At 34.8% G+C, this 144,179-nt stretch overlaps 1 protein-coding gene across 1 annotated transcript; it reads left to right on the top strand.

Annotated features, from left to right (window-relative positions):
- The first annotated feature begins 60,508 nt into the window (after positions 1-60,508).
- On the top strand, positions 60,509-120,845 carry LOC149560530 (pectin acetylesterase 12-like). The gene is made up of 12 exons (XM_089824715.1): positions 60,509-60,832; positions 63,974-64,056; positions 64,194-64,323; positions 67,206-67,285; positions 97,075-97,161; positions 97,541-97,665; positions 98,453-98,513; positions 104,581-104,637; positions 104,742-104,819; positions 105,313-105,418; positions 105,708-105,850; positions 120,384-120,845. The coding sequence occupies exons 1-12, from the start codon at positions 60,631-60,633 to the stop codon at positions 120,501-120,503; spliced, it is 1,272 nt and encodes a 423-aa protein (XP_089680841.1). The 5' UTR covers positions 60,509-60,630; the 3' UTR covers positions 120,504-120,845.
- The last annotated feature ends 23,334 nt before the right edge of the window (positions 120,846-144,179 follow it).

Below are 144,179 nucleotides of genomic sequence, written 5' to 3'. Positions count from 1 at the left end.
GAGTACTAAATGAGATTAAAGGAGTCACCAAGGAGCCGCCTTAATCACACTACTAACTACAAAGAAATGGACCTTTTATTAATGAAGAAAATATTTAAGTCACATCATGATTGCTAATGACACTATGAATATCACAAATATAATCAACTAACAATTTTAAAAATCTAATGAAAGTATATTATGGATAAATTAATTATCCTTAGGAACATGGTATTACAAGTCCTTTGTGAAGTGGGGCCTTGTACATCCCCCTCCCCTAGTCTTTGACTCCCTCCTGGAAGTCATCAATGTTTGGGAATATTTTCTTATCCTCAATTCCTACTCATGTAGGTGATCATTTCAACATCTATCGATTTGAACTTGCATGAACATGCCTTGAACCATTGTTACATATGCTTGTTTTAAATTGTATAGAACACAAACCAATTCACCTAAAATGATCCTTTCCTTAAGTCAAGTACTTCAAAAGTTGAGGAAGGAACCCCTTGGGAAGACAAAATAAGTATTTCTAGTCTTCACAATATATAGTATGTTTAAATAATTTACGTAGTTCCTTAGTTTTAATTTTAATGGTGTTGATTCATATTAAGAGAAAAGAGAGGAAAAGAAAACTATGATATCCTATTGCATTATAAGAACTTTAATTATAGCATAACTCTTAACATATTATAGGAACACTCATCTTAATTCACAACCTTACCACAATTTGCATACTAGGTCCACAATAACATTTAGAAGTCAAAAGATAGAATCCTAATTTAGTGATAACCATTGAAAATCGCATTCTCCACTCATTCAATTGAAAGCCTCAATCATGTACTCTTTTTTTAATATCAATATTTACAAATATTCATTTATCTAGAATCAATCTTTATATTAAAATAGTGTAATAATAAACAGACTAGATGTGTATCCTATACACACACACAAAACCACATCATAGGTACATCATAGCATAAGGCCTAAGAGTGGTTGTCTCTCTACAAAAGCTCTCACTCTAGGGCATAATGTCAGTCTCATCTATATCTAAAGTCCATAGTACAAATCAATATCTAAAAATCCAATACATAGCCATAATATATGATCCAATCTATACTTAGCACAACTTGATGATATATAGGCCTCACATGAGGTCATCCATACAAGACCATGTGCCTTATTCCTTGTTTGAGTAAGGTGGTTAACCTCCAAGGAATAGACACCGCACATAGGTGACTACTGAAAATCAGCTCTACCACAGCTCAACATACCCCCATCCTCAAAGGTTCCCTATGTCTACTTCCTCATATACATTCATCAAGTTCATCTCCACCATCCTTGGTGAGGAATCACATTACAACACAAGACCACTATTCAAAAGACCAAAGGGAAACTAGTTTAGCCACCAAATTTTATTACAAAAGGATCTAATCATGGATTTTTCATAATTAAGGTAACTTAATTTTTGGATTTTAATATTGTGGATATTTAAGTTTTGAATCTGATCTTTTGATTAGATTAGTGAACATAGAATGATCTTCACAATCTTTGGTACTGAACCCATTTATTTCTCAAAAATAAGAACACAAATTACATGTCTAATGCTAAATGAAAGAAAACGTAGTGAGAATGGCTACTTGGATATACTATCCAAACCTGGCCTCATAAGGAAATAAGAAACTTGCAATTTTTTAAAGGCACTAACCCATTAGAAAAACCAATTCTCTTACAATGAAAATGTATAGGCACCAACCTACAAGATACACCATTTTCTTGATCAAGGACCAAATACCAACTTAGATTATAAGGTTGCGCCAGTATCCAAACAATTGTGGGCCTTCTAAACTCAAAATAAACCATTAGCTCTAGATCTTATCTACTCATAATGTATCTTTTAGTGTGTATAGCATCTACTTCACATACCTTATTTCATGTCTACTATTTAAATATTCAACTTGCATAGATTTTTCTACTATATTCACTTAATGGTATGTGTAAGAAAAAACCTAGATCAACAAAATATATGCATTGCAATGGTAACTACATTCAAAAGTTTGCTTGGTACATAATTACAAATTTCCAAACTTGGCCACAAACTAATTTATTAGCCAAATGTGTAATAGGTCAAGCCTTTTCCTTCAACTTTAGTTTTATTCCAAGAGAGGGGATATACTATGCATTATGCAACATAAACAAAACTATCCCCCATGAATCCATATGCTACTTGAGTTGTGCATGTTACAATCCTTTGGTGCATCAAAATTAAATATTAACTAGATAACACTATGAACAATCTATTACATCTAAATTTCTATCTATTGAAGCTTGACCTCTAAAGTTATGGAGTTTGATGCATCATATTTAAATTTAATTTTACTTATTGCAAACTACATGACATAACTCTTAACAATGTCATAATGTAGAACTAAGCACCATTAAAGTGCATCTAAGTGTACATACTATTTCTTAGAAACATACCATCATAGATCCTTCCAAACAACATTGAGCATGTGATAGACAATTACAAAATACAAAATCCAAAACCTAATACTAACATAAATATACAAATTTGATTTCATTTTCCTAGAATTCACATTCTCTTATATGACATGATAATAATTATAATCATCTGCCAACTAACTAACTAGTAAATTTGACATTAAATACTATTTTTTCTCAACAATTAATCATAAATCATAAAAGAGATGTATTATCTTTAACACCCTATTAACTGGCATTAGTTATTGTTAACTTTATGAACTATTAATCATGTGGGTTAAATTTCCATCAAAGGGTTCAATTTTACACTTGATTAGAGATGCAAAACAAAGTGGGCTTAAAAAACCCTTCAAATTTCTCTAAATCCAAAAAGTCCTTCATAAGACCAAAGTTTCATATTGGCATGCATGGTTCTATATTTATGTTAATTGGTTATCGTCAATCACAATCATTTAAGGTCACCCACCAATGTCCCCTATGTCGTTAAAAATGACAGACCCCTTTCCTGTTCACCAACTCTCTCAAATGCTTACCATCGTTTTGATGAGTTACATCCAAGTCAATATCTTTTGACTGCTAAATAGCAAAGGAAGGGTCAAATAGTGGGCACGAGTTCATAAAGATAAGGAATTCTCACTATTTTGTGAAAGCCATCATGAAGTTTGGTCTTCTATTCTATGAAACAGTGCAATGCAAACATGTGTCTCCATGATCCACAACAGTTAAAGACAAAGGTTGTCGCTATTACACAAATGTGTAAATGAATCAACATATATGAATGTAAAATTTCTATTTTATTTTAAAAAATAAATATATATTTATATTTAAAATCTACACATTTCTTTTTCATATATCTAATACATTTTTCTTAACTATATATCTACCTTTCCTTCTCTTCTCTACAAAGAATTTTATACAAATTTATATTAAAACACCAATTTATTCAAATAAAAAATCTTGTCACCCTCATTTTCTTACACAAATTTAAATTAAATAAAAGCTTATTTAAAAAAGAATTCCGATGCTCTATCTTATTTTTCTCATAAATGAAAACTAGCTACCCTCCAATTATCTTTCCTTATAAAAGATCTTAAATAAAATTGTCATTAAAATAATAAAATATAAAATAAATAAAACAATATTTTAAAAAAACACTATTAAAATATAATATGATTCCATTAAATTATGGTTTAGAATAAGATGCATTCCCTCTTCACTAAGTCAATCCCTAGTTGGAAACCACCATGCAAGACCCCTAAACTTTAATATTAAAAGAACAAGTCATCCAAGCCCTCCAATGTTGAAATTTCTTCCTTGACCATTAAAGTGACATCATAAAGCTTCGAGTGGCAAAATCTTGGTAGATGTCTCATTATTCCTTATGGTCCACATGACCTTAGAAATCCGTTCTTGTGACCATTATTATTAGATACTTCTTGCCAAACTATCACAAAGATACCAAAATTGATGAAAAAAATCAAAACTTAGTCATCGCCACCACCTTGATATGCTCAAACTAAAAAGTACCCAAATCATCCCTTGCTTCCCCACATGTTTTCCACCTTTGTGATATTTTGATAATGTGAGTGGACTACACCTAATATTATGGCACTAAAAAGATTTTGTCCTTACCGTGCAAATTAAAGTCATGAGAGACTTCCTTCACCAAAAGTTTAATTGCTTTTTATTTAACATGCCCTACCATTCTCACCCAACCCAAAAAGTTAGTGCTATAGGAACATTTTGAAAGAAAAACCATGTTTGATCCCTAAAACTTTAATATTAAAATAGTGATAGACTTACACTTTAGGGTGTGATGTTATTAAATTATCATCCCTTCGCGTGCCCACATTATCACAAATTAATTTGAGAGTATAAGACATATGAATGGGTTTATACATGATTTGGAAAATAGAAAAGTAAATATTATTTAACTTAGGTAGTACCAATTTTCAAGACTTTTTATCGAATATAAAATTTCGTGTGAAAAAACAATATATATTTTTTTTAATGATTTTTATTCATAATCTTAAAAAATGTATGGTAAAATTTATATATTTATGTCGTTTTTAACATAAAATTATGTTTGTTTTATTAAAATATCTTAAATATAATAATATGTAGACAAATAAAAAAAAAAATTAATTATATTTTGTATATTTTGTGATCTTTAACTAAATATATCGCCTTTTATTTTTTGTTTATATTGAAAGAATATAAAAAATAATATTAATAACACTTTGATACAACATCAAAATATATGAAGGACAAAACAAGACTATTAAGATAACCAATAGAAGAGTATAGTCCACTACCACTAAAGTTACCATAACATCAACTACTACAAATCTACATCCATCATAATAAGGCTTTAAGCATTGTTGCAACAACAAAAGCAAAGGCAATTTGAGCACAATGTCATCATTCTTCTCCACACACACACGCACGCACACACGCACACACACATGCACCCGCACCCGCACACACACGCACACACACGCGCGCACGCGCGCGCGCACACACACACACACACACACACACACACACACACACACACACACAATTTTATTTATAACTATTACATTTACATTAGCATGTGCACTCTCATAAGTTTTTAATTTCATTAAGATTATAATTTTCACTTTCAGGCTTATTTCTACCCCTTCAAGATTGATTATGCAGTGCATGAGATTGAAACTCATGAGCTATAAAATTTTAATTTCCACTAGTCCAAACAAATTAAAACATGTTTCCCATGACATGTTATTGTGTCAAGATATTAAAACACGTCCTATATGTCATTAACTTGTATGTCTCACTTCATAATTTAAATAATTGTTTTAAAATACTTTAATTTTCTAAGGGGATAACGAGTCTCATTTACATATAAGTCATTTGTATGTCAATTGATTTTATCTTCAAAAAGATTGTTCCAAATTATGAAGGTGTACCCTTTTAGTAATGTGGCCTAAGAGAATATGACCCTTGTTACCTAATGGCTTTCTTCAAAGTATATTTTGGTACAGCTATCATTATAAGTGTATTGCTTGGAGCATATTGAAAAAAATTCAAAAGTTTAGTTTTTATCAACTTAAATATATGCATAAATTTATAAATCCGCTAGTTGTCAAGATTTTACATAGGGAACGGGGAGTGAGATGCCCCCTGAAGTAAAAAATGAGGATATTATCTTAGAATGTTAGGGGCCTTGATGCACCTAACAAGACACTTTATAAAAGCATAGATTAGAAAACTTCAATTCGTATGTGATCTTACTTCAAGTAACAAAACATTTTCTTTCCCAAACAGATAATATTTTTTCTTCTCAGTCTAAATGATATTATTTTTCAGTTCATATGTTTGGGGCTTCAAGTGGCATTTCTATTTTATGGCAGTTTGGTCTGTGAAGGTTTATCTTTTTATTTCTTTGGATAACTGAATGTTGGTTTCTACCTATTTCCTCATTACTCATTATACCTTCTAGATCTTCAATGTTTATGCTTCATTATGTACTAATAGGAAAAAACTATTTTTTGATCAAATTGCTTTAGTTTTTAATCATGTAGAAGGTGATTTATTCATCTTACAAGGCATTTTCAATGTAATAAGGGACTCCAGTGAAAATTATGGGCTAATTATCTCACCAAGAAAAATGATAGAGGGATTTTTTATTTTATAGAATCTAATATTATCCTAGCCTACATTCCAAGAAATTAAAGACATACATGGTCAAATAAAAGGCATGGTTTTTTGTAACATAATTAAGAGATTGGGTAGATCTTTAGTTTCTTAATCTCGCCTATCTTCAAGTTTGGATTTCTCTTATGAGGTTCTTCCATTTTAAGGTTTAGACAACTTTGGACTTTAAGTTTTGAGAATCTTTTGAACACATCTCTTGTCAAAAGGCCTTTCAAGTTTCAATCTATGTGGTTTTGTGATTCATCATTTATGTCCATACTAGAGTATTATTGGAACAACCCTTCTTATCGTCATGGATACAGAATCTTCCAACTTAAGATGAAAGTAAAAGTCCTAAAATTCAAGATTAAAGATTGGAATATTCATCAATTTAAAACATCTTCTCTGAGAAAACTAGGACACAGGGTGAATTATCTTATCTTTATGAGAAAATTATTTTTGAATGTATGGATGAATGATTCTATTTGCTTGAAAATAATTTGACAAAGTTTGAAGAGATTCTTTGCAAATAAGGAGAATAGTGGAAACTAAGATCTGGAAAATTATGATTGGATAATGGAAATAGAAACAAAAGTTTCTTACATGCTACAAAAAAGGTCATAAGGTTGAATATTATACAATTTCTAGCATTTGACCAAGATATGGCATGAATTTAGAAAATGAAGAGGACATTAAGAGTAAAGGAATTCATTTCTATAAAATATCTTGGCTTCATCTCCAACTCAAAATACTCTTCCTTTTGACATCTTAGACAACTTTTCCAAGTTAGTTTATGTATATTATAATAATTTATTGATGGATGAATTCAATTTGGAAGTGGTTGTCTTCTCTATGGATGCAAACAAGGCATTTAGACTAGATGGATTTACCTATTCTTTTTCAAAAATGTTGGAACTTTATTCAAAGTCAATCATATTCTATGCATTTCACAGACATTCCTTTTATAGGTGAGTCCCTCATGAGTTATGTTTTTCCTTCATGTAAGAGTACCTTAGAAATTAAGGATTAATCACACCCTTGATGCTTCTTCTTGTTCCTTTCAAGATACACCTCAAATAAAATTAGATATAGTTATAAAGTGATTATCATGACATTATTTGCACAAATCCAACCTAGACCATAAGGAACTTAATGGAGCTTAATAACATTGACCCTATGGATAGGTTCTAGACTCTTCAAGATTAGAGAACCTTCTATATTTTACACCAACAATCTATATCAAAACACACATCCTTCACTTTAAAAATGAAATGCCTTAATGTAATGAATGTATGCATAATGATTGTTTCTCTTTACATTTCAATCTAAGTACACACAAAAAAATCTTCTTCTATGCTTCATCAAATTCATAGGACTAGTTAATATCAATATTATCAATATAAGAATCCATTTCTTATGTTATGTTTTCAATGAATTTTAATGATGAATGGTATATTTTTCACGGTCATGTTATTTAATACATATATGTTTCCCATAGAGGAAGCTCAAAATAATAGGTGCATTCTCAAAGATTTGACTCCACATATATTATTATTATTCCTAAAAATAATCCTCTGGTATTTTTTGCTGATTTTTTCCATATAGCTCTTTGCAATACATTGTACAAAAAAAATTTCTAAAGCTATTTCTATTAGATTGGCTTCTCTCTTTACTTGAATTATTTTGGATGAGTGGGGGGGTTTATGCTAAGAAGAAAAAATCTAAAGGGAGCGATAGTTTCACATGAATTCTTTCATTTGATTGATCGAGAGAAAATTTATTCTATGATCCTTAAAATTGATATGCAAAAATCTTTAGGCAAAGTTAACTAGGAATTAAATAAAGTAATAACTTAATTATTTAGTCATCTTGACTTGATCGTTAAGTTGTCTTTACTTCTCTCTTAAGATAACACTTTATGCATTAGTGACATATAATTATTAAATGATTTCTTTTTAGGGTTTCTTATTTTAGGTTACCAAATCTTCTATATTAGGATTGATCATTGCATATTATATTCATTCATTTGATCTAATAATACACTATTTCATATTTTCAAAAAAGCCTAAACCCTTGCTTTGTTTCCCATTCTTCCTGGTGACATTTTCTCTTTACATGTAGGTGATCTTAGCTTCATGAAGTTGAATTAACAACTCCTACATTGTACCAAAGCTTTAACCCACTCCAACTTGTTCTAGCTTTTGAAGACTTTTTAGAGTATTAGGGATTTGACCAGACAAATCACAATTCTATTTTATATTTTATTAATAGGGGATCACCAATTTTTTGATGCATTTTGAGCCCAAATGGACCTTAGTGTTGGATTTGTAGAGCGCAAAAACCCCTGTTTCCATATAAGACACTGTGGGAAATATAGGATAGGCTAGGTTACTAAGAGGGGAGGGCTAAATCAGGAACCAATAAAACTTATTCTTATTTCACCAATTAATCCTTCATATATATTCGGATATAATTGCATGCATGAAAAATTAAAAGCATTAAAACATTCATAACACTTTGACACAAGATATGGTGACTCAGAAACCTTCCAAATAGAAAGTGAAACTAGGGTGGGGATGATACCCACAAGCTTTAGTACTGCAGTATTAGTCAAAAATATGATCTTTGAGTAGTGAGCAGAACTGTAGCTCGGGTCAATGACATCTAGTGTGCACTTGCCTTCAAGTCTTCATCTATCTTAGATAGTTTATCTTTGATTTCTTGAGTGAAGATAGATGTATCACATAACTTTCTGAATAATGAAGTTACATTATTTGCAAAGGTTTCCAATGAGCTAAGAATAGCAGTCAATTCTACTTGATTTATTACAATTTTCTGTGCAACTTGCTCCAATAATTTGTTCTCAGATTTCCTCTCTGCTCTTTGTAACAACTTTTCTTGTGTATTCAAATCTTCACTGAATTTCTGGACAACTTCTTCTATCTGAACCAAAATGGGTTGAGTACTATCAACCTCAGTACTTAGTGCATCTACAAGTATGTTCTTCACATCTTCAAGCACTTGGTTTTCTCTACTTTTCTCTTCTCTAAGCTTATGTTGCTTAGCTTTATTTTGCAATAGTTCACCTATGATGTTCATTTGATCTAGATTCAGAGTAGAGATATCCCAATTCAAGATAGCTATATCCTTATCAAGATCAATATCTTCTTCTTTTCCTTTGTCTTTGCTTGAAACTTTAGTACTCGGTTGAGGCTTGCTCTCAACTATCTTTATACTTACTATTTACATACTTGGAATTGTAACAATAGTAGAAATAGAAGGGCTAGCAACAAGAGTAGATATTGCACTGACAGTAGAAATACCTTATTGTTGTGTAGCCAAATATGACGATGGAGGAAGAACTAGTTGCTTGGTAGATGAAGTGTTGATCACTTCAGTCAATATGGTACTCAGTTGAACAGGTATAGAGATTGGTTGGGTGCATGGTGTTGCAATGGTTGCCACAACCAACTCGGCAAAAGCTTTTTTTTAGCTTGATGGCATTAAAGCTTTGCTCAGAGAGTGAGAAAATAAGGCCATAAGTGCTACTGCAATCTTCTCTAGGTCGATTTCCTCAATACTCTGAATCTTAGGGAGATTCTCCTTGGTAGTTTCATGTTCTTGCTCCTCATCATCCAAATTTACATCATCTATTTCTATATATTCTTCGTCATTGTTTTCATTTTCTTCCTTTTTATCTTCATCATCTATGTCACTAACATGAACAACAAAATCACTTTGTTGATGAAGTTTGTAGATATTCTTCCATGTAGCTATAGTTGTAGCTGTCTTCACTACGAATTCTATGTCTTTGAGAAGAATCATGCATGTGTTATTTTGAGAGTAATCTTTTGTTCATTATTCTTCATGGAATCTTTCACCTCCTTTCAATCACCATAAATGCTTGGTATGATCACTCATTTGGTGACAGATTATCTTCCACTTGGTTCAACCTTAATGCTTAGCAGAGCTATTCATAACTCAGTGTCCATACAGTGTTTTAGTGTATCCTGATCTTTCTTGTCAAGGTCTTGCAACTCGACCTAGCTCAGCAAGGTCTAGATTTTCCTTAGTCACTCGATGATCAATTTGTGTCTTGAATGTTGATATGGGTCTTTCTTTCTAACTGGCTGAAACTAATGTAAGATGTCCCCTTCATAGTCTCAGTTCTAGTCATTCCTATGAGAGATCAAGTTAAAATTCTTGAGTGATATGTGCTTCATGTCTTGGACTTGCATTCTCAGAAGATTTCAGAATCTATTGCTGCCTCATCTGCTTTCTGATATTGTTAGCTTTGGATTTCTTTTCATCTTCAATCCTTCTAGTGTTCATACAGTTCTTGGCAAGATGTCCAAGTTCTATACAAATAAAACATCTTCTAGTGGTGTCTCTTGTCCTCGTGTGATGTTTCATACAATTTGCTCCAATATGCCCAAATTCTCCACAGTAGTGGCATCTACACCATGTGTTGTAGTTCCAACCAAATATAGCTTTTACAATCTATTCTGTTGGGTTCAATATCTTGGTTTTGCATTCAAAAGATTTGTCCCCTTGTTTATTGCACTTGTGACATTTACCTTCAAAATTAGGTTTCTCCTTGCATTCACTTGCTTTATGACCATGTTTATTGCAATTGTAACACTTTCCATTGAATTTTGATTTACCATTACTCCAACATTTGTTTGATGTATGATATAACTTACTATAGTGATTGCAAGTAGGCCTTTGATTCTTTTTAGCTCCTTGCTTGGATGATTCACCTTCTTCTATGTATCCTATTCCTTCTTTTCCTTTATGTATGTATTGACTTTTCTCATTCAACTAATTTATGGTTGCTTGAGATTTCATCATGTTCTCTCATTGGTTTGTTTTTCAGGGTTTAGATCATTTTGCAATCTTTCATTCTCTGATCTTAGATTCATTATTTCTTCATTTGTATTAGTAAGTTGATCAATGAAGTCTTCCTGTTGAAGGGATAGATGCTAAATTTCATTGTTCTTTCCTTCTATCTCTTCTTTGGCTTTGTCTTTTTCTTCCATGACTTCACATAATCTTACTAACTAAATTTCTTATTCTTTTTTCAGTTTTCTAACTTCTTCTTGAAGACTGCAATTCTTTTCCAATAGGTCTTTGATTGCCACATCAGCTTTATCTGAGTTTCTTTCTAGACATATATCTTCAATTCTTTCTTTAGTGTAGAGATTGTCATTCATTTGTACTGTGAAATCTTTTCTTCTTTGTAAGGATTGAAAGAGTTGCTCCTTTTCTTTCTTTAGTTGCCCAATAGCCAATTCCAAATATAGCTTCTCATTGTCAATAGCCTTGTCTAGCCTATATACATCCATTGTCTCTGATCTTTGCTCAAGTTGTTAAACTTATTCTCTAAGAACCACAATGCTCTGATACCAATTGTTGTAAAAGTAGGATAGGCTAGGTTACTGAAAGGGGAGGGGTGAATTAGGAACCAATAAAACTTATTCTTATTTCACCAATTAATCCTTCATATATATTCTGATCTAATTGCATGCATGAAAAATTGAAAGCATTAAAGCATTCATAACACTTTGACACAAGATATGGTGGCTCAGAAACCTTCCAAATAGAAAGTAAAACTGGGGTGGAGATGATACCCACAAGCTTTAGAACTGTAGTATAAAGTTGATCGATTAAGGCTTACAATTGATCACTTTTGATGATCTTCCCTATTAGGAGCAATAAGGATTGCTAGGTCCACCTTGTTTAAAGGATTTACAAAACATACAATGAAGTATGCACTCGGTAAAGAGGTTTTTAAAAGACTATTAAGTCTACCTTGTGAAAGGATTTAACTGATACACCTGTTAGGATGAACCAGTGGTTGATCTCTGATCTACAACTTTGATTTGTTGGTTGAGATTCCTTTGGAGTGTAACAATCACCTTGCTATCATAGATAAATCTTTGCTGCTCCTTATACTACTTGTAGCCTTATTAATTTTCACTTCTTCTCTTATTATATCTCACATATATTCTTTCTTTGGATGTGATAGAATACATTTCATATATACCAATCCAAATCACAATTCATCAAAGTTGGCTACAATACAAGTTTCACCAAAATACACAAAGTCAGTTCAATTGTTGGCACTCAAGTTTTGAAGACAAACTCAGTGAGGTTCTAATACTCAACAACCATTTTCAACACTCAGCATCATAATGCCCTCGATAGACGTAGAAGCTCAATTCATACTAATCACTTCCAAGTAGTTTGAACTCAGTCAGCACTGGTGACTCAGTAAATGCTGTGAAACTCAACATATAAACTAAATCACTTTGTTGATACTACAAGGCTCAGTCAACACTAACACTATGAGCTTGGTATAAAGTGAATCACTTGGTTGCCACTTCCTAGCTTGGTCAACACTAGATTCACATCACTGATACTGTGAACTCGGTAAATACTAGAGACCATAGTTGACATTTTGCAACTCAGTTAATACTATGAAGCTTGATTTGCACTATTACTTATCAATTTGGTAGATATTACTTGGTGTGAACTAAATACTAACTGTGGATCTTGGTAGCAACTGTAGAACTCAGTAGAACATGGATTACTCAATTAACATTGTAAACTGCAAGATAAGCTCGGTACTTGCTAACCATTTGACTAAGTGTGAGTCACTAATAAAAAAACTTGACCATAATTTCAATTGACACATTAAGTTTGGACAATGCTCATTGGTAAGGATATTTTTTCCCCTAGGCTTGTACAGCCTAAGCACGCTTCCCAAGGAAATTTTAAAAAAATCAAAAGAAAAATCATATAAAAGGCACTTCAAAAAGGTGCAAGCCTTTTTTGAAAAAAAGGCACATGGTTTGAAATAAAGTTTGATTTTTTTAAAAGCACTTTAAAAAGTGCATGCATTTTATGAATGTACTTCTCTTTGTACCTAGATCTTTATAGAGACATGCACCAGCCCTTTCACATGTGGGTCCCATAGTTGACCCATCATCATGAACCTTAATCATACATGTCAATAGTGTGCATCACTTATCTAGTCATGCCATGACATCCAACAGCAAAAAGGATGCCACATCAATTTTTAGAGGTCCACTCTGCCATGCTATTGCCCAACTAGATTTTTTTTCCTTGACATTCATATGAATATCAAATTTAGGCCAAGGAAATGATGATATCCATATTGCATATTGTTGGGTGATGCGACGCGCTCCCCTACCCTCAGGTGGTTAATTATGTGGTGTTCCATGTTCACTAACAGTCATGGCTTTTGGTGCAACGGCAAATGGGCCCTACAATTGGTATCAGAGCCTGGTTTTGGCTTGGTCATGGGTTCAAATCTCCCCGGTGCCTTCCCGACCTGCGTAAGCACCTAGTATGCGCGTCAAGGGGGAGATTGTTGGATGATGCGATGCGCTCCCCTGCCCACAGGTGGTTAATTACGTGGTGTTCCATGTTCACTAACAGTCATGGCTTTTGGTGCAATGGCAAATGGGCCCTACACATATTGCATTCAATCATGTCTATCCCTTTAGAGCAACCTTCAATATTTTGGTTGTATCTTGTTCATACAGACTCAGTGGTTTTCAAACAAGCTATCACCAAAAATCTAGGTCTGATCCCATTACAATGTTGCAGGTTTGATTTATTGATTTTACTTTTTTATGGCTTTTTTTGTTGTAAAAGTTAGGGTTATATTTTTCACTCTAGGAGACATATCTTGAGCATAAAATCTCCATTTTGGGAAAACTTTATATCGTTGGAAAGATTGTTGTGTGCTCTTTCCAGTGATGCTAGTTGTTTTTTCCAAATTCTTATCCAAATACATTTTATTTATTTTTTTGCATTTTTTTACTCTGATGAATATCTAAGTTGTTTTAGGTTTGGGGAACTTTTTTTATTTCTTGAGATGATTTATCTTGGGTTGTACTTTCTATTGTACTGGCCTTATGTCTTTTCTAGTCTTTGTTGTTGGATAATGTTGTCCTTAATGTCACACAAATGTCATATCAGTTATTAGTCTTAGTTAACTGAGCTCAGCTACAGTATCAATCGAGCTCACTCAGTCATCAAAGAAAATGAAGCAGTCAGTATCAACCGAGCTCACTCGGTCATCGAAGAAAATAAGGCAGATAGTGTCAACTGAGCTCACTCGGTCATCGAAGAAAATGAAGCAGTCAATATTAACTAAACTTACTCGGTCATCAAAGAAAATAAGGCAGACAAGTGTTAACCGAGCTTACTCGGTCATCAAAGAAAATAAGGCAGACAAGTGTTAACCGAGCTCACTTGGTTATCGAAGAAAATGAGGCAGATAGTGTTAACCGAGATCACTCGGTCAACAAAGGAATTTGGCAAAGACAGTTTCCACCGAGCTCACTCGGTCATCTATGGAAACTCAGTACTTACCGAGTTCTCCCAGCGATTGAAGGGTTGTCACAGAGTTCGCTGTATTAACCGAGCTCAATCGGTTAATATAGGAATTATTTTCTGAACAGTATTAACTAAGCAGGGTCGGCCAGTAAAGGGATTTGTTAGTTTGTAATTTTAATTATTTCTAGCCAACTATTGTATTTGTTTGATTATTGGTCAGTGATTTGAGTTGACTAAGATAATTTGAAAGGTATATATGGTCACTCAAGTTGTAAATCAAAAAAGAAGAAGTGTGATAAAGTTGTAAAGGTGCATTATAGTGTGAAATGAAAAGGCGAATGTTGAGAAAAGTCTGATGAAGGATCAGATGTGTTGAAGGAGTTGAAAAGTTGTATTTGATCAGTAAGAATTCAATCAAGAATAACAAAGATCTGTAATCAGCAAAGATAAGTTGCATATTGTATTAGATCACTTCATTGTTGCTTTTTAACCATTGTAACAGTGAACTCAAAATCTCTTAACTGAGTTGGTTTAACAGCCATTCTATAAATCCTCTAACAAGGTGACAATTCAGTTGAATTGTTCTAAAGACCTCTAGCAAGGCCACTCCTAACAGGGTGATTAAATCCTCTAACAGGGTCACACCTAACAGTGTGTTTTGTAACCTTTAACATGGTTGGCTCCTAACAGGGCTCACTTCAAAAGAGTGAAAAACAGTAACTAGTTACATTAGTGGTTTTTCCCATATTGGGTTTCCACGTTAAATCTGGTGTCTCTAGTGTTCATGATTGCTGAATTGTTTTTGGTTATCAGTTCTTAATAATTATTCTTATTTGCTGCATTATCAAGTTTCAGTAATCTGTAACTAAGATCAAGCTTTTAGACATCTAAGGGACTGTGAAATTTTTTTGTGGTAACTGATTCACCCCCTCCCCCTCTCAGTTACTCCATTATCATTTTCAACAATTAGTATCAGAGCTTTTGGTGCTTGCAGGAAGAGATTTCAAGGTTCTAAGCCAAAGATCAAGATGTCCTACAAAAGAGAAATTCCAAAACTTAACAGAGATAACTTCTCAGCATGGCAAGGATTGATGAAACTTCATCTGGCTACTGTTGGTGATACTGGACTGAAATACCTTGAAGAATAATATGAAGAACCTTCTGGCACATTGTTAGTTAATGATATTGCTGAAAAGAAGACTCACAACAATATGATGATAGACATAGCATCTGCTCTCAGCTATGAAGAATTTGATGACATTAAGGACTGCAAAACTGCCTTTGACATGTGGAACAAGCTAAAAGAGATCTATGGAGGGGATGATAATGTGAGAAGAGCAAAAGCAGAAAGTCTAAGAGGACAATTTGATCAAATGAGGATGAGAGAGGATGAAAACATTGCAAAGTATGTTGAAAGAGTTAAAGCATGTGTAAGTGCAATCAGGGCAGCTGGAGGTGACATCAAAGGAGAAACAGTTGTAAGCAAAGTTCTCAGAACCTTGCTTCCCGTTTATGCAATCAGAGTCTCTGCAATTTAGGAAAGAAGGTGTGAAGCAAATCATAAGATAAATCTTGAGGCCATAGTCGGAAGACTAACTGCATTTAAACTAGATAACTTTGACAACTATGTTCCAGCCTTCAAAAACATTGAATCAGCATTTCAAGCCAAGCTCTCACTCAAAGAGAAAAGCAAAAAGAAGATAGAATCACAGTTAGAAAGTGAAAATGAATCAAGCCAAAGTTCAGACAGTGATCTCGAAGTGATTGAAGCTCTACTAGCCAGGAAATATTCTAGAGGCAGAGGAAAATACAAAGGTAAAGTTCCTCTAATCTATTTTTCTTGTGATGAAATTGGTCATATTGCAACAAGGTGCCCAAACAAGCAAAACAATTATGAAAAGAAAGATCACAAATGGAATGGCAAGAAAGACTTTAAATCATCCAAGAACAAAGGTAAGAAATCATGTTTCATGGCTGAAAATTCTAAGGATTCTGATAATAGTGAGGATAAAATTGTTTATATTGTTGTTAAAGATGACTCTGACAGTGATGACGAAGATAAAATGGATCTTATCTCTCATGTAAGTAAAAATGACACATGGATTATAGATAGCGGTTGCTCACATCATATGACTGGTGATAAAACTAAGTTTGATTAGTTTGAAGACTATGATGGTGGTAGTGTAAGGTTTGGTAATAATGCACCTCATTTCATAAAAGGAAGAGGAAGAATCTGTCTATCCAAAGAACTTATATGTAATAATACCTACTGGGTTGAAGGTCTCAAACATAATTTGCTAAGTGTTGCACAGTTACTAAATACTGGATTCAAGGTGGAATTCATGCATGGAAAGGCGAGACTGTTGAATGAGCAAGGAAAACTGATAGGATCTGGCACCCAAACTAAAGGTAACTTGTTCTATCTAGAACTTGGTAAATGCTCATGTTTTATTGCTCAAATTGAAGAGAGTTGGTTATGGCATAAAAGGTTGTGTCATGTCAATTTTGATAATTTGGTAAAAATAAGCAAATTCAAGAAAGTAAGAGGCATTCCTAACATTAAGAAACCTGAGGTTGGTCTATGCAAGAATTGTCAGATTGGTAAAATGGGAAAAACTAGTTTTAAAGGTAAAAACTATCAATCTGAAGATATATTAGAAATTGTGCATACTGATTTATGTGGACCCATTGGAATAGAAAGCTATACTGGAGAAAATTTTTTCATTCTTTTTGTTAATGACTATTCAAGAATGATGACTGTCATGTATCTAAGGAATAAATCAGAAGCATTTGAGAAATTCAAATGGTATTTGGCAAGAGTGGAAAAAGAAATAGGGAAAAGGCTGAAATGTTTAAGGTCAGACAGAGGTGGTGAATTCATTTCACATAAATTCAATAACTTCTGCATTGAAAGAGGTATTAAAAGACAGGTTTCAGCACCAGGAACTCCAGAACAAAATGGAATAGCTGAAAGAAGAAACAGATCCATTATGGATTGTGCAAGAACCTTGATGATAGAAAAAAACATTGCTATCAAATACTAGAAGGAAGCCATCAGCACTGCAGTTCATACCTTAAATCGAGTACAGTTGAAGAAGGACTCATTCAAGACTCCCTATGAATTATGGTATGGCTACAAACCCAATGCAAGTTATCTGAGAGTATTTGGAAGCAAATGTTATATTTTGAAAGAATCTAGAAAAGGAAAATTTGATGTAAAAGGTGATGAAGGAATATTTTTGGGATATTCTTGCAAAAGCAAAGCATATAGATGTTTAAATCTATCCACTCACAAAGTCATAGAAAGTGCACATGTGAAAGTTGATGAGTTTGCAGACAAATCAGAAGAAGAAAGCAAAAAGATACCTGAAGACTACAAGAGATTTGTTTACATTGAACCTGACACTATACCAAGTATACCATTCACTCAAGAATCCTCAACTCTTGAGTCTTTAGTAACCAAGTTGCAAATAGTTCAAACTGAGCCACAGCAACATTTAGACACTACTGAGCAAGTGTCTACTGAGTCTGAAGCAACCAAGCCAGAATAGCCTGAATATGAAATTGAAGCACAAGCAGATATCAATGAAACTCATTCAAGAGGTAAAGAACCTATATTAGCTAAATATGTCAGAAGACATCATATACCAGATCAGATCATTGGAGACAAATATGAAGGAACCCTGACAAGAAGTAAGTTGAAAAATACTTGTTTACTTGCTGATTTTGAACCTAGAAGTATTAAAGACGCATTGGCAAATGATAGTTGGATTGAGGCAATGAATGAGGAAATAGAACAGATAGAGAAGAACAAGACATGGACTCTTGTACCCAGGCCTAAAGATAAGAATATAATTGGAACCAAGTGGGTATTTAGAAACAAGTTGACTGAAGATGGTAAGGTATCCAGAAACAAAGCTAGATTGGTATGCAAAGGATACTCTCAAGAAGAAGGCATAGATTATGGGGAAACTTTTGCTCCTGTTGCAAAATTGGAAGGAGTCAGAACCTTACTTGCATATGCTGCTCACAAAGGATTCAAAGTTTATCAGATGGATGTCAAGTCAGCATTCCTCAATAGAATACTGGATGAAGAGGTTTACATTGAACAACCTGAAGGTTTTGTTGATCTAGATAAAAGGAACATGGTTTGCAAATTACACAAGGCACTGTATGGTCTAAAACAAGCCCCTAGAGCATGGTATGAAAGATTGCATAACTATCTTATTCAGATTGGTTTTCAAAGAACTAATGATAATAGTAGCTTGTATATAAAGGAAGGACTAGATAATAAGATTGTCTTGGCAGAAATATTTGTAGATGATACTATTTTCACAGGGAATGATGATCTTTGCAAAGAATTTTTAGAACAAATGAACAAGGAATTTGAAATGTCTATGTTTGGTGAAATAAAATTATTTGTTGGTCTTCAAATTCAACAAAATAAGAATGGCATCTTCATTACTCAATCAAAATACATCAAGGAGATATTGAAAAAGTTTGGTATGGAGGACTGCAAACCTGTTGGAACTCCTATGTGTACTGGATTGAAACTTACCAAAGATGATGAATCCAAAGAAGTAGATCAAACATTGTATAGATCTATGATTGGAAAGTTGTAGTATGTAGTTCATACCAGGCCAGATATTGCTCTTGCAGTTGGTATTGTTGCAAGATTTTCAGCAAAACCAAGAGAAACTCACCTAATGGCAATCAAAAGAATAATGAGATATTTGAAAGGAACTGAAGATTATGGACTATGGTACAAATTTGGAGGTAATTTGGATTTGAAAGTTTTTACTGATGCTGATTGGGTAGGGAATCTTGATGACAGAAAAAGCACAAGTGGAGGAGCATTCTTTCTTGGAAAGAGATTGGTTTCTTGGACAAGCAAAAAGCAAAATTGTACATCCCAATCTACAGCAGAGGCAGAGTATGTTGCTGCAGCAGTAAACTATTCCAACATTGTTTGGTTTAAGCAGTTATTACAAAGAATGAAGATGGAAATCAAAGAACCAGTTGTTATGTTCTGTGACAATACTAGTGCAATCAACATATCCAAGAATCCAGTGATGCATTCCAAGACCAAGCATATTGCAATCAAATATCATTTTGTCAGAGAATTGGTGCAAGACAAGGAGATCAGATTGGAATATGTTCACACAAAGGAACAAATTGCCGATATATTCACAAAGCCCTTATCTAAGGATGCATTTTTGAATCTTAGAAGTAAGTTAGGGGTCATTCCCCTATCTGAAGTTCACTAAAATAATTTTTAGTGATGCATCAACGCATATAAGATTGAAGATCTATCTGTTGATGCAGTTTAATCAGAAATTATTGCATATGAATCAGTACTAAAGGTATATTGCAATTCACTTTACTTCTGTTATCTTTGGCATGTGTTGTCAAAGAGGGAGAGATCTACTGTCATATCCTTCTAAACTTTGTGAAATTTGAAAAATCTGCTATGAAGTTCCTTAAAAGAGGGAGAAGTCTATTATCTTATTGGACTTATTTCAAAATTTCATTCTGTTATGACATGTTGTGTTGGCATCAATGCCAAAGAGGGAGATTGTTGGATAATGTTGTCCTTAATGTCACACAAATGTCATATCAATTATTAGTCTCAATTAATCGAGCTCAGCTACAGTGTCAACCGAGCTCACTCGGTCATCAAAGAAAATAAGGCAGATAGTGTCAACCGAGCTCACTTGGTCATCAAAGAAAATGAAGCAGTCAGTATTAACCGAGCTTACTCGATCATCAAAGAAAATAAGGTAGACAAGTGTTAACTGAGCTTACTCGGTCATCAAAGAAAATAAGGCAAACAAGTGTTAATCGAGCTCACTCGGTTATCGAAGAAAATGAGGCAGACAGTGTTAACCGAGATCACTCGGTCAACAAAGGAATTTGGCAAAGATAGTTTCCACCGAGCTCACTCGGTCATCTATGGAAACTCAATACTTACCGAGTTCTCCCGACGATTGAAGGGTTGTCACGGAGTTCATTGTATTAACCGAGCTCAATCGGTTAACATAGGAATTATTTTCTAAATAGTATTAACCGAGCAGGGTCGGCCAGTAAAGGAATTTGTTAGTTTGTAATTTTAATTATTTCTAGCCGACTATTGTATTTGTTTGATTATTGGTCAGTGATTTGAGCCGACTAAGATAATCTGAAAGGTATATATGGTCACTCAAGTTGTAAATCAAAAAAGAAGAAGTGTGATAAAGTTGTGAAGGTGCATTATAGTGTGAAATGAAAAGGCGAATGTTGAGAAAAGTCTGATGAAGGATCAGATGCGTTGAAGGAGCTGAAAAGTTATATTTGATCAGTAAGGATTCGATCAAGAATAACAAAGATCTGTAATCAGCAAAGATAAGTTGCATATTGTATTAGATCACTTCATTGTTTCTTTCTAACCATTGTAACAGTGAACTCAAAATCTCTTAACTGAGTTGGTTTAACAGCCATTCTATAAATCCTCTAACAAGGTGACAATTCAGTTGAATTGTTCTAAAGACCTCTAGCAAGGCCACTCCTAACAGGGTGATTAAATCCTCTAACAATGTGTTTTGTAACCTTTAACATGGTTGGCTCCTAACAGGGCTCACTTCAGAAGAGTGAAAAACAGTAACTAGTTACATTGGTGGTTTTTCCCATATTGGGTTTCCACGTTAAATCTGGTGTCTCTAGTGTTCATGATTGCTGAATTGTTTTTGGTTATCAGTTCTTAATAATAATTATTATTTGTTGCATTATCAATTTTCAGTAATTTGTAACTAAGATCAAGCTTTTAGATAGCTAAGGGACTGTGAAATGTTTTTGTGGTAACTGATTCACCCCCTCCCCCTCTCAATTACTCCATTCTCATTTCCAACATTTGTAGACATCTATTTTATGCATTTTCGCATATGCATTGCATATTTATATCTTTATTTATGCTTCATTTGTTTACCTTAGTTTTCCTTATGATCTGAGTAGTGTTATTTGAGAGAACTCATATAGATTAATGTATTCCTGGGATCTACCATATCTTGTTCCTTATTATACATGTACTACTCTGATTATGTGTTATGGGGGTTGATGTTTGCCTTTTTTTGCCATCTACATTTGTTAGTGAGTATTTCTTCCAAGATATTTGCCTCATGATGTGTCTGAGGTTAATCACCTCATGATACTATTATGTATTTTTATGTGCATCTTGATCATGGTTCCTTGACATATAGTTCTTAGTGGCCTACATTTTCAGTTCTCTATCACCTGACCCTTGTATGCATTAGGGGGGTTTCTCCTATTGGTTCTTATGCTTCCTTGGTTCATTAGAGTGAGCTATGTATACAATATTTGTTCCAGTGTACTAGGCGGATGCAGTGCCTGGGAACCTATACATTTTAGTGAGATTGGTCATTTACCATATGGACACTTTTCTTTTCATTCCTACTTTGAAGACAACCTTCCATGTTCAATTGGTCAACTCTTTAGGCTCTAGTGTTTTATGTCATCTATATCTTTAAGTGTAGTTGTTTGCCTTTTTTTACCTCTTGATTCGATTAGTGCCATTTGAGGGAACGCATGCAGATTATAGTCTTCTTTACCTAATCAGGTTCTATTGTAGTGGAGGTTCTTCAGATTAGTAGTTACTTTTATAGATTCTTTATGCTTCAGTGGTGTTCTTCATGATCATCATTTTATTCCTATCTTCTAGGACATTCTCTAGCTTGGAGGCTTCTCTAGTCCTTCACTACTTTTTCAATATTCTTTCTATCTCCTCTTAGAGTAGAGTTTTCCCATGTGGTTTTCTATATTTCTCTACTTTGTAGAGATTTGGCTATGATTGGGTACCTTATTAGGCCTTGGTACTGGGACCCAAGTTTTCTTTCAGCATTGTAGTTTCCTTTTCTTTTCTTACATTTTTTGTAGTTTATTGTCACTCATTTTAAGAGGGGTGTTAGAATAAAGTAATAGCTTAATTGTAAGCCATATTGACTTGATTGTTAATTTACCTTTACTTCTCTCTTAAGATAACACATCATGCATTAATGATATTTAATAATATATTAATTATAAAATGATTTCTTATTAGGAATTCTTATTGTAGGTTACCAAGTCTCCTATATTAGGATTGAACAATTAATACTTTATTCATTAATTTGATACGATAATACAATCTTTCATATTTTTAGAGCCCAAACCTTTGCTTTGTTATTCCATTCTTCCCAGTGATAGGTTATCTTTGTATGCAGGTGATCTTGGCTTCATAAAGTTGGATTGAGAAATTTTATAGGAATATCTCTTGTAGATTCTTAAAATAATTGAATTTTCATATGGTTTGTTTAAATGGAACAAGAAAACTTGTATCACCATTTCTTCCTTCTCCATCTTATTCAATGGTACTCCTTGTGGTAAGTTTTCCTCTTCACAAGGGATTCACCAAGGGGATAACCTTTCATCATTCTTAGTCATTTTTATGGAAGAGGGATTGAGAAGAGAAATTAAATCTACTAACATTTCTGGTGGTTGAAAAGGTGTTAAGATTGCTAGATTTACTTTGTCCTTCACCCACACATGTTCACAAATGATACAATTCTTATGAATGAGGCTACTACAAAGGAGGCTAGAATAATGCAAAAGGTTCTTTCTTTCTATTTGGGTATGTGCAGGATCATGGTCAACCAAACTATGGCCTTAAGTGGTAGTAAAAAATTAGGAAATCAAGGTTATGTCAACTTGACACGTTATTTTAAAGTAGTTATGAACTTTATATATATAAATTTGTAAGAAAATAATCTGTAGGAAATTGAATGTAGTTTTTCAACTACTAGGCCTTACCTGAAAAAATAATAATTTGATTTGTCAAAAATTTGGATTTTAATGCAGTAGTACAAAAATTTTAGGGCAAAAATAAAAAGTAGGTGTATATCTAACCACCTTAATCAAAATAAAATGGTAATATTATTTAATATAATTCTAGATATAATAAGTAGACTCATGCCTAGATGCAACACATATTTTTTGCTATTTTTATTCCAAAAAAAAATTAATTATGAATTTTGAACTATAACATTTTTAGATTTTAAAAACTCCTGTGTCTATCACCTTAACTAATTGAAAACTTTGCAAAAAAAATCTTATAGTAGGCAAAGCATAGAATGTGACACAACTTTTGGATTTCAAGAATGTTATACCATTTGAAAGTTATAGTTATTTTTCAATCACTTTGTCAATCAACACTTTATAGGCATTGTCATTAGAAATTAATTAATAAATACTTATCAAACTCATAATTTGATAGCAATTATATCAATGGAATCTTGAGAGTGTTCTCAAGAAACCCTTTTCATTTCATTGAATTTGGATGAAAATAAGTTATCAGATGGTTAGTCAAAGTTTAGATGTCAAATAAACATGGTTCAAACACATTTTTTGAGTTGACGAAACATGCTTGGTAAATACCAAGTCTAATTAGGTACTCAAAATAGGATTAGGTACCTAATCTGGTCTTAGGTACCTGAAAACTAGCAGTAAAATGCAAGATATCAAATTTGAGATACTGGGGACCACATTGTACATTTTAAACCAAAAGAATTACAAACATATTTGAATATTTTTTACATTTAATATATAATAATATATGAATATTAATATTTATTATTTTAATATTTATACTATATAATAAATATTATTATTATAATATTATATAAAGAATTAAATATAATTACATATTATATTAGGATCATAGTACTACATATTATTATATAGTATTCTATATTATCTATAGTATTATGAATATTATCTTTATAATATTAAGTATATATAAATATAGAATTATAAATATATCTACTATAATATATATTTTTACATTGTATTAGGAATTATTTTATAGTATTATATATTTTATTAAATAAATCTAATTTTATTTAATAATTTATAAATTCTTATGTGTCAAAAGGGGTCATAGGTAATCCTATGACCCCTTTCGACTCATATGAACAATTATAATAGGTCTCTATGGGTCCTAGGACCCCTAAGGACATATTTTGTCATGAAATACATCAAAAGGGGTCATAGGTTAGCACATTGTGTAAGAGGTAAAAAAAAACTTGCACAATTGATTACAAATGATGATGGATTCACATATCCTACCGGTTTAGTTGTTGTTGTTGGAACATGGTTGCAACCATACATGCTTAGAAGGAATGGAGTTCATGCATTCAAAGACTGTGAGAAGCACAAAATAATTCTTATATTTTCACACCTTATTATAGTAGAAAATGTAAAGTTGTTGAAGCATCAAGGAAGACCAAAAGTAAGAGAATTTTTTACTATTAGTAATGTTTATCACAAAGCCCTATTGGAGACCCTAAAGTAGAAAGAAAATCCTACATGAACAATCAACTAGGTATATTTACTTCCTATGTTCTTTTGCTCTTAATGTTTGGTGAACCAATTAGTATCTTATTTAAATTAAATTAACTTATGATAGAATTTTGGTTATCAAGATCTACATTTTATTATGCCTACATAATACTGATATTTTGTATGATAATAATATTGACATTTTGTATGATATTGGAATGTAAGTACATCATGAAGAGTAGTAGTACATGAAGATAGAAACCCAATAATGAGCGAAATGAAGAAAAACCTATTATATTTTTTACACTAGGATTTTTGGTAGTTGTGTATTTATGTAATAATGATGAAACACTTGAAATATTGTAAATAAGAACTCATTGATTTAATATATTTTTTCATAAGGTTCTCTAACAGTCAAAATGGTCTAAGAAATCAAAGTCGACAAATAACAAAGGGAGCTAATGTTGGGCCCACTTGCCGTTGCACCAAAAGCCATGACTGTTAGTGAACATGGAACACCACGTAATTAACCACCTATGGGCAGGGGAGCGCATCGCATCACCCAACAATCTCCCCCTCGACGCGCATACCAGGTGCTTATGCGGGTCGGGAAGGCATCGGGGAGATTTGAACCCATGACCAGGCCAAAACCAGGCTCTGATACCAATTGTTGGGCCCACTTGCCGTTGCACCAAAAGCCATGACTGTTAGTGAACATGGAACACCACGTAATTAACCACCTGTGGGCAGGGGAGCGCATTGCATCACCCAACAACTAAAAGTGATGTTTCTACTTGATCTAATTAATATTGGTAATCTTTACAAAGTTGAAAGTGTGATTGATGTAATACTAACACAAATTATAATTATTGTAAAAACTTGTCAATTGAGGAGTATATAAGATGCACTAATTGCACTTGAAGATTGATCTTCTGAGGGTCATAACTTGAAGCTCATGAGGGCTACTAGTGAAATGTTGAATTATATAGGATGTTGATACCAAGGTCTACAATAATCTCTCTTAGTTTGGAGATATCTCATTCCATTTAGATTTGGCACATCAATCTCGCCCGATGCCAAAACTTTCACTGTACCTTTGTTCATTGGTGCATCACTGTGTAACTTTCAAATTGCTAACTATGGCATCAAATTTCTAGTGTTCTTAGCTCTAAATGGGTGGGTAAATCCTAGTGAGACTCTTATTTTGACAACAAAGAGCCTAGAATGTTCACGATCACCCCTCACCGAAGTGTCTCTAAGATGCACTAAGTGTGTTTGGAGATCAATCTTCTGAGGGTCATAACTTGGAGCTCATGAAGGCTGCTAGTGAAAAATTGAATGATACTAGACAGTAATGCCAAGTTCTACAATAACCTCTCTAAGTTCAGAGAGATTTGATTCTATTTGGATTTGGTACAACAATCTCCCCCGATACCAAAACTTGCAGTGTACCTCAGTTCATTGGTGCATCACTATGTAACTTTCAAACCACTAATCATGGCATCAAATCATCAATAATTTTAGATTTGGAAGGGCGGGTGAACCCAATTGACACCCCTTTTGTGATCATGGAGAGCCTAGAAGATTCACCACCACCCTGCATCGAAGTGTCTCTAAGATGCACTAAGTGTGTTTGGAGATTAACATTTTCAGGGTCGTAACTCAAAGCTCGTAAGCACTACTAATGAAAATTTTAATGCTATAGGATGGTGATGTTGAGGTCTACAATAAACTCTACCATTTTGGAGAGATATCATTCTTTTTGGATTTGGCATAGCGATCTTGCTTGATGCCAAAAATTGTAGTGTAACTCAGTTCATTGGTGCATCATTGTGTAACTTTCAAAATATTCATTATGGTATCGAATGGTCCACATCATTAGCTCTAGATGGATGTATGAACCCTAGTGACATCCCTATTCTAACCATGGAGAGCCTAGAATATTCACAACCTCCTTACACTAAAGTGTCTCTAAGATGCATTAAGTGTGTTTGGAGATCGATCTTTTGAGGGTTTTAACTCAGATCTCATGAGGGATATTATTGAAACATAAAATTCTATAGGACTTTGTTGTTAAGTTCTACAATAATTTCTTTTTGTTCAAAGAGATAACATTCCATTTGGATTTTGCACATTGATCTAGCCTAATGCCAAAAATTGCAGTGTACCTTAGCTCATTAGTGCATCAATATGTAACTTTCAAACTACTGATCATGGAATCAAATTGTTAGCATTGTTAGCTCTAATTGGGCAAGTGAACCCTAGTGACTCCCCTATTCTGACCACAAAGAGACTAGAATATTTGTGACCACCCTGCACTGAAGTATCTCTAAGATTCACTAAGTGTGTTTCAATCTCGATCTTTCAAGGGTCATAAATCAGATCTTGCAAGGGATATCACTGAGATGTCAAATGCTACATGATGGTTATTTCAAGGTCTACAATAACCTCTCTCAGTTTGGATAGATCACATTCCACTTGGATTTAGCATAGTGATCTTGTCTGATGCCAAAACTTGCAATGTACCTTAGTTCATTAGTGCATCACTAAGTAATTTCCAAATCGTTGATCATGGCATCAAATTGTCAATGCCATTTGCTCTAGATGGGCATATTATCCCTAGTGACGCCCTTTTTCCAACCAAGGATAGCCTAGAATATGCACAACCACCCTGCACTAAAGTGTCCCTCAGATGCATTAAGTGCATTTGGTGATCGATCATCTAAGGGTTGTAACTCAAATATCATGAGGGCTATTAGTTAAAGATTTAATGTTATATCATGGTGATGTAAAGGTCTACAATAACTTCTCTCAGTTCTGAGATATCACATTCCATTTTGATTTGGCACAACAATCTCGCCCAATGCCAAAACTTGCAGTGTACCTCGGTTCATTTGTGCATCACTATATAACTTTCAAATTGTTGATCATGGCATCAAAGTCATCGATGCCATTAGCTTTGGATAGTCAAGTAAACCCTAGTGACACACTTATTTTTACCACAAAGATCCTAGAACGTTCATGACCACCCCATATGAAAGTGTATCTCAGATGCATTAAGTGCATTTCAAGATAAACCTTTTGAGGTTTGTAACTCGAAGCTCGTGAGGGATACCAATGAAATGTTGAATTCTACAAGATAGTGATGTTGAAGTCTACAATAACCTCTCTTAGTTTGGAGAAATAGCATTATGTTTGGATTTGGCACAACGATCTTGGCCGGTACCAAACTTGTAGTGTACCTCAATTTATTGGTACATCACTTCATAATTTTTAAACCATTAATCGAGACATCAAATCGTCAATCTTGTTAGCTTTGGATGGGTGAGTGAACCCTAGTAAAACCCCTATTTCAATTTTAAAATTCCCTGTAACATTCATAACCACTACATATCAAAGCATCCCCTAAGATGCACTAAGCACAGTTTGAGGCTTTTAGAGTAGATGGACTCCTAAGACCAATTCGATTTTGGATTTGGATAATTAGAGATGTCTTAAGGGACTATTTTAAGGTTTCAAGATTAGCGAGTCAATATTTCATAAAATTAATTCAAAAAAGCACTCATACTTAATTAAACCTAGGGGTCCTAATGTGGACAACAAGTTAAAGATCATTTCAAATTAAACATTGGATTAATTTGTTATTCTAAAGGTTGATAAAATGTTCTTCACAAATTAGTTCATTTGAATTGAATGTAACAAACATGATCAAAATGAAAGATATTCCATAAACATGAACAGTACACATGATCCACAATAAATTGAATAATACTATAATAAATTAAAATGTATATCCATGTGCAGAAAAATGACAAAAATATATAAAAATACATGTATCAATAGATTAATTACACAAATATATATCAAAATACATAGATCCATGTACAAAATGTGGTTGATCATGCCATCGAAATGTGTATAATATAAAAGATTTTGTATACAATGTGACATATGCTATCTCAAAATGTATCAGACACATCTCTAAATAACTATCCTATGTTTCTAGTGGATCTTCAAAATGAAGCCTCTTCATTGTACTATGTGGATCAGATGCTTGCTACATAAACAAAAAAGTAAAACTCAAAGTTAGTCTACTGAGCTTATATGATTCTACATATCTAAATTTAATTTACTCAAATACATTTTTTTAATAAATATTTATAGTTTCAAACTTTCATCATTTACCACTCTCATCGCCCTCCTATGGTGGTTAGGATTCCTCTCATATGTCCTCAATAATGTACGAACCTTTTCCATTCTCTCATGTATATGTTTAAATATGGTTACGAGATGGATCTATGACTTAAACTCTAACATTATAATTGATAGCATACTAAATTTATAACATATAATGAAGAATTAAAACTAAAACTTACCTCTGGTGACCCCTTCCTTGAAAGGATCAGCTACGTCGAAAAAGATACATAACTCTAACATCTAGCCTCTTAAGCACTAGGTGTTTCCTACGAGATACAAAAGCATAGTTGTTACTATCATGGAAATCAATTTTTAAAATATTTATGAAAATAAAAAATAAATTATACACACACACACACACATACACACACACACATACGATGGGGCTCTCATTGAGAATGGAAATGCCTGAGGGTTTGTGATGTTGAATCTACCTAGAGTCATCACAGTAGCTACGCCCTATATAATAAATAGTGTAATTAAATTTTATTGGTGCACACAAGCTACAAGTATGCTTCTATATTTAATCACTTTAAAAACACCTACTTACCTTCCCCTTGTCAATGTGTTATGGCTCACCCTCCTCACTCTTCCCCCTATTGATGGGTGATACCTACAAGGGAAAAGAAATATGAGAAACCATGTATGTTCCAATATCAAATAGAAAAGTAATGAGAACACAACATAATGTATCATAGATGTCTCAAGGCCAAATGAAATATTCAAGAGTGTGACATCATCGACTTGTTTGAGCTCCTCCTTAGTCATCAGTTGAACATGAATGAAGATCACATACATGTTTAAGTCTGCACTGGTTGAAATTATTCTACTAAAAAGATTAACTTTAAATCAACTATATCATAACCAAAAAATGTATACACTTACCCATATAGAAGGATCTCATGGCTCTAGATGCCCCTCCTCCTCTCTCTTGTTAGGGTCTATAGTTTTTGTAGCTGCATTGTTGTATCCTCCTCCCCAAATATAGATTGATACTCATACATATCACCATTAAGACCCAAACAAATATTCTAGCACATTATGTAGGTATGGGGCACACAAACATGTGATATGCTCATCGATGATGAGCTCGCATCAACATCATCAACATGGGGAGGCAACATTGATCTAGTTTGAGAGATCAATAGGATACTCAATCTATGGACGACTTTAATAGTCTAAGAGCTAGTCTTTGCAATGATATGAGGATGCTACAATGGAGAAAGGGGGAGACATCAGTAAGGGGGACAAAAGTCACATCTTTCTTCCACTGGGAAAAGGGTCTATCCTAGGGATCTTCTCACCCTACGCCCATGTTGGGCCTCATGCTCCAGTAGCTCACTTTGAGGCCCAACACAAATTTAACCTAATTTTTTTAATGAAATATAATGGAACTTCTAAATTATTATTTGGTGGTTTGTCAAAAACCATCCACCAACAATCCCCAAAAGTTCGCATACATAGCCTCATTTGTGAACCATTTAATTGATAATTTGGGTTTTGTGCATTCCACTTTTTACCAGTTTTTGGGTTCACAAAAAATGTTAGCTATATCATGTTTGGTTATGTTAAGATTCGCAACCTCATCATAGTCCAACCTATCATCAAATAGGGCATGTATTTTCTCACATCAGTAAAGAGAAACATTTTGATGTTCAACAAGTGTCTTGAAAATATTATCCACTATGGTGTTTAACATGGATAACATGGGAGACAATGTAGGTGTATTGTTATATGTGGCATGAAAACCCCTCAGTTTGGTAAGATTATGTATCAAATCTTCAATTCAAGGAGGGCTTTGAGGGGGTAGTGGATCATTTGGTGGAGGTTGAGGATTTTGATGGGGTTGTGGAACATTTGGCAGAGGGTTTCAAGGAACATTTGGTGGAGGGTTTTGAGGAACATTGTTTCGTGGCTCAGTGTTATCAACATCATTCAGGTCAGCCATGCCTATTAAATTGTAAAGAATTCAAAACTTACTAATTATATTCATATTTTATAATTTAAAATTTTAAAAATAGTGATTTCTATTAAAAACACTAATTTTAAATAGATAACAATTAAAAAACAAAAAAATGAACTTATCAGTGATGGATTGAGGTGGACACTGATGCTATACACAATTTGCAATCGTATACACAAAATGGGGGCCCAAACAACCTAAAAAATGAAGAATGACGCTCAAGTTTTTTATTTTATTTTGTGGACACATGTTTTGAGTATCTGATATTATATCAGGTACTTGAAAATATCAAATACCCAATATGAGATTGGGTACCTAATAAGGTAAGGTCCTTTTTTCTTTGGTATCAATATGGGTGGGAAAAAAATCAAAACAAATTTTGAAACAATTTTAGATGTTTAAAACTACAACTTTTTCATAACGTAACTTTATGGCACACTATGTTCTTGTACATACCCATTTGGTTTCTTCTAGGAAAGTTTTTAACAAGGACAAATATAATATTTAATAACTTAATGTTCCCCTTTGGTACAATAGAGACTATAGAAATTTTGGGATTTTTAGTAATATGCCCTTCCTTGTAAATGCTTAGGTACTTTTTTTTGGGTGGCAAGTGTCATAAATCATTTTGGGAGGAGGTTTGTATAATTAATGATAGATAAATACCTTCATGGAGACTCAAGTGGTTGACTCTATCAAGAACAATTATAATGATCAAATTCACTTTACGTGGTATCCCTACTTACATGATGTATATCCTACAAATGCCTAGAGTGGTTTTGAATCAAACTAAGAGTTCTTGTCATAAATTCTCATGGAATGATATTGTGTCCAACACAAAGATATTTCCACTCCTTGTTCAGGATAAGGGTTGCACCACTAAAGAAAGTGGCATATTTTCTCTTAAATAATTAAATACTTCAAAATATTTCTTTGGGCACCAAGATGTTTACAAAAGTCTATACCAAGTTTAAAGCAAACTAGTGCAACAATATTTAACACAAGTATCTTGACTCTATGGATATAGTGTTCAATTTTCTCTTTGTAATTTACCAAAGGGTTCTTCCTTTTGGAACTTTATATTCTCTTCTAAACCTTTTATTCTTTCCTATTTTTCCTAAATGATTAGTATTGAAAGTAAAGCTATATTTTTGGATTGTTCTTGAAACAAGTTTTATCCATAAAATTAACTAGGTGATTGGAAGCTAATTGAAGTTTTTTTAAAAGATATTTTACACACTAGATTCAAAGATTATGTTTCATAGATAGATCCACCCTCTATTTTGAGGTTTTTTGAAAATCCTTTGACTTTCTTCCTCACCTGACGGCCATAAAGTACTTAATGAAAAAAATTCACAAAATACAACATTTCTTACACTAAGTGTGATGTTATATCATTTGGATTAAGTCTAATAGGGCCATCTATTCTACTAAACACGACTATAAGATTTTATAGGAAATAAATGAGTCTTTGATGTGACAACTAATCTTGCTCCTACCGTAGCTTCCTCTAGGGTATCCTTAGGTATTTCTCATAATCGAGTAGGGTTTCTTCCTACCCTATTCTCTTTAAGATCCTAACTATGAGGTCCTAGGCTCTTCAACTAGTGCACACCATTTAGTAAGAACTATCCCTCTCAAACACCATTCTCTAAGCTTGACTTAGCCTTCTTGTCTACTTTACACCACTTCCACAATCAACCCAACAACTCATATGACACCTCAAATGAAGGAAAGGTCAATTAGGAAGAAATTTGGATTATCTTCAAGATATATAACCATAATCAAGTTTTAAACCCTAATCAAGTTCCAAAAATCATGCAAAATTGCTCAAAATTACTTGTAATAGGGGTACAAGCAATTAGCCTTCCAAATGAAGAAAATTCCAAATAATTGGTAAAATTCCTTACCAATGGATCAAACAAACCATTGATCTTGATATTTTTTTCAAAGAACTCAATGATTTTGATGGTCTAGGGTTCTCAACTCATTCATACAGTATGACCACAAAATTAGCCTGCAAATGAGGCTTTCAAGGGCTTAGCAGACTATTTAATGAGAAACATGTTTTACCCACTATAGAACTTCCACCAGTGTCTCTCATTGAATTTTTTGATTCATCACACATTCTAAAAACACTTTCTAAGATTTGATTAAAATATCATGAACATTCAATCACTCAAATACTTAAACACCTATGCACTTGACTGTGATCCCTAGCCATGCATCTCTGGATCACCTAGGGAATTACCATACAATTACTTGCTTTACTTTCCAAGGGCCCTCCTTTTTTGTAAAATATGTACAAGGATTCATCTCCAAAATCCCAAGAGACTATATAGATCCTACAATGGGAAAGGGATTTATGACTCTAGATTGCTCAAGAACTTGGTTCAGAATAACAGGATAGAAAAAACCAAAAAAAAATTAATCAAGTAACCAAAACCTCACAAAAACTCAAATTGAATCTATACAAAATCACAAATCCAACTCCTCTAACTATCAAGCAATAACAGTTCTAATTCTAATCCATTAAGATGCCAAAAACCTTCAAAAACATAAAACTGGAACTAGAACTTGTTGTTCAGTCTGTACACCATAATTTTCTCAAACTTCCAACCCTGCAACAAGGTTGAGGATGGCCTTATAAAAACATCCCAAGTCTCTCCCTAACTATTTCAAATAGTTACAAGACTCTAACTAGAAAGTTTCTCAAATGCAACAAAAAGTTGTACTTTTGAGCAACTTTTACATCTTTTGGAGTTTGACTCTCAAACTTGATCCAAATATTGTCAAACCTTTCCAAAAACCTTAAATGGTTATAAAACATGTAATAAGGACCTTCAAAAACTTGTATCATTCTACCCTTTAAAACACAAAAATGCTCTATAAAGCCTAATTAAGCAACTAGGAGCAATTAAGACCTTTTGAGACTTCCTCAATTTAACTAACCTCAACCTAGGACTAGATGAGGCCTATCATTCACCTAGTAGTGTGGCTAGCACTATTACAAGCCAAAATAATCTAGGAACCCTAGGTCTCCCACAAGCCTACCTAGGTGCCCCTGCACCATACTCCCCCACAAAAGAAAACTATGTCACTCCTGTGGACAATAGGTCCTGTGGGATGCCTGACTTGTTGAAATCTACCTCAGCAACCCAAGTTGCTTTTTAATTAGGCTTTTCCTTCCACTTGATGAGGTGCTCCATGTACACTTGGTTTTTGGTGGCCTTCTTAACCCTTGAATCCAACACCTATTCAACTTCCAACTTGCTTGTGGTAGGTATGACTACAAGCTCCAAATCAGTACTGACCCCATGACTGCTCTAAGGTAGTGTACCCTTGAATTCAACCAAATCCTACACATTGAAGATAAGATAGATGCCCAAATCTGATGGAAAATCAATTTTATAAGCATTTGCTTGGATAGTCTTCTTGACTTGTTCTTGGATTTCTTTCATTGTTTGGGAAAAATCTTAAGGATGTACACTTCTATGGTCCATTCCCCCAAGATCCCTCAACTCACACACAACCCTTGGATGCATTCCATACACAATTTCAAAGGGACTTTTGCCTATGGTTCTATTCCTATTGTCATTGTAGGAATACTTTTCTTAGGGAATGATGACATTCAAAGTTTTCTCATACTCCTTAGTTAGGCACCTCAAGACATTACTTAGCACCCTATTAACCACCTCAGTTTGACCATCTATTTGGGGATGGAAGGATGATCCAAAAGAAAGGTTACCAAATCTACCCCACAGAGTCTTCCAAAAGTAACTCATGAATGTTACATCTCTATCTGAAACTATATTTAATGGAACTCCATGAATCCTCACAACCTCTTTGAAGAACAAATGTGCATTATGGCTTGCATCATTAGTAGTATTTCATGTAATGAAGTGCCCCATTTTGCTGAACCTATCAACAACTACATAGACACTATCATAATCTTGCTTTGTCTTAGGCAATCCTACTATGAAGTCTATGATCACACACTCCCATGGCCTATCTAGGACTGGTAGGGGCTGATAAAGACCTGCATTATTCATCCCTCCTTTAGCTTTCATACATACTGTGCATTGCTCTACATACCTAGCCACATCTCTGACTAGTTTAGGCCAATAGTAGAATCTTTGGACTAATTCTAGAGTCCTAATCACACAAAAGTGTCCACTTAGACTCCCATTATGCTTTTCCTAAATTAGATTCTCCCTTATTGAACCTCTTGGTACACATAATTGATTACCCTTAAAGAGCAATCCATTCTGCAATGTAAACTCAAAGAATTTACAATGGAAATGATTTTCAAAATTAGAACATACCTTGCATGCTCCTACAAAATATTTATCCTCCTTATAGAGACTATTGAAGCTCTCTATCCCAATGCTATGTAACTGAACCTCTTAAACCGTTAACAACCTCCTTCTTAATGCATCTGTCACCTTGTTCATCTATCCTTTATTATGCTTGATTGTGAAGGTGAAGGCTTTAGGTACTCCATTCACATCAAATGCCTACTACTCAACTTTTCTTGAGTGTTGATATAGCTGAGAGCTTGATTGTTAGTAAACACAACAAATTATCTAGGCAATAGGTAATGCCTCCACTTCCTAAGGGACTAAACTAGGGCATAGAGTTCCGAGTCATAGGAAGAATATTTCTTCTTGGACTCATTAAGTTTTTCACTAAAGAAGGCTATTGGCCTACCTTCTTGACTCAACACGCCCCCTACTACTAGGCCACTTGCATCACATTCTATGGTAAAAAGTTTCTCAAAACTAGGAAATTACAAAATAGGTTGGGTAGCTACTTGCTTCTTCAACATTTCAAAGGATTTCTCAGCTTCTAAGATCCACTTGAACTTAGACTTGACTCCACCTGATATGATATATAGAAAAGGTGTACATATGCCACTAAAATTCCTAATGTGTTTCCTATAGAATTGAGCTAGACCATGAAAAATTCTTATCTCAATAGATGTAGCAGGTAGTGTCCAGTTGAGAATAGCAGCAACCTTCTCTTGATCCATCTTCAAGGATCCCTTTTACACCACAAAACCAAAGTACACAAGCTCTTGCTTGAAGAAGTCACACTTCTCAAGTTTTATAACAAGATTCTCCTCATGAAGTCTCTAGAATATTGCTTCCACATGCTTGATGTGTTCCTCCCTTGTCTTGCTAAAGATGAGTATATCATCTAGATAGACAACTATAAACTTTCCAGTGAAATCTTAAGAACTTAATTCATGAGCCTCATAAATATGCTAGGAGCATTAGAAAGCCGAAAAGACATCACAAGCCATTCATAAAGCCCATGTGTTGTCTTGAATGTTGCACATTCCATTCATCTCCCTCCCTAATCCTAATTGGGTGATATCCACTCTTCAAGTCCAACTTTGTGAAGTACATTGCCCCTCCAAGACAATCCATTAGATCCTCAAACCTAGGCATGGGAAATCTATACCTGATTGTGGTCCTATTTATAGCTCTTTTTCTATACATAGTATTCATATTCCTCCCTTCTTGGATGCTAATACCATAGGGACTACACATGGGGTGATGCTCTTCTTGATTAGACCTTGTTCCATCAGTTCTTGTACTTGTTTGGCCACTTTCAATTTTTGGTATGGAGTCAGCTTGTATGTTGCTTTGTTTGGTAAGAATGCACGAGAAATAAATTCTATTTGATGTCTTATGATTCTTCTAGGAGGTAGGGTAGTAGGAGTGCCATCACTCACAATATATTTGTATTTTTCAAGCAATACTTGAACATCTACAAACTTGAACGTCTACAGGTAAAGGGTCCTTAACTGTCTTGCTTTCTCCATTGGATTTTAGCACCACTGCATAGCCTTTGCTTTCTTCATCTTTGAGATCCTTAACAAATTCCTTCCCACTACATAACAACATGCTAGGCACCTTAGACTATGGTTCTTCTCCTTCCAATAGAGATTAGATTTTAAATGTTCTGCCTCCTTTCTTGAATGATATGGAGTTTTCCTTGCCATCATATACTTCCTCTTTGTCATGTTGTGAGGGTCTACCTAACAGTAAATGGAAAGCATCCATGGGAAAAATGTCACACAATAATCTTTCCTTGTCTTGTGCTATGGAGATGTCAACCCAGGTATGCTCATTCACCAATATGCTTTGGCTTTTGTTGAACCAAGTCAGGTGTATGGATTTACATGTGGTAACTTAGCTAATTGAAACTTTCCAATTGCCTCCTTTGATATCATGATATCAGTAGAACCTGAACCCACCACTAACTTGTGGACCTTCCCAAGAATCTTACATCTGATTCAAAACAAAGCTCTCCTATGTTTAGGTTCATCAGGAGCTATTTGTTTGATAAGTAGCCTCCTTGATGCAAGAGAATCCTTGGTTGACATGTTATCCTACTCATTTGTGTCCATTCTAGCAGTTGTTGCCAAGTTGCAGTGATTGTCGAGTGTTAGTAATTTTGTAGTTTAAGCTAAGTTGAGGTTATCCCACATCATGGTAACACTCAAGTTAGTCCCATATCACTCTATAGTGTGTGTCGAGTGACTCTTCATGTGCTGAGTGGTCCTTCATGTGTCGAGTTTTCTTGTTGATGCCAAGTGTCAGCATTTTGGATGTATTTTTTGCATTTTTGGTGTGAGATGACTTGTGAGATTTATTTTGGCCACAATATTTATGATAAGATCTTGCCTTAGGATGAGTCCAAACCATTTTTGGGTTGACCTTCTTGTTTTGTAATTTTCTAGAAGGTTCTATAAGCCATTTTGGAAAGTATAAAAAGAGGGTCTTGTGAAGTCTTTTGGTTTTTTTTTTTTTTGAGGGAAGGATATTCCAACTTGGGAAGGGAATGAAGTATAGATGGAAATTTTGAAGATCTAGGGTTGCAGCTTAGAAACTAGAGGATTACTTGGTGGACTTGAGGGTACAAGTGTGGATTCTTCTTAGTGTTCTTATCCAATTGTGTATTTGGACTAGCTGAGATTGGGTTTGTAAGTTGGATCTCATTGGATCTTGCAGAATTGAGTTTGTAATTGTTGTTTGTATTTGGCCCTAACCCAGAAGGCCTTACAGTCGGGCATATTGCATGTAATTAGTTATATCTATGATTAAGAGTTGTGATTTGGTATCAGATCTTGCATTTTTGCTTCTTGCTGTTGTGTTTCTGATGTGTGGTAATTTGCTAGGGGCTAGGACATCTCCTTTGAGGATTCTCCTACCTTTCACTACATCACTTGCAAACATAAGGTTCTCACCTCTTTTTGACTCTATATGATCCACTTCACTCTCCTTGTAGTTAGAGTTATCCTCTTATGCATATGCCACTCTCTTGTCATGATTTGAAGAAGAGAGCTTCTCAAGGCATTTATATGTTGGATGCCCTAGTTGACCACAATTATAACATTTCATACTAGAAAAGTATGAGTTTCTTCAGCCTAATCCTCTACCCATATTAGAGCCTCCTTGGTTACCTCTCTCTCTACTATAACCCCCTCTAGGAGTGCTTTCAGTGTCTTGCTCAGTGATCTTGTTCTCAACTTGGTTCCTCTACTCATTACCTTTTCCTTAGTAACCTCCTCTTTGTCCTCTCATATTTTTTCCCTTGCCTCTTTCTTTAAAGCTAGAATCCTCTTTCTTCTTATTATTTTCCTCTACCTTTAGGGCTAGTTGATGGCACTTTTGAACAATAGTAGGTGTCCATAATATAATCTCCTCTTAGATATTCTATTTCAAGTGACCCAAGTACCTAGCCACCTTTATTGGCTCTTCCTCTTGCTTTATGGATCTAAGGCACAATCTTTGAAACTCCTTAGTATAAGAGGCCACATCCAAATATTTATGTTTCGGTCCTTGTCTCCTTCTATGAAGCTAAATCTCATAGTCCTCTAGTAGGAAATTCTCCCTTAATTTGGTGAACATGGCATTCCAATTAGCTATAGGCTTCTTGACCATACTAATCCTCTCATCTTGCACATATTCCCACCAAGTTAGGCCTGACCCTCTAAGTCTTAACTTAGCCACTTTGATCTTTTGTGCCGCTGACACCCCTTCACATTTAAAATAGTTCTCCATCCCATCTATCCAATCCATCACTACATCTATGTCCAACTTTTCATTGAATAGAGGCACACCTTCCAAGGCTTTCCTTCCTGGGGATTTTATGGCCTTCAAGAAAGGCTCTTCATTCAAGATAGGATCTGGCTTAGGGAAGACATCTTCCTCTACTACCTCTTTACCCTTGTCAATACCTTCCTCTTCCTTTCTCTTGGTTGCATCAACAACTACATCCAATTTTATCTTCACCTCTGCTAAGGCTTCTTCAAGAAGCCTATTCTTCTCCTTTTTCTCATAAAATTCCTTAGTTATCCGTGCATTAGTCACCATACTTGATTCACTCACTAACTCCCCAGTAGCTACAGACATACACTTCCCTCCCAAGTCTTTAACTTGCCTTGATACCACTCTGATGCGACAACTACTCTTTTTCCTACTCTAGCTTCCTCTAGGGTCTCCTTAGGTATTTCTCCTGACCTAATAGGGTTTCTTCTTGCCCTATTCTCTTTAGGACCCTGACTATGAGGTCCTAGGCTCTTCAACTAGTGCACACCATTTAGTAAGAACAATCCCTCTCAAACACCATTCTCTAAGCTTGACTTAGCCTTCTTATCTACTTCACACCACTTCCACAATCAACCCAACAACTCATTTGACACCTCAAATGAAGGAAAGATCACTTAGGAATATATTTGATTATCTTCAAGACCTATAACCACAATCAAGCTTGAAACCCTAATCGAGTTCCAAAAATCATGCAAAATTGCTCAAAAATGCTTGTAATAGGGCTACAAGAAATTAGCCCTCCAAATGAAGAAAATTCCAAATAACTCATAAAAATTCTTAATAAGGGGTCAAAAAAACCATTGATCCTGATACCCTTTTCAAAGAACTCAAGGATTTTGGTGGTCTAGGGTTCTCAACTTGTTTGTATAGTACAACCACAAAACTAGCCTATAGATAAGGGTTTCAAGGGTTTAGTAGGTTGCCTGATGAGAAAAATGTTTTACCCACCATAGAACTTCCACCAATGCCTTGAATTGAATTTGGGGCTTCATTACATATTCTACCAACACTTCCCAAGCTTTTATTGAAGTATCATGAACATTCAATCACTCAAACTCCTTTGTACTTAATTGTGATCCCTAGCCATGCATCTTTGGCTCGCATAGGGCATCACCATAAAATTACTTTCTTTAATTTCCAAGGGGCCTCCTTTTCCATAAAATATTTACAAGGAGTCATCTCCCAAATCCCAAGAGACCATACAGATCCTATGGTGGGAAAGGGAGTTATGACTCCATCTTGCTCAAGCACTTGGTTCATAATAGTAGGATAACAAAAACCAAAACAATTTATTCAAGTAACTAAAACCTCACAAAAACTCAAATTCAAACTATAAAAAATCACAAATCCAACTCCTCTAACTATTCAAGCAATAACAGTTCCAAATCTAATCCAATAAAATGCCAAAAACCTTCAAAAACATAAAACAATAGCTGTAACTTGTTGTTCAGTCCGTACACCAGAATTTTATCAAACTTCCAACCTTAAAAAAAGGTTGAGGATGACCTTATAAAAAAAATCCCAATCTCTCCCTAACCATTTTAGACAGTTTCAAAACTCTAACTACAAAGTTGCTTGAATGCAACAAAAAAGTTGTCAATGTTGTCAATGACAACATTGACAACTTTTACATCTTTTGGAGTTTGACTCTCAAAATTACTCCAAATATTGTCAGACCTTTCCAAAAGCCCTAAATGGTTATAAATATGTAATAAGGACCTTAAAAAAATTCTTTGACCATTCTAGCCTTTAAAACACAAAAATGCTCTATAAAGCCTAATTAAGCAACTAGGAGCAATTAAGACATTTTGAGACTTCCTCAACTTAACTAACCTCAACCTAGGACTAGGTTAGGCCTATTATTCACCTAGTGGTGTGGAAAGCACCACTACAAGCCAAAATACTCTAGGAGCCCTAGGTCTTCCACAAGCCTACCTAGGTGCCCCTGCACTAGTCTTCCCTCTAATGGCCTTTCAACCTTTGTCGGGATATTGAGTGCTTCCCTAAAGCTAGTATGTTTACTTGGTTGGCCTTAAAAAAGTGTCTTAACCAGTAAGAGACTAAAAAATTAGGCATTATTCTACTTTTATCATGTTTTATTTTTTTATGTCTTTTAAGGCCTCAGACCACTTATTCTTACAATTTGATTTTGCACAAAATATTTAGAAATGGGCTCAAAGAAAACTTCATTGACTTCCAACCCTTTAATATTCTCTTTTGGACCCTTTTCTCAATTGATTTTTTCTACTTGTGCACTCAACTTTTTTACACTTATGGAAAGTGATTCCTTCTATTTCCAAGTGGAATATTTGGCTTGAAAGGAAAAATAGAAATTTTAAGGACAAAAGAAATCTAAGATTAGTCAAGTTCTTATCAAAATTGAACTTTCAATCTTAAAAGTGGTGAGTTCCTTAATTAGATCTCCTAGTAGGACTAAGGTCTTCTCATGTTTATATGCTTGATTATTTTACTCTTGGTCTTAGCTCAAACTTACTCCTTCTAAAGGTTCATTCAGACGTATGATTAAAATAAATAGATCTAAAATTTCTTAGAAACCTCCTTTGGATGGATATATTAAATTAAATTTTGATGGTACCTCTAAAAGCAATCTATAGGGGTCGATGCTATTTTGAGAAATGATAAGGTGGAAGTTATCAAATATGCTTACTAGTTCATCAACCATGCTACAAATAAAAAAGTTAAGTTTTTTGCCCTTCTCCTTGGGCTTTCTTTAGCAATCAAGATAGTAGTGCAAAATCTATTGGTCAAAGGGGCTTCCATGTATGTCATTATAACTATTTTTAACTCATTTTCCCTTAAGTGTAAGCTAAATCATGTCCTCCAACAAACAAATGATTTATTGAAACACTTTGCTCAATTTAAAATCACTCATTTTTATTGAAAATCCAATGGTTCAATAGATAATTTAGCTAACAAAGTTATCATAGGAAAGGTTCCATATGTAAAATGGTAGAGGTTTTCTTCTTCTAAGAAGGGTCTATGATTTTTTTAATCTCGTTCAACACCATTGTTTAGACTATGGGTGGAATGTTTAACATAATCAATTACTAAGATCTTACTTGTTATGGACAAAAATATTTAAAAAGAAAATTTTGTGTATGAACATTGATTCACCTCCCATTCAGTATTCATTATACTGCAACACTTTTACCTTGACTTTGGTTCAATTTTCCCTTAAGTGTGTAAGGAAATTAAGGTAGTGGAACAACTTCCTACATTAAACTTAAGAGTCATGTAAAACTTGGGATATTGCTATCAAGATTTGACATTGTAGTTTTTCAAGTCAAGCTCACTGAACCACGTTTCATGAGTAGTGGCTCACAAGTATCCATCTCTTGTGAGAATGAATGGAACACTTAACAATCATTTTATTTAGGTGATGCTTGAAATAGTTATAAAATGATAATAAAAATAAATCTAAATAAGGTGAATGTTACAATAAACGTTTACATGGGGAAAACGCTTTTAGGAGAAAACACACACACTCCAAAAGAAACCTAATATATTATTCAAAATTTAATAATAGATTACAATATGATTACAAATAACACTTCTCTTAGGAGTATCACCAACCAGAGATCTATAGGTAATTGAATAACTACAAGAATCTTACACAAAATCTCCATCTCTCGCACCTAATGTATAGGAGATATGATGTAGTACATGGTATGTGTATTTCCAAAGAAGATGATCAAGCCCCCAACTAATACAACAGAATAGAACATAACAAGATGCAATTACAAATAAGACACTTTATTAACAAGAGATCTTTATATATGTTAGAATATTTATGTAACGCCCCACTTGAAAACTTAAAAGAAATAAACCTAATATGTTGCCAAGTTCTAAAAACCTTTTTTTTGAATTATTTTTAATTCTAAAAACCTTTTTTTTGAATTATTTTTAATTCTAAAAAATTGAAATTAAAATATATATTAAATAAAAATAATATATATTTAAAATAAATTTATTATTATTTATTAATTTCAAAAATTAAATTAATACTGCTCATTTAGTTATAAAGTGGATATTATTCATTAGATGTGCTTTCATATTATTAGTTGTACTTATGCATTTGTTTATGTGATAATGTATCTATTATTTCTTTATGATCAAGATACTTTGTACTTGAGACTTAAACAAATCATTATAAACTTCTTAAATGTGACTCAACATGAAGGAACCCTTGAGGAATGGAAACTATATTTGTAATTTGCTTATATGAACTTGATATGTATGTGTTACTTTGATGTTGTTTAAACTTATTATTAAAAAAAAATGGTGTGACTTTTCTGGTGTAACCTTTGAGTCTTCGATCAATTATCTTTGGATTCTTTCCAGTTTCTTGTATAGGACTGAGGTGATTATTGTGTTTTATCTTTTGGTGTTTTCTAGTTACTTGTATAGGACTAAGGTGATATTGAGATTTGATCTTTAGGTGCTTTCTAGTTGCTTGTAAAGGATTGAGGTGAATTCTATGTTTTATCTATAGGTGATTTCTACTTGCTTGTAAAGGGCTGAGGTGAAAATTGTGATTTTTATGAGTTATAATTTTATGAGCCTAGGGTAGTAATCTATGTGTACATTGGGAAGTGGCTTGCAATGGAGCCTGGAGCCCTAAGTGACTACTTGGGTAACCCATTATAAGTAGTTTTAACAAGTGATAACATTTCATTAAATGGGTTTTAAAATGAATTAATAAGAGCCATTGTTTTCCTCGCCCATGCTTCGAGTGCTAGTAAAAGCTAGGATGGGAGTGGAGAGGATGCTTGGTTGTGGTCTTGCTTCTTTAGTATGCCTTATCTATACAAAAGGATATTGGTGCCGCATAGAGATACCAGAGGGGCAGAGTTTGGAGTGGCTACCAAGGTAACCTTAGAGTTTGCTCATGTGATGACACTTGCCCACTTACATAGTAGATTTCCTATGTGTCTTTGTTGCCTCTGGGATTAGATGATACTTATGTCTTGGTACCCTTTGAGATTGTTCGCTTTAAGATGTTCCCTTGACCTAGATGTTGGTTATGACTTGTGGATTGATTTCCATATGGGACTTGAGTTTATCTCCTCAACATAGTGGGAGTGGGCCATTTAGGTTCCATGAGGTCTGGTGGTAGTGCATTTTTCTTATACCATTGAGATCTGACATCTAGATACCATTGTTGGATGTGTTTATGTAAATGTTCCATTCTATCTGATCTTGTATTTCTATTGGATGATAATACTATGTTGTATGTATTTGATTATCAAAGATCTTATAAGATGATGTATTATATTCATGATGTATATTCTTTGAGATTTTCATACCCTATAACTTGTACAGAGGATGATTAAGCATTCTGATTAATGCCAAATGACATCCTGTAATTGTATATTATTTAAATAGATTTGTACTTGTGATTATTATTTGATATGGATTTGTGATTTACCGAATTTAGTATTAGTTAAACTTAAATGTGATTCAACATCATTGGACCCTTAAGATATGTAATATGTTTTATAGATTGTGTTTATATATGTGATTATTGCTTCTGTTATATTTTATATTTTGTTGTTATTATCTTTCAAAAAAAAATGTTTGACAAACTTAGTGAAACTTTAGGTTAATTTCATTTTGGTTCCCTAGCGTACAATTTAGAATAACTAAGAGGGGGTGGGAGGTGAAGTAGTTATTCAAGATCCAAATGTACCAATTAAACAAACAAACACTTAAACTATTTTAGATTTTCAAATTTATTTTCTCAACTGCTATTGTAAACTTTCAGTAACATCAACTAGTAGTCCACTGTCCTAAATATAATAGACTTCCAAAATGTAAAAATTAATGATAAATCATAAAAATAACACCCACACAAGTTTGACACTAGGATTTAATATGGAAACCTAATTTAGGAAAAACCACCAGTAACATGTTACCAATCTTTTCACTCTTCTAAAGTGAGCTTTGTTAGGAGCTAACCCTATTAAAGGTTACAAAACACACTATTAAATGTGACCTTGTTAAAGGATTTAATCACCCTATTAGGAATGGCCTTGTTAGAGGACTTTAGAGCATTCCATTACCACCTTGATTAAAGGATTTACATATGATTGTTAGGTCAACCTTGATTAAAGGATTTCAAACTAATACAATGGTTAGAAAGTAACAACAGGTTATTGTTAGCATGAAAGTTGATGGTATTCCTTTGGGGGAGTATCCTAAGCATTGGAGAGTATTGACATGTTGCACTCATGACTATGCTTGTCATTGGTGTCAACATAGCAGTAAATTTGTGAGGATTAACAGAGTAGTAGACATAGATCTTAGTTGTACGTTGTTTGGTAATGTGCATTCATGTTCTACACTATGTTTTGATGACATGGTTCTATGCACAACAAGTAAGTCAAAGATGTACAAAATTTATACCTGATTTATCGACAGAAGTACAAAGACAAATGATCTAAGAAGAAAATTTTGATATTTTTATTGTATCTTCTAATAGAGATATAATCTAGTGATGAATGGTTAGCAAGTGACATAAGATAGTCTGATGGTGACATCAACAAATGTGCAAGCCCTAGTGTCATACATGGGAGAAGTTATATAGACTGTGAGCCAACAATGCTATTGTAATTGAGAATTAATTAATTATCTTATTATAATTAATTGGGAAAGCCTTCAAGTCGAAACAAGGAATTATTTTGATGATATGACATAAAGGAAATATATTTTCCTTATTTGTAATGTAAGTGTCAAGTGTCGATCAAGTGCAAAGTGCAAAAAGAGAAGATTATTTGGTAAATAGAGTAAGCAATCCAAGGGATTATTGGATGCGAGAGTTGTGATTTGGTTACAAGATCAAAAGGAGCAGAAGTTTGGTTGATAGGACACTGAAAGAGGAAGGAGTAGTACTACTTATTTCTATTATTCTGTAAGGAATAACACAAAGATCATTTGGACAATGGGTTCTTTGGTCTTGTCCCTGAAGCTGTTTGGATAGTGGGTCCAACTATCTTCTACAACTCCTAACAACATTGGAACAACTCCTAATAGGGTTGGAATATCCTAACAAGGATTCAAAGTCTCCTAATAGGGATTGATATGTACTAAATGTTGTTATAGAATCCTAACAAGGTCCATCCTTTAACAAGGAATATTTATATTAGTACATCATCTTGTGGGTACCATCCCCACTGAAGTTTTCCCTCTGATCAAGGGTTTCCCTAGTTAAAATATCTGGTGTTATTATGCATGAGTATCTTGTTATGATTTCAGATTATATTTTTCATATGGTTAAATTTTATTAAGTTTAATAATTGTGATATTAGTTTGATAACTCATTCACCCCCCACCCATCCCCCACCTCTTAGTTATATTGGTGGACTATATATTCTAACAATTAGTGTCAGAGTATTAGGTCCTTGAAGGATAAGCTTAACAGATTTGGGATATCAATGGTGAATCTTTTCAGAAAGGATAATCTTAGATTTGATGGGGCCAACTATGAAAGTTGGAAGGAGAAGATGAAGATTCATCTTCTATTTATGGATCTAGGTTATCGACTCTTGACAAAGAGAGAAAAGGAAATTGTAGAAGGGAAACTTGAAGAATGCAGTGAAGAAGAGAGAGATATATTCATGTATAACATGAGAGCCAGAGAATCTCTACTGTTAGCTCTTCCAAAGAATGAATATAGTCAGGTAAATTAATTTGAAACATCTCATAAGATTTGGACAACTTTAGAATCTATTTTTGAAGGTGATACACATATAAAAAGAGTAAGATTGCAAAATTGGATATGTGCATTTCAAGATGCTAAAATGATGGAAGATGAATATGTAAGAAGCTATATGTTGGAACCAAGGAAGAAAATGAAGCTGAGAGGAAGATTCTAAAAACTTTGACACCACAATTCAAATAGGTAGCTCAAATGATTGAACTACTAATCCCCTGTGCTAAGGAGTTTTCTAGGGAAATGTTGCTTGGAAGATTGGAAGCAATAGAAGTAGGTCTAAGACAATTTGGAGATCTGACAAGAGTGGAGACAACTTTCAATGCCTTAAATGTTTGGCCAAGCCTGTCTAGAAGTGCAAGCACACATGGTGATTTTGCTACTAGCAGTAGAACCAGATTTGATGAAGATAATAAGATTGAAGATGGTATAGCCCTTCTTGTGAGAAGAGAAAAAGATGGTAAGAATATCTTTAAATGTTGGAGTTGTGATGAGTTTGGTCATGATGAATCTAAATGTCCTAGAAGAGAGAAATAGTAGGAAAGTTTAATCCTAGGGGACCTAGGAATTGTTTGTATGCTAATGAAGAAGAGGAATTTGATGAAAAAGTTCAAAGTGAAAGTGATGATGAGCTGGGATTTGTAGCTATTAAGGAAGATGATCTTGAAAAAGAAATTAGAGAAGAAAGGCTTTATTTTCTCAAGTTGAAAAGAAATATGATTGGATAATAGACAACGGTTGTTCACATCACATGACTGGTGATATGAATGAGTTTAAATTTAGGAATTATGATGGAGGTATTGTTAGAGTTGGTAACAATGTAGTCTGTCACATTACAGGAATTGGATCCATTAATTTAGATGGAAAGATTAGTACTGATGATGTTTATTTTGTTGATGGATTAAAGCATAATTTGTTGAGTGTTGGATAATTGGTGGACAAAGGATATCAATTGCAACTCCCAGAAAAGACTTGCACTATCAAGGATAAAGATGGTAAGATGATTGGAACTAGAACTAGGTCTAGAGGTAATGTATTTTAGTCAAACCCCACTAAAATGACATGTTTGGTTGCTAAAGTGGACAACAATTGGTTATGGTATAGGAGATTTTGTCATATAAACTTTGATAATATTATGAAATTTAGTAGACATTTTCAGTTAAAGACTTACCTAAGATAATAAAGCCTACTAATGTTATTTGCAAAGAATGTATTTTGTCTAAGAAGAAGAAGGTATCATTTCCCAACAAGAATTTCACTACAAAAGAGAAGCTATAAATTGTTCACAGAGATTTGAGTGGTCCTACCCAAACAAGAGGATTCTATAGTGAAAGGTATTTCATGATTTTTGTTGATGATTTCACTAGAATGGTGTGGGTAGCATTTCTTAAAGAGAAATTTGAAGCTTTTGAGAAGTTTAAGATAATTAAGAATAGAGTTGAGAATGAATCTGGTATTAAGATAAAGTGTTTGAGATCATATAGAGGAGGAGAATTCATCTCTAGAGAGTTTAGCATGTTTTGTGGAGAGAATGGGATTAAAAGAGAACTATCTTCACCCAAGACTCCTAAGAAGAATGAGATTGCAAAGAGAAGAAACATATCAGTTTCAAAAGAAGCAAGAACAATGTTTCTTAAGAATGATGTATCCAAAACCTTTTGGAGAGAAGTAGTCAATACAATAGTGTACACTATGAATAGAGTACAAATTAGAAAAGGTATGAGCAAAAACCCTTTTGAATTGTGGTTTGGTCATACACCATCAGTTAAATATTTTAGAATATTTGGGAGCAAGTGTTACATTAAGAGAGATGATGATATTGGTAATTTTGATCCAAGAAGTGATGAAGGTATGTTTCTTGGCTCTTTGTTGAAAAGAAAGGCATATAAATGTTCTAATCATAGAACCAAGACAATAGTTGAGTGTGCAAATGTAAAGATTGATGAAAAGTTTGGAACTAAGGAAAATATGTTAGATAACTATTTCGATGAAGGAGAAGATATTATTAGAATTGTTAGAAAGAATGTTAAAGTTTTCTTTAAGACTAACAATGATTAGCAGAATGATATTCAAACTATTGAGCAAAGAGGAGAATAGAGGTCTGAACCAAGGGATGAGATAAGAGTTGAGATGGAAACTTCTACCTCTAACAGGATCATGACAAAGAATCACCCTCCATAGTAGATAATTGGTAGCAAAGACAAAGGTGTGATGACAAGAAACAAAGTCAATGAGGAATTATGTTTGATTTCTCTGGTTGAGCCTAAAAGTGCAAATGAAGCATGTAAAGATGATAATTGGATTCAAGAAGTGAAGGAAGAACTAGATCAGATTGTGAAGAATGAAACATGGGATTTAGTTCCTAGACCTATAGACAATAATGTGATAGGAATGAAATGGGTATTAAAAAACAAGATGAATGAACAAGGTGAAGTTGTGATAAAAAAGGCTATAATTGTTTGTAAAGGTTATTCATAACAAGAAGGAATAGACTATGAGGATACATATGCCCCTGTAGCTAAAATAGAAGCACTGAGAATGTTCTTGGCTTATGCAGTGAATAAGAAATTCAAAGTATATTAGATGGATGTTAAATCAACTTTCCTAAATGGAGAACTTGAAGAGGGGGTATATATTGAGAAGCCTAAAGGTTTTCCTTTGACATAAGACAAAGATATTGTATGTAGACTAAAGAAATCTGTATATGGTATGAAGTAAGCACCTAGAACCTAGTATGCAAGGTTGGATAAGTATTTGACAAAGCTTGGATTTGTTAAAGGTATGATAGATAGTAACTTGTATTTGAGAGAAATTGAAAATGGTTTGTTGATAATAGTAATATTTTTTGATGACATAATATTCAAAAGTAATGATAAAGCAAGTGATAAGTTTGCTAAAGAAATGAAGAATGAATTTGAGATGAGTCTGATAGGAGAAATGAAGTTTTTCCTAGGATTATAGACTATGAAGAATAGTAATGATATTTTCATTTCACAAGCTAAGTACTTGAAAGATTTGTTGAAGAGATTTGGATTGGAAAGTTGTAAGCCTATTGGTACACCAATGATAACTGGTCACAAGTTATCTAGTAAGGATGGGACACCTACAGTTGAGCAGAAGAAGTACATATCCATGATAGGAGGTTTGCAATATCTGACTCACACTAGACTAGATACAACAAATGTGGTTGGGATTGTAGCTAGATTGCAAGTTGATCCTACGGAGTATCATTATGCAACAGTAAAGAGGATATTCATATATTTGAAAGGAACATCTAATCATGGAGTATGGTATGATAGATTAATTGATTTCACTTTATGTGCTTATATTGATGTGGATGGGGTAAACAATATGGATCATAGAAAGAGTATCAGTGGTTGAGCATTTTTTCTTGGAGGAAGATTAGTTTATGGGTTGAGCAAGAAGCAAGATTGTATTTTGCAGAGTATGTAGTAGTAGCAAATAATTGTAATCAAGTTCTATGAATGAAGCAAATATTGAAGGATATTGGGATTGAGTTTGCAAAACCTGTTATGATATATAATATGATAACACAAGTACTATAAGTATGTCTAAGAATCTTGTATTGCATTCTAAGACTAAGCATATATTTATTAAGTATCACGTCTTGAGAGAGAAGGCAACATAATAAGAGATTAGATTAGAATATGTGAGTACTAAAGATCAGATTGCAGATATCTTTATGAAGCCCTTACCTAAAGATACATTTGAGTATTTGAGAGGTATGCTTGGGGTTATGCCCCTACCTACTTCTAAGTATATGATGCAGAGAGTGCATTAGTCCAATGGTATAGAGCACCATTGTTAGATTGGACTAAATGCCGATGCTTCCCATATGGGGGAGTATCTATGATGAGTTGAGTCATTGAGGACTCTTAGTATTTGGTATTGAATAGTGTCTTTGAACACTCGAGCTAGTTGTAAGTTGAATTAGTATATTGGCATAATGAGGCTTTTGTCATTGATGTGAATGGGGGAGAGAATGTATGAAAAAATTCTCTTAAGTATGAATGAGGGAGCTATGTAGCATGAAAAGTTCTGATATCTGGTAAGTTGTTTAATATGAACAACTATTGCCAATCCTAAAGAAGAAGAAGTTGTTTAGTGAACAACTCATGATTCCAATCTAATAAGGTAAAGAACAAAGAAGTGTTCTACAGGATTTTAGATTTGATTGATGAAAAGGATTTGGAAAGATGAGAACAACAACAATAGCAATAAAGTACTATTTGGTATTCTTGGAACTTATATTTTTTTCATCTATGTTGCCATCAATGCCAAAGGGGGATATTGTTAGCATGGACATTGATGGTATTCCTTTTGGGGAGCATACTAAGCATTGGAGAGTATTGACATGTTGCATTCATGACCATGTTTGTCATTAATGTCAACATAGTTGTAAATTTGTGAAGATTGACAGAGTAGCAGACATAGATCTTAGTTGTACAAATAATGTTTTGATTTTCTGGTGATGCACATTCATGGACATGTTTTACAGTAGGTCCTGATGACATGGTTCTATGTGCAACAAGTAAGTCAAAGATGTACATAAGTTATACTTGATTTACAGAGAGCAGTGTAGAGACAAAGTACCTAAGAGGCAGTTTTTGATGTTTTTATTATATCTTCTAACAAAGGTATAATTTGGTGATGTGCGGTCAACTAGTGACATAAGACAATCTGATGGTGATGTCAGTAGATGTGCAAGCCCTAGTGTCACATGTGTGAGAAGTTGTATAGACCGTGAGTCGACAATGCTAGTGCAATCAAGAATTAATTGATTATCGTATTATAATTAATTGGGAAATACTCAAGGCTGACTCAAGTAATTATTTTGATGATACAGTATAAAGGAAATATATTTTCCTTGTTTTTAATGTAAGTATCAAGTGCTGATCAAGTGCAAAGTGTGAAAAGGAGTTGAGTATTTTGTAAATGCGAGTAAGCATTCCAAAGGATTATTAGATGGGAGAGTTGTGATCTAGTTACAAGATCAAAAGGAGAAGAAGTCTAGTTGACATGGCAAAGAAAGAGGAAGGAGAAATACTACTTATTTCCATTATTTTGTAAGGAATAATATAGAGATCGTTTGGACAGTCGGTTCTTTGGTCTTCCCCTTGAAGCTATTTGAACAGTGGGTCCAACTATCTTCTACAAATCCTAATAGGGTTGGAATCCCCTAACAGGGATTCAAAGTCTCCTAATAGGGATTGATATGTACTGAATGTTGTTATAGACTCCTAACAGGGTCCATCCTCTAACAAGGAATATTCATATTAGTACAACATCTTGTGGGTACCATCCCCCCTGGGGTTTTCCCTACGATAAAGGGTTTCCCTAGTTAACATATCTAGTGTTATTTTGCATGAGTACTTTGTTGTGGTTTCATATTATATTTCTCATATGGATAAAGTTTAATAAGGTTAATAATTGTGATATTAGGTTGATAACTGATTCAACCCCCCTCCCTCTTAGTTATATTGGTGGATTATATATCCTAAAAATTTTGACCTGAAAAATATAACTCACTTTGCAAATACAAATCTCAGTTTAACTCAAATGATGATCCACTAACTAGCCTTCATTATCATCTTAGTCTCTATTTCACTTGACAACCCTTGAAGCAATCACTCTTCACCTCTTCTCAACTCTTCTTAGCCTTTTTCTTAAGTTCACCAATAAATAGAATCAATAATTGTTCCAACCTTGCTAGGTTAGCCCTTATACCTCCTTAAATAGTTAATTATGACATTTTTTTGCTTACACATCACCGTAGATCTTAGGGTTATGATCAAATTCAACACATACAATGAATCTATCTACCTTCATGTTCATCCTCTTCTTTTTTAGAAACTTCTCTTTCAAATTAATCCATTGATCACTTATCAAACCCTGCCCTTGAATTAAATGTTCTAGGTTATCCATCCTTATCTTCAACATGCTTTACATATTCCAAGAAATCAACTCTTGTCAGTTGGAAATCATGATTTATTATAAACTATTAAAATGTTGTCCTTAGCCAACACCGTGTTCTGTTACTCGATCATCATTGGATTACTTAGTTGACACTAACTTTCTTGTTCGACACATATACTATCACTTAGTCAATACTAGTGCTTAGTCAATACTATTTTGCTTGACACTTACTATGGCTCGGTTGACATTAGCATCACTCGACATGTATTGTGAGTTCCTTAATCTTCTGCTCTATTGCTCGGTCAAGCCTGTACATTTGGTCTATCTTTGACCACTTCTTCAATGCTTTATCACAACTTTCTTCTCTATTTGCAGTATGATTAAACAATCACTTTATCTTGTCAAAGTATAACTAATCAAGTGTCCATTCTAGTTTCTTCTCATAACTCAACCTTTCCTCTAGGTGATTTTGTTATGACCAACTTCTCAAATGCTCTTCACCAATCATCTAGATATGACACTCCAATTAGATAGAAAACTATCTCACCAATAAGGATTGACATTAATGAGAACATAACAATTGTTTCAATTGTAGTTTCCAACAATATACAACACTGAATACTGATTGTTAAGACAACTTGCATACAAAATGATAAGCAACATGCCAAGCTATAAGGCCTTCCTGGTTAGGGCCAATATATTCCAGATTATAGATCAAACTCGCCACTCTTGAGCTTCTCCCTTCTCATTCACGAGTAACCACCAAGATCCTACTTGACCACTACTACCTACTAACACTCAAGAACACTACATATATAGCCATCAAGACACACATGTAGGATTGGAGTTCACAATCTCCAAGTATAGGAAATGTGCATTACAATAGAGGACTGGTAATCAAATAATTAATGACTGAATACATAATACATAACATAACATTATGAGGCCTCAAGTATAGGTCCATACATTAACCAATTGTGTAGATTCAAGAGTGCATAAGCTAACTCTCAAATATAGAACCTCACCAAATTAAATACTAGACATCATATGAAGAACAACATAGGAAATCAACACTCGAGAAGATGAAGTACAACTTTCGCTAGTTGTAACACTTAATTATGCGCACTTAGGACAATGATCTATGATATTCTACAATATGAATCCAAGCTTACAAAATCTAAAAGATAAACAAGAGTTCACCAAATCAAGATGTCAAATAGGTAACTACAAAATAGAAAACAACAAATATCTTTTTGGGTGATGGAAGATTCCCAACAATCCAAGGATGCTTCTGCACCAAGGTATAATACATGAAGTTGTCAAATGGTATTATAAAGCCATGGGATGAAACCCACTTATAAAGTGACACCCAATTGATCTCAAATCAAAGATTCCATAAAAACACATATCAACATGTGTAATTCCCTTTTACAACTCATTTTGTTACAAGTGTGGTTATTTTTGCATCAAAATGTCAATATTTGATACAACAACTAGACTTATAAAATCTATAAGAGGCAGCTAAGCCATGTCACAAACCCAAGCGCTCCACTATATAACATAAGGAGACCAAGAGCATACATCTTGAAATAATCCTCCCCAATGCAAGAAAGGGATTTAAACTTGTGATCAAGCTCTGATACCACTTATTTCAAGTGTGGCTTTGATTGCATTAAAAGATCAGCTTGTCAATGCTTGACACAACCACCAAACTCATATATTCCATAGGAAGACGTTAAGTCACATCAAAAACTCGAGTGTTGCATTACATAGTAAAAGGAGGCCAAGGGCATACACCTTGCAACACATTTACGTATTCAACATGGTTTTATATTTCCTATTTTAGGAGACTTAACTCTTGGATACCATAACTTTTGAGCTAGGTGTCTAATTGATGAGCCATTTAGAGTTATAGAAAACATGCAACATGTTTTATCCATATATAACCCACTGTATGAGCCACATACACTTTCCAGTTATTTTGGAGCTTTTAAGTCCTTCAAATTTGACTTTATACATTTGTTTGAGAAAATAAAAAAATGGAACTATAATATCTTTAAAGTTGGATATGAACTTGCAACAAAAAATTATTGGTATGGTTATCTAGCCCATCTAAAATTTGGGTAAAGTTTAGGAAAGATCTTTGCTTAAATGTAAACTTACTATAAATAGTAACCATATGTAAGTGCAAGTTTAAGACACATTTTCCATTTGTTTAATGTGTGGTGTGGAAAATCTAGAAAGAGACAAATTGAAGGTTTTTGTAGGAATTTAATACGGATTGAAAAGTGTTAGTAAAGAAGATTCAGTTGATTTTGATAGAGCCAATTAATGTTGTTGGATATCGAAAGTCAATCTAAATAATTGCTCCTCATTATGGGGCGATGAATGAACAAATCTTTTTTATGGGGCTCACATATTGCAAGGATAATCAATTGACAAGTAGAATGAATTCATCATAAATAAAGTAAAAAATGATAGATTAAGGGAGGATACCTTAAGATTCAGAGCAATTACATCATAAATATTGGTAGAAAACATTGAGATTAAAGGCATCAATTTCTCTTTTCTACAACTTTTCCTGGTAATATTACCTTGTGCATATAGCTAGATGTCTTGGTATATTAAAATGTTGAAAATTATGGATAAGGTGATAAGATATCTTGGCCAGAAAAGGTAAATGACATTTTAGGAGAATGCTCTAATAATAGGCTAAGGCATATGTGTAATACAAATAATAGTTTAATGCTGAATGTTGTTAGGATGGTCTTGCAAACATATCATCTTTGGGCCAACCATTGACACAGATTGAATTCAAATGTAGTAGTGATGTTTTTATTTTTTGTCCCAGATACTAGGCATATAGATGAGATAATGAAGAATATTTTCAAGAAATTGGTTAAAGGTAGCCTCCTGACCCTTCTCCGACTTCTATTATTTGAACCTTCGTAGGGAGTGATCTTGAGCCTTCTTCAACATTCATTGTTTGAGATTCCGTAGGGAGTGTTCCTGACCTCTCTCCCACATGCACTTCTTCCACTTCTGTTGAGCCTTCTTCAACATTTCCTTCGCCTTGTTTAATTTGATGATAACGTGCCATAATCTTTTAAAGATTTCTTTGTTCTGCTTCATCAGATCTCTTCCTTGCATATTTGTTTTGCCTTCCCTTCTTGTTTCCCATTATAAAATCAAAAAATAAAAATTTACCCCTTGCCTCAAGATAAATTTCGCACAATAAGCATATAAAAAATCTGATGTACAGATTTGCTTGTCACAGTCAGTATTTTAAAACTGTTTCTTTGAGGCTAACGTTAGATTTTTAGTTTTTTACATGTTCGTGTGAACAAGATAAAATAGTTATTAGTCATGTTCGTGTGAACATGCCTTGTCAAAATTTTGGTGATTGGGAAATTATGTGCCATATGTTCATAACGAACATATGTTCACTACAAACATATGTTTGATGCGAACGCCTAAAACTAAGAAAATTTTGCCCTTTTTTTATTTTTTGTTTTTTGTTTTTTTTTTTCTCTTTTGACACCCATAATTGTAGAAGAATGATCTCCTACTATAAAATAAAAAATGTCAAAATGTGCTTCTCAAAGCAAGCTTTCCAATGACTATAATTGTAATACATATTTTAAAAATTAAGACTTTCAAATATGAGTTTAACTCATCATAGGTTCATTATCGATTGAACATCAACCAACTTTGACACTTCAAAAAAATTAGTAAATTACGTCAATTTTTTTATTTTAAAATGTAGGAAATAGCTTACCGAGATAGCTTTCTATTTAAAAAAAAAAAGTTTATGATAAATTGACTTCAAGTTATCTATGTCAAAACGAATGTATGTCTAAATTACAATTGGTGTCACTTCAAAACTTCATAAACTATACAATATTCAACCAAAATGAATCAAACCAAATGCATCCTCAAAATATTGATGTTGCAAATCTAACACCGAAAGAATTACTTCATTATCATTTCTAAAAAAAAGTTATGTGTGTCAAACGGATTGTCACTCTTTAAAAATATTGAATTTTATTATGTACCACTTTTCCAAGGAGATGAAAAAATTGACATAAATAATTTTTTTTTAGATTAAAAAATATGGTTACAAAGTAGGAACATAGTACTAAAAATCACTAGTTTATGTCATCTTGAAATTATTTATAGTTTTAGAGTTATACTCACTTGAACGTGAGGTTTGTTGCAAAAATATTGATTTCAGTGTCAAAACTGGTCAAAAAGTGGAACCCATTATTGTGAGATCACCCTCCTAAGAGAGTTGGTTGATGTCTTGGAGATTGTTGATGGAACTTTGGCATTCACTCCCAATTTTCCTACATGGCTCTTGGTTGTGGGCATGAGGTAGCAAAATATCCCATTATCTATTATTCAAATGCATTGGCTATTTCCTAGGGATGATAACTGGTTAGCTATAGTATGTCCAACATGAAGCTCATGATAGTCTTAGTAGAGGAAGAGAAGGATGGGTGTTTCTAGAGGTATCTTTAGGAGAAAAGCTTGATGGGATTTGACAGAGAAATCTTAGATACAGAGATGGCAAGTAATGAGAGTGGAGATGTTCGGAGGGTTGGTGGGAAGTATTTCATTTTGGAAAAGGACTCATCAAGACTGCTCACAATGTTCATGGACTAGGCAAATTGTGGCTTGGGTTGTGCTTAAAAGCTCACCTTCTCTCGAGTAAAAGAGATAGAAGAAATTGTATTTTTTCTAGGATTGCATGGGTGGGTTTTTGGGGTTGTTGCATACAATTATAATGTGCTCCACTTTATGGTTGAATCTTGTTAGTGCAAAAATTATGTAGGAGTATAGGGTGTTGATTTCAAACTCCATTTAATATTTGGATGTATGTGTTGTTTGTTAATGCTCTTTTGAGGTAGTCTCTAATTAGGAGTTGTGTGTATTGGTTCTCTTTAGAGTTTGTTATCAAGTTATCTACAAAAAACACACTATATAATACTTTAATTATCTTGAAATATTGAATCTTGTTAGTGCAAGAATTATGTAGGAGTATAGGGTGTTGATTTCAAACTCCATTTAATATTTGGATTTATGTGTTGTTTGTTAATGCTCTTTTGAGGTAGTCTCTAGTTAGTAGTTGTGTGTATTGGTTCTCTCTAGAGTTTGTTATCAAGTTATCTACAAAAACACACTATATAATACTTTAATTATCTTGGAATATTACAACCTCTTCAACTACTTTTGTTTATAAAAAGATAATAATACATATATACGCTGATTAAAAAAATCATATTAAATTAATTCTTAAAAATGGTTCATGTAGTTTAATTAATGAGACTTTATGAAATTCACATATTTTATTCTTTAGTTAACTAGTGAAAATAGTTGATCTATTAAAACCACTTAAACCCTATTCCCTTTAAAATGAAGACAAATAAATATATAATAAGTTAATTTAATAAACATATTACATAAAATATTCATTCAAAAGTAAATTTACTCAACCTTAACACATAACAATAATTAATCTCAACAAATAACAACAAATTAATTAATAATCTAGACTTAAAACTTCTACCTATTAAAAAATTTCCATTCAAAATCATGGTCTTCACTTTTTAAAATAATAATAAGAATAAAGAAGCCCATAAATTCTGATCTAAATCAACGTCCAATATAAACTCCCAAAATATAACTATAACTGACCACTTTTGAAATTTATATACAAAGCACTTATTCTTTTCCATACTTTTATTCAACTAGATAGCACTTAAATTCTTCAGCCATACTTATTCTTTTCTACACTTTTATTCAACTAGCACTAAAATTCTTCAGTCATACTTGTTCTTTTCTACACTTTTATTCAACTAGCACTTAAATTCTTCAGTCATACTTGTTCTTTTCTACGCTTTTATTCAACTACCACTTAAATTCGTCAGTCATTCTTTTCTACACTCTTATTCTTTTCATACTTTATCCTATACACTTAATTCTTCAGCTATATTTTATCCCAAAGAATTAACTCTGATGCAAGTTCGATTTCTGGTTTTTAAAGATTCTGTACGTTTAAGATTCATTGCATGCCCATGCAACATCTAATAATAATAATAATAATTAGCCGGTAGAAAATAACCGAAAAACCAAGACAGCACACCCAAGCAAAGAATCCCGATCCAATCATAATCATGACTTTATCGGCAAATGGTCTTAAAATTAGGGCAATAAATTAGCCCTGATAAAATTTGTTAGCCGAATTACAAGAACATGGGTGGAAGCTAAATTTGGGGAGCATGCACAAGAAAACCATTAATCTTCATTTACGTAGCAGTTTTCTGGTTCAATGGAAGATTGAGATTGCCGAAAGTTTGTTGAGATTAGTGAATACTTATTAATTCAAAAAAATACTGCCCTCTTTATATTAAATCCAACTAAACAGTAAATCTGCCCTCTTTATATTAAATTCTTATTTAATTAAGAATAAACAATCAAGACAATGAGATCATCCCAGACACGGGTTCATGCAGGTAGCTTGTGAAGCTCATACACTTCAAACCCCTCTTTTTCAAACACTTCGGGAGGGAGAGGAATCTTATCAACCAACGTGTCAAATCATTCTCCACATCGTGACATAATTGTTGTTTTACCCCCGATTTTATTTGAAAATCTGAATGCATTTTACAGAGAATTATTCTGTTTACTTTCAACTGTATACATAATTACATTAATCATCAGTCTTTCCGCGGCCTGTTCGTTAATCTCACACGTGATCATCTTGAGAACAGCAACAATAATACACACCCAGAGATCCACAGCTTTTGAAAACACTTAAAATACTATTAAAAAAGAAAAAGCACGGGCTTCGCTTTTTCTCTTTGCCGTTGGTTTTCCTACTTTGGTTGGAAACAAATTGTTGTTCGTATCGTCGGAACTTGAAGTGTGTGTAAGACTGTGTTTGCCGTCCTGTTCTTTAACAGCCTATTGACTGTCATTTCATAGATTAGTTTTGCACTGGGCCAAACACAGAGAATCCAGTCACATCAATTCTAAAAGGAGCTAGGAAGTGTATGAAATGGGCAAGAAGGTTCCGTGTCAGTGTAGTAAGTTATGTGTTGTCGGCTGCAAGATAAGCTGTCTTTTTGGTAGAATGTTTAGGCCTCTTGTTTTGGCTTAACCCGCGTTAAGACCGAGGCGAGCTATAGTTTTTGGACGACTACGGTGAAAAGGGTATTGCTAAGGGAGGATTATAGTGAGTGAGGGTAGGCTGGGAAATCCAATGGTAAATGGCATGTCAGTTGGGAATGCATGAGTGATTCTACTGAGAAGTGGGTCTGAGATGGTATTTTCGAAAATATATATAAGTGAGTGAGTTTGAGCCGGTTTAACTAGAAAATATCTGTAGAGAACCGGGTTTGAGTTGCTCTTTGGGTTTGAGACGTCTTATGAAGTGGGTTTAGTTGTCTTTGGGACTCATTTGTTTCAAAATCAGCAAAAAAACGAGGAGCATATAGTTTTGGTGATAGCGAGGCATCCAGCATTCTGATTGAGATGGTCACATGCATTAGTGGTTGCTGGTAGGTTTGGGGACGCATCAGCCCTTTTCGAGTTGTTTATCGCCTCCTTTGACGGTTTAGATATTAAAGCATCTCTTTAAAAGAGATGGGTTTTTGACTGTACAATAATAGAGACCGCCTGGTTTCTGAAGCTCCTTCTCTTCTTCTGACTCGTTAGCCTCGTGCCCTGTTTGTTGCTACTTGCTTGATAGCTTATTCATTCTAGTGGTTTCTGGGAAGAAGAAGAAGATGGGATTGAGGGATCATTTAGGAGCTTTGGTTGGGGTGGTTCTGTTTGGAATGACGTGTTGCTCTGGACTGCAAAACACAGAGATTCTTGTGACACACAATGACACAGGGATGCATTGGGAAGAGATGAGCACTTCTTATCCTGCAGGTACTCTAATGGTGGGATTGACTCTTGTTAAAGGAGCAGCGTCCAAAGGAGCTGGCAAGTACTCCTCATCCAGTACACTTTGTGTTTTACTATTTTCTTTATGGTTTGTATGTGTTGCTTTCATTTCAGACTAGCAAATCATCCTCATTGTCTTAATTTGAAGTTTGTACTTGATTTAGATCTTTATGAATTCCCCTCCTTTTCCTCGCTTCACTTCGGCCTTACAAGTTTGTTGCAAGGGATGCGTCGTTGTGCAGTGCAAGTAATCTCTGTGTGGTAGTTTCCTCCTGTTGGTAACTTGGTAGTCTGTATTGCTGTTAAGTACATTTTTGATATTACTGATAGACAGTAGCTCGATTTCGATTTATCTTTAGGCTGATCTTTCGGGTTATTAGGGTCACGACAAATGACTTAGTTCATTTTGTAACCGAATTTGATTGGTTGTTAAGTCTGCTTGAAATTCCTTTTGGGGTAGGATTGCTCGCAGGAAACATGTTCAGTTTTTGCTTCAGGAGATGATGAAGATGAGGAACAGTTAGATTTGAAGAAAATATTACATTGGGTGCAAATGAAAAGGACATCATCACGTTGAGATCAAACTTGAGCGTGGTGATTATCAGTTGCCCGGTTGCCAGGGTCCCGGTTCTAATTAAACTCTTTCATCTTTTTGGTGTACTTCCCAATCTGTTTGTTAAGTGTATTCTGCATCTGAAGATCTGTTCGTTGATGTTTTGAAAGGAAAAACTGTGCAAACATCTGAATTTGAGATCAGACTCCTATCTCCCGCCTAACCAAAGATTTCATACCTCATATCAGCAGAAGCAGAAATATAATTAGACATCAGTAGTGATCTCTGAAGAAGCTCCGACCATCCCGGGAAAAGGAGGGAGAGCGGAATCTGCCGCCGAATAGTTGATGTTTCGTAATGATCGTCTCTTTCATTTGTTTTACGGCAAAAATTCACTATCTACATCTAATTATTCAAGTTAACCCAAAATACTAATTTATCTCTATATCTACAAATTTCCTAGATAATAGTGGGCCTAACGATAATCTATCGGTAATTGGCTTTTAGTCATAAAAAACTTATCCTTAATGGGGATTTCTGGAAAAAATCAAGAAAATCAAAGTCTGAGGAGGTGGAGGAAGAAAATACATTTTTGTAACGGATAATGGAGAGCCATTCTCCACAGCCAGCGGAAGGGATATCCTCTGTTTTCTTTAAGAGTTTTAGATCTAATAGTTTTTTTGTTTCTAATATGTAGAGGGCAATACGATAATTTAGTAGCATCAGAAATAGGAAAAAAAATATTTGTATTGGCTGTGGATGTTTAATTCAGTTATTGTCACCAATTTAAATTGAGATAACAAAAACAGCTTGTCATTCCCACGTGACTTGACAATACTTCCATGCTTCTTATCAGTTTGATAAATGATAGTGCTTGGCCTTCTATACTACGTGATATGCAGTGAATGCCATTGTTAAATGGTTAAATGAGATATAACATAGCCATTTAATCTCTTTCTTTTTTCTGTGATTGTTGGCTGCTGTTTTGGTTTGAATATCAGCAGTAATAGTAGTTTAAAGACCATTTCTAAATTCCAAGGAATTAGCTGGCCTCTTACTATTTTTTGTGTATATGTTATGATCACATATTGTATAGCCTGCAACCTTGTACCCTCACAATAAATATTTATGTTTGATATGTTGGCACTGGAAGCATAAAGGATTAGACAATTCAAGCATTTTTGACATTAGAATCTCCTCTTTTTAGGTGCAACTAATACTTGAATGAGAGCTTGAAGTATTTCTAGCAAAGTGAATGATCAGGCAAGCGGCTGATGTCTCTAAAGTAACAGTCACACAATATGAGTGATGGATGTGCGGTTTGCATGTGTTTCTGTTTATGCCAGTCAAACAGCCTTTTGTTGCAATGTCAAAATGTAATGTCTGTTGCAATGTCAAAATGTAATGTCTGTTGTAATGTCCACATTTTATTAAGTTGATAACATAGTATATGATGCAAATAAGTACAAAGGAAGATAGATTCAAGTATAATCACAACAGTAAGACTATAGAGAGGTTCTCATATGATTTTGACATATAATCTTTGAGATTTCAATATGCAAACATTTGATTCATTTGTATGGTACCAGCTCTGTGGTGTGCTCTTTTTTCCATATGTTTTATAGCATTTGTTCTAATCTGTATTAAGCACTTCTTATAATATAACAGTTTTGTCCTTAGCATTTACTTTTTAAAATTGAATATGGTAGCATTAAGGAAATAGATTTAGACAAAACATTGATCAAGCTTTGCAGAAAAATGACTAATAGATATTGGATGTGATTACTTTGTGGTTGTGATGTCCATAGCCTTTGTGGATAAGGCATATACTCTGTTTCTATATAACTATTGAATTTTTGTATACATAATAAAAGGAATCAATCTGCAATCATAATACATCTAAATTCACTGTCAATCTTGAACTTGGAATGATGACACACTATTAGCTGTTACACATGGAAACACATACAAGTATCTAAAAAGCTATTTTAATGGGAGGATATTGGTCTTAGATGTTGTTTTCACTCCCGAGCATGGGGCAGTAAATGATGGATTGAATGTTTTCATGTACAGAAAGTGAAACACTAGTTTTGAGAGTACACATTGGTGATTGTATCACTTCATTATATAATTTCTCATGTTTACAAAATTCTTTGTATGGATCAAATTGCCTCGTGTATCTGTTCTATTAGAGGATATCTTAATTACATGGGGATGATGGTCCCCATGGAACCTACATGTGATGGTTCTATGGTTCTATATACCTGGACCGTGTCATTTGATGATTTTATTTAAACTTTTAAGTTCAATTAATTTTTTTTTCCTTGTCTAGGTACCTTTTATATGCAAGCCCTTAATTACTGTTGGTAACTGTTGTAGCGAAAAGATCATTATGTTTTCAATATAAGAACTCATAGAGATCTAATATTTTGTTTTCTTAAATGATAAGGATTTGCAATTGTTGAGGTAGATAAGATTAAATGGTTGAGAATCTGAGATTTATAGTTGTATATAAAAAATATGCCATCATATGTTTAGTCTACCTTTAATTAATAGAATTTAGTGCCTAATCCTTTTCATTATATAGCATATAAATTTTTAATGCTAATCTTGTTTGTTGCATGCAGTTTGTTTGGATGGAACCTTACCAGGTTATCACCTAAATAGGGGATTTGGGTCAGGAGCAAATAATTGGCTGATTCAACTTGAGGTGTCTCCATACTCTTCGAAGTTCAATACTATGGAAAGAGGGAGAATTGTTTTTAACATAATGTAATCTGTAATGCATGCTTTATGCTGTTATAACATATTTTGTTTGACTCTAGTTTTATTGCTTGTGATATGAAGGGTGGAGGATGGTGCAATGATGTTAGAACATGTGTTTACCGGAAAACAACTCGTCGAGGTTCATCTCGATATATGGAGCGTGCAATAGTGTTCTCTGGCATTCTAAGTGATAAGCCTTCAGAGAATCCAGGTGATGTGGTTTATTTAATTTATATACTCTTATTTTGTTGAGAAACTCATTCTTTATGAAAGAATCTAAATTATTAGTGTTGCACGATTTTAAATTTGCATTTTTGTTGGATATGGTGGGTAAGTCTTCCATTTTCTACTAAGTTGTCTCATCGTCTTCTTCTGATTTTTTGTGGTCTTTGGTCAAGATTTATGGGAACTTCAATATATTTCCAATTTAATTTATTGTGATTATTTTTATATAGTGATTAAAAGTTTTACATCTTGAGTTATATAGATTTTCTTTGTGTAATTGAAGCATGGGGCAGCATGCTGCTGCTTCACTGAAGTCCAAATTTTTGGTGATGTCATCTGTTGGGACATTTTATATACATATTTACCGTGCAGGTTGTGTTATTATGGTATGAGTTAAATTTTGAATATGTTTTTGAAGAGTTTTAAAAAATTGCGTGTCTTATAGCTGAAGGCTCTTTGTTTGTTGAGGACCTTTATTTTGAAGGTGAAAGATTGAGAAACCAGTTGTTGTCTCTTGATGTACATGTCTTGCTTGTGTCCATGCTCCAACTGTTGATCAGAATTTGTGCAGTCACATCTCCTTGACTACTTAGCCATTGCCATTCAACAACTGCCACATTTTTGGATGCAATCTCTTGGATCAATCCACTTGATCATACTTGATTCTCCACTTCGCTTCTACCAAACCTCATCTTGATAGGGGTTTCATTTTTTTGCCAACATTGTAAATTCTACTTGTTTGCCACATAGAATTGTGCTAGTCTTGCTTTAAATAGTTGAACCATCACTTTACATTGATTGTCCTAGTTTGACGCTGTTTTCATAAATTGCTTGAAAAATTAGCCAACTTTCATTACAGTGCTGAACTTTGATAGGTTGTCTATCCTTACCTTGTTAATCTACATTATCTCTTCGGTTTGTTCTATTTTCTTGACCCAAATTCTCTTCTCTTACCCAAGTTAGGTCCAATGGGTCTAGCCATTCCATGCTTGGGTTGCTTTTCATTTACCTTTCTTCTTCTTATCAGCAATCTTGGGTCTACTATTTGGTTTTCATTGATCATTACTGTGTGATCTTTAGTCCTTTTGAGACTTCCCATCCCACTTACCCCTTTAACCAATGTTCCAACATATTGTAGACTATATTTATGGCTCAAACAAGGGAATATATAGGACTTTCCTAAGATAGTGCTTGACCAGTAACATGTTGAGTCATCTTTTGTATTGACACCTTCCCTCTTGGATCCACGCGTTGCAGATCTTTGATTACCTAGGTAAAAATGGTTGTTGAATGGGTTCCAATTTTCTCCCACTTGTCACTGTCCATGATCTTTGTTGGTTCTTCAATCCCTTGCCAGTTTATCTCCTTCCTCTAATGTTGATCCTTGAGCTTTGATTTTCATGGTTTAGATCATTTCCTTCTCCTATGAATAAGGATGTTGGTGATGGATTATACCTTACCATGATTTGTTTCTGACATTGTCAAACATCTCCTTTATTGGTGCTAGTAACCTCTCAGAACTGATGCACCAAGATCTTGGTGGTTGGCATTATGGTTACTATAGTATATGAAGGTTTTCAATAGTCATTGGGGCAGTTGATTCCAATCCTTCTGTATTTAATCCAGCCACATGGGTTTAAAACTTTAAATGATGCATTGACCTCTGTTTTTGTTGTTTGTTATAATCGAATGGTTACATAGTAAATGAGAGATTCCTAATAATCATATGGACATCTGATTCCAATCTTTGTTTATTTTATTAAGCCACATGAATTATAATGATGTCTTGGTCCCTGATCGTTACTAAACATATAAATTATATTGTGCTGTACATGATTGCATCCTCCAAACCATTTATTGTCAAAAATTGTGGGTGAGACTGTACAAATATATTGTCACAGATGCTTAAATTTTGGGTCTTTATTATCACCAGCAATGTTTTTAAATGCTTTCAAAACCTGTGTTTAGCTGTCAATCAAAATCAAGGTTTTCAAGTGTTAAATACTCATTATATACATCCACCCTATCAATCTCTATTCTATGCATTTCCTTCTATTGCATAGAAAAAACAAGTTAGCTCAATTTTCTAAGGTTAGTAGGTATATGGTTATTATGTCATAAAATCTATGGAGATTTATATCGGTTTCACACACACACACACACACACACACACACACATATATATATTTTGTGTGTGTGTGTGTGGATTTATGTATGTATATGTTGACTGATTGATTGTAACCTCAATTTGATACATCTTTGACACTATATACATGATTTCCAAACAAGCAATCATGCAATGAAAATAATCTAGTAGTTTGTGAAATGAAGAATGACAGTTCGTTCCCCAATCCACAAGATACTATCTTCCGTTGGAAAGCCTTGGAATTTTTCTTGTTCAGTGTTCTCCTTAGGACTTGCACCATGCATCTTGTTCTTTTTCTGTTTACATTTCTATTTAAAGTGAGCCATTCTTTTTCACTCACTCTCAAAGCTGTCTCATTCTCTCTGCCCATGGGTAACTAAGGTTACAAACATGCTATCTTATCCTTGCCATCCCAATATGTTCACTAGTGGTTCCTAAACTTGACAAATTAGAAATTTCTGCATACGGTGAAACCAAGGTAATCAAGTTTCAGAAGCATGTAATTGGCATAATCACATTAAAGTTTATTGTCTACATGTAATAGCAACGTGATCAAGTTTCAAAAGCATCTAATTGGCATAAGCACATTAAAGTTTATTTGTTGTTTTGATCATATTATGTTGCAATTTTCATTTGGGTTCTTGAGGGATGTTATAATATTTTCATTTTGTGTCTCAGATGAATTCTAACTCAAATTATGTGCATACAATGTCATGCAACAGATTTCTATAACTGGAACAGGGTAAAACTTCGATATTGTGATGGGGCGTCTTTCACTGGAGATATGGAGGGTGAAATTGAGGTGTGAAAAAATAGAGATTTTTGTTATATTTCTAGTATGCAATAAGATAACATCTGGACTATGTAAAACTCTTGCCTACTATCTTTCTAGTAACTGATATGCATTCAAGATGAAATATCTTAAACAATTTCGTGTACAAATGGTTGAATTTTATTTCCAAAATGAAAATGGGCTCTTTTAATTTCACCAATATAACCGAGGAAGTGCAATTTAACAAAGACAGTTAGACTGCCTGCATCTGTATTTCATTTTGTTGAAGTTATAAGGATTTTATTATGCAATAAGTTTGATGAATACATAACTCATGGTGGCATGAGTCCGGATCCACGGACTTGTAGTCATTCACCAAAAATACTCTCCTGGTACATCTCCTGGTCCATCTGCTGTTTCCTAGTACAGTGCTGTGGAATGAATTTAAAAGTGATGCAAACATTTCATGCTCTTTCCTAATGCTGAAATTCTGAAAATTCTAAATTTTACGCGTGAACTTCTGTGTATATATTTGAATTTTAATAGTTTTTTTGTCACCCATTTCTCTCACACTATGTAAGGGTGTTACTACCTTCCATAATGAAAACATCTCCCTTCTATTAGTGAGTATCATTATCTTTGAATGTTTTCAATCTTGCTATCACCTTGTACTGCCATAACCTGCTATTTTTGAAAAGTGGTGTTACTGTCTCCCATAATTAAAACATCTCCTTTCTCTTGGTGACAATCATGATAAGAGTAAAAAATGGTGGTAAGCCTCTCATGTTGGGCTAATTTATGTACCATATGTAAGAAGCTGAAACCTATTTGTTTCTTGAAGTTATACCATGGTTGACTTTTTGAGTGTATTAAGGAGGTATGCTATTGGTAGCATTATGATTGTTCTCTTTCTCATAATCCTTCATCATGTAATGTCAAAGGCGAACAAGTTAAATTTATTTGTTCCGTAGGGATGTGTTTTTGACTTTGAAAGTGGCTAACCCATTGCCAAATGCATTTCCAACATGGTGGCATGACAAGGAATGTCCCTTGGCCACCCCATAATTTCCAAATTGTTAGAATGCACATGAGATGTTCATTGAATAGATGCGATGCTAGAGGAATGTTTGCTTGTCCTTTGGATGTCCAGGGACATTTGAGATGCCCCTCAACTTCCTTGAGGATATCTATGCATCTTTGACCCTACTTTGTTTTTTGTCATGTTTAATAAAAGCGTTGAAGGTTTGAAACTATTCATAGATGTGGGTAGGTGTCTTTGATGCTAAAGACAATTCATATTTAAAAATGGTTGATAGTTTGAACCATGCATGGATGTGGGTTATTAGTGAGCAAATTTGGATTTCAATAGGCATTGGCTATGTTATGGTGATGCAAGAGCACCCTGGGTGTAAGAGCAATCTTGCATCACCCAAAGATATTTCCTTTTTGTTTCTTGAATAAGGGTTGTCTTAATGCAGAGTAGTTGTTTATGGAGGCTTGCTACTTAGTAAGTCAATCATATTGCTCAGAATGTCATAATTTCAGAGGTGGATGTTCATCTTGGATATGTTAGCCTACTAGTTGAGGCTCAGTACCATATCATGAGTATTCATGGATTTATTGCGGATTTTTGGTGTGCAATTTTGGTATAAAAACTTCAGGCTCATTGTTGAAGACCTTGGAGGCCTCGGATGGGCTTTCAAATGTGGTCGACTGGAGTTTGCGCAAGCTGGCCCTAGTAGAATCAGAAGTTGAGGATTTTGAAAAGTGGCTATAATAGCCAATCAGAGCAACAATTTGAAAGCTATCACCTTCTGACGTTGGGCCGACCAAAATTTCCAAAATCAATGTCAAAAGATGTATCGGGTTGATTCTATATGTAATTTTAGAGTTAGTTGGTCTAAGGGTTAGGGTTGGATGTCTAGAAACTTCTCGGGCAGTGTAAAAATGCATATTTAAGGAATGCTTGTACATTGTCTAGGACAACTCTAGGCGATAGTTCGCAACTTTATGTTGCAAATCATTGTAAGGAAGGCGCCTATGTGGGTTTGCATATGGTATTTCAAAATTTTGTAATTCCGCATTTGCGGCGATAATAAAAAGCCCATATTTTGTTCTTGCCAATTGCTGTTTTTTCTTTGTTACTGTTATGTGTTTGTTGTATTAAGGGGAGCACCTTTCATCAAGTGGTATCAAAGTAGGAGTTCTTGAGTGAGTATACTGATCGCCGACTAGGAGGTAGTTTGCACCAAGACCGTGGTTTGGGTTGATTGCCGATGGAGAGGCAGTTTGCACTAGGGTCTCAATGGAAGCACAAAATGCCTCCACAAAGAGAGCGTGGTGGGAGAGTTGTAGCTGTTACACCTGAGGGTTTTAGAGCCCTTTAAAGGCAAATGCAAGCATTGGTAGAACAAATGCATAGAGGGATAAATCTTCTTGTAAGAGATGAAAGTGAGGATGAACGCGAAGAAGAAGAAAATGTTGAAGAAGAGACAGTTCTAAACCTAGAAGAAGAAAGATTTTTCAAGGCTATCTCCAAGATTGGAAAAAGACCAAAGTTTGAGGTTCCCACATTTTCGGGAAATCTTAACCGAAAGGAGTTGATTGATTGGATCAATGAATTGGAGGAATACTTTGAGTATGACGATATTGAGGATTCTGTGAGCATCAAGTTTGTGAAGGCAAAATTGAAGGGACATGTAAGATTTGGTGATAGTAGATTCAATTGGAGCGAAATAGAAGAGGGGAAGACAATCACCAGATGAGATTGTATGATAGCTAAATTGAAGCGACAATTCATTCCCGTGGATTATGGGCTTGATTTGCTAAAGAAAATGCAAGGGTTGAAGCAAATGGGAAGATCTGTTCAAGCGTATATTGAAGAGTTCTACCAAGTTTTCATTAGAACCGGCAATGCTGAAGCTAATAAGGAGAAAGTTGCCTGTTATCTTAATGGGTTAAGGCCAAACATTCAAGAGGAGTTGAGTTTGGTTCGAATGACCAGTATTGAGGTGGTGTACTAGTTTTCCCTAAGAGTTGAGGAGAAGTTGAGCAAAAAATTTGATAACAAGAATAGTGGAAGAGGTCGTGGTGGAAGATCTGGCGGAGAATCTTATGGAGGCCAAAATGATGATAAAAAAAACAAGGATAAGGCAAGCAGTAGCAGTCAAAACTAGAGGAGAAACAATTCCAATCGTTTCCATGATCAGAACAACATAGATTAGAGAGGAAGAGGAAGAGGGCAAGGATCTAGAAGAGGAGGTCTTCGTGGCAAATGCTTTCACTGTGGAGAAGAAGGGCATAGAGCATTTGAATGTTCCCAGCGCTGAGGAAGGACAGATTGGAGAATAGAAGGCCAGGCCAAAGTTGCGCATATTGAAAGATGCCAAATCATCCCATTCTGAAGATGCTGGAAGAGAAGTCCAAAGTAATAGGAAAGTTGTGCTGAGTGGAGAGAATGAACCTGAACAAAGGAGGAGTTTGTTTCGCACCAAGTGCAAATGTGAAGACAAGTGGTGTGATGTGATCATTAATTGTGGAAGCACTGACTATTTGGTGTCAAAAAAGATGGTCACAAAGTTAAATCTCAAGAGGTAGAAACGCTTGTGTCCATACTGTATTGCTTGAGTGTAGGATGACCATAAGGTCATGGTCAATGAGTAGTGCCTATTGAAGTTCAAGATTGGAAGCTACTAGGATGAGGTGCTTTGTGATATCATACCTATGCACATATGTCATATGTTGTTGGGTAGGTTGTGGCAGTTTGACAAGCATGCTGTACATGATAGGCAAGCAAATGGCTACACTATGATAAAAGATAAAGTGAAGCATAAGTTGAAGTTGTTGAAGGAGAAAGAAGAAAATGTGTGTAGTGTTTCCAGAAGATGTTTTATTGATGGAAAGGAGTTTCTCAAAGGTATGAAGTGTGAGCATATTTGTTTTGCTGTAATCTTAAAAGATGGTAAAGAAGTAGAGGAGGTACCTATAGAAGTTATAGATTTGTTGGGAGCGTTTCCTAATATTGTCTCAGATAGTGTACCTGATGGATTACATTTGAAGAAGCACACTATTAAGATGGATACACAATATAAAGCTAAGGAAGATGTGAAAAGGAGGTATAAGGAATTTTAGATCGGAGATGAAGTCATGGTTCATTTGAGGAAAGAGCATTTTCCAATGGGTACATATAATAAGCTGAAAATGAAGAAGTTTGGACTGTGCAAGAGAGTGAAGAGGCATGATTCTGGAAATGCCTATGAAGTGGAGTTGCCTGCTGAATTGAATATTTCACCAATATTTAACATTTTAGATTTAACAAAGTATTATGAAGGAGGTGATGGAGATGAAGTTACAGAATTGCAGTGGAGCATTCCAATAGCTAGTTCGGTGACTAAGGAGATTGAGGAGAAATTGGACAGTTGTGTTGGCAAAAGTACAAGGAATAGAACTTATGAAGAGTACCTGGTCAAATGGAGAGGGAGACTAGTAGAAGATTCATCATGGCTAGCAAGGGAGGAGGTTAATCGCCTTGGTTTTCCTCTGAACACCTAGGACGTGATGGGGTTACTTCTCAAATTACCTTGGGTGTCTAATGCAGGAGCAGCTTAGGTGTAAGAGCAATCTTGCATCACCCACAAATATTTCCTTTTTGTTTCTTGAATAAGGGTTGTCTCAGTGTAGAGTTGTTGTTTCTAGAGGCTTGCTACTTAGTAAGTCAAGCATACGAGCTCAAAATGTCCTTTTTTCAGAGGTGGATGTTCATCTTGGATGTATGTTGTGAGGTTTTCACACCATTGCCCTAAAAATTTTTGGGGACCCCCTTTTTTTTAATCGCCTTGGCAAATTTTTGAGTTGTCCAAAAATTTTGATTCATCTTTTTTAAAAATTTGAAGTCTTGGACACCTTCAGGGCCAGAGGGGAGAGGGTTAGTTTTATTTTCACCAGGTTTCAACTTGATTTTCCAGAACAACCAATTTCATCCTTAGGCCGGACAAAATTCAACAGGAGCGCTTGGCAGGATAAAATTGTAAATTTGTACTTAGACATTTTCTTTTGAAAATCCGGATATAATTGTGTAAATTTGAATAATTTTCAAAAGGGAAATTTTGTTAGACTTGAGTTTTGGAAAATTTTAAATTTTTCTTTGGTAGAAAAAAATAATTTTGTAGAGATGAAGTCAAATTGCAAAATCGATTTTGGACTCTAGAAATGATTTTATTTTTGTCAAAAAATATCAAATGGCATAGCAAAATCGATTTCAATTAAATTGCAAAAATTGGCTTTAATGGGTTAAAATTGCCTTGAAAACTTTTTAGCCTTTAATGAAATTGGTAATTTAATATTGAAAAATGGCTTTTGGTTAGCCAAAATCCAATTTTAATGACGTATTAATTACTAAATCCTCATTAAATGGAAATATTTAACACCTCCAAGGCATTATTTAATTCTTTTTGCAATTTGGAACTAATTGGCAATTTAAAAAAGCAATTTTCATTTTGGCAAAGTTAATTTCATGCTTAGCATTTAATTGGGGGTGCCATGTCTTGTGCACTAATTAATTTATTTTTGCTCCCAGGGTCCCAATCAGCCAGCTTGGGAGGATGAACAAATTGGGTATAAGAGGAAACTCTTTTCTCATTTCCTCACTTCTCACTCTTCCTCAAGTTTTGGCGATTTTAGCAAAGGTAGTCCTCTCTTCTTTTTGGGTGAATTTTACCTTGGAGCAGCTCTTCTCCTCCGTTGGCAATTTCTCTTGGGAGATAGATTTTTTGCATTTTTGGGCAATTTTGCTTGCAATCAACCATTTTCAGACCTTGGCAATTTCTCTTGGAGGCAGATTTTTGCATTATTTGGTGATTTTTCTCCTTCTATTAGGGCTGCGATTTATGCCCTAGGTGACTTTCGAGGGTAAATTGGAGACTTTCCATGCTTGGGCAAATTTGTTTGAAGGTAGAACTTCCCACTCTTGGCAATTTTTGAGGGCAGACCTGATTTTTGTGCCATGGGCGGTTTATGATGGAGTTTCAAGTGTTTAAATTTCTGATTTGCAAGAGGATTTGAAATTTTCAAGGTCCGATTCTAAATTCCAAAAGAGTCAAGATCCGGCTATTGGTAGAGGTGACTTTTAATCATTTGGAGTTGAAAGGGGTCCTTACGCTGACTTCCTTCTTTCATTCTAGTCTAAGGATTGCCTCCCTTGGTTTTGGTAGTCTAATTGTCCACCACTTTACCATCCTATAATAGGGCGACAAGATGGAGGATGTTAGTACAAGCAAGAATCCTAAGGGGACAAACACTAAGAAAGACAGAGGATATGATGCCCAAAACACCTTTCTTCTCGAAAATGAAGCGAATAACCGACACTAATATCGATACAGTAGACATGATACGGGTAAAGGACAGACTAAAAGAAGGACAATCCCCTTTGGCAAAGAGGATATACAGAAGACAATTGCACATCACAGCCCAGGCGTCGATACTTCCATTACAACCATGATGAGCGATATCGGAGCGACACTTGATTTTGAAGATATCAGAGAAGAGGACATCAATGAAGCAAAGCTTGGATCGAGATTGGATGAGCTAGGAAAGGTTACTATCAAGAAGAGACATTTGAGCACCCTTTCCTCCCTCAATGCTTTTGTTGGATTTGCAAAAGTGTATGAGAAGGATCATGAGAAGACACTACAAGCAGCAAACAGTGTGATGAAATCGGCGGAGCTCAAGATAAAGCACACACCTTGTCCTCCCATGGAAGAAATCAACGAAAGGCTAGCTAGGTTCATTGCCTTAGCTAAAAGAATGAAAGAAAAGGGAAGAGTCATATTAGGAGATCATTTAATGTAAACCCAAGTGGCAATTTCTCTTTCTTCTAGAATAGGACAAGTGTCTATTTCTGATTGGCCGCCATTTTGGTGCCTTCTCATTCGTTGCCACTTTTACAATTTTTTCATTGGTCCATTAACGAGGTGGCATCTTCTCATTGGCCGATGGGGTGGCAACCCTAATTAGGGTTTCTAGGATTCAATCTGGATCGTCGGTTTTGCCTTTGATCTCTACCATCGGTTGTAATTTTGGCCTCTATAAAAGGCCATTTGCTTTCATTTGTAAGGGTCAGAGAAAATTGTTGCAAAGGATAATGCCAAAATCGCTTTCTTTCTCATTGTTGTGACTTGCATGGTGATTAAGAGCCTTTGGTATTATTGCATGGTTTCTACTTCCAAATAGCTAGAGTAACATTTGTGAGGGAGTTATATTGGAGGATTGTTGCCAAGATACTATCAAAATTGTTCTCTATTCATTGTTGTGACTTGCATGGTGGATATACATGATCATTTTGGTGTATTGCATGGTTCTTCTCATCTCTCAAATTAAAGTACGATTTCATTTCATGTTGTTAGAGTAGAAGTAGATGGCTAATTGTATGGTGATGTTAGTGAATGTTTGATAGGGATCAATACTAGACCACTAGCATTCTAGCGGCTTGTTGGGAAGCCTTGTGTGGCAAACTAGTTTATTTTTCCTTTGAATCATTGCATCTGTGAAGGTGGGGCCGTTGGTTAGCTTTCATTCATAGGAGTAGGAGTAGAATAGTGAGTAGTTGAAGGAGTAGGAGTAGAATAGTGAGTAGTTGGGTAGTCGAATTTCACTCTAAGAAAGTTAGGAAGGTAGAAGTCATTAGAACCATTATCGCCTCCTCGCGCAATCAACATTATCTGGCGCTACATCCTCCACCATCACCGTCACCATCAACATCACCTGGCACTCATACAAAATCATCACCATCTCACCAAAAACCCAAGTTGTCCTCAAATGAATAGCGTAAGGCCGCCTACTTGATTACCAACAAATCACATCGATAACACTAAGCATCCACAAGTGTAAAGAACATTGGAGTTATTCTCACATCCCATGAGCATTAACTTTTCAATAGAGGAATTGTGTGTTTGATACTTCGTATCAAATATTCAATTGCTAATATGTTATGTAGTGGTACAAAACTCACATCAATAATGTATCAGCCTACAAGTTGAGGCTCAGTGCCTTATCATGAGTATTCGTGGATTTATTGCGTATTTTTGGTATGCAATTTTGGCATAAAATTTTAGGCTCATCGTTGAAGACCTTAGGGCTTAGAGGCCCTAGAGGGGCTCCAAAATGGGGTTGACTTGAGCTTGCATGAGTCAGGCTCTATAGATCACAAGCTGAGGATTCTGTAAAGTGGTTATAATAGCCAATCAGAGCAATGGTTCAAAAGTTATGGCCTTCTAAAGTTGGGCTGACCAAAATTTCCAAAATAAGTGTCAAAGGTGTATTCGGCCGACCCTATATGTAATTTTAGAGTTAGTTGGCCTCAAGGGTTAGGGTTTGATGTCTAGAAACTTCTGGAGCGGTGTAAAAATGCCTATTTAAGGAAAACCCGTACATTGTCTAGGACAACTCTGGGTGATGGTTCGTAAATCTGTGTTGCAAATTATTGTAAGGAAGGCGCCCATGTGGGTTTGTATATTTGTATTTTAAAATTCTATAATTCTGCATTTGCAGTGATAATAAGAAGCCCATATTTGGTTCTCGCCAATTGCTATTGTTTCTTTGTTACTGTTATGTTTTTGTGTTATTAAGGGGAGAGCACCCTTCATCATATGGTTTCTTTTTGCACACTCCATATCCTATGTCTCCATTGTGATACTAGAATGCCACACATAGATTCACAATCAAAGCCAAAGAGTCAAAGCTTAACACATATGGATGCAAACCACTTGCAAGCAGATTTGTTTGTCTAGAGGCAGATTTTACCTCATTTACTTCATTATGACCCCCTAAAGAAAGCTCTAGCTTAAGAAAATCCAAGCTCTGATCACATATGGTTAAATGAGAGTTCATCGGAGATGGAATTGACTTTATCTATGACCCTAGTCTAAGTAGTGTTGTGACCTTTCCACACATTGCCCCATTGCAAATTGGGACCCACTGCGTTTTTGTGCCTAATTGTTTTGGCTTTCTTTCTTGGTAGATCTGGCATCAATCCCCCAAGATTTCTCATGTTTCAAATGAGAATTGATGAATTTGGCTAAGTTTGGACTGGAGAATTGTTTCTTGCCTTTCAAGGTTTTAGTTTTTATGGCTTCCAGATTATGAATTGCGAGTTAAGATGAAGTGTTAAGTTGAAAGTCCCTTGAAGAATGCACTGATGAAATTTTAGTTCTTCTCGTGAAGCTCCTATTTTTTAGTTAGTCTTAGATTGGCTTCATTTTGAGTTCTGAAGTGATGTTTTATTATATGCATAATAGTTGTTAATAAAACATATGGAAGCTACGGGATAGTAAAAAGATGATGATGTATAGACTTTTAAGAAACAGTTATAGGAATTGAAATATGATTAAAAGACATTATATATGTAAAAATTGGGATAGAAACCAGGGTTTTTTTTTCTCGCAAGACTGTCGACTGTATGAGGGGGAACTATTTTCTGAGTGGTGAAATTGTAATAGAGAAAGAGAGGGAGGAAGGACGTTCTTGTCTTTTAAAACTCTATGGTGTAGGGGATTTAGTAATCTATTCGTTACTTTAGTGTGCATTTGGAAATAATGAGATATACATTTTCCAGATCTGTTGGTTTGTTTATATATGTTGTTCTGGTTGAAATATACTTTTACGTTACTCTAATTAATAATTGCATTTTCCCATGTTGATGGGTAAATGTTAGTGTGCCTTTGTGTCTTTTGGTTAAAGACATATGCAGTTATTCATTTCATTGTGAATCCAATGAAGGAAGTTGTACCTTCATATCAAAATTCAAAGAGTACTTGCACATAACCATGTGTCGGATTGTGTCTTTCAGATTGGGCATTTTGGAGATATTTCAAAGGTGTTTATAGAAAGACAAATCTGTTTACTAACATATTTTTGGCAACTCTGTTGGGGAGACAAAAATGAAGATCACTGCCTGATTTGTTTCCTCAGTTATTATTTTATCGCTGTGTGCAGGAGATTGGCAGTTCTGTTGAATAATCATACCAAATAGAAAGGTCACAAGGAAGATAAGACCCAATCCTACCATCTTCAAAATCCTCCAGATGAACGATAAGGTGCTGCATGATTTCTGGGAGCACCACAAAGAAAATATTTCTGATGCCGTAAAAACCAACCTGATCATTAAAGATGATCACACATCTGCCTTGTTGTGGAGAAGCCTTTGTGTTTTCTGGTTAAAGCATATCTAGTTATTTATTTCATTGTAAATCCAACAAAGGGAGTTGGACCTTTATATCAAAATTCAGAGAGCACTTGCACATAACCATTGCAAGTGAATCAATTGTTAGTGTCGGATTGTGTCTTTCAGATTGGGCATTTAGGGGTTATTTTAAAGGTGTTTGTAGAAGGACAAATTTGTTTACCAACAATGTGTCTACCTCTTTTTCCCCTTGTCTTTAGACATGTGTTAATTTAAAGTCTTCTAAGAGAGTCAATTCTTCATTGATTCTGTCTGTAAATCAGTAAATGTGAAGCATGCATGTCTCCTTTAATTATTGCATTTATTATGATTTGTTAATCTCCCTTTACATGAAGTTTTCTAACTCCCATGCTTTTTTCTCAACTGCTAATAAAGCCACTTCAACTTCAACAAGATTAGTTGTTCCATTTATTAATCTTTTACCCCACAAGCAATTAGATTATCATCCCAGTCTCGAATGATAAATCTTGCTCCTAAAGGCCTTGGGTTGCCCTTAGAAGCACCATGAAAATTACATTTCCACTATCCTTTGCTTGGTTTTTCCCATACATCCCTAGCGATCTCAGCAGATGGACTAACCTATCTAAGCCCATTCAGAAGCTAAAAGGAATTTGGTGAAACTGGTGAGATTTGGACCAGAGTTGATTTGTAGCATCGAGACCATTAACCTAACATTGCGCCTCACGACTCACCTACACACCATCTTGGCTACACACTGGACCTTGTTATATTGATAATATAATATAATTGATTAATATATAATTAACCAGTCATATATTTATCATATTAATTATATATCAATATAATTGTATTGGGCCACCTTGGAAGAGTGGTGATCCTTGGTGAAGGGGCACCACCAACAAATATAAAGGAAGAGTAAATCTTCCTTTCTTGGTGATGAAAAATCCATCACATGAACAATAAAAAAACCAACAGCAGACACCACATGATGCAAATTTTTGTATCATTGAAACCCAAATAGGATGAAAACCACAGTGGAGCTGATATCAACAATAAGTCTACTACCTTGTTAGAAGTATAATTTATATAATAAGGGGAATACACTTGTATTCAGGCACACTACCTAGAGTACACTCTGCAATCACCTTAGGCATCCAAGGAAGTCTCACTGAACAATCATAATTCAAACTACAATCCATTACATGAAATGACCGGTAATCAGCATCTCATTATGCCTAGTTCAGCCACCTTGAAGTGCAATCAGATCTCTTGCTGCAATTATTTCTCCCACATGCAAACAAACAATTCAGCCTTCGGTAGATCTTAAAACAAGCTCAAAAACAAATCCCTGGCGTCTGCAACAAAAACAGCTCTTATGCATCACACAAATTCAAAACCCTTCATCATATTTATCATGAACTAGGTCAGCAAGACCTAATCTTCAAACATCTACCTCCTAAGAACAAAGCCAACCATTAGGATCACTGTGCGGCTTACAAACATAATTCTAATCCATCTCAAACACCTTGAGATCATGAGCTTAACCCTAAAACATTTTACTGATCTCACATAAGCTGTTTTTATGATCTTTTAGAATGTTGGCCTAGAACAAGTCTTTTCTTCAAACTCATTGAACTTGGTCACCTTGATCAATGTAAACTGCCAGCACATGAGACACATAATCCTAGATCATCCTAAGGCATTATTGAAGCTTAAACAAATAAGCGAATTCATCACCATTTACTAAGTCCTTTACACGTTTCCAACTGCGTGATTAGATCTCACGTTTTCTTACACGAACTTGAACTTTGTAACTCTATAACTCAATTTAACTGTCAGATAGTGAAATAACCAGTCTTTTTCTGAGATGCCATAACTCTCTCAAAATGTCATGTCAACATCTAAAACTTTCCATACTTCATGTAGAAAAAGCCTCAACAACATCCCATTAGGTGTGCAACTGCTCATCTTCAATAGCATAATTGTGCAACTCTTCTGAGTCATTCCCTGTCACTAATGAAACAATATAGAAAACATTCATTTTGAGTGATAGACACATGTAATGTATATGAATGAACATCCAAACTTTATGATAAACATATTATCATTAAGTGATAGACATTTTGACATTAACGACTACATCTAACTTGCCAATAGTTCCCTTTGGTAGCCCATTGACTCTTGATCATTTGTGGACAATGGTATTTATTGATTTCCGTCCCACTATTACCATTTTAATGATGGTCGGTTTCCTCCCATCACCTACACTTAGGAGCATGGAGTCAGTAGCTAGATTCTCATTTGGATGCTCTATTGGTTTGTCATGCTCCTAGCCAATCAGTTTGCTACCAACTATGTTGGTAAAGGCCATCTTTACTTGTGGCATAGTTTGCTGGACGGATACCTGTACTGGTATAGTGGCTTGCAACATGTCTCATGATAGTTTTCTCAGAATTTAACCTTAGTGGGGTATCAACGACATCATTTGAATTTGCTTTCCTTCGCCATTGCCCGTTTTTTGGTTAACAATTTTTTCCTTTAGAAATTACTCACAACTAATAACTATAAGCCCTTTTTAGCAAGAACAGTCTATTCCCAACAGTTGAGTCATTCACTCACAACTGAACTCTCTGCATTTACAAGTACAAATCCCTATCGAAATATGATTCGTTCAGCTCCTCAAAATAAGAAAAATAACTATTTTTAACGCTTTTAACCAAAAAGCATAAAAAAGGCTTAAGTATCCAGCCATAACCATGAATATGAATACTAAAAATAAGATTGAATATTCACAACATTAAGCCTATAGTCTTAGCATCTACATACATTATAAGTTGATCGACATTCAAAATAACATTCCATAATATAAGATATAGTATGAATTTGAACAACCAAAGAATGCAAATTGATGTTAAAAGAATTTAACTCCATTTGAAGTCAAATGCATACACCCAAAATCAACAGATTAGGAGGAACAACAATTTACTCATAAACCAACGGATCTATTTTTTTTTCCATTAACCTAAAGACAAAAGCCTATGAAAATAGATTGTTTCAAGTTATATCCAAAACTTTATGTATCTAGAGTATCGACCCTTCCAAAGTCTTTGACCAAAGTACATATAGCCACATAGGGCATTAACGGTTTCTAAAACTAAATTGTCATAGGCGTCATTATCAAACATTTTTAAAAATTAAGAGCATTAAAAGAGCCAAAAATTGAAAAGAGCCTTATCGACTTTCATTATCTTTAGAGACTACAACTAATTGGAATCTTGAACCAAGGAAGTTATGGACTTTTCCCAAGTAGGTGAGGCTCTACGTGTAGCTTTTCATTTTTTTTATGCCATTGAGAAATATGTCAGGATTTGGTGATTTGACAGCGTAATGTGTGCAATTTGTTGCCTTCAAACTTCCTTGTCCTTGCGGATTTGGGCTACCTTTTGCTCATGCATCTCCAAGTGGTCCTGACATATGGTCAACATAGGCGCAACTCACGCTGCTTAGTAGAAATCACCTACAGAGATGGTTTTAGATTCCTTGGTAATTTGCCTCTTTTCCTACAATGATTTAACCATCTCTTCTGTGGTTGTGACTGTCTGCTTGTCATTTCCCATTAACTAGACATCAATGCATTTCATGTCATTGTGCGTGATCTCTTTAATGCAATCCAGTTCCTTTAAGAGCTCGACTAACTCCTCTATGCCCTTCTCAATTATTGCGTTCCTCCATTCAACTTTAACCTTAGAAACATATCATCCAACCCATGCACATGCTTTTCCGCCAAGAACTTCATAACCCCATACTTTGGATTTCTTCCATCCGTGTCACTTGTTTTGCCCATTTCGTTTTTTCCTCCTCCCACAAAGCCAACTATGTTTTGAGTTCTTTAATAACCATGAGGGCGTCCTTATGAGTTTCACTAAGGCTATTGATGTATTTTGTTCCCTCTTGGGTGACACAGTCCAACCAGTTGCTAAAGGCCTTAGATATCATTCCGTCGCTTTGAATTTGATCTAGAAGCTTTTGGTTGACAGGTGATTTCGGGCTGACAGGTGATTTCACATCGTGGGTTGCTAGAACTTGGGATAGAGGCAAAGGTTTGGGGTGCTGTATGGTATGTATATATACTACCATTTGCTTAATTGTCCGTCTTTCCAATCTTTCCAAATTCTTGAGGTAAACCTTTTGCCAAAGGTTTCAAAGTGCTTTATATTAATTGCTCTTATAGCCCAACCAAGGTTTGCTTTCTCAATCTTGAAGTCTTGTAGGGAGATTTCATCATAGTCTTAATTTTTTATAGGCTTGAATATATTTGCCATCCAATGCCCTATATCTTTGTCCACATCTAGCATGGCCTCGACTTTGGGTTTCTTGCCTTTAGGAGTTTTCCTTAAACACTTGCTCACCATATCTTCCACGAAGACAAATGCAGGGACAATGTCTAACATGCTATTATTCCTACGTTAAATAACAATTAATAAATTATGGATTTCGTTACTTACCCTATTTACATGCATGAAAGACAATTAAAACAACTATTTCACATATTCATATGAAAGAGATTTAATTAGTATACCAGATTAAATGAATTCTAGTTAATTCCTTTTATCATCGAAATAAAGGGACAATGTAATTTAATTACTTAATTAGCTGCATGAAAACATGAAAAAGATTATAACATTAACAACTAACATAACTTCAACTGGACTTGAAAATATACAAAAGTGCAGTACTCGATAAAAGGAGACATGGTTGCAGATCTGTTCTGTGTTAAACAAGTCGTGGCATCAGGTGGAGAGGAGAAGCATTGCTAGATGCCTAACCTCCCAACCATCCTAGTATTCCCACAACATTTGAGAAAGGCACTCCCTACATGGGATTAGGCTTGGGAACATCTTTGTCCTTCCACTGAACATCCTGGTGTTAAAGTATCAACCTCACAATTGGCTAGGCTGTGAACTCCTTTCATCAACCTATCTATTCGACTAGAAGCTATCCTAACCTCTAGTGATCATAGCAACATCATAAGCCACTAAACCTACCTTGGCTAGGGATTTACATGGTTACTATGTGACCGATCACCTACTACTAGACCTTACAACAAGACTAATACCCTTTGACCACCATGAGCTGACCTAGTTTAATACGCTTTCTTATATTCATTTACTGGTTAGTTTGTACCAATTTTCCACATTTTGTTTTGTAGGTTATTTCCCTTAATTAATCGTTATCAGTCTACACCTTTCATCTCAACCTTGCTGGTCATCCTTGATGAATCCCAGTGTGGTTGTTCATGATTCTTGATTAAACTTTGTGTATTACATACAAGATTTCAAGATTTTTCTTTCCATCCTGGGCCTTTAACAAAAATTATGGAAAGGTTCATGGTATTTCATAAGTAATATCATTAACTCTTTGATGATGGTGCCACTTCTCATCTCAGAGGCATGTGGATGATACCCTAGTAAAAGGATGCACATATTTGGTTTTCTTTCCCACTTATATAAGTTATGAAATGAAATCATGAAAAATATACAAGTAACAATTCAACCGATTACATGTACATAAGCATTCATGTTGGATGACTCTTAAGTCATTAACAATTCACTCTGGCGTTGTCTCATAATACTCAAAAGAACATTCATACTACATGCTCAAATCTCAAAGCTTCCATTTGTAAATGATAAAATAAAGGGAAGAGCAGAAGGATGCACAACCTGACTATAATAATGGGTATGACAACCTCGATTGCTGGTATAGCTGTGAATTGGCCCAACACGACTCGTATTTTTTTGATCTCCTCCGTGGCTTTGATAGCCTCTTGTAGATGAGGTATGAGAATGCTTGTGTTGCTAAGAAAAATAAATCACAGGCAGAGATAATGGAGAGCTGGAAAAGTATGACTGCTTGCTAAAGTTCACAGGTATGAGTGCTATCGTTGGTATTGATGTTTACCGCATAGATTAATGCACACAGACAATGAACAAGAACAGCAACAACAGTACTCCTTTATTCACATATGCCAAGAGATTACATTACTGATAATAAGATCAGATAAGATGATTTACAATGTACCCAGACGGGGTATAAATACTTTCCGCCGAACCTTCCCGAAGGGGTCCGTCGGCTACAAAACAATCCTAATCTGCCCGTTGGCTACAAAATCTTTACCGACGACATCAACCCGTCGGCTACACAATCTTTACCAACGACAATTGAGTGACACATGCAGAGAATAATGGAGAGCTATAAAAGTATGGCTTCTTGCTAACTATCACTGGTATGAGTGCTATCGCTGGTATTGAGTGCTGTCGTAGTTATTGAAAGAAGGGCTTGCTTGGCCTCATGCATGCTTGGTTTACAAATATTATCTCCCAATAGGAGTTACAAGCAAGATATTTGAAAGGTGGTGAATCATAAGTTACATTCTTGATTTGCATAATAGAAAATCACAAATAAAAGGTTGATGAAAAATAATAAGAGAGGTTGATGGGAAAAAAATAATTTCAAAGGATCGATGAAGATAATATTCACACCTTGACATAAAATGGAAATAATAATTGCTTCTAATGCTTTAGTATAATGACACCATCTGTATCTACATATATTTGTATATGTATGTACACATATACATAGTATTCTAAATATAGGTATTTTTGTGTATACATCATTTAAGTAAATGTATACATTCATGTACTCGCATTTGAATGTACACACATATACGTATATATGTATGTACATGTACAAGTACGTGTAAGTAGCATGGTATCATTATACTAGAACATGTTCTACATAACAAGGAAACTCTGATATCGACCCAAATCATTAAGGTAACAATTGTTCTTAGTTTGTTCATATTATTATCTTGCTAAGTGTGTTGACTCAGTTAGCTTATGGTGATCACTTGATATATCCTTACTTGCCTAGTCAAGTTTCCCTTGGCCAAGGCGGTTGTTAGGAACCTGTGTGTTCCTTCTGTTTATTTTGTTAGAGTAGTGTTGTTGGACGCATATGCTTTGTAAGTCGTCCCGTGAGTATATTTTATTATCCCACATGCATAGGTAGTATTACTTTTCTAGATCGTACCCAGTATATAAGAATAGGTTGAGGCCCTTGATGAGCACGGACGAATTTATTGTATTGAGCTTGCTCAAAGGAGGTTACCCCCTCGAAGTGGCCTGCGATCAGTAGATTCATTCTGAGTTCTGCTATCACTTTGTATTCTGTTATTTCGAGCATTCTCACGATATTGCTATAAGGAGGTTCTTCACATCTGGTATCAGAGCACTCTCTTGGGCTCGCTGGGTGGAAATTACATCAAATTTTTTTCTGTCGTGGCCTTCAGGTTCCTCTCACTTCTCATATCTCTTGTTATTGCAATAACTCTTTTCAGTTGTTCTGTCTGTGAGTAAATTTTTCTACGTCGACTGTTCAAAAAAAAAAGAGTAAAAATTTTTCTGTTTTTTAGTCGTAGCTTCCTTGTTTGCTTTCTGTTTCTGCTCATACTTCCGCAGAACGTCTGCAATATCATTTCGCATACTTCCTTCCTTGGCGACCCAACCCCAAATTTTACATATCAAAGCCCTAAATCCCTCATTTATCTAATTTTAGGGTTTGCCCTATCTTTTTCACCTCTCATCCAATCGCCACCAAACTGAGCCACAAGATTCAATTCCTCATTTTGCTCCCTTATCCCTCTTGGACTGTTCGCCTCATTTCGCCTCCCTACCCTTGAAACCCTCATTTTTCTTTTTCCCTTGTCCCCGGATAGTCTCCTACCACCCGTTTCAATGGTTCCGTTGGTACATCAAGGCTAATGTAGGCCCAACGTGGAGAGAATTGTGCACTCTCATTTTGGAGCGCTTTGGCCCTAGTTCCTTTGATGATTTCACAGGAGCACTAACTAAACTGCGTCAAACAGGCACTGTAAGAGAATACCAGACAGAGTTTGAAAAATTAGCTAATTACACAGAGGGCTTGTCTGATGAATTCTTCCGTAGTTGTTTTGTCAGTGGTCTGAAGGATGCACTTCGCTCAGAAGTCAAAATGTTTCGACCTACTACAATGATGGAAGCCCTTGGGTTGGCTAAGTTAGCGGAAGACAAGATTAGTGCTCTACAACGCTCCAGATCTAATTTTGTTCCATTCAGAAATACAGGTTCTCACAACCCTCCAGTCATACCAGCTCCCAGAACTACTCCGATCAAGCACTTGTCTGAAACAGAGATGCGAGTCAGGCGAGACAAAGGGCTTTGTTATAATTGTGATGAGAAATGGTCTCGGGGCCATAGATGTGTTCAGCAAAAGCTCTATCTCTTGGATGTGGATTCTCCACCGGAACTGGAAGAATATGTAGATGCTCAGGAAACAGTGGATGATGAGGTTGAGCCTCACCAGCCTGAACCTCCTTCACCAGAAGCTCCACCAGAGATATCTGTCCATGCTTTGGCAGGAGTCACTACTCCACAACCCATGCAGGTCCAGGGTTTCTTCAAGAAGATCCCTCTTACTATACTCATTGATTCTGGTAGCACTCATAACTTCATTGATCCACGAATAGCCAAACAGGCTGATTGCTTTATCCATCCCTGCTCTAGCTTTGAAGTTATGATTGCCAATGGGGGCACTTTACCTTGTAAAGGGAAATGTCGCAATGTGCGTCTCTCTATTGGAGATTATAACATGCGCTCTGACATGTTTGCCTTACCCTTAGGTGGCTGTGATGTGGTTTTGGGTGCCCAATGGTTACGCACTCTTGGCCCCATTCTCTGGGATTTTGCTGAACTTTGGATGCAGTTTTCAACCGAGGGGCACCAACACACTTTGAAAGGCTTACACCCAGGGTCTCTCAGCATCATCAGTTCACACTGTATGGAAAAACTTCTTAAGAAGAATTCACATGGTGTCATCGCTCAGCTCCATTCCATTCAGATGCAGCCATCAGCAGTCTCTAGCACTCCTGCCGATCTCCAACACATTTTGGACAAGTATTCTGGTATATTTGCTGAACCTGTGGGATTACCTCCTTCTCGTCCAGAGGACCACCGTATTCAGCTCCTTCCTGGCAGTGTTCCGCCCAACATCAGGCCCTACCGCTACCCATTTCATCAGAAGACCGAAATCGAGATACTTGTCCGTGACTTACTGAAGCAAGGTATTATTCGCCCTAGTACCAGTTCTTTTTCTTCTCCAGTTCTGCTTGTTCGCAAAAAAGATGGGTCATGGCGACTCTGCATTGATTTCCGAGCACTTAATCATCTCACTATAAAGGACAAGTTTCCCATTCCAGTTGTTGATGAACTTCTTGATGAACTTCATGGGGCTCATTTTTTCTCCAAGTTAGATCTTCGTTCTGGGTATCATCAAATTCGGGTTAATGAGGAGGATATACCTAAAACTGCCTTCTGCACACATGATGGTCACTATGAATTTTTAGTCATGCCCTTTGGCCTCACGAATGCTCCTTCAACATTTCAGGCAGTGATGAATAACATATTTCGACCATACCTCTGGAAATTCATTCTAGTCTTCTTTGATGATATCCTCATATATAGCAAAACTTGGGCTGAGCATCTCCATCATCTGGAGCTTGTCTTGCAACTTCTCTCTGATCATCAACTCTGTGCAAAACTATCTAAATGTGTGTTTGGCCAGGAGGAAGTGGAGTATCTCGGGCATATTGTTGCACACCATGGAGTGCGGGTGGATCCTACAAAAATAGATGCCATGAAAACTTGGCCGCATCCTAAAACTCTCAAGAGCCTTCGGGGTTTTTTGGGGTTGACTGGCTACTACCGCAAGTTTGTCAAAGATTACGGGAAAATTGCAGCACCATTGACAGCTCTGTTAAAAAAGGATGCCTTCTCCTGGACCCCTGTTGCTGAGACTGCATTTGAACAACTGAAACAGGCTATGTGCAGTACACCTGTTCTCGCGATGCCAGATTTTTCCAAACCCTTCACTATTGAGAGTGATGCTTGCGGCAATGGATTGGGTGCTGTTCTCCTGCAAGATGACCATCCTATTGCGTTCACTAGCAAAGCCCTCTCTGGTAAGAATCTAGCCCTCTCTACTTATGAAAAAGAAATGATGGCTATTTTGCATGCTGTACAGAAGTGGCGGCCATACCTCTTAGGGAGTCATTTTTGCATCAGAACCGATCACCAAAGTCTGAAATACTTCCTGGAACAACGGGTATCCTCTCCTACACAACAGAAATGGGTCAGCAAACTCATGGGGTATGATTATGAGATCACCTACAAGAAGGGTAAGGAGAATATTGTGGCAGATGCTCTTTCTCGCACATTTGATAATCAAGCTTCCCTTTCCGCTATTTCTATGCCCATTCCCAATTGGTTAGCGTCTGTTCAGCAGGGCTATGACAGTGACTCTTCTTTATCTCAAATCATTCACCAGCTAGCCAATAATCCTTCTGCTATACCACATTACTCTTGGGATGGTGCTTCTCTTCGATACAAGGGTCGGCTAGTGCTTCCTCAGAACCCAGCTCTACATCAGGCTATTTTTTATGAACTCCATGCTTCTCCTTCAGCAGGGCACTCAGGCTTCCTCAAAACTTATGAGCGAGCAAGGAGAAACTTCTTTTGGAAAGGGATGAAACAGACGATTCAACAGATGGTGGCTGAATGTGATACTTGCCAACGCCACAAGGGTGAAACGACCCTCCTTCCTGGCTTGCTCGAACCATTGCCCATCCCTACACGGATTTGGACTGATATTTCTATGGATTTCATTGAAGGGCTTCCTAAATCCGGTGGCAAGACAGTGATCTTGGTTGTGGTTGATCGTCTCTCGAAATATAGTCATTTTTGTGCCCTCAGCCACCCCTATACTGCCTCCTCTGTTGCACAAATCTTCATGGACCAGATATTTCGTCTTCATGGACTCCCTTCTTCCATTGTCTCTGATCGTGATGCAACTTTTACCAGTCATTTTTGGACTGAACTGTTTCAGAAAACTGGCACCAAACTGAAGATGAGTTCGGGCTATCACCCACAAACTGATGGTCAAACTGAAATTGTCAATAAATGCTTGGAAACTTATCTTCGTTGCTTCACTTCCGAACAGCAACATCAGTGGGCCAAGTGGCTCCCTTTAGCTGAATGGTGGTACAATACCTCTTACCACACTGCCTCTAAAATGACTCCATATGAAGCAGTCTATGGTCAGGCACCTCCAGTGCTCCTTCCCTACACTCCCAACAGCTCACCAGTCCAGGCAGTTGACATAGTTCTCCGCAGCAGGGATCAGATTCTTCGTACCTTACAGGATAATCTTCACATGGCTCGTAATCGGATGAAACAGCAAGCAGATCAACACCGTTCTGAGCGCTCATTTCAAGTTGGGGATATGGTTTTTCTTCGTCTACAACCATACAAACAATCCTCCCTAAAGCTGAAAGGGCGTCATAAGCTGGCCCCAAAATTTTATGGGCCTTATAAGGTTCTGCAGAAGATTGGTTCAGTTGCTTATAAACTGGAACTTCCTCCTTCTTCCCGCATTCATCCAGTCTTTCATGTTTCTTGTCTAAAGAAAGTTCTGGGTACCACTGTCAGAGCACAAACTACTCTCCCTGAAATGGATACGGAAGGATCCATTATCCTGGAGCCGGTGGCAATCATTGACCAGCGCACTCGCCAGCTTCGCTCTCGCTCCATCTCTGAGGTCTTGATTCAGTGGCATGGCATGCAACCAGAGGATGCTACCTGGGAACCCCTTCTTCAGATTCAACAACAATTTCCACACTTTAAGCTTTGAGGACAAAGCTTTTTTCTAAGGGAGAGGGGATGTTAGGAACCTGTGTGTTCCTTCTGTTTATTTTGTTAGAGTAGTGTTGTTGGACGCATATGCTTTGTAAGTCGTCCCGTGAGTATATTTTATTATCCCACATGCATAGGTAGTATTACTTTTCTAGATCGTACCCAGTATATAAGAATAGGTTGAGGCCCTTGATGAGCACGGACGAATTTATTGTATTGAGCTTGCTCAAAGGAGGTTACCCCCTCGAAGTGGCCTGCGATCAGTAGATTCATTCTGAGTTCTGCTATCACTTTGTATTCTGTTATTTCGAGCATTCTCACGATATTGCTATAAGGAGGTTCTTCACAGCGGTTTAGGACTCATACCTGTCAGCTCAATGGCAGGTGGTGCCCTCATGCCCATTGCCCTCTCTGGCAATGCTTCACCCCTTCGTCATGTTCCTACAAAATGAAATTTACAATGTTAATAACATATTTCCAAATTATTTAAACAAATAATCATTTAGCTAAACCATTTTCCTTCATATAACTTCATAACTTCATAAAGAAAACCAATTTTTCTAATTCTCATGAACCATAATGAATAACCAACACTTCAATTTCACATGAACCATAATGAGCAACTAATACTTCATTTTCATATGAAACTAAAATGAATAACAAATTTAACCAACCAACTCAATTTTGCTTGAAGTCTTAATGACTATATAAAATATTTATAATTAAGAAAAAATAGCGGATTTAACACAATGCTCCTCTTCTTGTTGTAGAGAGCTCAAGCCATTTTGGTGCACTTGATGTACCTTTGGTTTGGGGTGTTTGGGTGTTAGTTTATCAAGGTTAATGCAATAGGGGAGCCAAGTTTTACTCATGTCTGCTTCTTGACCTCCATTACTGCCTCAAGTGAATGCTTGGCGCTTTGATCTTCTGCTGGCCTTTGAATTTCTTCTACAGAGTCCATGTCCACTAGTTCTTTTGTGCCAGTAGGTTGCTTGTTAATCTTCCATTGGCCTTTCAATTTCTTCTATAGAGTCCATGCCCACTAGTACTTTCATGTCCATGTCCATGTCGCGAGTGTTGGACGATGGTTGAGCTTGAACTTGTTTCTTTGCAAGGGGCTCTGTTTCTGGTCTAGTTTCACCAACAGGAGGACATTCAACAATCTTATCAGTATGAATTGAGGAAGGTTTTGAACTTGGTTGCCTTGATTTCCATTGAGAAGTTTCCTTTGTATTGCATGATTTTCTCATCTTGCGTTCCCTTAGCCACTTCTCTATTCTTATAACATTGAAAGTTCTGAACTGCACATTATCCTCCTTTTTACTCCAATCTTAGGAATCAAAATTCCTTGGACTCGATCAAGGTATTGAGGGTCTAACACTTCCTTTTCATCATCTTCTTCAACACCTTCAATATTCAGTTGCAACTTGAGAGTAACAATCTACTTTAGAGTAAACCTAGACCAGAGTCTTTTCCTTACTTAGAACTCATCAATACAGTCTGCTTAAAAGTCTTCTAATTGTGGTTCATGCATGAAATCTGGGGCTACATTCAAATTGGCTTTGGCAAAGCCTTTAATACCAAATTTAGACTTAGCTTGATATGGCTTCAAGTTCACCTCTTGATTCAGACTCAAGGTTCAATGCATTATACACTAACCTGCAATGGTAGTGCCTTAAATTGACTAGAAAAACAACTCATGAACTCTTCTTTCCTTTAAGCCATTGATCCACATGAGCTAATTGTCTATAGATTTCAATCAACACATACTCATCGAGGTAGTGTCTGGGTAGTCTCATAGGCTCTCCATCAAACCCTCCTACTCCCAAATAAGTGAATTTTGGGAACTGAATAAAATAACTTCCATAAAGAGTGATTAATTGCATGGCTTCTTCAAAGAGCTTCTTATTTTATTTCCCCTGTAACTCGAAGACCAAGTGTGCTAGAAATACATCATTTACTAGTTTGAAATTCTCAGGGTTTTTCCTGCTGTTGCAAGTGCGCATGATACTTCTAAATCTTCATGTCGTCTCTCCAAGCTCATGCGGAAGACCCTCCTATTCTCTACAAAAAGCTTGAATATAAAATAAGCAGGAAGTCATATAAAAACCAGCCATACCACTAACTTGGGTTAGTTCTTCATGTAACTTGTCTGCGACAATCTCTTCCTAGTCTATGAATTTTTTCACTCCTAATATCACTTGGATGAAGAAATACATCCAGTGTTCCCAGAGAAAAGAATGATGGTTCCCTTTTACCCTGTTCAACAACAATACTATATCTTTGATGTCTCTAATTAGGTGCTCTTTGGTTAAGGGTCTAGGCAAACAAAGCCACCTTTTTTAGGTTTCAACAACCAATTCCTTGTAATTACACTGTTGTAATCCATTTTCTTCATAGAAAATTGACTAAAAACCACACCTATAGTCCAATCCTCATACATCTCCATGCCTCATGGCTACCATTACTGAATCTCGGCATATTCTAACCAATGTCTTGCTAGTGAAGGTACAGATACACTTCTCTTCAACTTCGTACCTATTCATGCACTCCAACGCCAATTCCAGGCAAGGTGTTGCTTTGGAAAGCCAATGGCTTCAATTAGGCCAGTTCTGGCCACTCTACTAGCCATTGATTTTTGCTCAATAGTTTTAATTCTTTCCACAATCTCTTCTAGGTCTACATTTAGGAGGGTTGTATCTCCGATTTCTGGGAGGGAACTAACTAGACAAGGGTCTTTCTCTATTGTAGGGAGCTTAGGTCTAGATATAGACATTTTTATAGAGAACTCCTAGATCCACACAACAATAGAGGAATAAAACAACAAATCCCTACTCTACAAATTCAATTAATGAAAAGAAAGAATTTTGCGTAGAAAATGCTCCAATACTCACTAGATGGATTCACCCAACACTTGTGATTTTTTGAAAGCAAACTAAGTTGCCTTCCTCTGCTGCTTCAATATACTATTGTCATGATTAATTAGTATGATTATATGTGTTTATGAAATGGAGACAGAAAGATTTGATTCGAGATTACACACGCTTGATACAATTAATTTCATCGTGTAGAGTATTGCCGATTTAACAACATACTAACAATTTTAAATGTGAGTCATTTCGGCATGTAGACATAGTCATTTCATTGCTACCTCCAATACACCACTTTTTAAAATCATTAAATGTCGGTTCGTTCGCTTTTCGTACACCTTAACTAATGAGCACCACTTTCCATGAAACCTGTTGCCGGCTTTTGTTTCTAATGAACTTTGAACTTTGAACCTTGAAAAAGAGCTTCAATTTCGATGAGTGCATAAACTTTCCAAAAGAGACCAAGGGACTTCAAGCACTAAACACAAAAGAGTTGATTTGGCACCTCGAACCTTACAGTTCAAGGTTCAAGTTCAATGGTGAGTGCTCTAAGGGATTGGATGACTTGGCAAGTTGATAACGACGCGACTCCTACTGGACTTTGAACTTTGAACTACAAGAGGTTCAACATAAGGGTTCAATGACTCGAATATACACCTAAAGACATAAAAACAACTTAGTTTTTTTGAAGAGAAATAAGTGGGTAAACTTGTTCAATATCAGCCTTGGCTTCTTGAAGTCTCTCCTTCTTCGTACAAGGGTTAGGGATATTGCCTTCTTGGCCCATAGCTTGTTAATTGCCAACACCTCCTCCTTCACTTTTGTAATGTCTATCATGTTCACCCCTTTTTGCTTGGGATAGTTGGTGTCTTCATGGTTTCCTTGATCACACCATTTGCATAGCCACCTTCCACATCCTTGCCCATTTTGATAGCCCAATGCATTGTATGATAGTTTATCCTTTGGAGTTGTACTATATTTTATTTTGTCGCTGATTTTCATGATTGCTTGGCAATAGATTTTGGGGTTTTCATGGAGTGGACTCTCCTAATGTGAAGGGTAATTGTGTGCTTCTAGTCTTTAAATCATATGGACACTCCTTTGTCAAATGGCCTATCACTTGGCAAATCTCACAAAACATCGTTTTAGGACAATAACCTTTCACATGTCCCTCAATTTTGCACTCTGTACACTGTAGCTCATTACTTTATTTATTGGCCCCTTTCTTAGATTTTAGTTCTTTCATATTTCTCATAATTTCTCATTGTAGGGCCCACATTGTTGTTGATTCATCATCACTACTCCCCTCTGTGCTATCATCATCATGTGTATTCCTCTTCCCTAGGGAGGTTGTCTTGTTTTAACTCTCAATGTCCTTTGCCTCGATTGTAGGCATTGGTGTATGAGGGTGGAGGCACCACTTTTATCTTCCTACACAGGGAGGAAATCAACCCCTTGATGAACCACCTCTTCAACCCATTGATTGGTTGATACTCCAACTTGTTGAACAATTCCTCGAGCCTATGATTGTAAGCTTGTACACTCTCATTCTTCCCTTGTTTGGCATTATAAATTTCAGCAACAATCTCATTGCCATCTTGTACCAATTTAAACTCAGCTTCGAATGTCCTTTGGATTGCATTCCAAGAAACTATAGATGAAGCATCTAGTATGTGAACTAGTCAATGGATGTATCTCGTATCCTTGTAGGAAACACTTTTAACCAATAGTGTTTGTCATCCCAGTTGTTGTTTGGTATCCGTATTATAAATTTCAGCAACAATCTCATTGTCATCTTTTATGAATTTAAACTCAACCTCAAATGTCCTCTAAAGTGCATCCCAAAAAGCTATGGATGAAGCATCTAGTTATGCGAACTAGTCGATGGCTATATCTTGTAGCCTTATTGTTAATACTCCTAACCAATAGTCTTTGTAATCTAAGTCATTGCTACCCAGATAGTTTCACAAGTCTTCTAGTGCCTCATAGGGTCTTCCAACCCGCTTGCGATCTTCTACAGTTTCTACCGATCCACCTTTGAATTTGGTAGAGGAGTCACCATCTTTCTTGCTTGATTGCCCTATTTTCCCAACAAAACCCAGACTTCTAATCAAGTGTTAATGTTTAGCCTACGCAAAGGGGAATTTTTGCCCAACATTAGGTGATCTCGCCCAACAAATCCTCAAATTCTGCCCAGCATTTGGTACAAATCAGATTGATGTTAAGTGGTATTTGACTTGGTCTTGGTATGACATTAAGATGAAAATGCATTTTGAACCCAAATCTTGAACCCACATCCTATTGTCTTTTTGTTAATTAAAACTAGACCGAGGGGCTCAGGATAGGAGCCTCTAGTGTAATTAAGGAGCAACATCCCATGCAGGGGGACGAGGATGAGGGGATAGCAGGGGACAACAATGTAAGTATATATGTTTGTTTTTTTGTTAATTAAAACTAGACTGGGGGGCTCGGGGCAAGAGCCCCTAGTGTAATTAAGGAGCAACATCCCATGTAGGGGGACGAGGATGAGGGGACGGTAGGGGACAACAATATAGGTATATATGTATGTATATATCTATATCTACATCTCTCTCTCTCTCTCTCTCCCTCTATATATATATATATATATATATATATATACATATTATAGTAACATGGGGATGCGTCCCCTCCCCCAAAAAAGCTTGTCTCCAAGACAGGAGTGGCACTACCCATTTGTTGTCATCTCGACAGAGACAAGGGGGATGTTCTGAGATCCCCTAAGGGGACAAGGGGATGAGAAGCCCTTGACCCCTCTAGGGAATGACCAAACACTTGGTATCCACTTAAAACAAAAAAATTATAACATTTTTTTAATGTCTCTCAAGGGATGATTAGGAGCCTCCTTCACTACATTTTGGGCCTTGGCATTTAGATTATGTAGTTTGTACTTGTTTTGATATATGAAGATTGAATATTGTATTGATATTATGTTGCTCAATGAAATCATCTTTATGATGATTGATGAGATATTCATACTTTAGAAAATTTGATATTTATGACTATTATTGTTGCTGATTCGAGTATTTAAAATTTTAATATTTATTGTTCAATTTTCATTTTTCCACTTTCATGGTCAATGTTCAATAACAATGTAATTTTCAAGTATTTTGATTTTAGAAAATTAATATTTTTAATTTTACATCATTATGTCTTATATTGTTATACATCTTTTCATAATTAGCATTTTAAGTACCATATGTATAGTATATACTATATAGTATATACGCCTCCCTCTCCTCCCGTCCTTCCCCACCGTACCCCCGCCGTCCTCCCACCATCCCCAAATTTGGGCCCCTTTGCCCCCCTTGCTTGGAAACTTGTCCCCCGTTTCCCAAGGTGATATATCTATGTATGTATGTATGTATGTACGTACGTATGTATGAATTTTTCAATATATATAAATATATTATATGTCTTTTGATGTTTTATATAAATTTTAATGACAACATTTATGGTGAAATCAGAAAATCTCTTGTTCGAGACACAAAATAAGTCTCCAACTCAAACACTTTGATGCATGCATGCATGAAACATAGATTCAACTTAGTGCCAACTTTGAACCATTAGCTATATAAGACAAGAATGCGTCCCCTATTTTTGGCCCTCAAGGAAACTCCTCGGAAACACATCCCCTGCTTTCCGTGTCCCTGTCCAAAAACACAGTGGAATATTTTAAAAACCAACACAAGTCAATGTTTCTCTTAAGACAACAAAGTAGAAACAAATCCAAGTGAGCTTTGACATTAAGTATGGATGAACAAATAATATATGTATATTTAAGATTTAAGATAGCTATATCCAGCTGTACAAGACATCATGAAAACTCTCGATATTTATATACCTTTCCATGCAACTCTTGTAGAAGTAATTTGAAAGTGAATGTGCAATTAATAATAAGCTCAAAAGGTACTAGTGAGTGTTTAAAAAATGTAGTAGGTTTTAGGGCAGATAAAGTTATATATATGAAAGAAATTTTTGTAACCTACCAGCCCTGCATACTTGGCAAGTCTGATCTGCAGATATGTTGAGGGTGTCTTGTATCTGAACTTGTGAGTAGAGTTGGGTTCTGACAAGTCTCACAAGTACACTTTAAACCATATGAAGTTAAGTTTTTCAAAGGACCACAGTCTTTTCCTCCATTGTAGGCAGTTTGGAAGTTGAGGATGTATCAATGAACATCCTTCTATCCTTCTTTGTTTTAGCATTCAAAAGCTGCTATGGAGAATTTACAACCTTTTCTTGAGTGGGTAGCTTGTGATTCCAATTGATTTTGATCAGCATTTCTCAAAGAGGTGTGGTCCAGGCCAATAGCTGTGCACAAAGTGGAAAGGAGCTATGACCAGTAATGAGTAAGATATTTCATTGTACGGTATGCACATGGTTGATGGGTACCTCCAAACCTTAGTACTTTGTATTTATATGTGTCAATATTTTAAGATTTCTCTCCATCTTCCCATTTTCACAACACAAACATCTGGAAAACATAAAAAGTTCAGGTGTTCCTTCTACATAACTTCAAGAACACTGTTGGTAATGACCACAATGTTCTTACATTTGGGGTGATACGAGGCATTGTTTTCATCACTTCTAACATAGTTTAAGTGAATCTGGAGCTGGCATCTCCAAAGAATAGAAGGTTGTCATGTGGAGGTGTTGAGACTTCTAAATACATTTTGGGCATCATCCATGGTTATCCGAGCTTGTTTCCCATCCTTGGGAGAGACATTTGTCTCTGATGTGTTAAAGTTCCTATACTCAAATATATCTTCTTTATGACAATTGTTGGCTTCATAATCAGAGTTAGGCATGCGACGAATCTTGGTTTCTAAACAATAAATGATAAGCACTACTTGATTATTGACCAGTGTCAATGAATGTATTATTGTGTGATTGGCATAAACTAACCATTTATCTGTCATTATGTTCTAGGTACCTAAACTATTTTTTAGAGGGCAACGAATTTGGAAAGCTGCTGTGGAGGATCTATTGTCAGAAGGAATGAATCGAGCAGAACAGGTTATTTCTCCCTCCAAGCCATCCATGATCTTTTAGTTGATTTCCTTATTTGTGTGATGCTCATAACTTGAATGATTTTTCTCTTTTCAACCTTATTTAGTTTTCAGTTGTTTTATTTTAATAATATGAAGTTATCAATTGCTATGTTATATTTGTTAGTATTTGAAAATAATTAATTTCGTAGCATAAAGTCTGATGTCCACAGCATTTGCCAAGATTCTTTAGTGAATTATTAACCTTGTGAAGAGTGCTTTATGGTCTATCCTGTCAAGATTGCTGCCAAGTTTTCAGTGCAATTGATGCCCAACGTGTGGCTATTTGCACAGTGCTATAGTTTTTTACTTTTGAATCTTCAGTTATAAAGTGAAATTATTTGCAGGCTTTGCTTTCTGGATGTTCTGCTGGGGGATTAGCATCAATTCTTCACTGTGATGAATATAGGGAGTTGATGCCGAGTAGTACTAAAGTGAAATGCCTCAGTGATGCTGGATTATTTCTTGATGTGTATGGTCTCAACCCTTCCTACACTCATTTGTGTACGCATTCATGTGTGTATCTATATCTAAATATGTAGACTTTATGCATACACATAAATGTAGGTATATGCATACCTATTATATTTTGACACACACACCTGTATATAGATGCTTATTTCTCTGTATATTTGTACATATGTATATGTATATCTGTCTATCTATCTACCCGTGTATCGCTACATACAGATATTCACATACATACACATTCTAGATATACAGTGTACATGCCTTTTTTCTGGAATATTTCTCCTGTTAAATTCTGGAGTGTTAGGCCACTTCATATGCACGAGATGATTTTACTAAACCTTCCTCATTACTATAAATTGACCAGCACAAATTGATAATTTTTTTCTAAAGAAAATCTGCAACAAGAATGTTTTATAGAGTTCATTTCTGGATTAAACCCTGAGATTTTTCATCATCAATGTCTTGGATCATAGTGCATGATCCATTATCAGGAAGAAAGCAATAGTTAGAGAGAAGAAGTATATTCCTGACGATGAATCATGCAGTATGATCCAAAATCTTGATGATGAAATATCTCACAGTTAAATCTAGAAATGAAAAAAATCTAACATCATGGACTGTGGAAACTACATGACTCTAAGAATGTTTGCTAAGATTCTTACTATTATACATTTTGTAACTTTGTCATGATTCTTATATTGTGAACTTCTTTTATAGAGCTACAGTAAAAGCTCATAATACAACTAGTTTTGTTTGATTTACAAATTGTCTGGTTCATAAATGACCAGGATGGATATATCTGGAGGTCACTACTTGAGATCCATCTTTAAAGGCGTTGTAACAATGCAGGTACTTGTTTTCATTATTCATTTTTTTAATAAGGCTGGTAATTTTTTTGGTTGAGGATGTTCCATGAATGTCAATGTGCCTAAGCTATTGTAGGCTTCAACTTTCAAACAAGACATTTTATTTCAAGCTTATCAAAAAATTTGTTCTGTAGGACGTCTCATAGCTCCCAATCTGCTGATTTAGACAGATAATGCTCGACATTTTTAATTCTGAAGATGGAGATGAACCTGTAAATTGTTATTCTATTTGTTTACAATGACGTTCTTAAAAGAAAATTGAATACAGTTAGCTCCATATTTAAAACCAAAGCCAGTTGTTGCCTGTCCTAGGCTTCAAGGAAATTTTACAGCTAGATCTGGCTTCATACTATTTTCAAAAAGAATACTTAAGATGTTACAGACTGTTCAGCTAGAATAGTGCAAGCACTTGACAAATATACCTTTGACCAGTTCCACGAAATCTTGTACCCTGATGTTTGGAGCACATCCTATCTTTGACTTTGAAGAGATTATAGAACAATATTATTCTATCTTTTTTGGACATTCAAATTTATCGTCTCCACTAGTTGATCCCATGCATGATTTGTATCCTGACAGAAAATCTCCCAAATGACATCTAAAGTGTTTTTAAGCTTCCAATTTTCCATCTTCCTTCTAAAGAAAACATTGATATAGTTATGTGATTCTCCCTGAATATCAATATTCGTGAGCATTTTGTGCTCATAAAGATGCAATCTATATGGAGTGCAACAATGCCTATTATATGAGTTATCCAACTATGTATTAATTGATTGTTGGCTCTTGAGTAGTTATATATGTCAGTAGTGACTGAATTGACAGTTGTATTACTAATTGCAATGCTTCTGGATTCAGTTGTGTGAGTATTTTTGCATCAACTTAACTGGCTAAAAAAGAGGGGTAGAGAAGTGAGAAGTGGGAGAGAGGTATCAGGAGGAGAATGCCAAGTGGCAAAGAAAAGGCAAAATGTTTAACAACAAAAGGGAGAAAAGAGGAACTAGACTAAGTAAAAAAGGTCAACAAGAGAAACAAGCTATATATATATATATATGAATATGAAATCCTAGATTAATAAAGTGAACAATAATCAATCCAAAAAACAACAATAGCTAAGTACGTAAAAACAAATATGCACATAAGCCAATCCAAACAAAATTATAAGGTCAATATGAAGAAAAAAATAACTTGTTTCTGGTTTTTAGTTTCATATATATATAATACCTAAAATGGAAACAAAAAACCAGAAAAATAAAAAATACCTAACCTAAAAAATCAAAACAAAGAATAACTAATATAATAATTAAACAATAAACAAAGGAAAATAGATAAGATAAGACAAAAGTACAAATTGCTAAAAAGGAAAAAAGTAATAACTATATCTGCGTGAATGTATGTGTATGTGTATTTAGATTTATATATATGTATGTCCATGTGTATATACATAGATACACATACATACATATACATACATACATATAATAAATATGTACTATATGTATGTATATTTATACATACATATACATACACACACATATATCAAAATGTAAACATACTAAAAGAACAAACATATTAATAAAGAAGATGGATACACACACACACACCAAAATCCGAACATAAAAAACTACAGCACAAGCACAAGACAATAATGAAAAATACAAGCACCAATTATGAAAAAGTCTAACAAATAAAATCAAATCCAAAACAAAGAGGACAAAGGGAAGACCAAACGCCTTAGAGGAAAATACACAAAGAAATAATAAGAACAGAAAAAAACGATGAGAGAAAAGAAAAATAAATAGCATGAGTAAAACCCAAAACTAAAGAGATCTAATTGTCGAAACAAAGCACAAGAACAAATGCCAAAACAAAATTAAAACCAAACAACATCAACACAAAAGAGAAGTGATAATGCATAAAAGTGAAAAAATCTAACAAAAACAACCACCAAGTGAAAGAAAATTGGGTAGAAACAAAAAAGACAAAAATTAGAGCTAAATAACTCCAAAGAGGCTACCGAGTGGAAGAAAGAGAAAACTACCAAATGAATGAGAGACCCAACAACTAAAAGAACACATCACAAGGGAGAGTAGAAACCTCCCTCCTCTCACCTCTCTCCCCCTCTCTTTAATTGGTTAAGTCTGCTGATCCATTCCTTTTCTCATTATACCCTCTATTATTCATCCTGATGATGGATCATGGAGTGTGATCCAAAATGTTCATGAAAAATATTCACACAATTGAATTTAGAAGCACTGCAACTGATCTCATGGATTCTAGAAATCCACTTGCTCTAGTCATGTTACTCTTTGTAATTGTTGGGTTCTTTAAATATATTTTGTATTGTAAAGGAAAGTAGTGTAATCTAGTTAGATTCCTTGGCTAACCATCTCCAATCTACTTTTGCAATAAATTAGTGTGTGGATAATTGTAACATGCTAAATTTTCTAATCCTATTTATTTGATTTAAATAACAAAATAACAATTTCTTTCAGATTCATAAGGACAGTTATAATAATCATCATATCATTTGCACATGAAATGCAATTTCATTTCAATTTATATATGCAAGTAAAAGGAATAACAAATTTAACTGACTCTTACTCCAATGAAAGGTAAACTAACTTAACCATATTAACCATTTAACAATAGATAATTTAAAATACGAAAATATAAAAGTAAAATACCCGAAGTGTATTTATCTTGCATGAAGATCTAGTTCTTGAGTTGAGCAAGCCTTAGCATTCGGAAAAGAGGAGAAGCATTGTCAAGGGCTTAACCTCCCAACTGCAGACCCTCAAGTACCCCTACACAATCTCTACTGAGAAAGACCCTCCCTACCTTGGGATTGGCTTGGGACACAACTATCCAACCATTGAGCATCCTGGTGTTAAGAGTGTTGGCTAGACAACCAGCTAGGCTTAGGATACCTTCCATGGACTTATATGCCAACTGTTAGCACCTTGACCTCTAGTGATCACAACAAAAAGCATGCCATCAACCTACATTGGTCAAGGATTCTTGTGGGCACTATGTACTTGATCACACGCTGCTCGACTTGACAACAAGACCTATACAACGGACTACTATGAGCTGACACAGATTTAAACATCTTTTATTACTTTCTTATAGTTATTGATTGTTGTTTCTTTTATTGTGCATAGATAATTCGTGGTTCAATGGTTATCAATTCATGCCCTTCATCTCGACCACGTTGGCACTTCCTTGATGAATCATTGAGGTGGTTGTACGAGTATTTTCTAATCACAGCGATTGCATTCTGCTTGATCTGGGCCCATGGCTTTACACAAAATTAGTAATTCTTGTAATTTATTCTTAACTTCATAATGATGATGTCTCCTATCTTAGAGAGTATATTGCAGATACCTCTATATAAGCTTGCACCTTTCGATATTACTTCATTTAATTCTAATTTTGAAAAAAAAAAATGTTCATACGTAAATGTTAATTCTAATTCTCTTAAACAATGAAGAAACATTAGATCATATGGCTCTAACAATACGAATGATGCCTTCTAATTCCAGGCTATAGCTACGAGCCTTATTGTTATCAAATTAAAATAAGATAATTTCGTAGAGGTATTTTCATGACCTGACTGTAAGGTCACTTCTTGAAGTGCTCAATTAGTCCTTGAGCAATGCTGGTTACATAGATCTACGTTGCTATTCGTAGTGTAGAAGATATTGCAATTGATTATCGACATTGGGTGCTGAAAGCCTGGCATCGTCTAGCAAATATGAACAATGAGGCTGTATAGAAAATGTGAACAATGACGCCTGATTAAAGGTAGAGGAACTATTCACGACAAATGGTAATAGCAACTTGTATGCGACTTGTAGAAATATGAGTAGGATTCACAGAGAATATATGCAGCAGTGTGAAAAGAAAATAGTGTAGACTGTAAGAGATGGTAAACACTTTGCTGATGATATGAATATTGTTCAATATGAATTATCGCACAAATAGATCTTTGTTTGCTTGGTTAGATGCGCGGTTACGAGCAAGAAGTGTGAACATGGCAAGGGGTTACAATACAAAAAGCCATTGGCTCAAATGTGTCAATAATATTAAAATGGCCACTGAACATTATAAGGTCCAATGAGAATAATATAGAAATATGGCCACTCAAGATAAAATAATAAAACTATTGCCAACGAGTAATAATAGCTCATGCTAATATCTTAATATAATAATATTATACTAGACCTACCTATACTTGTGTATGTATGTACCCATGTATGTGTGTATATATATATATATTACACGTATGTATGCGTGATATTTTAACGTATCTGGTGTATACGTCTTATATCAAGTGGGTGTATACATACGTCTCATTCTAATTTACACATACATACATATATGTGCACACACACACACACAGATATATCTATATCTATATCTATATATGTAGATATTATGGTATTATTATATTAAGGCATGACAAATGTCACAGGTGAGATCATTTAAATTATATATATATATATATATATATATATATATATATATATATATATATATATATATATATATTATGGTATTAATATATTTAGGCATGACAAATGTCATAGGTGAGATCATCTAAATTATAAGGTAACATATTAGTTTTTAATTTGCTTAGTGATCTTTTCTTAATAATAAATATTTGTTAATCAGTTAGCTCATGGTAATCCATAGTATACCCTTTCTTGCCTACCCGTTTACCCGTTAGCCTTGGTGGTTAGGATTCATACCTATCAACCCATGGTGGATTGGCGCTCCTTACCCAATTCCTTCTCTTGCAATGATTCCCCCCCATCAAAATGCTCTTGCAAAAGAGAATTTTCCACAATAATAACATATTCCTCAAAATAATCAAAGTTACTATAACAAGTTATCATTTTCATGAAACATCATAATGTCTAATCACTATTTCACTCGCCATAAATTTATAACGAGTGACCAACTTTTCAAGATAACAAATATTATCACAATGCTTAACCAACATGGCATCTTCATATGAATTGTAACGAATAACCATAATTCCATTTCACATGATCATATTGTTTAACTAATTTACTAGTCAATTGACTTCACATGAAATCCCAACGGCTATAAGCACATTTTTAAAATAAGGAAAATTTGGGATGTAACAATAAGTATATACTTTTACTCCTATATTGAGTGTGCATTAAAATTCTGTTCATTATTTCAAGTACTCATTTTATAAGATAGGAGAGTAAACACAATCCATCAAAGAGGGTGTGTAATTTTGCTTTGTTGTTTGTTGGTGTTCCAATATGCAATTCTGCGAAATAGCCTAAACAAGAAACCCATCCTCTGATATTTTAACAAGCTCCAAACATACAAGGATTAGCATGAACAAAATTATTTAATTTTAATTTGAGTTGTTCATTTAGGGGAAAGCACAATTTGATTCTCTCTCCTTAATCTTGAGAAGGGCATAATATCACCAAACCCACGAAGGGGGAACACACGCTAACATACCCACACATGCATATAGTCACACAGCCCCCTCCCATGCACACACGCATGCACACATGCACACACTCATGACACATGCACACAGCCCCCCCACACACACACCCACACCCACACCCAGACACACACACGCCACATAGTCATGGACACAGATATAGACACATACACACGGAATGAATTCAATCTATTTGAGCAAATTTAAATATTTATATGTTTTTGTTTTACTTGTTAAATACTTACAATTACAAAAATTCAACAAGTATTTCTTTGATTGAGAATTTTTTGTAGTCACCGAAAAATGGCATATGCTTCTTTGCATCATTCCTCCTCATCCATTCTTCTTAAGATGTGAATTGATAGGCTGTGTGTAACAGTTCCTTATAGTTGTGTACTGTTACTTTTCTTTGTTTGGTTATTCTTCATTAGTATGCTACCATTAGGCATTGTTTGTTCTTAGTTCATTTCAGGCTCCTTGTCAAATCGCATTATTAAAATGAATTATAAAAAATGACTATTTTTATCATATGTTTATATGTTTCTTTCTACTATAGGGTGTAACAAAGAACTTACCAAGAGCTTGTACCTCACGAATGGAGGATCCATCTCAGGTGACAATGCAGTTTCTTATATTTTTTTCTTCTGTGAACTATGAACATTTGGATGGCCTGAAACTTTTGGTTCTTGCTAATGGGTTTTCTGAAAAATTTTGCAGTGCTTTTTTCCACAGTATCTGTTAAAGGATATTAAGACACCACTTTTCATTTTGAATGCAGCATATGACTCATGGCAGGTAATATACTTTCTTTTATTTGTCATCAAATGATCTGGTTTAGGATTCTTTTGTTTGAAAGACAGAACAAATCTATGCCTAGTACCTACTAGTTTGGTTGTACAGAACGAGTTGCCAAAAATAATGCAATGCAAGGATAATCTGGAATCTCTGCATTTCTATATATTGTAGTTATAAATTCTAGAAATATTGTCATGGTATCCCATGAGCACATAAAATGGACACATATATCTTTCTTGGATTGCTTTACAAATAGCAAAGCAAGAATTTATTTTCAAAACTTATTTTAATTAGTTTTATATTGATGAGAACGTGACTCATTCTTTAACTTAATAGGATTTTAAAAAGCACTATTTATGATTGATGCACATTCACATATTTTTTTTAGTTCCTTTCCTTTAGTCACTGATGTTTATGCATGTAGCAGATTTTGTATGGAACCCATATGAGCATCACAAAACTTCAAACTTTTAATTGTTGGTGTGGATGCCAGGTCCAGGATAATTTGGCACCAGTGCAAGCTGATCCTCATGGTCTTTGGCACCACTGTAGACTAAACCCAGCTAACTGCAGTGCAAGTCAGCTTAATGTGTTGCAAGGTATCCATTTCTTTATCTCAAATATAACTACAGTCAAAGTTATGCATGCCAATCCTGTGCAAATTATACTAGATTTACTTTTCAATTATACAAAGCTTTAGTTGATAAATTCTTCATTTATATAATTACCTTGAAAGGTTTATTTTGATAAAAATCTTTTTAAGCTGCAGACTGATAACTCTCTGAAAATTGTAGCTATTTCATTGATTTTCACATGGGACGAATCCCTTTTCTAGCTGAATATATCTTTATTCTGAGGCTTATCATAGGGATTCTTATTGATGAATAGGTTTCAGGATGAAGATGCTTCTTGCACTGAGGGACTTCTCTGCCTCTCGAGCTGGAGGCATGTTTATCAACTCATGCTTTGCTCATTGTCAGTCTGAGCGGCAAGATACATGGTTTGCTCCTGGTTCACCAAGGCTTAAAAAGGTAGGTTGTGAGTATACTTTTTGAAAATGTTAAGTCTTTTCATTAAGTGCTGTAAATACCATTGATATGTGAATTGTAGTAACTCTAAGAGTTTGCCACATCATTAAAAAGGCTGGTTTATAATATCAAAAAATATTTTGAAAGCTAGGTTTTAAACAAAAGCATTTCTGATACTCCGTTCATTTCCTAAGCATTTTATACCGCTCCATTTTACCTTTAGGACTTAGTCACAAGGTTCGAATTCGAATTGTTGTTCTGCAACTATATAATTCGAATGAAGTTAAATTCAAATTAAATTGGCCTATATAATTTTAAATATTTTTAAATATATGTAATTTAATACAATTTATTTTTAAATATATTTAATATAATATAATTCTTTTTAATGTAATGTAATATAATAACCGACCAAAAAAAAAATGTAATGTAATTTATTTTTATTTATTAAAGATTCAATAAGGAATTATAAAAATAAGAGAATAATATTAGATAATTATAATAAAGGTTTCATTTATTAACAATTAAATATAATCAAAATTATAACTTAAAACTAGTACTTTTACAATTATATTGTTTAACATATTTATTTAAAAATATGTTTTAATAGAGTTCAATTTTAGACTATTTAAAACAATAGTCTTAAAAAATCTAATCAAAATATTACTCTTAAATTTTAAAATGTAAATAACCATATAGCTAATAAATAATTTATCAATATTTTAAAATTTTAAAATATTTCATTTATAATTTTGAAACAAATGTTTGATAGAGTCATATTACTAAAAAAATAATATATCAATATTTTAAAACGTTTCTAAGTATACTTAATAAATTTAAAATGAAATCTTTATTCATAATTAATAAATTAATATATGAACAATGGACATTAGTTTGTCAAAGTTCACAAATGAATTAAATTTAGTGAAATGAAATCTTTATTCACAATTAATAAATTAATATATGAACAATGGACATTAGTTTATCAAAGTTCACAAATGAATTAAATTTAATAAAATGAAATCTTCATTTAAATTTAATAAATTTATATGCTAACAATGGACATTAGTTTATCAAAGCTTTCAAAAGAAATAAATATAATAAAATATAATCTTCATTTAGAATTAATAAGTTTAATATAATAGCAATGACATTAGTTTATCAAAGTTTTCAAAAGGATTAAACAAATTAAAGCAAATGCATATGGCAGTCCCTGCATAGCAGCTGGTTGCAAACGCACGGCTAGAGCTGGAATGGATTGAACAACAGGAGCAGCAGCTGGTTGCAGATGCACGGCTAGAGCTGGAATGGATTTAATGGCAGGAGCACTGGTTGCAGAAATCTAATGCTATACTTATTCTGTCCATTATTATATAGAGAAAAATTGACTAGAAAACCCTAAAAACGGATGCTAAATGCTGAATATATGTTTACGGCAGTAGAAAAATATTCCCTATTTTTTGTGCTCTAATAACTGCGAATTTGAGTCAATATTTTAGAAAAAACAAACATCACCGATTTTTCTGTTCGAATAACTGTGAATTTCAACGAATATTTTAGAAAAAAATAATATTTGGAAATATCCGAATCTCGTGCTTTATATGTGCCGAACATGTGACTTAGCTTTAGGCAATAAAAATGTAATGGCCCCCTTTTTAGCAGGGTCTTGTAGTTGGCTTGGTCAGTTCACCATTGTGACCCGTAGTTGGCTTGGTCAGTTCACCATTGCGACCCTCGCGAGCTGGTAATGGGAATTGAGGGTCTCAGTTGTGTGGTTATAGGCTTTCCAGTAGCCTATTGTGTGTTTTGGCTTTGTTTGAGGGGCGTACTATAAATAGTAAGTCAAGCTGTTGGTTTCGATGAGCTCAGTTGAGTTAGAGGAGTTGAATGATGCTCTCAATTTTTATTTCGGTCTTCCAGTTTGGGCTCGAAGGATCTTGGAGTGAGCGTCTATTTATAGTAAGTCACCCCGTCAGGTTCATTCATCGTCTTTCATCATCAAGATCACTTTGGTGTTGTTAGATTTCAATTCTGATGCTTCTCAGTTTTTTTTTGCAAGGCAGGTGAATTGTTTTTATTATTCATCTAAATATGCTGCGGTTGCTATTTTTGTTGGTGTTGTTTGTTGGTCACCTCAATATCATAGCTCATTGGAATGGAAACAAGAAATAGTGGCCTTGCATGTTAGAATATTAAGTTATCGTGGAAAAGGTCATTTTTTGAGCCCAAAGCAATTAATAAATTATATTACATTGACCCTTTATTATATTTTAATGTTGTGTGGAGGAAACTTCTTAAGTGAAGTACATTTGGGAAACTTGTGCCATTTCGAATATTATAAATATGAGGCCATTTGATGGGAAAGGCATCCGATCATTTATTTATCTTATTTGCTATTGTGACTTGGTGACATTTCTAAAGTTTTGATTTTCTGTGCCCTTGCTGAGGTGAAAGGGTTTGGATTCACAACTGAGGTATTGTGAATCAATTTTGGGAATTGTTCCAGCTCTTCCATTACTATATTTCTTGTGGCTTGGAAGAAAATAATTGTACTGAGTTTCAGATTCGTGACATTGATTTTTGTTTGCGAGGCTGCCATGAATTGGGCAGCATTGGGCGTTATTTGGGAGTCTGGCATATATTTGTAGACCTGCGATTTTGCTTGGGAGTCTTTTGTACATGTTTGGAGGGTCTTTGTTTGCCCTGTGGCAGCATTTGGCATCAGTTGAAATCTATGAGAGTGGCTGCATATTTGTTTGAGGGCTGCAGAGGTAATTTGCAGGGTCTTCAAATTGTTTTGGGGCCCTGTGATTTGTTGTTGCTAGGCCTGCATTCAATTGTTGGTGGCCTGCGTTGGAGATTTTGAAGGCCTGGTCTAGTTGCTAGGAAGCTGCGATTGATTGGCAAGCTGTTATTACAAGGAAATTGCATCATTGTGCCAAACACAGGTTCCATTGTAATTAATTCTAGTTTATGCCATTGTCATCTGTCATGATGGCAATCAGATTTGCATTGAATGAAGATGGTTATTAGTCAACGTGATTGTGTTAATTTCAGCATTGGCATTCACTTGAAAATTGTGCTTACGAAGTTGTGATACCAATAATGATTTCAGTATTCAATATATATGTTCTAAATGCAAAGGTAATTAACTCAAACTTTATGAGAGATTTGTCATTACAGTTATATTGAGTTAGCCTGCCAAGTGTTTGACAAAATGTCAAACCATTGAAATGTGCAAGAAATTGATGCTTGATTTAGCTATAGTCAAACAGGGTAATTACAGTGGTATCAGAGCAGTTTCTTGCCATTTTGTGGGGTAGGAAAGTTATTTTATTTTCAGATTTATTGTTGCATTTGGAGTGACCAACACTCTAGCATTTTCTAGCCATGGACAGACATAGGAGGATTGGTAGTTCTAGAAGTCGGTTGTGTAATGAGAAAGTTAGCACAAAAATGAATACTTTGTGGGAGAGTATGGAGAAACTTAAGCTTCATCAACAGAGGTTGGCGAACAGCTTGTCAAATCCAGAGATAGTTGAGAGAGCAGCGAGGTATATGATTTTTGCCTTTCAAAGACCAACATCGAGGTTGCAGGGAAGGAAGCTTGAGTTTTCCCTGATAGGTGTCCATGATGCAGATGTACCTATAGTTAGTACGACACTTGCTAGTCCTATCTGTAGTGTTGATGAAGGACTTATATCACAGGGACATGTGGATGTGTTAGTGCCCTTGGTGGACAACAACACTGAGCATCAACAAGTTAAGGCTCCTAGAGTAGCTGCTACATTTAGTTTAGAGGTTGTTGATGATATAGTTGTCATTGATTGTTCAGACTGTCCTGAAGAGAGAGTTGTTATCGGAGACTTATATGTTAGCTATCGTAGTGTTGGTCCTGTGCAGGAGGCAAATGCTTCCTTAGGTGGGATCGAGGCACATATGGAGTCACCCAGTTGTGATGTTGGTGACCTGGGTGTTATTGCAAAGTTACTAGATGTGGGTTCATGTTCTAGTATTATTGATTCACAGCTTGACATTGAGTCATGTGTGCAGAGTCAGGTGTTAACAGTTGAGGCTTTATTGGGAGATGTGGATGTAGATACTATGGACACATCCGATGATCACAAGCCTTTTAAGTTTTAGATATTGTTTTTGGATAGAGACCAATAAGGTGTTTTAATCTATTTCCTTTGGTGGTGCCTTTTGACATTGTAAATGTTGAGCTAATAAATGTCTCAAAGGTTTTCTTGTAATGAATTGATTTAATAAACAGATTGTAGAATTGGGACCAATAGGGTTAAAGCAGTTCCATGTTAGGCATGGAGAACTTCAAAGTGCCTTAGAAATATAAATCGTCAGAATGTAGGGTATTGCAGAGCACAAGGGACTTACTGAAGCCAGGCAAGTTTCTGGGGTGGTATTGGGGCATCTCAGGGAGTCTCCTAAATAGTTTGCATATCTCAAAACCATGAAACCTATTTGATGAATTTGCTTGTATTAAGTGACAAATTTGTCATCCATTGTAGCAATTTTGTCATCACTAAAATTGCTCCTTTGCAGAATTGATAATAGCACAAACATCTCTTTGGTTTGAGCAACAAATTTGTCACCATAAAAACAAAATGTGGAATGCTAAGGTATTCATTGTTTCATCTTTCTTATTGGATGAATACTCTTCCATTTTTAAGGTTGGGGAGTCTATAGGAAAGTTTAGGGAAGTCAATGCGCTGGTCGATTATATTTATCTTGTTAAAAGAAAGTGATATTTTAAGGGTTTCAAGAGGCAAAGGAGGTTGTTGTTTTCATCACTGTAGAGTTCTGTGAAAATTGTAGACTTCATAGCTATTACAACACCTTTGTAAAGGAACAAGGAATGCAACTCACTTTTGTTGGAGTTTTCATGCATTAAAGGGTTTTTCTAGGGTAATCCTTGCATTCCAATCTTTGTAATGTGACTTTCGCATGTTTCCTTTTTGTTATGATCTTTCATGCTTAGCACTTACATGTTTCCGTTTTGTTATGATCTTTCATGCTTACCACTTGCATGAACATTTGTATTTTACTCATGGAGTGTCTAAGCCACCAAATATTGAAGAACTCCACCAATCACTGAAAAGGGTAGCAAATGCATCTAGAGTTCTGCTCAAAAGATATATGTAGCTTAACAAGATTTGCTCTTGGCTTGAGTAAACCTGAGTTCTATCCAGCTAGGAAGCATGTCATGAAAAAATGGAGGTGCGAAAAAAGGTTCTAACTTGTGTTAGAAATTCATTTAGAGCGGCAAGGTCATCTAAAAGTTCTGCTCACTTGGTTGATGAAGGAAGATGAAGGAATTCACCTAGCGATGATGTATGTAATTGGTGAACAAAGATGGTCAACTGTAGGAAAGTGCCTAAAAGCTTTATATGAGATAGATAAATGAGTAATACTAGTGAAATATTGCACTGTAAGCATGTCTAATATTGTCAAATGGTAATTGCCAATTATTGAAGGAAACATAGTTGTCGACAATCAAAGATATTCAGGAGGGAGAAGATCAATAGAAAATTAGTGGAGGGATATAGGACCAATAAATGTTGTAGAAGGCAATGGGAAGTGGAAGACAATTGGAACCCACCCATTACCCTTGTGTTGGACAATATAGATTTACTACCATGTCATATGTCCAACTTAGGTATTGAAATAGGGAATGCCTCAATATCAGGTGGGTAAAGTTAAACCCTAGTCATGAGGAGGCCTATATATAGCCCTGTACAAGTCATTCATAATGACAACATTCTATATTATGCATTAATGATTGTAGGGAAGATCTAGTTGCAAAGGAAAAATGCAACCATCAAAGAATGAAGTAAAATAATCTTATACAAAAAGAGACAAATCATAGATGAAACCTAAGTCACAAGGTTCGAATTCGAGTTCAAGTTCGTCAAATATAAAATTCAGATAATGTTTGGTAGGGACAAAAAGCTCGAAAAAATTTGACAATAAATTCGCCTTATATAAATTTAAATTTCTTAAATATTTAAAATATATTTAATAAATTATGAAATTAATTTTAATTTTTGAAAGAGAAGATTTTTATTTAAATATAAATTTATTATAAAAAAATATGAATTTTTTATTAAAAAAATAAATATAAATAAAATAATATTTAATATAATTGACCTCTAAAGAAAATATTTAATTTAAAAACACATATTATAAAACAATTTAAATTTTTATAGAACATAAAAAAAACTTGACAAAAAATGTTTTTATGTTTTCATCGAACATCAAACAAAATGGGGAAAACCTAAGAAAATTGGATGTTGAAATGAGATGATTGACCCGCCGTTGAGAGTGATTAGTAGCGTTTGAAGTAGCTACTAGACAACTACCAAATGGATTGATCATTTCCTAGGGTCATTCGACTAGGTCAATTTCATTTTTGCGAAAGTTGCAGGCACTCTCCAGTGGCTCACGTTACTTGCACAAAAAAAAGTAACTAAAAGCAATGTCGTCATTCCTGTTTGCCAGTTGGCCTATGTTTGCATAAAACCCGCCCTCTTTATCGTCCAGGCACCAAGTCTATGTTAAAAAAAGCAGAGAAAAGTGGCCAACAAAGATAGAAATTTAAGAAAAATAAACATGCTTGTTTGATTGCGAATTTGAACGAATTTGTTCCACCACTTAATATTCAATGGATTTCGAACTCATCTTTGAAGCTCGTCGAACCTTGCGACTTAGGATGAAATGGAATGCAACTACTCAAAGTCCTTTGTTAATCATAAAATACATATAGAAGCAACAATTGACAAACTAGAGAAGTATTCTTTTTTGAAAAAATCTGCATAAAATCGGGAAAAATATCTGATTTACAAAAAAGAATGCAAAAAATTGAAGAAAAATAGTCAAGAAGTAGTTGGACATTTCCATAGCATAGTTGTAACAACCAATTTTTCTATCCCTATATTTACCTTCTCATTTAATATCCAAATCAGCAAGTTTCCATATTCACAAGCAAGGGATTAATAATTTTAACAAATTAATTGATTTTGAGGTATTGCCTTAACTAACAATTAGAATTGAGAAATCATTATCTAACTAATGATTTTATAAACTGTCATCATAATTAAATAAAACATAATGTGTGTGTGTGTGTAAGAGAAAGAGTTTGTGTGTGTGTGTGTGTGTGTGTGAGAGAGAGAGAGAGAGAGAGAGAGAGAGAGAGAGAGAGAGAGAGAGAGAGAGAGATCACTTCCAACTTGATACTATTGAACAATACTTATAAATCTAAAAGAAATTAATGCAACAACCATGTTAATAATTTCGTAACTAACTAAACTTGAATAAACATGAAAGGAGAAAAGATACCTGCTAACTGTAATGACTAATGCATTCTTGATCTGTCTTGTGCAAGTCTTGGCATTTGGTGGAGAAGAGAAGTATTGTTAGAGGCTAACCTCCCACTTCCAATTTGATACTTTTGAACAATAATTTATAAATCTGAAAGAAATTAATGCATCAATCACATTAATAATTTCGTAACTAACTGAACTTGAATAAACATGAAAGGAGAAAAGATACTTGCTAACCGTAATGACTAATTCATTCTTGATCTGTCTTGTGCAAGTCTTGGCATCTGGTGGAGAGGAGAAGTATTATTAGAGGCTAACCTCTCAACCACGGATCCTAAGTATTCCCACACAATCTCAATTGAGAAAGGCCCTCCCAACGTAGGAAAGAGCACGGCAACACCATCACATCCTACCACCTGAGCATCCTGGTGTTAGAGTGTCAACCATTGAGCCGACTAGACCCTGAATTTCCTCCTAATAGTCTATCTATCCGACTAGTGGCTATTCTAAGCTCTAGTGATCACAACAACATCAATTGCCACTAAACCTACCCTGGCCAAGGATTTACATGGACCTTGAGTGCCCCATCACCCATCGCTCGACTTGACAAACAAGACACCCCTCATTGTACCACCATGAGCTGACTAGGTTATATTTACTAGACTTAACTTTTCTTTCCTTCTTGGTTATTCACACTAATATAATTCTTTCATTTGTAGGACATTCCCACACAGTCCATAACTTAATGTGTTTACATCTTCATCTCAGTGACACTTGGCTGTCCTTGATGATAAATTGATGTATCCATATATATAGTTATTGTCTTCACAGATTACTATCCCTTTTACAAACAGATTTCCCATTCCTTAAGTGGTTATTGCATGCGACTATGATACTATTCTTTGATATAGAATATAATTAATAAGCTGGAAGACACATTGTTGTGAGGTAAGATTTCAAGTCTTAGAGACATGGATATTGGTGCGCCTGTACATGCAGCTCTCCCGACCAATTATTACTTAATAAGTTATTATCATGTCATGCATATATACTTGCTTGGCTCTCATAGGCTATTCAGATTTAAAAAGCAAGGATTGATTATGCAATTATATGATCATGCTTATACAAACTCTTAAATGAAACTTAACATTTATAAATTGAAAAGCATTTGTAGGCTTGATATCTTTCATGAAGCGAGACATGCATAAATTCAAAGCAATTGCAGCTTTTGTGTCCTGCCCTCTTTTATACATAATCTAGCACCAACCCCATTAGAATAGTAGGGGCCGACAATATTTCATTAGATCATAAATTGTAGCCCTTCGCTACCCCTACATAAATTCCTTTTCTTAGTGTGGGCCACAACGACTATATATGGTCAAATGACTATTATTGCATCAATCAGGCGGCTCAATATCTTTCATGAACAGTGGAGATGCGACCTGATAACTCACACTAGTAATAAATGCTATAGATGCTCCAACTGCTATTTGCTACAATGGGATAACTCAAAATGCAATATCAATAAGTGCTTCCTAATATCTTAATTACGATCACTGCCAACAAGTGATTATTATAGAATATGGTGCAGTAGATGCAAGAGTAGACACTTTGAATGCAAAATTGAGAGTGGTTGCAATCCTCCCTTTATAGAATGAGGCTCGGTCATTAGAACATGTAAGCCGAAACAAGATTGTTACCTGCATGGGCGAAAGCGCAAGGTGGCGCACATACAATCTTGGATTCCAAATGCATGACCAAGAGTAATGAATAAAAGAAAATAGCTGATGACTTTAATATAATTCATTGATATGAAGTGGAATTAAATTATTCCCCATTTCTCACTATAATTGTATCTATTTTATTTACATATATTTGTATATGTTGCACACACATACATATATGTGATATTCCCAAATATACATATTTTTATGCATACATTGTATTTTAAATATACATATACATACACACACGTGTCATACTTGAGTATACGCATACATACATATATATGTGTGTAAGATGTATAGATGTATGCAAGTACCATGGTACCATTACATTGGAACATGCATGTTATTACAAGAAAGGACTTGAGGTCAACTCACTTCTCAAAGGTAACATTTGTTTTTAAATCGCTTCACTACTTATATGAATGTTTATGTATCTTATAATGCCTGTTGACCTAGTTAGCTCATGGTGGTTACTTGACGTGTGTCTAGTTTGCCCTAGCTTGGGTTACCTGACCATGGTAGTTTAGATTCCTACCTATTAACTTTGGTGGGAGGATGGTGCTCTCATACCCAATTCCCTCTCTACCAATGCTTCACCCTGGTCGCCACACTACCTACAATAGGAATTAGCATGGTGAAAGCATACTGCCACACACATCAACTGTAATTAATCATTATAGAAAATAACCAATTTAATGCAATAGTAGGTAATTTAACTAACTTTTTCCTTTTCACTTGAACATAATGATCAACAAGTATTTCCAATCCGTATGAACTTCAAAATGAGTAACAAATTTAACTAACTGCTTGAAATATCAATGGTTAAATGAATTTCTTTAACTAAAACAACAAAATAGGGGATATTACAATAGATGATAAAGGACTTATATAATAATTCAAAACTTGTACATAACCTCTTGCTGATATATTTTTAACTTGAAGGATTTAATTTTAACAGTGTAAATTTCAAGAATGCTATGATTTGAAGTAGAATTAAAATATGATGTGAGCTTTCTTAGTTTTCAAAACAATCTTCGCAAAATATTTTCAATAAAAGAAAGCTTTCTTATTTGTTATATAAGTATAATTCATTTGTGCTATATTATCAGGGTTCATCTGTGTAGTATTTTAGTCAAACTCATTGACCCAAGTTTCACAAGTAGCCATTTACAAGATTACGTCTCTCATGAGAATGAATGGAACACGTAACACCCATTGCATCTAGGTGATGCTTACAAAGGTGAAGCATCAAAATGAAATAAATATGCAAAATTAAAACATATGATAGCTTGTAACTTCACAAATACATATACAAATATTCAATAAGATTATAAACCATATCAATGATATCGCATACGACTATGTTCACAATGTTGCAAATCAATATATCATCACAATTCCAAAATAAAAATATATTCTATCATTCAATGTTTATCAATCCAAATCCAAATCATACGGATTCACAAAAAAATCATCAGTTCCAACTCCAACTGCTGCAAGTTCAAGATCATTTGAATTGAGAACGGTTCCACTTGTGCTAGATACACCATGTGTCATGATGTTAGCAGCATCATCATTTGTGATTGTAGTAAGATCTTGAATTGTTGCATTGAAGTTTGCACTCTTAGGTTCTACATCCCAAAGCTTGGCTGCCCCTTCCTTTTAGTGATCCTCCTTACGTGACAATAGATGCAAGTTTGTATGATTGAAAACCAAGTCTTAGCCTTTTTAGAGCCCAACCAGTTATGCTTCAATGAGTGGATAAAGGAGTATGTACTCTAATTCCGTTGAGTAACATAAGAATTTGTGACCTAGACGATGTTCACAATTACAAGATTAATTATTAAAGTAAAACATAAAAGTGAAACATTGAAAAACAATTTAAAGAATTGTAGAATACATGTAGTAAACAAAAAGTAAAAACTAATTAAACTTACTTGTGAGAGGATGTAGATACTTAAACGGTTGACCATAAAGGTACTACCATGTGATAGCTCCCATGTCACATTGGTCCTTTATTGCAAGAGGACTAAGTTTTGCTCCTAAAGCAAATAACATAAATTCAGTCCTAACTTTTTTGCAAGTGTTATCATCTACAAAGGGCCTTGCAAAAGCTTTCTAGCACTCACTAGCAACTTCTTCATCCGCATATGGTGCTACTCTATCTGACACACAAAGTACATCCTCTCTATAGTACCTTGGAGATAAGGCATATGCAAGGAGGGCCAATGGGGTAGTCATCTTTTCCCAACAATGATGACAAATTGTTTCAAGTTGATTACATAAGACTTCACATTCTGTGGGGTCATTTACCTTCTCTACCATTGTGTCCATGCCATCGTAGATACCCCGCAAACAAGGCTGATTTGAATCAGCAAAGGAGAGCATAGTCATGATAGGGTTTGTGAAATCTGCGCATGAGCCCACTAAATGTCATCCAAGATCAATGCCTTAACCTTTTGTTGCCTTTTTGAATTCAAAGCCTTCCATATGTCCCATTGACTAGAAATAACCATTTGGCTTTACACCCCGTGCAGCTTGACAAGTCGTCTCATAACAATAGTATGAGATGCAAATCGAGTTTCAACCACCTAAGCAAGTTAATCATAACAATTTGCAAATGAGTTAAATACAATTTGATACTTGATAGTGACAAAATATATTCAAATCAAATAAATAATTGAAATTTACTAATTACAATTTACCTTCAGCAACTCCAAATTAGAGAATGATCTACTTATGGATTGTGACATGTGGTGGTTTGTCACAAACATTTGTATCTCCTCTCCTTGGTATATTTGCGTCACTTAATCTATTTGGGTCCCAATTTGGTTATATGATCAAGTTTAGGGAGTGTATGGTGTCCAAAAAATATGGTCATACCATCCATCAACCAAAGCACCTGCACCCCTGCAAATTTTTGCATTATTTGTAATCGCTTGGACTACATTTTCACTACCCACCATCTCTATGGCTTCAATGAGAATTCTGGAAATGAATTGTGAATCTTTCACTTCCTCTTCACAATCAATTGCCTTAAAAAAAACATTGCACCTTTGGGTGACACTACAATCACATTAATCAATGACCAGTTTCTCCTATCTTTCTATCCATCCAAAACAATAAAAACACCCAAAGTTTTCCATGAATATTTTTGCAGTAATGTATTGCACACCGTTTCATACCTAGGACTTGTGTAATCAACCGATGTTTTATTTATGACTGCCACCATGTCCTTCCAATATGGTGACCTTACTAAATTGATTGGAAGACCGATGGAATAGATGCAAAATGATCAACAAGCTCTCTTGCCTCCGTTTTAAATGCAGCGTCCAATGGCCCTCTTTTGTGGGCAATAGTCTATACTTCTTCCTCTTCCATTCTCGGTATAGGTACTTGCAAGAAGGGGGTTTGAAGGATACAATTGGTTTTTTCGGTAATTGCATTGTATTTTTCTGAGGATGGAGGTTGCTGAAAACTTTTTTTTGATCTTTTTATCAATTTATCAACAGCTTCTTGGTTTTTTAAAAAATGAAGCTATTTGTGCATTAGACAACCCTCTCCCATCTGTGCCTTTGCACATTTGAAATCCTTTACCAGCAGGGCCCATAAAATGAAATTTGGCCCGAGAATAAGAGCAATTGAATGGTTTTCCTTTGCTACTTTGACAATAATTACACTTCCAAATATATGAGCCACCTCCAGAAACCTGTGACATTCTTGTGGTATGTCTCCATAAAGGTGATTCTACATCAATTATAAAACTATTAGCTTCTTGCCCTCCCATTGAACAATACAATATAATATCTTTACACGCCTTTAATAAGTAATTAAATAAATTTAATATAGGAAAACATTGTGAACATCAAACATACAAGTGCAAAAAAATGATACAAAACTACTAAAATAGATAGCTAAACTTGTTTCTTTATTTCTTTTTTCCAATTTTTAAATTTTAAAACTTGAAAAATATCTTCACAAACTTGAAAAAATTCTTCCAAATTTTTTAAAAATCCATTAATGAACTATACAATGGGATCAAATGCTTGCCTTAGATGCTTAAAACTGGTTTGTGGAAGCTATCTCTTGCCCTATGAATGATCCTTTTCAAAAATAGTTACCTTGCCTTCAAAATGCTGAAATGGAGAGCAAATGAGAAAATAGTTTAGCTGCAAATAAAATGTGATAAAGAGTGATTGAATGGCCTCTTCTAGAGCCGATATAGGGTTTACAAGCACAAAGTAGGTTGAAAAGTCTAATTCCCCATGTGCACAAAAGTGTTATAAGTGGCAAAAAAACCATTAAAAAATGGTCTTTCTGCCATCTGGGCCTGCGGAGACTAGTGCATGTGCCAGATGCTTGCCAAAAGCCCACTTCCAGCCAGCATTAGTGGCTCCGACACATATCTGGTAGGCTGGAAGTGGCTTCTGGCCAGCATCCGGACAACATCCGCCTCCACCTCCAGCCATGATGGGGACGAATCAGTATCCTAGCAATTGAAATACAAGTAAAATCAAGATTTCCACCCAAGCCTGTTGAAGAACATAGCACCAGCAAATGAATTATCAAAGCAGCTCATTGTGTGTATACCTAAGTGGCACTAGGTATTGAAAGGGTACTGAAAAACTATATAATTGAATAGCTATGGGAGTTCACATCATCATAGCAAAGCCTTAAGATAATTCTGAGGCCGACATCGCCATAGGAAAGGCTTGAGCTATTTCTGAGGAATATTTTAAGTAGCTAGATGCTCCTTTCTAGATGAAGGCTATTGGAGTATAGATAATTCAAATACAAAGTTATGTTTCAAGAATATTATGGAAAAAATTAATCCAAACTGGTACTCCTTTGGGGTATTTAATGCAGCAGATTTGAGTTATGTATGCAACGCCAATTCATTCTATATTGTACCTTTATCAATGCACAAACTTTTGCTTATCATGCTAAAAATAAATATGTCTTTCACGTTCTCTAAAACTGTTGTAGATGGAGTTAAGTTACCAAGTCATCCAATTCAGATAGGTTTCATATTTATAACAAGTCTATCCTTAATCACCTTGGCTGTTAAGTGATGTGGTCCTTTGATCAATTTCACCATATGCTTCTACTTCCAATTGTCTGATCAATTTCACAGTGCTTATAGTTTGAACTGTGACAACCTATTTCATTGGGCTACTCTAGCCAGCCTTACCATTCTGCAGCCCTGAAAAATGTTGTGGAGGCATTATTAATTTTCAGGTTGGCTTCAAATAGGCTGTAATATATCATGTTTGAAACTCAAATTACTGAAGTTGTAATCCTTACCTTGTTTGATGGATTATGTCAAAGTGGGTAGAGTGCAGTTCAGAAGAACATATAAGTTATTGTATTTAATACGTAATATTTTATGAATCTCTGTGCTCACAAGCAATTGGCTATGTAGTTTCTTAATGGAAAGTATTCTAATCCAGTTTTTATTGTGGTATACTGCAGAGTATAGCAGAATCCGTGGGTGATTGGTATTTTGATCGATCAGATTATTCAAACAATGACATTGATTGTGCATACCCTTGTGATCAGACTTGTCACAATCTCATTTTCAGATCAAAATAGAAGCTGACAAAATCTGCCTTCTTCAATTCTTTCTAATTAATTCCATTTTATTAAATGTTTAGGAATAATCATATTGTATAGTTTTCATATCAACCTAGCATTAAGCTCAAGCTATGGCTGGGTTGGAGAAGTTTAGTCCTAGAGTGCTAGAATCAAATTGCAGAAATTATTGTTATTGATTATATTCTTTATGTGAAGTGAATTCATGCTATTAGCTGTTCAAGCTGGTTGACTGTATGTCAATGAATTATTGGCAATGATGACATTCTGTCTCGCTCCTTGTTCACTATATGCCAGGCAGAAGCTAATCTACCTGGTTTTAAATTAAAATTCTTTTTTGCATTCTCTGTTAAGGTGACAGTATCCTGGTTTCTGATCTGATGATTAAGTGTATGTTATTTCCCATTATTTGTCCGACTCTGATCCAACTTAAATTGGTTTTGGTTAGGACCTTGCAGTTGTGCACTTAATGAGGAAAGTCAGGCAACTATTTTATATCAGTGAATTGTGATATTCAGTATATAGTATATGCTCAAACAACCGTGTTCTCTGCTTCTTATTTTTGCAAAGATGCAAATGTGTATTGACTGCTTGTCCTGAAATTTGCGCTTGATTTCTTCGGTATGAAATGGAATAATTCCTCTGTTCATGTTAATGCTGGTCTGACTTATAGTACAGTAATACTACTGGAAGTGGCAAAATTATATGAGCTGGGTTAAGAATGACATGGGGCTGTGAGAATAGCTTTTTCAAGGGTCTTGTGTTCTGTCTGTCACACAATGAAGAGGGAAGTAAATTTGAACCACAGATATTGTACATTTAGTTCTTTCTTTGGTCTTGCCACTGCCATTTTTAGCTGTGTTAGTGCCATTATTATCTCCATGCTGCTAGCTGCAAATATAAATTCTGAAAATAGCCAATGCCCACCTTAGGGGCCCGTTTGGTTGCGGGCATAGGAAAGGAGAATAGGCATGTAATATTGGGAATAGGAATGGCTATTCCAATAACATGTATTTTTTGGAATGGGTATAAGCTCGTTTTAGAGGCAAAATGGGAATACGTATTCCTATTCCCTATCCCAAATGATAAACCAAACAGAAAATGGAAAACGTATTCCAACTTTTCTATTCCTATTCTAGGAACCAAATGGGCCCTAGGTGTCGAAATTTGTGAGAACGGTGCAAGGCTCGGCTAGACAATGATCTTCTAGATAGTTTTATACATTTCCTTGAAAGAGGTAATGCTTGTTCTCGGCTAGGCAACAACCCGCACTTGGAGAAAAAAATACTGGCAAAAACTTGACAACTCAAAAAGAACTAAATATTAAATTATCCTAAAGAAATATATATTTTTGTTATAAAATTCAATTATAAAATGCATGAAATTAAAAATTGACATCTTGAAAGAGAACATGCATGGTTTTGTAGCAAAAGCAGCATGTGAAAAACACATTCTAAGTAGCATTTTACTTGCATCGATATTTTTACCCTTGATTTTTTGTCTATAGAAATGTGAGTTAAACTTGAGAGTACTTGCCTAGCCAACAAAATGGAGTGTACTGAAGCAACTTGGGGATTACTCAAGAGAGTTTGCAAACCATGGATTATTTGGTAAATTTTTGTCAAAGGATTGTCTTAAAATATTGTGTAGCATGTGTGGGAACCCCATTGCATTAAACCAATGTAACACCAGTACTAGTGTAGGTCAACACGAGGGGATGCCAAGATGAGTTTGTGGGATGGCAGGGGACGACCACGGGATGGCAGTAAAGAGGTAGTTGTTGTGAGGTTCTCACACCATCACCCCAAAAATTTGGGAACCCCTTTTTGTGATCGCTTTAGTGAATTTTTTTGGAGTTGTCCATTTGGAAATTCTACGCTTTGGACATCTTTGGGCTAAGAGGGATGTGGTTGGATTTTTTTCTTCACTTGGTCTTAACTTGATTTTTTGGAACCTGTAATTTTATCCTTAGGCTGAGCAAATTTCAAAGACAATATTTTTTCGATGGTTAGAACAATATTCAAAGACAACATTTTTTCGATGGTTAGAACAATATTCGACAGGATAAATTTACAAAATTTTAGACTCATAGAATTTTGAAAATTTGAAATAATTGTGTAGACTTATTTTTAAAATGATTTTTTTAAAAATATAGATTTAATTGTTTTGGAAAATCTTTATTTTTTTTCTTTTTTGGTGAAAAGAGAAATTTTGTGATAGTGAAATTAAATTGGAAAAATCGATTTTGAATGCTAGAAAATGATTTATTTTGGTTAAAAATTAAAATTGCATTGCAAAATTGAAGGTGGGCTTAATTGCAAAATTTTGTATTAAATTGGTTAAAATTGCTTGGAAGATTTTAAAAAAATGTTGAAAGAAATTGGTAAATTAAAATTGAAAATTGATTTTGGCTTGCTAGAGTTGATTTTAATGATATTTTAATTGCTAAAATGCTTTTAAATGATAATTTTGGCATATCCTAAGCTCTTGTAATTTTATTTTGCAATTTTAATCCTAATCGGCAATTAAATGTGCAAATTTCACTATGGGCATAATTAATTTTAGCATAGCATTTAAAGTTGGGCCACCAATAAAGATTTAATTTAATTTTTTATCCAAAGTTAGTCCCCTAGCTTGAGGGAGTGAAGGGAGTGTGGTATAAGAGGGCTTCTCCCACTCTCATTTCTTCATTCCATCACAACCTTCTTTTATATTTGGCAATTTTGCAAGGAGCAACTTTCTTCTTTGTTTAGCGATTTCTCCTGCAAGGACCAGCTTCTACACTTGGCAATTTTTCTCTTGGCGGACAATTTCAGACTTGGCAATTTCTATTGGAGCAGATTTTTATTGCTTGGCGCCATTCTCTTTCCTTTGATTTGGACGAATTTTTGCCCTAGATGAGTTAAGGAGCAGATCTGAGTACTTTCCTTTTGCTTGGCAATTTTAAGAAGCTTGATTTTTCTTGCTAAGGCTATGATTTCAATTTCAGATATGGGCAATTTCTTTTGGTAGAGGATACATGATTGGAGGTATGATTTTAAGCAAATATGGACAGTTTTAATGAGATCAAAATTTTGATTTTTTACAAGGAGGCTTGATTTCCTAAAAGGTTTGACCTGAATTCAAAAAGAGCTCGGCTATTGTTAAAGAGAAAATTAAGGTAAATTCAATTCATTTTAGAGCCGAAGATTGGTCTAAAAGCAGATTTTACTCCTTGTTCTTGTTTGGTTTCGTTCCCTTGATGTTCTTCTTGCATTCATCATCCACCACTTCATCATCCCATTGATAGGTTGAAGTTTGGAGAGAAGTGTAGATTTCATGATAGGACACTTGGCGAGGTAGAAATAAGCTAGACCACCCTAGGTTGAAGTTGAGAGATATAAGTGTAGTCCATTCTAAGGTAATGAAGAAGCATAAATAAGTGGTAGTTCCACCCCTAGGTTGAAGGTTGGAGATTGATAAGTGTAGAGATAGGACTTGGCGAGGTAGAAATAAGCTAGATTCCATCGATAGAAAGAAGGTTGGAGATGAATAAGAGTAGTCGATATCACTTAGAATGAAGGGGCAGAAATAAGTGTTTAGGATGGTAGATGTTAGTGCAAGCAAGAACCCAAAGGGAACAGACACCAAAAAAGACAAAACATGATGCCTAAGACCACCTTCTCAAAATTGAGGCGAATAAGTGATACCAATATCGACACAGTAAACATGATCCAGTTAAAGGACAAATTGAAGGAAAGACAATCCCCATGGCAAAGAAAATTTACAGAAGTGGAATTGCACATGCGGCGGCCTTCCCTCCTACCTTGCCTTGTCCATAATTAGTAATGGAGTATGCATCCCGATTTGATTTGGTTAGTAAGTCCATCATTTTTGATGAAGGGAAGAGAGTGTTGGCCAACATCGGCGGACAAGTGGTCAAAGAAGCATTTATCCCCCAGTACAAAGGCATGACGGTAGTAATAATGGATCAAACGACTAAGTTGTTTCAGGATAGTCAAGAGGCTTACTCATTCATCTAAAGTAAAATTGGCTACACGAAGGCAAGAAGGGAGTTATCAGATCATCAAGGCTGATTCTATTAGATTTTAAATTAGAATATGATGATTTCATTGTGCTTCTTAGTTAGATCATGGGCCTAGCTCAAGATATGCAATTCAAAAATTGGATGTACTTCTTTATTGATGAAATTGAAAAAGGAAAAAGAAGATTTAATTGGGCTAGGATCATAAGCGAAAATCTAGAATTACAACTTAGGACTTTGCAAAATCAAAATCAATTCTACATGGGGTCCTATCTGTTCTATTTGATTGCAAGATTGTATGAAAATTCTGGACTTAAGGCCTTAGGGGTAATTGGTAATGGGCTTGGGCAATGTTTGGTGCATGAGTACTATCCACAACTTCACTTGCACAACAACAAAGACTATAAGATATTTTGTGATGCCTTTGCCATGAGGACAATAAGGATATTACAAGGGACACTTGCAAATAGGCTTTCATCGGAGGCAAAAGCAAAAGTCAAGAAGTATGAGAGTTGGTTTATCCAATTTTCACAATTCACTTATATTAGAGTAGCAGAAAGCACAGTATGTCCCAAGAGACTTCCAAGGTACCCACCCGACAAGGTAGTTTTGATGGAATTGGCTAGACAACTTGAGCATTATGACAAAATGATGAAACTCAAAGGTGAGACAGACATTACCTTCTCATTTGGAATTGGCAATGATAGTTGCCCCAATCCTATCGCCTTTGCAATTGCGGAGAAAGAATTGGAATGGTATCATCTAGCATGGTATAGAGCAAGGCAAGAATTTGATTCTAATGGTCTTATCAAGGCATTTCATGGGAATACATTCAAATATGTTCCTACTATAGAGGATTTCTGGGCCAATGCATAGGATGACTTTCACGTGAGAAAGCTAGCTTTCTCAAGATTGTCAGTGAACATGATGAGGGCAATCAGATGGAGAGGCCTTGATATTCATGATCAATTGGAAGATGATGAAAATGTGTTGAGAGAAGATTATGATATAGTGGATGGAACTGAGTTGAATCCAGTGGATTGGGATGACCACTAGGATCCTTCCTTGGAGGCAGTTACAAGAGTAGTTGATTTACACACCGAGTTGTGGTACAATGGGAAGTTGAGGAAATTAAAGTCAAACGGTACACCTTACTTATGAGAAGATGAAAGCAAAAGAAGGTCCAACAGAGTCGATCAGACAAAAGGGTGAAGGAGGTAGCCACCAGCAAGGAATAGTTAGAAGCAAGAAGAGAGGTTTGGAGGTTGAGAAAGGAAAAGAACATTAGGAACCTCTGACAAAGAGATAGAATGTAGCACGATCAAGAGAGAGCATAATTGAGGCTAGAAGCCAAGAAGATAATACAAGTGGACAAGGGGCCACGGTAGAGGTGAGCTCTGATTCAAAATCAAGTGGTTACAATGATAGCACTAAGTACTCTCCTCTCTCGGAGAATCAACGTGGAGAAAATGTGATTGTCACTAGTAAAGAAGAGGATAGGCCAATTGATATTGAGGAAATAAGCCAGGCACTCGAGGCTGTTGGCGATGCTATGCTAGTCAAACTAAATCCAGATTTGGGGAGATGCAGTGCACCACTATGGTTAAGGCAAATGCTTATGCCAAGAGGTGAGGTAGTGACTGTCCAAATAGTTGAAGACATCCAAGGATTAGTAGAAAAGGGTGATAGCGAGAACCATAAATAAATTGTAGAAACAGTGGCAAAGGTAATCAGGAGCAACAATGATGGTCACTGAAAAGTTCAGATTGTTATACCAATGGTTAACAAGGCATTGGATGAGATTGTAGCTCAGGAATATGAGATAGTAGAGCATAACTTGTGAAGAATCACAGATGATGTGGAATGTGAGGAGATCCAGGAAGGCATTGTTTCAATCAGAGAAAGGTCGAGGAAAGAAAACGAAAAGATCGTAAAGTTGGAGGTCAAGAACAAGTATTGGAGAGATTGCCAGCCTATCCAACAATTGCACTAGACAGCCCTTCCTCAAGATAGTGGGAGCAACACATAAGAGATATCGACTTAGTTGTGTGAAGTCAAGGACTAGATCCATGATACAATATGAGATGGGCGAAATTTCTTGCCTTCCTTTGTCTCGACAGTCAGGTCATTAGTGGCTATTAGAGACCAATTTAGAATATTTGAAGGTGAGTGGATGGATTTCCTTCCAGTTAAGAACTTAGCCATTCCCAGGCTACAGGCATTCATTGAACTACAGAAGAAATATTTGGAAAGAACCAAATTGATAGATGAAGGAGGATTGAGTATGGTGGAGTCTTGGTTTGTTGCCTTGACTATCAGATTGAGAATACTTGAAGAGGTACAGAACGAGATTGCATAGTACAACCCAGACATTGACACTTCCATTTCAACCATGATGAGCGATGTAGGGGCTATGCTTGATTTTGAAGATATCAAAGAGAACATCAATGAGACAGAATTGAGATCAAGATTGGATGAGTTGGGGAAGGTTGCCATCAAGAAGAAACATTTGGGAACCCTTGCCTCCCTCAATGCCTTTATCAGATATGCGAAATAATATGAGAAGGATCATGAGAAAACATTGCAAATAGCGAGCAACATGATGAATTCAGCTGAGCTCAAGATGAAACATACACTTTGCCCTTCCATGAAGGAAGTCAACTACAAGCTAGCCAAATTCATCACTTTGGTTAAAAAGATGAAAGAAAAGGGTAGAACTATATTAGAAGATCATTTGATGTAAGCCTAAGTGGCAAATTCTCCTTATTCTTGGGTAGGATAGGTGTCTGATTCTGATTGGCTACCATTTTGGTGCCTTCTCATTGGTTGCTACTTTTCCTTTTTTTTCATTGCTCCATTGATGAGATTGCATCTTCTCATTGGCCGATGGGGTGGCAACCATAATTAGGGTTTCTAAGATCCAATCTGGATCGTTGGTTTTGCCTCTTAATCTCTACCGTCGGTTGTAATTTTGGGCCTCTATATAAGGTCATGTGCTCTCATTTGTAATGGGTTAGAGAAAATTGTTGCTAAGATAATACCAAAATCGCTTCTCTTTATCATTGTTGCGACTTGCATGGTGATTAAGAACATTTGATGTTATTGCATGGTTTCTACTTCCAAATAGTTAGAATTAGATTTCCTTTGAAGTTGTTAAAGTAGATTTTATTTCAAGAAGATGTTAAGTAAGAGTAAGAGTAGATGGATAGTTGCATGGTGATATTAGTGGATGTGTAATAGGGATCAATAACTAGGTCACTAGCATCGTAGCGGCTTGTTGGGAAGCCTTCTGTGGTAAACTAGTCCTTTTCCCTTGAATCATTGCATCTATGGAGGTGGAGCCACTGGTTAGCTTTCATTAGATTCGATCTCCGTTCATTTGCTAATCTTTCCATTCATAGGCGTAGGAGTAGAGCAGTGAGTAGTTTAGTATTTGGAGCTTTGAGGAAGGAAGTAAGGAGAAGCATCATTGGTAGACACATCCCCATCATCACCACCATCAACATTATCTAACACTTGTATATTTTACAAACCCATCATCATTACCATCATCCCAAAACCCAAGTCATTCTTGAATGAACAATGTAAGGACGCCTATGTGATTACCAAAAAATCACATCGATATAACTGAGTTAGTATGCACAGGTGTAAAGAACATTGGAGTTTTTCTCATGTCTTCATGCGTATTAAATTTTCAAGAGAGGAATTGAGTGTTTGATATCCCATATCAAGTGTTCAATTACTATATGCTATGTAGTGGTACAAAGCTGACATCAACAGTAGGTAGGGGTGTTTTATAGTAAACACATAGAACTTGAAATGCTAGTTATGAAACAATGTGTTAACATAATATACCAAATTAAATACTCAAATATAGAAAATTTGCAACATGAACTAGAATCATTGAATGTTTAACGTAGTAACATATTACATACCCCATAGTAACATTCAAATATCAAAATTGAAATTGAAATTGAAATATTCATCCTAGTGGTGGCATGCTTGCGGAAAGGCGGAGGTGGGGGTACTTGGGTATTCAAGTACTTGGTGTGGGGACATCTTAGGGATGGGTACTTCAAGGTTTGGGAGGGAGGTGTGAGTCCCTATGTAAAATTGCATTAAACCCCATGGTGTTGCGAAATTTCTGAGGGTATTTTACTTTTTTAGTGTCAATATTTTTCCCACTCTAGGACTTAGCAATCTAGTAACTAGATAATTTGTTGTCACCAAGATTCAAACCCTTGCGTTCTAGTCTGGGTTAAATTTTTGGGGCTTAAGTTTATTCTACAAGTCTTTTATAGAAAGGTACATTAAAGATTTTGGATTGTGTTTTTTGCTTTAAATCCCAATATTGGTTAGGATGCATTGCGTCTAAGGTGGATGAAACAAATGACATTTCAAATTTATATCAACTTTCACTCAAAAGTTTAGTTTGATGAAATTCTTGCTTCATTGTTGATCAATCTAAGGAATTGCCCTTTGCTAGTTCCTAGTTCAAATCCATGGCTCCTTTTCCTTGTAGAAAATCCCATGAGGCAATATGAATCGTTTTAGGGTATAAATGGTCATCTTAGTGAGACCAACCAAAATGCAAATGTCCAAAGTCTACCATAGATAACATGGAACCTTAACTTGTGGCTCCAAACTAGTACTAGAATCAGCGGTGGTGTCGCCCAAGGATTTTGACTCAACGACATACTCAAGTAGAAACTTTACCACAATGTCTTTGCAATTCCAATCTACAGCTATACAATTTCTTTTCTCACTGAGTAATGATGTTGGAGGCACCTCTTGAGGGTCACAAAAGCCATTGATGAACGTTAGGTCATGGATTGGGTTTAAAAAGCCTTGAGGAAAGTATACTATCTGATAAAGAAAGAAAGATCTAAACACCTCAAATGTCAATGCTTAAGATTTTTTTTTGATTTTGTATAGGTGGTGAATGTTGGCTTCAAACCATAGTTTTTGCCCCATGGTTCATTTTGTTGGACATGTTGGGATAGTTACACTTGTTGGTGTAGGTTTTTCTACATTTGTTATGTGTAAGGATTTTAATCCCACCGATTGAGCCTTTTGGGTCATTTTTAATGTCTTCATTTGACCCTTATGCATCCTAAATCTTAATGGCTCCAACAATATCGTATAAAGATCTGTGTTGTCATTTCTTGATAAGCTCTTAGAGACTACCTAGGTTTTAGTGGTGTAAACTTGGGCCAATCATCATAAGACAATGACAACTTTCTCTACATGCATTCTTAGGTTTTGCATTCCAAATTGTTAAGGTCATCAATTAATAAGGGAAAAATTATGTTCATTTGCATAACATGTGATCTTGAATTACTGTTTTGAAACCAATTACTTTTCTCAACATTTCTTCTAAGATTATTTTTAAGTGTTGCTTTTGGTTGGCCATGCAAATGAGATGCTTCGTTTAGGGTAACTTTCTAGAGAATATTTGTTCAGACTAGAAACAATTAGGCTTTTTTTCATCTTTCCTACTTTATCAAAATTGGTATTGTGAAGGTGTATGTTGGTTTCGATTGGGTTTTTTATATCTCATTCATGCATAAGGTGTTGAGATTTGCCAATGGTTTTATCAATTGGTGCCCTTTATTCATGTATCCACTACGAACATTCTCTCCAATTTTCCCTTAAATAATTTACTAGCAACACTCTAGAAGACAAGGTAGCATTATAAACCAACAATACAATAACAATCCAATCATATAAATTGTGATAGAAGTTAGATTGGATAATTAGAAATAAACCTAAAATGCAACCATGAACTTCGTCGTGAATTCACCACAGATAATGGATCAGGGCCACGCCCAATCCACTAAGAATTCTTCTTGATCAAAATTGGTATTGTGAAGGTGTATGTTGGTTTTGACCTAGTTTTTTATCTTATTCATGCATAAGGTGTTGAGATTTTTTAATGGTTTTATCAACTGGTGCAAACCCTTTATTCACATGTTTAATATCTAATGCAGTCATTCTCTCCAATTTTCCCTTAAGTAATTTACCAGCAACATTAACTAGTAAATAACTAGCAAACACTCTAGAAGATGTTATGGCATTATAAACTAACAATACAATAATAATGCAATTGTATAAACAATGATAACCGTCAGATTGGATAATAAAAAATGAACCTAAAATGCAATTGCGATCTCTGTCGTGAATTCACCTATGATGATGAATTAGGGCTACGTCCACTCCACCGAAACAAACTAGAGGGTTTGCATTCTCGGATCTTGAATAGAAGCCTAAGCTTCCTTAATTTTTCCAAGAGAAATCTCAAGTCAAATAAATATTTAAACATGTTGAAAATGAACTCCTCATCCTTTTTTAATTCTCAAAACAACAACCCTTCAGTTTTCTTCTCTTCTCCTTTCATATTTTTCCTTCTTGTCACCTTTAACCCACTTTATAATATTAATTTGACCCATTTAATAAGTTTGCATTAAGCTCCCTTAAGCCAAATTTTTTATGAATTTGACTTCAAAATTCCTAATGTCCCAAAAAGGGGACATTACAAGTCCTCCCTCCTCAAGATTTCTTGCCCTCAAGCTATCATGAGCCCACAATCTAATACCAAGGTCCCTTATCAATCTCAAGGAAGCTTCTCCACCAAGCTGCTACACTACTCTGATACAAATAATATGTCCAAAACTGTAAAAGCACTTATCAATTTCCCACATCGGGAATGCACTAATCATGCTAATACCAAGATCCTGCATCACCACATATGCATAATCTATCAAATTATCCAACCATGTGCTACTATCATATGTGAGAAAATCCTCAATCCAACTAAGAACGTCACTCCAATTCAGATCACAACCACTGCTAGAGTCTAATAGAGGTGGGAACTCAACATCATGCCAACCATCTCCTTCAAACAATATTTGACCATGTAGCTGATTCTCCTAGGTTCCACAAAAAAAAATGCCATCCACCTTCCCAACTATCTAAAATATCTTGTTGCTCCATACTAGAAATTAGTAGAATGCCCAAAATATCAAACAACCATGACACTACTGTGTGTTTAAATTGTTTTTGTATTGAAGAAGCGAGCTAGATATGGCTTCCTCCTTCATGAAGGGAAGTGTAACAAATCAAGTGCTATTATCATGCTCAACTTCTGTGACAATAAAGTAAACCACAGGTGATAGATAAATGAGGATAAAAATCAATCAATGAATACCCATCAACACCATCCTTTCTCCATATAGGCTCGTTGGCCATACTATTAGCCAAGTTACTATCCAAGGCTGATTTGTAATCAACATTATGCCCCTCAGTCAAATGTAATAAATCAATGACCTCCTAGTTGTAATCAGTATCAATCTATGACTTGATCAAAAGACTTTCCATCATCAAACTCCAATAGTAGATTCTCCAATATCCAATCAAAATCCATCTCAAAAAGTGAATTACAATGCTTAATCCAATCAACGTTATGCTAGTTGAAAGTAATATCATCATAAGAATGAATATCCTCACACCTACCCTTCATTGTTGCTACACAGATAGTTGACCCACAAGATGCTTCATCAATTCTATAGTCATCATCTAATGAACATGAAGTCATAATGCATTGAGAATGCATCAAACTTCTAGGTGGGTGATCCATAAGTTTTCCTTTTTTAGCCTCGTGGTCCCCCATAATACTATCAGCTTCATCCTTGTTAAGCTACCCATATGACTGAGTTTTATCATTTTCATCCTTCTGTATAAGCTAAAACAATTCTTCTTTTGTTCCTTCCTCAATTTTGTCCCTTATTAACAATGATTTCAGTTTTCTTTCATATTATTTGATAACATTTTTAATGAAACTATAAACATCAAAATAAGTTACGTGTTTGTTTCAAATCAACCAATATGCTAGACAGGAAATTTTGTGAATCAACATCACTCTCTTCAATGATTGAAGACATAATCAACTGCATGAAAGATAAATCATTTTGCGCGTGTGTGGTTTTTTTAATAACAATACAAAATTAATGGAACATATCATGAATCAATTCTTCATAAACAAGATCCAACATAATCACACAAGCACAAAGTTTTGCAACTGATTTAAAATACTAACTGTTTTACCAAAATATGGATCATGGGTATTACTCAAACTTTCCAAAATCAATTAGAATACTTGCTTCGTAACTTCCCTATTGTAAAAATCATGTAGTGTTTTCCTCATAACATAAACAATACATTGAGTGACTGCAAGTCTTACCTCTCTATCAAGATGTCTTAACGTTACCATCTTAACGAAAGAGATCACATCAAGAAGGATGTTCACTTGTTTACTCTTTGAACCTAGTTGTTCTATTGCAGATAAACAATTCTCTATTGCTCCCACAATGCAAAGTAATTTATCCTTTGGTTGTAGCAAACATGCAAGTTTTTGTTCTATATTGTAGAGATTTTCTTTAAGAATTTGTTCCTCGTCCCTAGCAAAAAAATTTGGTAGGTGCCCAAACATGTTCATATGTATTTCCAGACAGGAACCCAATTTTGTAAACCACCAATCCTAGAGCGATTTGTCAAACAGTTTGTATGATCATATCATTTTGAAATTTTTACTTATTCCATTGAGGTAGTTCAAAATGCTTTGAATACTGATTCCTAAAGTGTAGTGCTGCAATCTATATGCAATGTTCTATTTTTTAATACTACTGCTGTTTTGATTTGAAAAATCTTTCAATAATTGTGTGATTTTCTAGTCTTCACAACTATGAGTGAGGACTTGTAAAGCAGCTTGGATAATGGATTAAATTCCTTTGCATTTATAGGTTGTTCTTAATATTCCAGTTTCAAGTGGAAAAGGTTCTAGTAACTATATATACAGTACACAATAGCTCCAACACCTCTTAGAAGTTTCAGAAAGAACACAACACTTCAAAGTGTAGATAGAGCGATAGCTAATACCTTCCTAGAAACGAGTCTCAGTATTGCTAAAATTATTAATCAATTCTCAACATGGAAACACTATGAGTCCCGCACCATGGAATACAAAACCAAAATACATCTAACTTCTTGCAATAAAAAAAAGTACTGTAGTTTTGAAGATGATCAATCTTAATAATACCAGTTCAAACCCAATTGAACCACTTCTTGATTCTTAGACTCAAGAATGTTTGATAAACTTATCCCAACAACCAACCACTCTTAAACATCATACTAATAAAAGAATTAAGCTTGGAAAAATAAATCAATGTTAGCTATTTAACACTTTTTATCCTAGAAATGAAGCTTTAGTGTGTGATGTTTAAGCTGTCCAATGACCTGACTATATAAAAAGTGTTTATAATCTACATGCTAATAGATATGAATTACCTTCCTTAGTATTTAGGCTGATGAACATTTGCTAGAGAATTATCTTTCAACAAGTCTCTATTTGTTTTGTAGGCTGACCATTTCACCTTTAGACTTTTACATGCAAAGTGTCTTCCATTTACCTCAATATTGTTTCTGATGCCTACCTTTCTTTTGACCCATGTATGATAACTGACAAGGTCTCCCTCTATAACACAAACTTACACACTAGATTTTTTCCAGTTGAACATTACTTACTTGCCCAACACCTCTTAATTGTGAATGATTAAGCTAAGGAAAACTCATGCATGCCAACTCATGGTAGATATGGGCATAGGTTAAGTCATCGTCTAAAGAGTTTGTGAGCACCATTCAACTCCATTCTGAAAATCACACACATGCCAAGAGAGGCTCCAATTACAGCTCCTCTACAATATTATCAACTACTGATTGTTACAAAACAACTTCTTTGCTAATGGTTCTTGACAAAGCTCCCACTGATGGGAATGCATGATTTTAATATACTCATTTCATGACTATAGTTTCACACAAAATAATTTAAGAAATTTATGTCCATTAAATTTTTGATACTTGCTCAATCTGTTGAATCAACAATTGCAAGTTCTTGAAAGAAAGGTTACACAAATGAATCATTCATAATTCCACACTTCTTTGAATTTTACCATGCGGATGAAAGGATATGAAACGTGATAAATATGAAAAACATAGCTACGAAGAAATTCAAACCACTCCAAATCATATAAATAATTGTCTCAATCTTTATCCACTTTCAACGCTGGCCAATAAAAATGTGCACGCTTCTGTAATGCCCTACCCCTCGATCCTTGGAAATATGACACACACTCACTAACACTTTTATATATATAAAGAAACATATAGATATAAGAGACTACAAACATATAAGGGTACAAAGATTGTAACAAAATACTAAACAACAACCACCAAAGATCTCCAAGCGTTTATCTCTTATATCACATTCATTTTAACACCCAAAGAGAAATTCCTTGATGATTAAAACATACAAGTTCATTCCAATTAAATCGATGGAAAATCCAAAGACCAAGTTCCCAAAACATTCATTATCAGATCTGTTATGATCTAGGAAGATGCAAGACCCAAAAGAGTATCCAAAAGTATAATTTACATATTCTCGAAGTGGATGAAAATAGTCACTATTTTTCATATGACAAATAGCTTTCTAGGCTCATACGAGTCAAGAATGGCTCATAGACGAGCTTTCCCCACGGTCCATAAGAGAAACCTTCCAAGATTGTACGAGCCAACAAAGGTGTGTATGAGTTTTTTCATTCTTGTACAAGTGAATGGTTCCCTCATATGGGATTTTGTAGTCCCATACAACCTTAGGGCAATAGCATTACACAAAGTCTAAATGAAAGCAAGAAATAAGGGAAAATCTCCACACCAAGGAGTACCAGAACTACCAAATACGAGGAAAAAATACTCGAGAGCATCAATAAGCATGAAGAGGATCAACAAATATGAATACTCACCTAATGTAAATGTTAGCATTGGTAATCTTTCCTTGGTTGTATTTATTTATTAAATGAGATAAACCAAGGTATCCTTTATGTTGTTTGTCATCTAGTCCACATGTGAGGACAAGTCTTTTTTGTAATTCCTTTATTAAGGAAAATAGTTTATTCCTCTTTAAGAGGATTATGACACTTGTTATGCACACACTTATGAATGTGGCAATCATTCACTTTGGAGTTACAAATAACTCCTCTTCTCATCTCTTTATAAGAGATGCCTCTCTCTCATTCTAAACACACTCACTATGTAGTACTTGTAATGAGCTTATGGCTCCATTTTTCTCTCTCTCATTCTTTAGGCATTTTCCTCATTCATATAATTCACAAGGGGTTTTTTTTGCTTTCCCATTTCAAAATCTTTGTCTCCTCTTTTGTGTTGATCTTGGAGATCTCTTGTTAAGTATGATAAGTATTTTCATTACAAACTCTCTTGGATTAATTTATTGTCCTTCATTTTAGTTCATTGCAATTTTATTATTTCTGAAAGCAAAACTAATCCTTGTTTTGAGTTTAGTGATGAAGGTTGGAGCACATCTTATTTCAACCCAAGTATCCCTATTAAAAAATTAATTTTCTTTGCTCTTGTTTTAACAAGTAGCATTTATCAATTTTAGTTTAATAGTATTTATTATTATTTTTGTTGTTAAATATTTAAAATAAATAATTACATTATTATTTCCCTAACATTTTATTGAAGGGATTACTTAAAATATGATAACTAATGTTATTTATGACTTACATTATGATCAGCTGAATTTAATTCTATTAATATTTTATCTTAAATATTTTTTCTCATCTATTTTTTAATATTTAATATCTATATCATTTTTTAGAACTTATGTGAATTTCTATCATTTTAAAATCTTATTTATATTCAACTTCAATTTCTATGTCAAACCTATTCAGTTTTTGTTTTTTAAATATATATAATATTGTCCCTACATATTTTTAAAATATAATATTTATCTCACTCATTTTATATATTTAATCCAAATATTCTAGTTCTTTTAGAAATTATGAACAATTTCTAATATGATCTTATCTTATCTATTGGCTTTCTAGTTTTTTAAAGAAATTTCTTTAATATGTTCTCCTGTTTTTAGAATCTTTCCTTTAATCTCCTCATTTATCTCTCTTTCATTTCAGCTATTTATTCTGTTGATTTCCTTCATTGCGTATTTTTCGTTTCATTTTCTTATTTTAGGATCAAGTTTAAGTTTTACTTGGTTTGCAATTTTTTTTTATGCTTCCTTGATCTACAATTTTTTTGCCGTCAAGCCTGCTGTCCTACTACTAGTTGCTGTGACTTCCATTCTTGCAACTCTTCCTTCTATGGTCCTTTCCTTGTGGTTCTTCTTCCTGTTGTGACTGTTATCACGCTTGCTAGTCTTTCCAGCACCATTTCTTTGTTGCATGTTGTTTGCATCTTTTCTTCAAGCTACAACAAAAGTGAGGGTTTCAATCCAACGTTTTAAATTTTATTTCATTATAGGAGCCTCTTCCTTGACTTGGTACCATTTTCTTTGTTTCTCGTTCTCCATTCTATGTGCCTTCTTGTTCCGCGTTTCTTTTCTAACACTTTTTTTGTCGGTCACATTTTCTATTTTTTTCTTTATTCTTTGGAGATCATTATTGTTATGGGTTGCCCATTTTCCAAGTCTTCTGACTAACGTTTGTTTGGCTCTCTCCACATAATTATTCTTGATATTCTATGTCCATCATTGTTTATTCATTCATTTTTGTTCACTTTTGTTTTATACTTCACATTAACATGTAAAGTCTCAATCCCTTTCATATATCCTCTCATGTTTTAAAGTTTTACTTAATTTATAACTATTTCAAGGGAGGCCATGTATGAATATGAACTTTAAAAAGAAAAGTCTGAATTCTTTATAAAGTCTAATAAAACTTAAGTTATTCAATCAAAACCTTTTAACTCCTTAAAACTTTTATTAAAGCAGTATGATTTTTTTTAGGAAACTTTTGTAGCTTTTTTTAAAGGTTATCTTTGATACAAAAATGAAAAAAATTGGTGTTTTCATAAATCTTTTTAAAGCTTAACTTATAATTTGTTTTAAAAAAAATAATAGCAATAAATTTGTTTTAAAGTTTTAACTATTTTTAAAAAGATTTATGTATATAAAGTTTTTTTTTCCAATCAATTTAATCAAGGAGGATTACAAATTAACTATGTCAACTTTAATACTTGAAATCAAACTCAATACTTCTAATTATAATTCATGGAAAATACATATCTCATTTATTTTTCATTTTAAGCACATGTTGGTATTGCAACTTATGCTTCTGCTAACAAGAGAAGTTGTTGCTAATTAACAAAGTTAAAACATCTTTTCTTATGTTAAAATGAATTCATGTAGGCAATTAATACAATCCTCTTCATCTTTTCATTAGTCTATTTCAAATAAAAATGAGTACATAAATGTTTCCTCTCTCTCTCTCTCTCTCTCTCCTTCTATCATAATTAAACCTAAACCTATTGCATGCCTAACCTTTTTAACCCTCTCCTCTAGACCCAGCCCCCTACACCTGGGTAGTAGAACCCACTGACTCCGCTATAATCCATATGTTATCATCCCCTAAAGAGGCCCTCATTTGAGGACGAACCCTTCAATTTTCACAGTATCAGACCACCACTAAGATTCCATCAAATAATGCATATGCCCTACCCACCATATCCTCTAGCAGTAGCCCTGCAATATGAATCATTTCCCTTTCAAAATACATGTGATTCCTTAGCCTCAATCCTATCCTCATTGTATCCAAAAGAGTCATTCATACCTTATCCTCATCAAAATTCTTGATGGGAATAATACCTCCCACCCATGCCTTTGAACCATGCAATGAATAACCACTGATTGCCTCATCCAATATGGTTGCATTCACAAAAGGTGGATTAATACAAAACTCTTCAATCTTCATCATCGTCCTATACTTAGGTAACATATCATATATGTTTGAGTAAAATATGGACAATATTTGAGTTTGATAAATAGGACGTGGTGCTCTTGGCCTCAACGCCCCATCTCCTATTATGCTCCTTATTGCATGCTCCACCTCTCTAGGCATTATTTGAAATAGTTCTTTGAAATCTCCCCTCAGGTATGCTAATTCTAGAGGAAATTCCCATGTTAAAATGGGAACCTTCAATTAGAGATTTAGCACTTTGTGATCCATTTCTTTTCTGCAACCTACATTCAATATAAATAGAAATATAAGTTTTTTTTTCATGACAAAAATACTATTAAGTATAAGTTGTTTTTCATGCAAAGTGTTTTATAACAATATACTCCACTGTCATATGCTTTACCTTCACCTAGTATCAGCTCGATTAAAGTTTTCTGAGTAAGACTCCAAGAGTTTCTCTCAACTTCTACAAATTATAGAAGTTTTTTTCTGTTCTCTTTGATTACACTATTGACTGTCGAATGCATGTTAGTGGATTTTTTTTGGCTCACTTGCAACTATCTATTCTAATTATATTCTTTTGTAACTGCTAAACTTTTCTATCATTGCTTTAACATCTTTGTCCATGTATGCATAAAAATAAGAGTTTTTTTTGTTGTTCATGTAATATGTTTTTTTGGCTTTCATCATTCTGAAAATTCATTTATGTTATTTTTAACAAAAAAATGAGTATTCTATTTTTCTTTGGCAGTCATTCCTAATGATAATACATTTCTTTGATTGTGATTAGATATCATTATTTCAATTTATCAAAAATTAATATTTAAGACATTTACTCTTTATTCAAAATATTCATTTTACTTGAAATATATTTTTATAGAAGGATCCTCTCAATGCTATTTGTTAAAGGTAAATATTGTGACTTGTCATATATTTATTTAAGTATATATGGGTGCACACTTATATACCTAGATAAATATATAATTTTATTTATGACTATAATGATTCAGAAATTGATATATACCTTCACAAAATGAATTAAGTACTCATCTTTACCCTCAATGGAGTTTTATACCTGATATCCATATTTTGTTTATTTTTCCATTGATCTTCTTTGGATACCTACATTTACCTTAATTTTGATTGGATTATGAGTTATCTTACACATTTGCCTTCATTGTGATATTTTAATGTGCACATAGTTGCACTTCTATGATTTTATAGCATTTTTCTATGCCCATGTTGGCACTTTATGGTTTTATACCATTGATCTACATGATTTATATGCTATTTTTTTTTGAGTTGCACGGGGAGCCAATTTTTCAAGGTTAACTATGTAGGTCCCCTTAGTATAACTAATACATAGTTTCCTTATCTAGTCCATGGAGTATCCCTCCATCCTATATTTGTGTGCACTCATTTTATATGGAGTTTCCTTCTATTTGATCCTATCTGTTCCACTTTGAAAGGATGATATTTTATGGAGTTTCCCTCCATTTGGTTCTATCGGTTCCACTTTGAAAGGTTGATATTTATGGAGTTTCCCTCCATTTTGTTCCTCAATGAAGATGATGTTATTATTGGAGTTTTCCCTCTAAATTTAGATAATTTGATCCAATTTGAAGGCAATATGTTGTTAAAACCTCATAATCCATGAGTATCCTAACAAAAATCATGATAATACTAATTTGATCAGTATTTCTCTCCTTTTACTTTATTTTCATATATTAATGTGATAATGATCTACATACTTTATTGCTTAGATCACGAGTCATGCATGTTATGGATTGATCACCCATTAACTTGCAGTGGGATGATTCATTAAGTGGACTATCTATATCCACATGATTGATGCAATGTTGATGCAAGTATCATTAGTTGGCCTTGTTTGTGGTCATTAGTACATTAGTATAATATACTTTTCATGAGAACAATAATCAAACTTTTTTGTACTTATTGATATATTTTGAGCATACACTTTATCTTGATATCAAGTTATCTCCATTGCTTTGTGGTAACATGTTTTATTTTTCCCATTGTTTCTCTATGAGAGACTTATTATCCTTATTCAAAAGGATTTCTAATCTAAATATAAGATGAAATACTTCTTGTGGATAGTTGTCTTGTTTCTTGTGTCTATGTTTGTCAGGTAATCCATCCAGGCACATACAAGACAATATTATTTGGTCTACTTTAATGACCTATCCACTTATCTCTTGGCTTTACAAAGATCTACCTACACTCACAAGATATCTTTTGCATAATTGAAGACATTCTCAAAGATCAAATTGTTGCTATTTAGAATTTCATTGTAAAACTTGGGTTTAATACCCTTTGATGTAATTCCCCCAAGTAAATATTAAAGGGGGGTGTTAGCATTGGTAATCTTTCCTTGGTTGTATTTATTTATTAAATTGGGTAAACCAAGGTATCCCTTATGTTGTTTGTCATCTAGTCCACATGTGAGGACAAGTCTTTTTTATAATTCCTTTATTAAGGAAAATAGTTTATTCCTCTTTAAGAGGATTATGAAACTTGTTATGCACACACTTATGAATGTGGAAATCATTCACTTGGGAGTTACAAATAACTCCTCTTCTCATCTCTTTATAAGAGATGCTTCTCTCACATTCTAAACACACTCACTATGTAGTACTTGTAATGAGCTTATGGCTCCATCTCTCTCTCTCTCTCTCTCTCTAGGCATTTGCCTCATTCATATAATTCATAAGGGTTTTTCTTTTCTTTCCCCTTTCAAAATATTTGTCTCCTCTTTTGTGTTGATCTTGGAGATCTCTTGTTAAGTATGTTAACTATTTTCATTACAAACTCTCTTGGATTAATTTATTGTCCTTCATTTTAGTTCATTGCAATTTTATTATTTCTAACAGCAAAATATTTGAAGGTATTTGAAAGCAAATGCTACATTTTCAAAGATTTCAGGAATGATAAACTAGATGCAAAAAATGAAAAAGGTATATTTCTTGGTTATTCCACAAGAAGTAAAGCTCATAAGTGTTTAAATACTAACACTCACAAAGTTGTAGAAAGTGCAAATGTGAAATTTGATGAATATACAAAAGTATATGAGGCTGAACCTATGAAGGAACCAAAAGAATACAAATCATTTGTATACTTTTATGAAGGTATGCCTACAGATGAAGATGCTATAAATCAAGTTGCAAACCAACAGCAAGTTTCAGTGACTGCCAAGTCACATACTATAAATGTTGAGTTGCATTCAGGAACTGAGCTACATTTAGGTACCGAGTTATATAATTAAGTTGAGGCACATCCTAATTTTGAAATTAGTGTACATGAAAGAGATGTTGAACTACCTAATAGAGAGGTACACAATGATTCAGAAGTTGAGAGACCAAATGAAGAAGCTAGAGTTGAACCAAGATTGTCAAAGTATGTCAAGAGACATCATCCTGCTATAGAAATCATTGGAGATAAAGATGTTAGACCAATGAAAAGGAACAAGTTGAGAAATGATACATGTTTGCTAAGCATGCAAGAACCTAAAATAGTGAAATATTCCTTAGAAGATGTGGACTGGAGTAAAGCCGTGAAAGAAGAGATTGAATAAATTGAGAAAAATAAGACATGGACTCTAGTTCCTAGATTAGAAGACAAAAATGTGATTGGTACCAAGTGGGTATACAGAAACAAGTTAGATGAAAATGGTGAAGTCACAAGGAACAAGAAAAGATTAGTTTGAAAAGGATATGCACAAGAAGAAGGGATAGACTATGGAGAGACATTTTCCCTTGTTGAAAGATTGGAAGGAGTAAGAACTCTGCTTTCTTACTCTGCATACAAAGGTTTTAAAGTTTATCAAATGGATGTTAAGTCTGCATTTCTGAATGGTATATTGGAGGAAGAGGTTTATATAGAACAACTAGAAGGATTTTTTGATGCTAACAACAAAAACATGGTATGTAGACTACACAAAACTTTATATGGTTTGAAGTAAGCACCGAGAGCATGGTATGAGAGACTACACAATTATCTAGTGAAGATTGGATTTAAGAGGACTGATGATAACAATAATCTCTACTTGAAGACAAAGAAAGGCAAAGGTATTTTGTTATCTGAAATTTTTTGTTGATGATATCATATTTGGAGGTCAAGATACTTAATGTAAGACCTTTGCAAATGAAATGAAGCAAGAGTTTACGATGTCTATGTTTGGAGAGATAAAGTTCTTTGTGGGTTTGCAAGTACATTGGATAAAATATGGTATATACATCACTCAGTCAAAGTATGTAAATGAGATACTGAAAACTTTTGGATTGGAAGATTCCAAACTAGTAAGTACACCTATGGTGACATGACATAAATTGTCAAAGAATGATTATTCAACTGAGGTGAATCAGACATTATATAGCTCTATGATTGGGAAAATTACAATATGTAGTACATAAAAAACTTGATATTACATTATTTGTAGGGATAGTTGCAAGATTCTCTACTAATCCTAGGGAGAATCACTTAATGACAGTAAAGAGAATAATGAGATATTTGAAACGATAGAAGAGTATGGTTTATACTACAAGAAAAATGAAAAATTTGAATTAAGAGCCTATACTGATGCTGATTGGGTTGGAAATTTTGATGATAGAAAGAGCACCATTAGATGAACATTTTTCTTAGGCAAAAGGCTGGTTACATGGACTAGCAAGAAACAAAATTACATTTCTCAATCTACTGCTAAAGCTGAATATGTTGCTACTGCAATAAATTGTATAGACATTGTATGGATCAAACAACTACTCAAAGGTATGAAGGAGTAAATCATTGAACCTGTGATACTTTATTGTGATAATACAAGTGCTACAAATATATCAGAGAATCTTGTGATGCATACAAAGACTAAGCACATTGCAATTACGTATCATTTCTTGAGAGAATTAGTTCAAGATAAAGAGGTGAATATGAAATATGTCAACACCAAAGGACAAATTGTTGATATCTTCACAAAAGCATTACCTATTGATGCTCATGAGTATCTAAGAGGTAAACTAGAGGTGACACCCCTATCAAAGGCTATCTAAGAAGCATGAGGAGTGCCCTGCATCAAAAAAGTTGATTGACATGTTACACATTGATGCAATGGATCTTACTTTAGGAGCTACCTGAAGTAATCAAAGAGTTGGAGCTATAAATTAGTCACAAGCAAGGTGACAGAGGGAGAAATTGAAAAATATTCATATCTTCATCTGAAGATGACACGTCTTTGACATTTTTGTCAAAGAGGGAGAGATTTAAGAGGGAGAAATAGATTGGTTGTCAAGAAAGTGTACAGAAATCATAGAGGGACAAATCCATAATATCTACTCAGAGGGAGAAAGTGTACAAGTGTGCTTGCTAATTGCATCTACCTAGTAAGAGGGAGGTAATGTTGAGGGAGATATAAGAAGTGATCAAGAGGGAGTCATAAGGATGAGTTGATTGATTGTCTGTTAATCAAAACATAATTTTGTAACCTATTCAGAAGATGAAAGTTGCTGATAGAGGGAGAGATTTCAATATAGCAAATTATTTTCTTTTTGGTATTTTTTTAGTTTTACTGATTAAGTTTGGTCAGTTTGGTTTGCCATCAATGCCAAAGAGGGAGATTGTTGAAAATAAATTGATATAAGAATGATAAATGTGTTTCAATCATTGTTTTGTCACTGATGTCAAACATGCTACTTGTTGGTAAGACAATTGCTTATATGATTTAAGTACTATCATTTATTCAATTGACAAAAAGGATTTGATCAAATGAGGTAACAATAGCACCTAGAGGAAAGGTTGAGTTATGATATGAAAAGGAGTACATGA

This window comes from Cupressus sempervirens, chromosome 4 (assembly GCF_028749045.1).
Source record: "Cupressus sempervirens isolate cs-2001-9-10 chromosome 4, ASM2874904v1, whole genome shotgun sequence".
Taxonomy (NCBI): Eukaryota; Viridiplantae; Streptophyta; class Pinopsida; order Cupressales; family Cupressaceae; genus Cupressus; species Cupressus sempervirens.
This window is presented reverse-complemented; position numbering and strand designations above follow the sequence as displayed.

Excerpts from the sequence above, each read along its gene's own strand:
- LOC149560530 (XM_089824715.1), top strand. The coding sequence starts at position 60,631 with ATGGGATTGAGGGATCATTTAGGAGCTTTGGTTGGGGTGGTTCTGTTT. Across the intron at positions 97,666-98,452 it reads GCTGGATTATTTCTTGATGT|GATGGATATATCTGGAGGTC; the intron begins GTATGGTCTCAA and ends ATAAATGACCAG. Across the intron at positions 105,851-120,383 it reads GTTCACCAAGGCTTAAAAAG|AGTATAGCAGAATCCGTGGG; the intron begins GTAGGTTGTGAG and ends GGTATACTGCAG.